At 44.2% G+C, this 144179-nt stretch overlaps 3 protein-coding genes across 7 annotated transcripts; all 3 read right to left on the reverse strand.

The window, feature by feature from the left end:
* Positions 1–2607: 2607 nt before the first annotated feature.
* On the reverse strand, positions 2608–64776 carry PYGM (glycogen phosphorylase, muscle associated). The gene is made up of 20 exons (XM_077287324.1): positions 64407–64776; positions 56650–56751; positions 56488–56566; positions 53939–54042; positions 42755–42886; positions 42039–42150; positions 35603–35685; positions 32938–33081; positions 32767–32859; positions 22970–23116; positions 22353–22516; positions 22155–22269; positions 21084–21185; positions 18856–19003; positions 16880–16938; positions 9098–9239; positions 6464–6671; positions 4823–4957; positions 4600–4666; positions 2608–3169 (listed from the first exon to the last, which is right to left on the reverse strand). The coding sequence occupies exons 1-20, from the start codon at positions 64647–64649 to the stop codon at positions 3017–3019; spliced, it is 2532 nt and encodes an 843-aa protein (XP_077143439.1). The 5' UTR covers positions 64650–64776; the 3' UTR covers positions 2608–3016.
* A 16044-nt stretch (positions 64777–80820) lies between these two features.
* Positions 80821–122687, reverse strand: SF1 (splicing factor 1). Of its 4 annotated transcripts, none has more exons than XM_077287328.1 (12): positions 122555–122687; positions 115799–115924; positions 110894–110969; positions 101804–101956; positions 88777–88866; positions 88513–88696; positions 86769–86884; positions 86583–86690; positions 86302–86494; positions 84389–84569; positions 84143–84310; positions 80821–83389 (listed from the first exon to the last, which is right to left on the reverse strand). In XM_077287328.1, exons 1-12 carry the CDS (start codon positions 122556–122558, stop codon positions 83064–83066), a joined length of 1725 nt encoding a protein of 574 aa, XP_077143443.1. In that variant the 5' UTR covers positions 122559–122687; the 3' UTR covers positions 80821–83063. The 4 variants fall into 4 exon arrangements, with proteins under 4 accessions (XP_077143443.1, XP_077143442.1, XP_077143445.1 ...); XM_077287327.1 differs by having other exon boundaries at positions 84389–84572; XM_077287330.1 differs by lacking the exon at positions 110894–110969 and having other exon boundaries at positions 122555–122617.
* Positions 122688–129922: 7235 nt separating this feature from the next.
* Positions 129923–142632, reverse strand: MEN1 (menin 1). Of its 2 annotated transcripts, none has more exons than XM_077287326.1 (10): positions 142344–142632; positions 137721–138513; positions 136518–136726; positions 136186–136314; positions 134632–134672; positions 133195–133282; positions 132627–132763; positions 132206–132311; positions 131962–132114; positions 129923–130367 (listed from the first exon to the last, which is right to left on the reverse strand). In XM_077287326.1, exons 1-10 carry the CDS (start codon positions 142344–142346, stop codon positions 130011–130013), a joined length of 2016 nt encoding a protein of 671 aa, XP_077143441.1. In that variant the 5' UTR covers positions 142347–142632; the 3' UTR covers positions 129923–130010. The 2 variants fall into 2 exon arrangements, with proteins under 2 accessions (XP_077143441.1, XP_077143440.1); XM_077287325.1 differs by having other exon boundaries at positions 141950–142488.
* Positions 142633–144179: the final 1547 nt, after the last annotated feature.

Raw genomic sequence — 144179 nt, forward strand, 5'->3', positions numbered from 1 at the left:
AGGAGGTGAGCTGTGACATCACCTATTGTGAATGGAGGATCCAGTGTTATCTACTGTAAATAGAGATGTATCTTTTTATTCTAATCCTGTCTGTGATGAAAGTTATGCTGGTCAGAATAGAAAGTGTGATGAGTCTAGTGTAAGACCTAGTGGCCTGTGTGACCATTGCAAGATGTTTTCATTTATTTTATGTAGATAGTGATTTGGAAAATTGAAAAAAACATCAAAACTTATTTTTAAAATACCTTTAGCATGAAAACCTGATTTAAAGGTTGTCGTTTTCCGAAGACACATTCCTTTTAACAGTCTTTTCTGGACCTTCAGAAAATTGATATTGTATGATATCTGTCTGCGATTGACTGATGGAATAATGTTATGTTCTCCTTTGTGCTATCACATGTAGATGCCAGAAACATTATATATGTCTCAAGCTGTTGCTGCCATTCTCATCTAGATGGAATGCCTTATGTATTTGTGATGTCTTCTTCCTTGCCATAGTTAATGGGTTTGTACCCAATTGGTAAGATAGAGAATGAAAGGAGCGGAGGTGCGGATCTATGACCTATTCTCAGGATCAGTCAGCGGTCAGACTTACCAACTTATACAACCCCTTTAATAACAGAAACCCCTTTTGTTCACTGGATGGTGTGATACAGACTAATTTTAATGTTTTCCATATTTCCTTACATTTCCAACAAACTTAATTGGTATTGACGGGCGCAGACTGTCTGTTCTAATTGTTGCAGGGATCAATACAGTCATCGTCTGATGAACTTGTTCTATTTTCACTGCCTCTTACTGGGTCTGATTCAGGATCCAAGTGGCCACCTCTTCTACCATATATTGTTCTCCACATAATATTGTCATTTCTGACCGCGGACCCTCTTCTTATCCACTTGACAATGGGGAGAAATGCAATAAAATAACAAAAGAAAGATTACGTACCTATAGAAACTCTCCCACCGCTCCGGGGTTCCCCAACGGTCTTTGTTTACTTGGCTGCAACCAAGAAGTCACATCGACATCCATAACAGCCTCAGCCAATCACGGGCCTCATCGGTCACATCTCTGAAGGGGGGGGGTCATTTGTATAGAGCAGAGACCATCGGGGTGCTCACAAAAAGTGATGGGAGATTTAGAGGGGTTGTTTTACTCCTTACTCTAATTTTGTTACACTCTAACCTGTGCTGGATTCTACTAAAAAGACCCCGCAATGTTTTACTTTTTGCTTTTACCTTCCCTCCACTTTTTTGTTTCAATAGCACAAGTCCAGATGTTTACATGCTCCTTTCCTGTGCTTTTTCCTTAAACTAGCACCTCCCTGCTGATACCTCTGCACTATTCTCTGACAGCTCACTTCATCCCCCTGATAGACTGCCAGACCGGCCTCCAAGAGAGAACTATCAATGGCCAAAAGCAATTGCATCTCTGGCATTTGCATAAAAAATTCTAGGCTGTTTCTTTTGGAAAGTTTAGGCTCTCAAAGGCCATGACATCACAACCATTGAAAGAACCGGAATAGGTTCTCAATGGTCATGCCATCACAACCATCAAAAGAACCAGAATAGGTTCTCAATGGTCATGACATCACAGCCATCAAAAGAACGGGAATAGGTTCTCAATGGTCATGCCATCACAACCATCGAAAGAACCAGAATAGGTTCTCAATGGTCATGACATCACAATCGTTGGAAGAACCGGAATAGGTTCACATGGTCATGCCATCACAACCATCAGAAGAACCGGTATAGGCTCTCAATGGTCGTGACATCACAACCATCGAAAGAAATAGAACAGGTTCTCAATGGTCGTGCTATCAGGACTATTGGAAGAACCTGAATAGGCCATCAATGGTCGTGATATCACAATCATCAGAAGAACTGGAACAGGCTCTCAATATTCGTGACATCACAACCATTGGAAGAGCTAGAATAGGCTCTCATTGGACGTGACTTTCCAACCATCTGAAGAACTGAAACAGGCTCTCAATGGTCATGATGTCACAACCATTGGAAGAACTGGAACAGGCTCTCAATGGTCTTGATATCACAACTGTCGAAAAACACGAAAGACCATCTAGTCCAACATGAACAGAAGTTGACAAGAAGCAGAGCATTCGAAGGCATGGTGCATGTGCCGAGGGAGGGCACAGAAGCAGAATCCTTACAATAAGTACATTCCTGTAAGAATCCCGCAGGTGGATGTAGTTTATAAATATTCCAGAAAAAATTCTAATTTAATGACTTTATTGAATTTTACTCATTTTTTCTTGATCATGGACAGCCCAGTTATCATTCATCGACATTTATCTGCGTTCCAACCTGGTATCAATGTTTTGGAAAGATGAAAACTAATGGAAGCTATTGTATGGTGTTTGAGGCTCAGAAAAAAAAGTTGGTTAATTGATGTCCTTCATGTTAACTGAAATAAAAAAAAGCGCCAGAATCGGATATACACTTTAGTCCCAAAGGGAAGGGGAGGGCAGGCCTGTGTCAGACTGATAAGGCGAGAAAGAGAGAGGAGAAGGATGAGGGGAGTGGGCAGGAAGGAGCAGGAGAGATGGAGAGGGCTTTTTTTTCCACCATGTTATATGATTACAGACACAGAGCAGGATTATACTACAACTTTATTAAATAAGACATTTCAAACTGCTATCCAAAAATTCAACGTAAGTCATTAGCTCACCCTTACTGTATACTCTGACCGTGTGTGCAGGTGACAGTGAGGGTCTATCCGGCTTCCGGTACTGTTCCTATTAAAAATATTATAAATAGGATATTCTTACATTTCTCTAATTTTTTGTTAACTGGAAAACTCAGGTATAACCCATCACATCCAGATGCTGAAGACCCCAAAATTAGGGTAGAGCCTGATTGGTAATTCAGTACGAGACGGTATTTAACTAAAATGGAAGGAAAGCTTATTTATGCTTTCCATATTTTGGGATTGGATTTGAGTAAGGGGGTCTGAAAAGGAACAGTATGACATTGCGGGGCATTCGATAACTCGAAGAAACTTATTCGCGTGGAACATCAGGTGGAGGAATTTTTAAGGTGCTGGGCTCGACACCCCATATTTCCCGGGCGTACTGAGAAATTGTCCTGTCACTTGAGAACTTTCCTGAGCCAGCAATGTTGTGGATCACTTTGCGAGTCCATTCTTTGGTGTTCTGCATAGGAGAGAAAACAATATGTTAGCAAAAAGCTGGAAAATGAAGTGATGTATCACAGGTTAAAGTAGATCATGCAAGTCATGAAGTACACGTCCTCTGGATTAAAAGGGAACCTGTCACCTGATAAAAGCTGCCCAAATTACAGCCAACATGAATCAGACACTTGTGGCATTATTACAGTAATGTATGGTTTACTCTGAAATGCTGTGTTTCCGAGAAAATGTACTCAGTAAAAACAGCCAAAATGCATCTAGGATGATAAGTCTGAAGCTGGTCTCTGGTGGCCTCTCCCTGCCCTGCTTCCCTAGACTGGCAGAGCTCTCCATATACACACAGAAATAGAGACCTATCAGTCTAAAGGAATGAAACGGGGAGAAACAGCACCCTGGTAACACACAGAGCTGACATCCAGCCCGTATTACTCGGAGGGACAATCTCACATCCAGCCTATATTACTGGGAGAAACGCTCCCCACAAGATAAAAAGATCAAACTGCAAAGTGCATATTGGTGGGTCTTAAAATCCTGCGCTGGCACTTATTTTGTTTTATTTATACATTCATACGCTTGGACTTTTCTTTGCTACCATATTTATAGATAGAGATATCGAGAGCCAAGCACTTTTTGACCATTGACAAAGTCTGTAGGATCTTCTGATTAATTATTTTGCTTGGGCCACTCTTCACTATACATTTACATCATAACTTTTTCACTTTATTCGTCCACCTCCATTTATTTTATCTTATCTGTTTTGTCATGTATAATATTAATTAATGTGTCTTGTCCACTATATTTTCAGTAAAGATTATTTTATTATTTCATTCTAATGCTGGATTTGTGGAGGTGGTATTATGGTTCTTTATATTTCCAGCTGACTTTTTTAGTAGTCCATAATTTATACCATTAGATGTTAACACATAAAAAGAGACTTGTCAGTCTAGAGGAGTGAAGCGGGGAGAATCGACACACTTGAGACACACAGATCTAACTTCCAGCCTGTATTACTGGTAGGGACAATCTCACATCCAGCCTATATTACTGAGAGAAATGCTCCCACAAGATAAACAGATGAGACATGGATCAAACTGCAAAGTGAAAATCAGTGGGTCTGAAAATGAGGAAAGGAATGAAGATTTCGGACAGAAACCTGGTGCCAATTTATTAACTAAATGTAACCACTAATATATATATAATTCCATTATAAGAGGATTAGTATCGAGGTTATATCTAATATCTCAGCTTTGATGATGTCCAGATACATTTACATATGTGACCAGCTTTCACTGCTACAAGCTTTTTTAACAGCTGTAGGATTTTATTGCTTCTGCACTGCTGCAGGGCGCTTATGGAAGCCTATCCATCTATGTGTCATCCCGTTATCTCTGTGCAATGTGTGTCACTGTGACAGTCTGGACCATGACAGTTCACCTTGTAAAGAGCGCTGACAGATTCTTGACATCTGATATAATCTTCATAATCTGCAAACACTTTGAACCTGAAGAGAATAAGCGAATATTTGTGAGCGGGGAGATAGGAGAAAGCTGGAAGAACCAGCCGAGGAAAAGAGAATAAAATCTGAAGAGCAGGAAAGACGAGAGGAAAATATGAAGTGAGAGAGAAGAGACAGAGCGAAAGAAAGAAAAATTGGTACCTGTCGTGATTCATCAACATGTTGACAATGTCCTTGAAGAGGTCAGGTTGTTTTGGGGAGAAATATCCTGAATTAAGCTGATCAATCACTTGCCTGAGCTCAGGAATCCTCTCATAATACGACCGGGCATTGTAGCTGCACAGAAATCACAGACATCTTAGTGTTATAAGAAGCGTTTAGCGTCTATGTACCTAATTTATGGATGCAAATCATAGATATGGTCCTCCTACTAAAATACACAAAGAAATCATTGCAAATTTTCAGTTCAACTTCCTTTAAGGAAAATTTTAATTTTTGCATTTTTCATTTTTCCTCCCCCTCCTTCCAAGAGACATAGTTTTTTTTTTAATTTTTCTGTAGACCTAAGCAGTATGAGGGTTTTTTTTTTCAAGAATAATTTGAATCACACCAATCAATTTGCCATAAACTGTACGGAAAAAAAAAAAAAAAAAATCGATATAATGGGGGAAAAAATGCAATTCCACCAATGTTTTTTGGGTTTCGTCTTTTAGAGCGTTCATTGTGCAGTAAAAATAAGACCATTCTCCAGGTCATTACAAACACACAGATACCAAATTTGTGTAGTATTTTTTTTTAAACTATTATAGTGATTTAAAACTATTTTAAATGTCGTAAAAAAAAATTAGTTTGTGTCGCCAATTTTCGAAACCTGAAAACCTGTTTATTTCTCCATCAATGAGGCTGTGCAATGGCTTCTTTTTGTGTGCCATACTGTAGTTTTTTGGGGGGTACGTTCAATGTTTTAATCAAATCAATGTTTTAATCAAATCAATGGTTTTAATCAAATTTATAGCATTTTTGTAAGAGTTGCGTTGTACAAAAAATGGTAAATTTGGAATTCAAACATTTTTTCTTTAAGTACCATAAGGGTTAAAACCACTTTCCTTTTACAGATGCGGCAGTACCATATGTGCTTATTTTTTAACATTTATTTTTAATTGGAGAAAAGGGGTGTGATTCAAACTTATGTTTTTTCTATTTGATTAAAAAAAAAAAAAATAAATAAATTTTTCTCGATTGGTGTAAATGCTACAGTTCTCCTGAATCCGACATAGTTTTTCTTTTGTTCCTGCGACTCTTTGTTCCTGAGATATTGCCCTTTCTTCCCTTTATATAAATGTTGCCTTTTTTTGCCAACTGGGTGTGATCTTCAAGAAGCCACCCATAAAGGTGTTGCTGACCAAGCCCACTTGATAAAAAGTCTAGAATTTATGTACAGACAAGAGGAGGCCATATCTCAGGAATGGTAAGGTGTAGGAACAAAAGAAAAACATCGCCGGATTCAGGAGAACGGCGGCATTTACACCAGGTAAAAAAAATTATCAATTCATGGCAAGAGACTGGTGTAGTAGAAATTTAAAGAACTCACTAATTTATAACAGTCATTATGATTAGTTGGTGTGAATGTTAACCATCCATAACAGAGGCATGTGCTCTCATTGTAGCCAATGTCTGGTACATGACCTCAGCACTAATAAGTACGGGGCATACTGGGATGTCTAGTGCTTGTGACCAGTAAAAATAGGATTGTCCAATGGTTTCTGTTATTTTTGTGACCTTCAAAAACAAAAAACGGTAAAAAAAATATTTATATTAGGACTAAAAAGGGTAATCGCTTACCCTTCACGGTCTACACGTTCCACATCTGGTACTCTCATGCCGAAGATAAAGAGGTTGTCTTCTCCAGCTTCTTCGGCCATTTCCACATTGGCTCCATCCATAGTCCCAATAGTCAGAGCACCATTTAACATAAACTTCATGTTTCCGGTGCCGGATGCTTCAGTGCCAGCAGTTGAGATCTGCTCAGAAAGGTCGGCAGCCGGAACCACTAAGAAGAAGCAGACAAGGAATTTGGCAAGTTATTCTTGGAGAATCTAAACCCCTTTATCAGAAGTATCAATTGGTCAAAGCCTAGATGATGGTACTGAACGACATAAGGGGTTATTAATCATTCGGACAAAAGTTTTTTTGTAAGCTTTGGCACTAAAAATTTAGATTTTCGGAAGTCTGACCAATTGTGGAAATGTAACTGGTTTTCTTTAAAGGGAACCTATGATCAGGTTGTCCTGTACTAACGGTTTGGGAAGGGACAAGGGAAGATCAGCTCACCTGAAGGTTAGAGCTCCTTTCACATTGCGTTCATTCCCATGCTCAGTGGTCCCATCAGGGCTTACGTTTGAACACGCCAAACTGAATTTGGGTATATAGTTGCCTACAGGCCCTTTGACTATAATGGTGCCGACAAAGTGAACTTCTGCTCAGTCTTGCATCATTTTCTTTTTGGGTGTATATGCCTCCTGGAGGCGGACACTCAGACCTAGTAGACTGCGTCTTAATGACCCCCTACAGTATACGTATGCATCCGAAAATGATGCACAACAGAGCACTCGTTGACTCTGTCGGTACCATTATAGTTTATGGCACTGTTGGCGTATATGCCAGAATCCCATTTTGTGGGTGGATTCGACTGTAAGCCTCGATGGTACCAACGAATATGGGACAAAGCCCAGTGTGAAATGGCCCTAAATATACTAATTGCACGGAAAACTTGAAATACTGCAAGGTCCAGAAGGAAACAGAAAAAATCCAGCAAAAGGAAATCTTAAAACAAATCACTTTTATTTTAAAAATGTTAAAATCCAGAAAAATCCATCCAACAACATAAGGAAAAAGTGGACACATTTCAGGCACAATCCTTAGCCATTGACTTAGAAAAGTTGGACTTGTTTAGCTTGGAATAAAACTCTAATTTCTAGGTATAAATGTATGTGTGGTTAATACAAAAAGCTAGCACAGTAATCTTACTGTCAGGACTCAACCCAGCAACAAATGTGCACCAGGCGGCAGCTCTTCTCTCTGAACTATTCAGATTGCTGGACAGTTCCTTGCTAAACCAGATACTAGTACCTGTGTTGTTCCTGATTGTCTCCACCCCGAGTTCCTGATTGGCTCAACCCTGTGATGTCCTGATTGAACACACTACTTAGACCTGGCACAGCACTTTCTTTTTTGCGAGATTGTTGAGCTCTCAACCTTTAGTCTAGCTTCTTTCTACCTGCTGCTTATCCTCAAGATTCTACTGCTGCTACCGTGTACCGACCTCTGGTTATATCCTGACTATGATACCTGCTTATCCTCCCAACTATACTGCTGCTCCGTGTACCGACCACTGGCTATCTCCTGACTACGATACCTGCTTATCCTCCCAACTACACTGCCGCTCTGTGTACCGACCTCTGGCTCTTAACTATAATACTTGCGTATCCTCCCAACTATACTGCTGCTCTGTGTAACGACCTCTGGTTATCTCCTGACTATGATACCTGCTTATCCTCCCAACTATACTGCTGCTGCCGTGCACCGACCTCTGGCTATCTCCTGATTACGATTCCTGCTTATCCTCTCAACTATACTGCTGTTCCGCTGTTCCGTGTACCGACCTCTCGCTATTTCCTTACTATGATTCCTGCCTATCCTCCCAACTATACTGCTGCTGCCGTGTACCGACCTCTAGGTATCTCCTGACTACGATTCCTGCTTATCCTCCCAACTATACTGCAGCTCTGTGTATCAACCTCTGGCTATCTCCTGACTATGATACCTGCCGATCCTCCCAACTATACTGCTGCTGCCATGCACCGACCTCTGGCTATCTCCTGATTATGATTCCTGCTTATCCTCCTAACTATACTGCTGTTCCGTGTACCGACCTCTGGCTATTTCCTTACTTTGATTCCTGCTTATCCTCCCAACTACACTGCTGCTTTGTGTATCGACTTCTGCCTTTTTCCTGACAACGTTACCTGCTGGTACTGCCATTAGTGGTTGTAATGTCACTACTCCAACTCAGGTCAGTCCATAACAGTTACAAAGGACCAGGGTACATTCGTTAAGTGCAGAGAAAAGGAGAATCCAGCAGCCAAATAATAAAGGGTTCTCTACAGTTAGTGTAGTAACACTGGAATGCTCGACAGCCAGAGGCAGTAATGGCAAATACTATATCAGCACATGTGTATAACTTGTGCAGAAAGGCTGAACTTGATGGTCCTGTGTCTGTTCACAACCTATGTAACTATACATGGAATACCCGGCTACAGTGATCAGATACGGTGATAATTAGAAAGCTGCTTAAAGGGCTAACAAAAGGGGGGCAGCTGATTAGTATGAGGAACCTGAGAACGGGTTCCCATTAATTTAAAGCGCGTTATCATGGGAGGACGAAAGCATGTATATGATCTAACACTGCAAACGCACCTTTCTCTGCAAGTGAGACGCGATAGTTCTCCAAGAATATAAGTTTGAGCCTGTCTCCTACTGCAGGGTCATTGTTGATGATGTCTCCCACAGAAGTGATCAATTTGATGATCATCTTGGCCACATGATACCCAGGAGCAGCCTATCAATGGATGACAGAGAGACCAATGATACAAGAAAGAAGAAAGGAAAACGGAGAACGTGAAGGAGGGGGGGGAGAGAGAATAAATAAGACAGTGATGGATGAAAGGGGATACACTGCATGAAAGTAAGAGCGTAAACAGAGAGATGGATAGAGATAATAAATGTACACATCTGTAATTGTGTTGCTCTCTGCATTATCATATGTCGACATCTTTAGCCCTCGTGTTGCTAAATATTAAGTCAATTAATAACAAGTGACAAACTCTCGGCTGTAGCACTTGCATATGGAGAACATAAAGCATCACAGTATTTACACTCATGTATATTGTGCAGAATGGATTTCCTGGCTCTGAAATAAAGGAATATTGGAAATCCAAAAAGATTCTCGTGACCACAAGTAAATAAAAAGGAGACATAATTGCTTTCATGTAGATTAGAAAGCCCCGACGATATAATGTAATCACAAAAAGACATAATAATAATAATAATAATAATAATAATAATAATAATAATAATAATATATTGAATTTAAAGTGCTGATTGAATCTTCTTCATATGTGAGTGTTTTACGCTTTGGAAAGGATTAGCGATCAGTGAGCATGCTGGGATAAGGTGTTATCTGAGCATGCTCGGGACCGAACAGAGGGTCTTCGGTGTGCTCAAATAATATGTATGAGTCCCTGCGGCTGCATGTCTCACGGATGTTTGACAGACACAACACATGAGGTACTACCTAACAAACAGTCAAACTTATATTAGACTATTACAACCTCTTCTTCACATTGATTTTAGCAGCAATAGACTGACTCAGACCCTACTTCTTTGTATACAAGCTACAGTATATCTAACCGTGCTGCAATCTAAGTAAATGTCATTGTGTAGAGAGGGGGAGGAGGTGAGCTGTAACATCACCTATTGTGAATGGTGGATCCTGTGTTATCTACTGTATATAGAGGTGTTATCAGTCATTGTACAGGAGGGGGAGGCGGTGAGCTGTGACAACACCTTTTGTGAATGGTGGATCCTGTGTTATCTACTGTATATAGAGGTGTTATCAGTCATTGTACAGGAGGTGGTGAGCTGTGACATCACCTATTGTGAATGGAGGATTCTGTGTTATCTACTGTATATAGAGGTGTTATCAGTCATTGTACAGAAGGAGGTGAGCTGTGACATCACCTATTGTGAATGGTGGATTGTTATCACCCCAATGGCGAGGGTCTCAGAGGAACGTGGAAGTCTGCAGAATACAAAAATCCAGCTCATAGGGCAGTGGTAACTGGGTTGACCATATATCTACTCCTAACGCCAACACTAGAAGTAGCCGGGGATCATTCCTACGTTGATTCTAGATGACACGCGCCAGCCGGAGAATCTAGCTACCCCTAGTAGAGGAAAACAAAGACCTTTCTTGCCTCCAGAGAAGGGGACCCCAAAGCTGGATAGAAGCCCCCCACAAATAATGACGGTGAGGTAAGAGGAAATGACAAACACAGAAATGAACCAGGTTTAGCACAGAGAGGCCCACTTACTGATAGCAGAATAAAGAAAGGTAACTTATATGGTCAACAAAAACCCTATCAAAATCCACACTGGAAATTCAAGAACCCCCGAACCGTCTAACGGTCCGGGGGGAGAACACCAGCCCCCCTAGAGCTTCCAGCAAAGGTCAGGATATATATTTGGAACAAGCTGGACAAAAATACAAAACCAAAACAAATAGCAAAAAGCAAAAGGCAGACTTAGCTGATATAACTGGAACCAGGATCAGTAGACAAGAGCACAGCAGACTAGCTCTGATAACTACGTTGCCAGGCATTGAACTGAAGGTCCAGGGAGCTTATATAGCAACACCCCTAACTAACGACCCAGGTGCGGATAAAAGGAATGACAGAAAAACCAGAGTAAAAAAAACTAGTAACCACTAGAGGGAGCAAAAAGCAAATTCACAACAGTACCCCCCCCTTAGTGAGGGGTCACCGAACCCTCACCACGACCACCAGGGCGATCAGGATGAGCGGCATGAAAGGCACGAACTAAATCGGCCGCATGAACATCAGAGGCGACCACCCAGGAATTATCCTCCTGACCATAGCCCTTCCACTTGACCAGGTACTGAAGCCTCCGCCTGGAGAGGCGAGAATCCAAGATCTTCTCCACCACGTACTCCAACTCGCCCTCAACCAACACCGGAGCAGGAGGCTCAGCAGAAGGAACTACAGGCACAATGTACCGCCGCAACAAGGACCTATGAAATACATTGTGAATAGCAAACGACACAGGAAGATCCAGACGAAAAGATACAGGATTAAGGATTTCCAATATCTTGTAAGGCCCAATAAACGAGGTTTAAATTTGGGAGAGGAGACCTTCATAGGAACAAAGCGGGAAGAAAGCCATACCAAATCCCCAACGCGTAGTCGGGGACCCACACCGCGGCGGCGGTTGGCAAAGCGCTGAGCCTTCTCCTGTGACAACTTCAAGTTGTCCACCACATGATTCCAGATCTGCTGCAACCTATCCACCACAGAATCCACCCCAGGACAGTCAGAAGGCTCCACATGACCCGAAGAAAAGCGAGGATGGAAACCAGAGTTGCAGAAAAAAGGCGAAACCAAGGTGGCGGAACTAGCCCGATTATTAAGGGCAAACTCAGCCAACGGCAAGAATGTCACCCAATCGTCCTGATCAGCAGAGACAAAACACCTCAAATAAGCCTCCAAAGTCTGATTGGTTCGCTCCGTCTGTCCATTAGTCTGAGGATGGAAAGCAGATGAAAACGACAAATCAATGCCCATCCTACTACAAAAGGATCGCCAGAACCTGGAAACGAACTGGGATCCTCTGTCTGACACAATATTCTCAGGGATGCCGTGCAAACGAACCACGTTCTGGAAAAACACAGGAACCAGATCGGAAGAGGAAGGCAGCTTAGGCAAAGGAACCAAATGGACCATCTTGGAGAAGCGATCACATATCACCCAGATAACGGACATGCCCTGAGATAGCGGAAGATCAGAAATGAAATCCATGGAGATATGTGTCCAAGGTCTCTTCGGGACAGGCAAGGGCAAGAGCAAACCGCTGGCACGAGAACAGCAAGGCTTAGCTCGAGCACAAGTCCCACAGGACTGCACAAATGACCGCACATCCCTTGACAAGGAAGGCCACCAAAAGGACCTGGCCACCAGATCTCTGGTGCCAAAAATTCCCGGGTGACCTGCCAACACAGAGGAATGAACCTCGGAAATGACTCTGCTGGTCCACTTATCCGGGACAAACAGTCTGTCAGGTGGACAAGACTCAGGCCTATCAGCCTGAAATCTCTGCAACACACGTCGCAGATCCGGAGAAATAGCTGACAAGATAACTCCATCTTTAAGAATACCAACAGGATCAGCGACTCCAGGAGCATCAGGCACAAAGCTCCTAGAAAGAGCATCGGCCTTCACATTCTTTGAACCTGGTAAATACGAGACAACAAAATCAAAGCGGGAGAAAAACAATGACCAGCGGGCCTGTCTCGGATTAAGGCGTTTAGCAGACTCGAGATACATCAGATTTTTGTGATCAGTCAAGACCACCACACGATGCTTAGCACCCTCGAGCCAATGACGCCACTCCTCAAATGCCCATTTCATGGCCAACAACTCCCGATTGCCCACATCATAATTTCGCTCGGCAGGCGAAAACTTCCTAGAGAAAAAGGCACAAGGTTTCATAACAGAGCAACCAGGGCCTCTCTGCGACAAAACGGCCCCTGCCCCAATCTCCGAAGCATCCACCTCAACCTGAAAGGGAAGTGAGACGTCAGGCTGGCACAAAACAGGCGCCGAAGTAAACCGGCGTTTCAACTCCTGAAAAGCCTCCACGGCAGCAGGAGCCCAGTTAGCTACATCGGAGCCCTTCTTGGTCATATCCGTCAAAGGTTTCACAATGCTAGAAAAATTAGCGATAAAACGACGGTAGAAGTTAGCGAAGCCCAAGAACTTCTGAAGACTCTTAACTGACGAGGGCTGAGTCCAATCAAGAATAGCTCGGACCTTGACTGGGTCCATCTCCACAGCAGAAGGGGAAAAAATGAACCCCAAAAAGGGAACCTTCTGTACACCAAAGAGACACTTTGAGCCCTTGACAAACAAAGAATTTTCACGCAAAATTTTAAAGACCAACCTGACCTGCTCCACATGCGAATCCCAATTATCAGAAAAAACCAAAATATCATCCAGATAAACAATCAAAAATTTATCCAGATACTTCCGGAAAATGTCATGCATAAAGGACTGAAAAACTGAAGGCGCATTGGAGAGCCCAAAAGGCATCACCAAGTACTCAAAATGACCTTCGGGCGTATTGAATGCGGTTTTCCATTCATCACCTTGCTTAATGCGCACAAGGTTGTACGCACCACGAAGGTCTATCTTGGTGAACCACTTGGCACCCTTAATCCGGGCAAACAAGTCAGACAACAGCGGTAAAGGATACTGAAATTTGACAGTGATCTTATTTAAAAGCCGATAATCAATACAAGGTCTCAAAGATCCGTCCTTTTTTGCCACAAAAAAGAATCCCGCACCAAGAGGGGAAGAAGACGGACGAATATGTCCTTTCTCCAGAGACTCCTTGATATATGAACGCATAGCGGTATGTTCAGGTACCGACAGATTAAACAGTCTTCCCTTAGGAAATTTACTGCCTGGGATCAAATCTATAGCACAGTCACAGTCCCTATGAGGAGGCAGTGCACTGGACTCAGACTCACTGAAGACATCCTGATAATCAGACAAATACTCCGGAACTTCCGAAGGCGTAGAAGAAGCAATAGACACAGGCAGGGAATCCCCATGAATACCACGACAGCCCCAACTTGAGACTGACATAGCCTTTCAGTCCAGGACTGGATTATGGGTCTGTAACCATGGCAGCCCTAAAACAACCAAATCATGCATTTTATGTAAAACCAGGAAACGTATCACCTCGCGGTGTTCAGGAGTCATGCACATGGTAACCTGTGTCCAATACTGCGGTTTATTTGCTGCCAATGGTTCAAGAGTAAAACCACAGCGCTTAGCAAATGAGAGATCCATGAGACTCAGGGCAGCACCTGAATCTACAAACGCCATGACAGGATAAGATGACAGTGAGCAAATCAAAGTTACAGACAGAATAAATTTAGGTTGCAAATTACCAACGGTGACAGGACTAACAACCTTAGCTATACGTTTAGAGCATGCTGAGATAACATGTGTAGAATCACCACAGTAGTAGCACAAGCCATTCCGGCGTCTATGAATTTTCCGCTCATTTCTAGTCAGGATTCTATCACATTGCATTAAATCAGGTGTCTGTTCAGACAACACCATGAGGGAATTTGCGGTTTTTCTATCACATTGCACCGAATTAGGTGTCTGTTCAGACAACACCATGAGGGAATTTGCGGTTTTGCGCTCCCGCAACCGCCGGTCAATTTGAATAGCCAGGGACATGGTATCATTCAGACCTGTGGGAATGGGAAAACCCACCATAACATTCTTAATGGCTTCAGAAAGGCCATTTCTAAAATTAGCGGCCAGTGCACACTCGTTCCAATGTGTCAGCACGGACCATTTCCGAAATTTTTGGCAATACACTTCAGCCTCGTCCTGCCCCTGAGACATAGCCAGCAAGGCCTTTTCTGCCTGAATCTCAAGATTGGGTTCCTCATAAAGTAAACCGAGCGCCAGAAAAAACGCATCAGGATCAGCCAATGCCGGATCTCCTGGCGCCAGCGAAAAAGCCCAATCCTGAGGGTCGCCCCGTAAGAACGAAATAACAATTTTTACTTGCTGAGCAGAATCTCCAGATGAACAGGGTCTCAGGGACAAAAACAATTTACAATTATTCACGAAATTCCTAAACTTAAACCTGTCTCCGGAAAACAGTTCAGGAATCGGTATTTTAGGTTCTGACCTAGGATTTCTGATAACATAGTCTTGTATGCCCTGCACACGAGTAGCCAGCTGGTCCACACTTGTAATCAAGGTCTGGACATTCATGTCTGCAGCAAGCATAGCCACTCTGAGGTAAAGGGGAAGAAGAAAAAAAAAAAAAACTCTGAATCTTCTTTCTTATAATCCCTCTTCTGCAATGCATTAAACATTTAATACTGGCCTGGCAAACTGTTATGACCCCAATGGCGAGGGTCTCAGAGGAACGTGGAAGTCTGCAGAATACAAAAATCCAGCTCATAGGGCAGTGGTAACTGGGTTGACCATATATCTACTCCTAACGCCAACACTAGAAGTAACGACCCAGGTGCGGATAAAAGGAATGACAGAAAAACCAGAGTAAAAAAAACTAGTAACCACTAGAGGGAGCAAAAAGCAAATTCACAACAGTGGATCCTGTGTTATCTACTGCATATAGAGGTGTTATCAGTCATTGTACAGGAGGTGGTGAGCTGTGACATCACCTATTGTGAATGGAGGATTCTGTGTTATCTACTGTATATAGAGGTGTTATCAGTCATTGTACAGGAGGAGGTGAGCTGTGACATCACCTATTGTGAATGGTGGATCCTGTGTTATCTACTGTATATAGAGGTGTTATCAGTCATTGTACAGGAGGAGGTGAGCTGTGACATCACCTATTGTGAATGGAGGATCCTGTGTTATCTACTGTATATAGAGGTATTATCAGTCATTGTACAGGAGGAGGAGGTGAGCTGTGACATCACCTATTGTGAATGGAGGATCCTGTGTTATCTACTGTATATAGAGGTATTATCAGTCATTGTACAGGAGGAGGAGGTGAGCTGTGACATCACCTATTGTGAATGGTGGATCCTGTGTTATCTACTGTATATAGAGGTGTTATCAGTCATTGTACAGGAGGAGGAGGAGGAGGTGAGCTGTGATATCACCTATTGTGAATGGTGGATCCTGTGTTATCTACTGTATATAGAGGTGTTATCAGTCATTGTACAGGAGGGGGAGGTGAGCTGTGACATCACCTATTGTGAATGGTGGATCCTGTGCTATCTACTGTATATAGAGGTGTTATCAGTCATTGTACAGGAGGAGGAGGTGAGCTGTGACATCACCTATTGTGAATGGTGGATCCTGTGTTATTTACTGTGTATAGAGGTGTTACCTTTTGTTGCATTCAAGTCTGTGATGATAATGAGTCTGAGAAGCCTTCTGTACAGAATAGGAAGTATGAGTTTAATATTAAGTTTAGTGGGCAGCATAAAGATTGAAATATTTCAGATTTTTTCAATTAGTTAGCGATATAAAAAACTGAAAACAACATTATCAAAGAATGTTAACTCCTTGATGACCTGTGATGTACATATTCAGCAAAGGGTGTGTGAAGGGAGCCAAGAAGCTGGAGTTGCTCCATACCGAGCAGATACTGCCTGTAACAGCAGCATTTGGGGCTGATGTCAGTCACCGACAGTAGAATTTTAGTGGAGCAATTACTGGTGCACCGTCTCTCATCGGCCCCCCCATGATGCACTAGCGCGGTACCAATAGTTTACCGTGACATCCACTGAACGATGCCATGGAAGCTGATGTACATTTTATGTTGTAGGCTACATTCAACGGCCAAGATGTGCAACCACTGCCTTACCATAAGCTATAACCTGGGTGTACTTACTTTTCCTCCAATCATCACGGTCCTGGGTACCCACTGCTTGCTTGGATCCTTCTTTATGCCTAGAACATTGATAAATTAACATCAGTTCTGTACCTTAAACCAAATTTCTTAAAATTTCTGTAGGTCACACATTAGGCCATAGCAATTAAAAAATCAGGGCGAGCGGAGCTGCCTTTCTTAGTGGAATCTTGTGGTCTAACGGGTAACGTTTCTCCTTGTGGAGAGTGACATGCCATGCCTGGCATACCAGAGTGAGGAGACTTATAAGCCATGCACGCTCCACTGCAAAATTAAATATGCAAGTTGTATCTTCAGAGAGGAAGAGGACTAGAACTCTAGTGCCACCTACTCCTCTTCCTCTCTGAAGAGACAATTTGCGTTTTTACTGGAATCCTAAAACCACAATGAGCAAGGATTTCAATAAGTGGCTATGTGCACACAATGTCTTTTTCAGGCAGATTTCGTCACAGGAACCACCTGAAAAACCTATAAAAAATGTTCTAAAAAATGACCATATCCATTTCTATGTAAAAACGACTTGTGCACATGTTCGGGCTTTTGAACGTCTTTTAATCATTTCACATTTGTAAAAAAAAAAGCCAAAATGGTTTAAAGAAGACCATTCTTCTGGGATTTTCTGCTCCAAAAACTCTGTATTTAACAATGCAAGTCAATGCAAAAGCTCAAGTGAAACCGGATGTTTTTGGAGAATTTTGCCACCGTTTTTGCTTAACAAACAATAGTGGTTTCTTAATTTTTCAACGAAGTGAAAAAAACGATTGTAAAACAGTAGAACCATGAAAAAACTGTCCAAAAATTACCCACTGAAAGTCTGAAAAATTATCAGTAAACAACTGAAAAAAAACAACACAAAAGACGCTGCAGGAAAGAAAATCGTGTGCGCATAAGCAGTAAGTTACAAGTTCTGCTGAATCTTTTTACAAGTCCAGTAGATATTTCAATTTTTGGATCCAGTTCGGGATAATAAAAAAATGTCATCCATTTGCATCCCATTTAGGCTACGTTCTCACCATCAGATTTTGATGTTGCAAATTTTCCCATTAAGTAAAATAGGTACCTTGCTTTTTTTAAAAAAATACACAGTGTTAAAAACTCACCAAAACCTGTGAATGTAGCCTTGATATGCCAAGATATTGGCACAAATTGTTGTCATAATAGTAAGTTAATTAATATTTAGTGTAAAAATGCACCACATTTTTAGAACGGCATGACCCACTTTGATAAATCTGACGCCTTTTAATTAGAACATTTTAGTAAATTTGCCACTATGGGCTCTGTTCATAATCTACGGCTTGTCTTTTTTTTGTCTTGTATTCATTGACATTGTTTGCTCCATATTCATCAAAATGGCTGTTCGTGAAATTTGCGTAAAACAAAAATTATTAATAAAAAATACAATTATTGTTTCTAAAGTCACTTTTATTTTTTTTGTCACGTGGTATTCGTTGCTTTTTTTTAGCTCCGTATTATTAAAAAAAATTATGCGATTAATTCATGAATTATATGAAAAATGTAAAAAACGCTCTCTCTTTTTGTCTTTACCTTTTTCTTAAACTTGTTAGTGCCAAAAGTCACATCTATAATTTGGCAAAATTGGCATAGAATTTCAAGCATTCCTAAAATTACTCCGTGGGTGACTTGGAGTATATTTGTAAAAAAAAAATGTTGCATCTTTTTTTTTCAAAAAATTTCAATTAATGAATATTTTAGCCACAGTTTACAATGACGAGCATAAAAAAGGCAAACGCGTGTAAAAAACAAAAATAATAATTTTGCAAATTAAGAGAATAAGGTGCAAATTAAAATTAGGCGAAAACCAGACCAAAAAGGTGCAAATGCAATAACCAACCCCAAGCGTTTTCTATCTCTTGGGCCAATTATATGTGAAAAGCAAAAAATGAGCTTCACTAATTTGCACCTGTACGTCGGAGCTCCCTCCATATACATTTACTCACGGTTGTATAAGGTGATCACGTGCAGGCAGTTCAGCAACTGCCTCTTGTATTCGTGGATTCTCTTCACGTGGACATCAAACATCGAGTTTGGATTAATCTTCACTTTGTATTCATTCTCCAAGTACCGTGCAAACTTCAGCTTGTTTTCCTGCACGAGACAGAGTCTTATGGGGTCGGAGGATTAGAGATATTCTTCTAAGATTGTATAACCCCAAACGTCTGAACGTTTCACTCTCTGTTCACTCTACAACGAGGTTGTAATGAAAGCTGATGCCAGCTGGGTGAGCTGTGGTGTAGAAAAACACACACGTCTGCCGAGAAACTTCACCGGCAAACTCAGAATGTGTTAATCACCGTGTTATGGCTTCACAATGATTTTGTCAATTTTCTCTGATTCGGGAAAAGTGGCTCGTTAAAATACCGGAGAAAAATGATTAACTGCGCTAAGATAGGAAAGTTCTTAAAAATAGAATGGAATTTTGTGATACCTTCAAAAAGTATGGAAAATGGATTTGTGGCATCTACAGGTTGCGATCATAATATCTAAGGCTATGTTCACACAACTTTTCGGTCGGAGCGTTTCCCATGGAAAAATATGACCTTCCACAGACTGCACTCGGATCAATGTTATTCAATAGAGTAGTCCAGCTGATCATTCTTTTACATGGACTGAAGGTCGGAGTGAAAAAATTTGCACTAGTTTCTTCCGTCGCCTATTGAAAAAAAAAAAAAAGAATCGGATCCCATAAAGAGCCTCCGTATAACATCCGATTTCCCTGGATATATTTCAATCCCTAGCATAATAAACTGATTTTTGTCTTGTAAATTTTATCCACTGCTGATACATAAAAACAAACTGAATATGGATAACAATGCAGATGAAAAAGCGTCATTTTTTTCTTGATGAAAATTGGATTTTTTTTTATACGGCCCTATGAACATAACCTTAGAAATACCCTACAATAAAGCTGGCTATACATGAGATAGCATGTTTGCCTCAATACATTTTCTTTCACTTGGGCCCATTACACGTGAAAATCTACAATAGATTCACTAATGTGCACCTGTATGTCGGAGCTCCCTCCATATATATTTACTTAGAAATACCCAACAATAAAGCTGGGCATACCTGAGATAACACATTTGGCTAGTTACATTTTCTTTCACTTGGGCTAATTACATGTGAAAACCCACAATGGCTTCACTAATGTGCACCTGTATGTCGGAGCTCCCTCCATATATATATTTACTTATAGATGCTCGACAATAAAGCTGGTCATACATGAGATAGCATTCGGCTGAATGTTGGTTTGGCGGGCAGCTATCTCTCCTGACTTCTAAGGGCTCGTTCACATGTTCGATTTTCTCGTACAAGAGCATTCTGAGGCTGTGCACATATCCGATTTAATCCTCGGACCGAGCGGTCTGTGGAAAATATCGGAAACATGTTGTATTTTTATCCGAACTTTGAAAAGCAAGTCTATAGCTCTGTGAAAAATGTGATCGCACTTGGATAACATCCGATTGATCTTCGATTTTCACAGACTATCAGAAAGGAGAAGGTGGAGAAACTTTTTTTTCCTACAACGTACAAAAAGAAACTGATGCCAGTAGGACCAAACGCTGATCAAAATAATCAGTCTGTTTTTCTCATCGGTTCTGTGAACGAGTTCTTAGACTCACTAAGTGTTCATGTGTTTTAATCAAAAAGTGAAAAAAATTTAGCTGCCAGACAAAAGTTTCAACTGCTTGAAAGCGTGAGAAAAAACTGCTCCAAAAACATTCAACAGCGTTTTTAATTTTCATGAAATTATGTCCACTTTGCTTGGCTAGATAAAAGCAGCAGATTTTTTGGGGAGAAAAATGCTGTATTTATGCTACATGGGAATATGGATTTATGTCTGTAAGCTCTGGGGTCAAAGGAGTAACGTTTCTCCTTTTAGAGAGTGACATGCCAAGCTTGGCAAGTCAGAGTGAGGAGACTTATAGGCCATGCATGCTCCTCTGGGAAATTAAATATGCAAATTGTCCCTTCAGAGAGGAAAAGGGCTAGAACTCTATAGCCACCTATTGGAAGCAATGATCCTACAAGCTCAGATGCTTCTCGTTACGCCGTGGTATCAGCGCTGGGAAAAAGATGGTGCGTTATTTCAACCGTCTGTCAAAGATCACAGAAGTGTGAGCGTTCGTATCATCTTTATTGCATATTGTTTTTATTTTTTACCAACCTGCTTGACTTTCGCAATATCTCTGATGAAAGCATCATCGTTGACAAAGTTCAGCAGCTTCTTCAGCTGGTCGAGATTAGTGATATAATCCTCTCCAATGCGCTGGAAAAAGAAAAGTGATTGGAATAAATTCCAGCATTGCACATGACGGTACCTGCACACAGGGCGTATATCCGGGAAATATTACCTATGTGCACACAGAGACTTTTTGGGGGAGTTTTCATAGCAGAAACAGAGCAGAACCTCCAAGTTTTTGAGATTTGGAGAGTTTCCCGCTCAGATTCGTCTAAAAAAAACTCCTGGAAAATCTCTGTGTGTATTTCGAGATGGAAAATCCACTGCATATTAGTAGCAGCATTGTAGGTGGACATGCAAAGTTTTTAGCCGTATGTTTTCTAATGTGGATTTCAATGAAAAATCCATATGGCTGTTCAAACAGAGTTTTGAAAACCGTACAAAGGGATAAAAAGAAATGGCATGTCATTCATTGTGGAATCCGTTTCAAACTTGACACTGAAATCAAAACTGTTTGCTCAAAATAAAAGTGGAAAAAAAAATCCCAAATTAAAAATTTTCTAATAAAAAAAACGCACTAGGACTGAAAATAATGGAAAAAAACACATTCTGGCATTGATTTATTTTGAAAACCATGTTGGATTTTTTTTTCAGCTCGGAAAAAAAAAATGTGGGAGGATACGTCCACAGGGGGTCTCTTAGATATCGGAGTTTTCCCAGGTGAAGTCACTTGTGCTGTATATCGTTAAGCATAGAGAGTGGGCAAAATCTCAGTTGAAGCCGCCCGAAGAGTGAGATTGTCTCTTGTTTTGACCACTTTAGGGTTTCCAAACCGCATTTTGATGTTCTGAAAATAATTATTCCTGCTAAATCATGTGGTCAACTAGTTTTCATCTTTGGTAAAGTAGACGTTTACGATCTTTTATCCTACGGGAATGAGATGTCAGATGAGGACCGGAAACTTACAGGAAAGTCGGCATAGGATGAGGCCATAGTTTTGTATGTCCATTAGATGCTTCCTGGGGCGCACGTGGATGGGTGCTCCACACCTCTTACCTCTGCAATGACTTCTGCCAGGCCCGGGTTACACAGCACCAACCATCGCCGGGGAGTGATACCGTTAGTCTTATTCTGGAACTTATGAGGGTCCATCTCGTAGAAATCATGAAAGCTGAAATCATAAAAGACTAAAGTGAAAACAAAAAATGCGATTAAAGAGGGAAACGTGTCCCGCGCCCCGGCACGCATACTCACACGGTGTCTTTTATGATATCGGAGTGAATCTGAGCGACGCCATTCACGGCATGTGACCCCACGATGCACAAATGAGCCATGTTAATCCGCTTTACCGAGCCCTCTTCAACGAGAGACATCCTGCGCAAGCGGTCAACGTCTCCAGGAAACATGGAAGAGACTCGCTACATCGGAAGGGACAGGAGAAGCATTAGGCGTGAAAGTAGCAGGGCAAAAAACACCGACAGTGTGGCGGAAAAGAGAGGGGCGGTCCAGTGAAAAATTATTGATTGGTGGGGGTCCGACTGCTAGGACACTTATCTACTAGAATGGAGCGGCACTGCGCATGGCCGACCGCCGCTCTATTCATTCCCCATATAGGTAGCCTTGGTAGGAAATGAATGAAGTAGCGGTCGGGCGTTCAACTCGCAACTCCATTTTGTAACAGGGATAAAAACTCATCATTGCACCAACCAGAGGGAGTCTTGGCACTTGGACCCTCACCAATCAATTAATTATGACTCTATCCTGTGGATAAGTGATTACTTTTTTTCCACTGGACAACTCCTTTAAGTAAAAAACTATATCTATGATAGTGTGCAAAACATGTTCTTTAAATATTTCAAGTAAGATCGTACATTGAGGTGTCTCAGATTAATTTCATAGATGATATCCAAGTGTCTTGGGAGCAAATTCTGCAGCAGATGAACCGGCCAGCGCTCCAAAGCCTCGGGCAACACTGTGTGGTTGGTATAGGCGCAGGTCCGGACAGTCAGGTCCCAGGCCTAAAGTACACAAGGGAAGAATCATGTCAGTGGGCGGACGTTTAGTATTGTCACATGAGCATTAATGGTTCTGCGAGGCAAAATGTTTGAAGGCGAATGCGGATTTGTTGAGGAAAATAAAAAACCTGATGATAACATGACTCAGAGGACCAATTTGATCAACTTCATGCAAAAATTAAACTACCCTCTTTCCCAAATTTACCAGTGCTTCTATACTAAAACATACTGGGCAGTTTTGCTAGATGACTGATGAAATGCTGCTTGTACATAGTCAACCAAGTGTATTGTGCCAAATACTGCTCATTTAGGAAAGTGGGGCCCACCGGGGATTTACCCATTCTCCCGTGGACCAGTTCAAGCCTGTTTGTATCCCTGCAAATTGGGACATAGTCAACCAAGTATATTGGGTCAAATACTGCTCATTTAGGAAAGTATGGCCCTCCGGGGATTTACCCGTTCTCCCATGGAGCATGATCTCTTTATGTAGAAGAGCACAATGACCACTGCAAGGCAATGTGATAGTTAACGTGAATGTTTTTACACGCGGCATGTAAGAAAATCACGGCATGTACTACTTTGATCCATTTTTTTTTACTAGACGATCATTATAAGTCAAAAAAGGGATCGTATATGGGCTGCCATCGTATGTCATGCGTTTTTCACAGATCCATGATCCTGAGGTCAACCAAGTAGTTTGATTATAAACAAAGTCCTATGTGAATGGGGTGCTACATGCAAAATATTTATGCACAGTAGTTTTTTTTCCTGGTATCTCAGTAATCACATTACTGGAGCCCTATTTAGCGGTATTATTTTGGCATTATATGGCGATATAATGTGGGGTGGAAGTACAAGTAGCAGGTAAGGCTATGTTCACACGTTGCATTTTTGCTGCGTTTTTTAACGCAAATTTAAAGCTGCTTTTCACATCACCAGCAAAAACTATGAGATTTCAGGAATCAGCACAATTGCTTTTTTTTTTCCTGATTGAATTGGAAAACGGACCCTTTCTTGAAAACTGCACAATGTAACTTCTTTCATTTTTTTCCGGTCTCCTTTGAAGCCCGGCCATATGCTGGTTTTTAAAGGAGCTCTCTAATGACAAGCATGGGGGTCTTCAGCAGACCCCCAGCTGACGTAGTAACCCATCAGCGACCCCTGATCACTTCACAGGCACACCGATGGGCGCATGGAATGACGTGTCCCCATGCCGGCATGTGTCAGAGTTTGACAGTCAGGTCCTGCTGGGTATGGGCCGAGCTCGCCCTATGTGCCGGCTCCATACACCCCACTTCCAACTTGCAAAGGGGTTAAACATCTACTGTAGACAACTTACACATATGACCTGCACCCAAAACACAGCAAAATCTGCTTTTTATAAGTAGCTTTCTTTTACTGCCAATAGAGCAGGTTTTGGCTGCAGGAAAAAAATAAATGCAGCAAAGAAGCAACGTGTGAACACAGCCTAAACCTCATCTTGTAGCTTGGAGCGATTTCTAACAAATGGGTTCAGAGAACAAGTCTCAAAAACGAATCTGTACAACTTTTCTACAACTTTTCTACTGTTATAATAGAACGGACTTTAGTGGTGAACTCGAAATCTTACCAATAGTCCGAGGAGGACCCTTAATCGTGCAGAGATGAGATACCGGGACTACAATGACTTTTTACTAACGACCGGACTATTATGTCCCAATTAACGTCAGTGATGGCCGCCGTGGATCCACCATGATGGGGGGGCGCTGCCTTTCCTCCCGCGTCTTCGGTCGTAGACTATACGCTCTGTTACTAAACGCGGCGATTACTTATAAAGGGATCATTTACAACCATCTGTTTAAAGGAACGGAGTGAATGATATTAAATGCCGCTGATTACTTCTGTGAATTGCAGCCGGTCGTCGGATTCTCAGATCCCATATGAACTGTCACAAGATATTTCGGTTATGAATGTCTCTGCTTATTACTCGGCGTGCTTGATTTGATTAATGTAAGGACGGGAGTCATGGAGAAAGCACGCTGCGGAAGAAAGATCTACCGAGATGGAAAAAGACAGCAGGTAGCTAATGATGACAAAGGATGATCGGCAGATAAAAGACAAAAGAGGAGAAAATGTATGGCCGAATAAATGACGATTCTGGAGGGGTATAGCGGTTATAGGACACGGAAGGGTTAGGCGCCTTTATCCACACGCAAAAAACCCTGCAACGTTCAGCCTTCATATGTTGGGCTTAATATACTTTCACCTAGCGGCGTCATTCAGCCCTGCTTACCATAAGCATTCAGATAAATCAATATTCTATATTAGGTCCTATTTTTCTTTTTTCACGGTATCCAATAGGCTGTCTGCTCTTAAAGGGACAGTGACAATAGCCATCACAATTCGGCAGATCTGAATATAGCAAAGGTACTGGTATCATACATCTTATTTATTTTTTTCATAAATTAATAGTGCACGTGAAACCAAGAAACTTTGTAATATATCTTATCATAGTAATCTACTTCTTTCTCCTCCCGGACTGATCATTCATTCTTAAAATTCTCAATTCCATAATTGAATGCAGACTGTTATGACCCCAATGGCGAGGGTCTCAGAGGAACGTGGAAGTCTGCAGAATACAAAAATCCAGCTCATAGGGCAGTGGTAACTGGGTTGACCATATATCTACTCCTAACGCCAACACTAGAAGTAGCCGGGGATCATTCCTACGTTGATTCTAGATGACACGCGCCAGCCGGAGAATCTAGCTACCCCTAGTAGAGGAAAACAAAGACCTTTCTTGCCTCCAGAGAAGGGAACCCCAAAGCTGGATAGAAGCCCCCCACAAATAATGACGGTGAGGTAAGAGGAAATGACAAACACAGAAATGAACCAGGTTTAGCACAGAGAGGCCCGCATACTGATAGCAGAATAAAGAAAGGTAACTTATATGGTCAACAAAAACCCTATCAAAATCCACACTGGAAATTCAAGAACCCCCGAACCATCTAACGGTCCGGGGGGAGAACACCAGCCCCCCTAGAGCTTCCAGCAAAGGTCAGGATATAGATTAGGAACAAGCTGGACAAAAATACAAAACCAAAACAAATAGCAAAAAGCAAAAGGCAGACTTAGCTGATATAACTGGAACCAGGATAGTAGACAAGAGCACAGCAGACTAGCTCTGATAACTACGTTGCCAGGCATTGAACTGAAGGTCCAGGGAGCTTATATAGCAACACCCCTAACTAACGACCCAGGTGCGGATAAAAGGAATGACAGAAAAACCAGAGTCAAAAAACTAGTAACCACTAGAGGGAGCAAAAAGCAAATTCACAACAGTACCCCCCCCCTTAGTGAGGGGTCACCGAACCCTCACCACGACCACCAGGGCGATCAGGATGAGCGGCATGAAAGGCACGAACTAAATCGGCCGCATGAACATCAGAGGCGACCACCCAGGAATTATCCTCCTGACCATAGCCCTTCCACTTGACCAGGTACTGAAGCCTCCGCCTGGAGAGGCGAGAATCCAAGATCTTCTCCACCACGTACTCCAACTCGCCCTCAACCAACACCGGAGCAGGAGGCTCAGCAGAAGGAACTACAGGCACAATGTACCGCCGCAACAAGGACCTATGAAATACATTGTGAATAGCAAACGACACAGGAAGATCCAGACGAAAAGATACAGGATTAAGGATTTCCAATATCTTGTAAGGCCCAATAAAACGAGGTTTAAATTTGGGAGAGGAGACCTTCATAGGAACAAAGCGGGAAGAAAGCCATACCAAATCCCCAACGCGTAGTCGGGGACCCACACCGCGACAGCGGTTGGCAAAGCGCTGAGCCTTCTCCTGTGACAACTTCAAGTTGTCCACCACATGATTCCAGATCTGCTGCAACCTATCCACCACAGAATCCACCCCAGGACAGTCAGAAGGCTCCACATGACCCGAAGAAAAGCGAGGATGGAAACCAGAGTTGCAGAAAAAAGGCGAAACCAAGGTGGCGGAACTAGCCCGATTATTAAGGGCAAACTCAGCCAATGGCAAGAATGTCACCCAATCGTCCTGATCAGCAGAGACAAAACACCTCAAATAAGCCTCCAAAGTCTGATTGGTTCGCTCCGTCTGTCCATTAGTCTGAGGATGGAAAGCAGACGAAAACGACAAATCAATGCCCATCCTACTACAAAAGGATCGCCAGAACCTGGAAACGAACTGGGATCCTCTGTCTGACACAATATTCTCAGGGATGCCGTGCAAACGAACCACGTTCTGGAAAAACACAGGAACCAGATCGGAAGAGGAAGGCAGCTTAGGCAAAGGAACCAAATGGACCATCTTGGAGAAGCGATCACATATCACCCAGATAACGGACATGCCCTGAGATAGCGGAAGATCAGAAATGAAATCCATGGAGATATGTGTCCAAGGTCTCTTCGGGACAGGCAAGGGCAAGAGCAAACCGCTGGCACGAGAACAGCAAGGCTTAGCTCGAGCACAAGTCCCACAGGACTGCACAAATGACCGCACATCCCTTGACAAGGAAGGCCACCAAAAGGACCTGGCCACCAGATCTCTGGTGCCAAAAATTCCCGGGTGACCTGCCAACACCGAGGAATGAACCTCGGAAATGACTCTGCTGGTCCACTTATCCGGGACAAACAGTCTGTCTGGTGGACAAGACTCAGGCCTATCAGCCTGAAATCTCTGCAACACACGTCGCAGATCCGGAGAAATAGCTGACAAGATAACTCCATCTTTAAGAATACCAACAGGATCAGTGACTCCAGGAGCATCAGGCACAAAGCTCCTGGAAAGAGCATCGGCCTTCACATTCTTTGAACCTGGTAAATACGAGACAACAAAATCAAAGCGGGAGAAAAACAATGACCAGCGGGCCTGTCTCGGATTAAGGCGTTTAGCAGACTCGAGATACATCAGATTTTTGTGATCAGTCAAGACCACCACACGATGCTTAGCACCCTCGAGCCAATGACGCCACTCCTCAAATGCCCATTTCATGGCCAACAACTCCCGATTGCCCACATCATAATTTCGCTCGGCAGGCGAAAACTTCCTAGAGAAAAAGGCACAAGGTTTCATAACAGAGCAACCAGGGCCTCTCTGCGACAAAACGGCCCCTGCCCCAATTTCCGAAGCATCCACCTCAACCTGAAAGGGAAGTGAGACGTCAGGCTGGCACAAAACAGGCGCCGAAGTAAACCGGCGTTTCAACTCCTGGAAAGCCTCCACGGCAGCAGGAGCCCAGTTAGCTACATCGGAGCCCTTCTTGGTCATATCCGTCAAAGGTTTCACAATGCTAGAAAAATTAGCGATAAAACGACGGTAGAAGTTAGCGAAGCCCAAGAACTTCTGAAGACTCTTAACTGACGAGGGCTGAGTCCAATCAAGAATAGCTCGGACCTTGACTGGGTCCATCTCCACAGCAGAAGGGGAAAAAATGAACCCCAAAAAGGGAACCTTCTGTACACCAAAGAGACACTTTGAGCCCTTGACAAACAAAGAATTTTCACGCAAAATTTTAAAGACCAACCTGACCTGCTCCACATGCGAATCCCAATTATCAGAAAAAACCAAAATATCATCCAGATAAACAATCAAAAATTTATCCAGATACTTCCGGAAAATGTCATGCATAAAGGACTGAAAAACTGAAGGCGCATTGGAGAGCCCAAAAGGCATCACTAAGTACTCAAAATGACCTTCGGGCGTATTGAATGCGGTTTTCCATTCATCACCTTGCTTAATGCGCACAAGGTTGTACGCACCACGAAGGTCTATCTTGGTGAACCACTTGGCACCCTTAATCCGGGCAAACAAGTCAGACAACAGCGGCAAAGGATACTGAAATTTGACAGTGATCTTATTCAAAAGCCGATAATCAATACAAGGTCTCAAAGATCCGTCCTTTTTTGCCACAAAAAAGAATCCCGCACCAAGAGGGGAAGAAGACGGACGAATAAGTCCCTTCTCCAGAGACTCCTTGATATATGAACGCATAGCGGTATGTTCAGGTACCGACAGATTAAACAGTCTTCCCTTAGGAAACTTACTGCCCGGGATCAAATCTATAGCACAGTCACAGTCCCTATGAGGAGGCAGTGCACTGGACTCAGACTCACTGAAGACATCCTGATAATCAGACAAATACTCCGGAACTTCCGAAGGCGTAGAAGAAGCAATAGACACAGGCAGGGAATCCCCATGAATACCACGACAGCCCCAACTTGAGACTGACATAGCCTTCCAGTCCAGGACTGGATTATGGGTCTGTAACCATGGCAGCCCTAAAACAACCAAATCATGCATTTTATGTAAAACCAGGAAACGTATCACCTCGCGGTGTTCAGGAGTCATGCACATGGTAACCTGTGTCCAATACTGCGGTTTATTTGCTGCCAATGGTGTAGCATCAATACCCCTAAGAGGAATAGGATTTTCTAATGGTTCAAGAGTAAAACCACAGCGCTTAGCAAATGAGAGATCCATGAGACTCAGGGCAGCACCTGAATCTACAAACGCCATGACAGGATAAGATGACAGTGAGCAAATCAAAGTTACAGACAGAATAAATTTAGGTTGCAAATTACCAACGGTGACAGGACTAACAACCTTAGCTATACGTTTAGAGCATGCTGAGATAACATGTGTAGAATCACCACAGTAGTAGCACAAGCCATTCCGGCGTCTATGAATTTTCCGCTCATTTCTAGTCAGGATTCTATCACATTGCATTAAATCAGGTGTCTGTTCAGACAACACCATGAGGGAATTTGCGGTTTTTCTATCACATTGCACCGAATTAGGTGTCTGTTCAGACAACACCATGAGGGAATTTGCGGTTTTGCGCTCCCGCAACCGCCGGTCAATTTGAATAGCCAGTGCCATAGTATCATTCAGACCTGTGGGAATGGGAAAACCCACCATAACATTCTTAATGGCTTCAGAAAGGCCATTTCTAAAATTAGCGGCCAGTGCACACTCGTTCCAATGTGTCAGCACGGACCATTTCCGAAATTTTTGGCAATACACTTCAGCCTCGTCCTGCCCCTGAGACATAGCCAGCAAGGCCTTTTCTGCCTGAATCTCAAGATTGGGTTCCTCATAAAGTAAACCGAGCGCCAGAAAAAACGCATCAAGATCAGCCAATGCCGGATCTCCTGGCGCCAGCGAAAAAGCCCAATCCTGAGGGTCGCCCCGTAAGAACGAAATAACAATTTTTACTTGCTGAGCAGAATCTCCAGAAGAACAGGGTCTCAGGGACAAAAACAATTTACAATTATTCACGAAATTCCTAAACTTAAACCTGTCTCCGGAAAACAGTTCAGGAATCGGTATTTTAGGTTCTGACCTAGGATTTCTGATAACATAGTCTTGTATGCCCTGCACACGAGTAGCCAGCTGGTCCACACTTGTAATCAAGGTCTGGACATTCATGTCTGCAGCAAGCATAGCCACTCTGAGGTAAAGGGGAAGGAGAAAAAAAAAACTCAGAATCTTCTTTCTTATAATCCCTCTTCTGCAATGCATTAAACATTTAATACTGGCCTGGCAAAACTGTTATGACCCCAATGGCGAGGGTCTCAGAGGAACGTGGAAGTCTGCAGAATACAAAAATCCAGCTCATAGGGCAGTGGTAACTGGGTTGACCATATATCTACTCCTAACGCCAACACTAGAAGTAGCCGGGGATCATTCCTACGTTGATTCTAGATGACACGCGCCAGCCGGAGAATCTAGCTACCCCTAGTAGAGGAAAACAAAGACCTTTCTTGCCTCCAGAGAAGGGAACCCCAAAGCTGGATAGAAGCCCCCCACAAATAATGACGGTGAGGTAAGAGGAAATGACAAACACAGAAATGAACCAGGTTTAGCACAGAGAGGCCCGCATACTGATAGCAGAATAAAGAAAGGTAACTTATATGGTCAACAAAAACCCTATCAAAATCCACACTGGAAATTCAAGAACCCCCGAACCGTCTAACGGTCCGGGGGGAGAACACCAGCCCCCCTAGAGCTTCCAGCAAAGGTCAGGATATAGATTAGGAACAAGCTGGACAAAAATACAAAACCAAAACAAATAGCAAAAAGCAAAAGGCAGACTTAGCTGATATAACTGGAACCAGGATCAGTAGACAAGAGCACAGCAGACTAGCTCTGATAACTACGTTGCCAGGCATTGAACTGAAGGTCCAGGGAGCTTATATAGCAACACCCCTAACTAACGACCCAGGTGCGGATAAAAGGAATGACAGAAAAACCAGAGTCAAAAAACTAGTAACCACTAGAGGGAGCAAAAAGCAAATTCACAACAGCAGACTTTCCCATAACTGAGATAGGAGATGACAGTTGGTGCTCATAAAGTTCTATGGAACTTGCAATAGAATCTCTAGCTCCTCCTCTTCCTGCCTCCATAGAATTTAAAAAGCACCAGTTGATGCTCATAAAATTCTATGGAGAACTGTAACTGTCCTTTCAGGTGAATTTGCAGCAGAAAGCCTGCGTCTAATTCTAGCTCCTCCCGCCAACATAGAATTTTAAAAGCACCAACTGTCATATCCTATCTTAGTAATAGGGAAATTTGTCTTCACTGAATAAAAATTTTACAGATTTTACTCTTGTCTTTGGTTTTTTTAGAGATAAGAATTGACAGTTGCTGCTTAAAGTTTTATGGAAATGGCAATAGAATGTCTCTGGCTCCTCCCCTTCCTACTTCCATGGAATTTTAAAAGCACCAACTGTCATCTCCTATCTCAGTAAAGGGAAAATCTGTCTTCATTAAAGAAAGATTTTACAGATTTTACCCATGAATTGAGAATGAAGATGAGTCCAAGAGGAGAAAGAAGCCGATTCTTCTGATAAGATTTATTACAAAGTTTCTTATTTTCATGTGTACTATTGATTTATGAAATAAAAATGAAAATGAGGGTGACGTTTTAGCAATGGATACACTCTCTATGGAGAGAGAAAAAGCATGCGCAGTAAGGAACGGGAATTGTACACAAACATATGACAAATACCAGAAGATGAAGTTTTGTAATGAATAATTAGTGTAAAATCTACTTGTGAGCATTTGGAAAGACGATGATTTATCTCTGTTTCATTTGTCTCTGCACCCATAGATATGTGATGGTAAAGGCCGAAGCTAGAATAATGACAAGATTAAACAAATCGGGACCAATTCACTATTGCATTTGAGCTGGGTTTTTTTTTTTCTATTTTTTGTTATTTTTCGCCTATTTTTCATTTGAGTCTTATTCTTTTTTTAATTTCTGCTTTTTTAACTTTTATTTTACATGTGTTTGTTTTTTATGTTCCTCATTGCGGGCGAATTTTTGGGATTTCCGGATGTTTTCAGCTGATTTACCAATTACGACTTTTTAAAAAATTGCAAAGTTTTTACGCTCCAGGTTCCGTGTAAATCTGAAACAAATTCAGCAAATTTTGCAACATTTTAGATTTATTGTACTAAAAAATCTCAGAAAGGTAAAGACAAAAATAAAGAACATTTTAGATCAAATCCCTGAACCGCGTGCGCACGGTTTTGACAAATTTGGTGCAAAAAAGTCAACACACAAGAAAAGAAAAGCAACTTAAAATTATTTTTAAAAAATTATAAAAAACCACAAATAAATATTCCATTACCTTATCCCAATCCAGCTTTTCAACATCCACGAATAACCTCATAAGTTCAGGGATGGCCAGAGAGGGGTGAGTGTCGTTAAGTTGAATGGCCACCTAAATAAAAAATTAAAAACAGTAAAAAATTAAGTTGGAGATTACTGAGAAGAGAAACGCAGGAGTAGAGAAGTTTACCTTATCGGGAAAGGCTTCGAAGGATGTGCGGACTGCATCGCGGCACCCAAATTTAGAGGATTTAAAGCGCCGGATGATATCTTGAAGAGTAGCGGCCACAACAAAATATTCCTGCTTCAGACGCAATTCTTTACCTTCAAAGAACTAGAAAAAGAAGAGTTTGGGAACAATTGAAAATTTGAGAAAAGAAATGTAATTTAGGCAAAGAGCTGTAGAATCCAATCTAATCCCAGTTGTATACATTATGTGAATATGCGGGGTAGCGGCACAAAATTATTAGCCTTAAAACATTCTTGCAGCAAAGTTATCATCGTCTTCATAAAATGATAATCTAACCAAAATTTCCAGGTTGGGGTTAATGCACATGTTCTTTCATGGAGAATACTGCAAAACAATCCATGCGCAGATTATTTTCAGAAAAAAAACAGCAATGTTCTGTTCAATCTGTGCTCAGCACTGCATACTAAAACATAGTTCTGCAAAGTTCCTCACTAATATAACCTTCTGTAAAGTTTAAGGGTAAGTTCGGCCTTGGCAAAAATTTTTTAGATGATGAAATAATGCACTTAAGATGAAAAACAAAAGCAATTTTTCCAATACTTTTCATTAAAAAAAATTACCTTCCGTTGTCCCTCCGCAGCTCCTGTGCAGAGTCTGAGTTTCCATGGTAACAGACTACAAACAAAACCAGTGTAGTCTGACCTATCAAAGAAACTATCATCCATCTGCTCCTTGCTTATTACCCACCTATATTCTGGAGGTCAATAGGGAACAATAGTGACAAAGCACAGAATATTAATTGTGAAGATGTATCGATTAATTGCCTGTGTAGACATCCAGACTTCAATTCCTATGCACACGGGAAAATCAGTAATAGATTGTTCAGTGCACATAATTTATCATTATTCTCGGCAGCACAAATCCTGTTTACACAAGATGATGTGCTGCTGAGAACGATGATCTTTTGTGCAAACCAAAAAAATCATTTCGCCCGACGACCGAGCGTATTGTTCATTTGCCAAGTGATTAGCAGCCTGTTTACACTGCCCTAGAGCGTTCCTAGGAATACTAGTTTAGATTTAGATTTGCACTGGTAATTATCGAGAGCAAAGAATGCTCTTTTCCTGATAATTGGGCAGTGTAACCAGGCTGCTAATCGCCCAACAAACAAGCAATACGCTCGTTCGTAAGGTGAAACAATTTTTTGGTTTGTAAAGTGATTAGCGGCCTGGTGCTAATCTACATTTAAGTGTGTTGTCATAAACTAGCATTCCAAGGAAGACTCGTTTCCCAATAATGCAGCGGTGTAAACAGAGCGCTAATCACCCGACAATTGAGCAATACACTTGTTCGTCAGGTGAAATTATTTTTTGGTTTGTCGAGGGTGCAAATCTACTTTTAAGGTGCGTTTACACTATATGGTTATCATTAACTAGCATTCCTTGGAACGCTCGTTTTCCGATACTTGGACAGTGTAAACATGTAACTAATCACCCCCCAAATAAGCAATACGCTCGTTCGTCGGGTGAAATAATTTTTGGTTTGTCATGTGATTCGTGGCCTAGTGCATACATACTTTTAAAGTGCGTTTACACTGTAACTTTGTCCTTGACCATGATTCCTAGGAATACTTTTTTCCCCATAATCTAGCAGTGTACGAGGGTTTCCTAATCACCGAACAAATGAGCAATACATTCGGTCGTCGGATTAAATTAATTTTTTGGCTTGAACAAGAGATCATCGTCCTGTGTAAACAGGACTTGTGCTGTCGAAAACAATGGCAGCTTATGCTCACTGAATTACCTGCTATAAAGTGTAGTTAGCTGTGTAAACAACCTAATAAACAACAGCAAAAAATAACCTGAGGCCCATCAATGGAAAATTTTCGAAAGTTACGTATCTCATAAAATGGCGACACAATTTTTTTTTTCCACCACTTAAAAAAAATAAATAAAATATTCATGTTTGGTATCGCCGGAATTGTACCGACCTGGGAAATCATGACATCGGACCACTTTCACTAAACAATGAAACGCCATAAAAACACAATCCAAAAAACAATGGCGCAATAGTAGGGTTTTTTTTTTCCGACATTCCACTGCAGATGGAATTTTTGTTTCCTGTTGATCATATGGTGGAATGAATAGTGTCATACAAAAAAACAAGTCCCCAAATGGCTATGCTAAAGGCAAAAATTAAAAATGTATAACAAGGAGAGGAAAAAAGCGGAAGAGCAAAATTGAAAAATTACTCGGTCATGAAGGGGCTCAGGGGTTAAGCGAGTCAACCTATTTTAATTGGATTTTCATCAGTTGTAAATGTTCATGTTGTTAACAGTGATACTTATACGATCCTTGGGAATGCCCCAAAGAGGTGGTAATGGTCACTACAAGGTAATGGCTGCTCGTTCTTCACCGTGGGCGCAGCGATATACCACTCTGCCTTCGAGCAGATACAATCTCTGATGTAGGCATGTCGTCCTCTAGGGAGTTTAGCTGATATACGCAGTAATGATCGTTGCAAGAAGAAATTGTTTCTTCCAGGTAGATGCCCATGAGAAAATCACAGCGACTGCAGCACATTGGTATATAAAGAGTTTACACAAATTCATCCTGGATATTAAATATCGCATTCCGAATTAGCGTCATGGATAATTGCTACTCACATTATCATTCGGGTAGAGGACGCGCGAGATGTTCTCTGCAAGGTTACGATCTAACACAGCCTGGATGTAGCCACCCACATTGACTGGGGAGGGAAGAATTGAGATTAAGACACCGTATCAATTTCTGGATAAAAGTACTCAAAGGTGGAATCCTCAGAAGAGGAAAAGTACTAAGAAAATAATCGCGCCAGCAAGAAATGCAGAAATATGTTGAACAAATTGACATGAGCCAAAGACATCACCTATTGTGAATGGTGGATCCTGTGTTATCTACTGTATATAGAGGTGTTATTATCAGTCATTATACAGGAGGAGGAGGTGAGCTGTGACATCACCTATTGTGAATGGTGGATCCTGTGTTATCTACTGTATATAGAGGTGTTATCAGTCATTGTACAGGAGGAGGAGGTGAGCTGTGACATCACCTATTGTGATTGGTGGATCCTGTGTTATCTACTGTATATAGAGGTGTTATCAGTCATTGTACAGGAGGAGGAGGTGAGCTGTGACATCACCTATTGTGAATGGTGGCTCCTGTGTTATCTACTGTATATAGAGGTGTTATCAGTCATTATACAGGAGGAGGAGATGAGCTGTGACATCACCTATTGTGAATGGCGGATCCTGTGTTATCTACTGTATATAGAGGTGTTATCAATCATTGTACAGGAGGAGGAGGTGAGCTGTGACATCACCTATTGTGAATGGTGGATCCTGTGTTATCTACTGTATATAGAGGTGTTATCAGTCATTGTACAGGAGGAGGAGGTGAGCTGTGACATCACCTATTGTGAATGGAGGATCCTGTGTTATCTACTGTATATAGAGGTGTTATCAGTCATTGTACAGGAGGAGGAGGTGAGCTGTGACATCTATTGTGAATGGTGGATCCTGTGTTATCTACTGTATATAGAGGTGTTATCAGTCATTGTACAGGAGGAGGAGGTGAGCTGTGACATCATCTATTGTGAATGGTGGATCCTGTGTTATCTTTTGTATATAGAGGTGTTATCAGTCATTATACAGGAGGAGGAGGTGAGCTGTGACATCACCTATTGTGAATGCTGAATCCCGTGTTATCTACTGTATATAGAGGTGTTATCAGTCATTGTACAGGAGGAGGAGGAGGTGCGCTGTGACATCACCTATTGTGAATGGAGGATCCTGTGTTATCTACTGTATATAGAGGTGTTATCAGTCATTATACAGGAGGAGGTGAGCTGTGACATCACCTACTGTGAATGGTTGATCCTGTGTTATCTACTGTACATAGAGGTGTTATCAGTCATTGTACAGGAGGAGGAGGAGGTGCGCTGTGACATCACCTATTGTGAATGGAGGATCCTGTGTTATCTACTGTATATAGAGGTGTTATCAGTCATTATACAGGAGAAGTTGAGCTGTGACATCACCTATTGTGAATGGTGGATCCTGTGTTATCTACTGTATATAGAGGTGTTATCAGTCACTGTACAGGAGGAGGAGGTGAGCTGTGACATCACCTATTGTGAATGGTACATCCTGTGTTATCTACTGTATATAGAGGTGTTATCAGTCATTGTACAGGAGGAGGAGGTGAGCTGTGACATCACCTATTGTGAATGGTACATCCTGTGTTATCTACTGTATATAGAGGTGTTATCAGTCATTGTACAGGAAGAAGAGGTGAGCTGTGACATCACCTATTGTGTATGGTGGATCCTGTGTTATCTACTGTATATAGAGAGGTGTTATCAGTCATTATACAGGAGGAGGTGAGCTGTGACATCACCTACTGTGAATGGTTGATCCTGTGTTATCTACTGTATATAGAGGTGTTACCAGTCATTGTACAGGAGGAGGAGGAGGTGAGCTGTGACATCACCTATTGTGAATGGTGGATCCTGTGTTATCTACTGTATATAGAGGTGTTATCAGTCATTGTACAGGAGGAGGAAGTGAGCTGTGACATCACCTATTGTGAATGGTGGATCCTGTGTTATATACTGTATATAGAGGAGTGATCAGTCATTGTACAGGAGGAGGAGGTGGGTTGTGACATAATCTATTGTGAATGGTGGATCCTGTGTTATCTACTGTAAATAGAGGTGTTACCAGTCATTGTACAGGAGGAGGAGGTGAGCTGTGACATCACCTATTGTGAATGGTGGATCCTGTGTTATATACTGTATATTGTGGTGTTACCAGTCATTGTACAGGAGGAGGAGGTGAACTGTGATATCACCTATTGTGAATGGTGGATCCTGTGTTATCTACTGTAAATAGAGGTGTTACCAGTCATTGTACAGGAGGAGGAGGTGAGCTGTGACATCACCTATTGTGAATGATGGATCCTGTGTTATCCACTGTACATAGAGGTGTTATCAGTCATTGTACAGGAGGAGGAGGTGAACTGTGACATCACCCATTGTGAATTGTGGATCCTGTGTTATCTACTGTATATAGAGGAGTGATCAGTCATTGTACAGGAGGAGGAGGTGAGCTGTGACATCATCTATTGTGAATGGTGGATCCTGTGTTATCTACTGAATATAGAGGTGTTATCACTCATTGTACAGGAGGAGGAGGTGAGCTGTGACATCACCTATTGTGAATGGTGGATCCTGTGTTATCTACTGTATATAGAGGTATTAGCAGTCATTGTACAGGAGGAGGAGGTGAGCTGTGACATCACCTGTTGTGAATGGTGGATCCTGTGTTATCTACTGTATACAGAGGTGTTATCAGTCATTGTACAGAAGGAGGAGATGAGCTGTGACATCACCTGTTGTGAATGGTGGATCCTGTGTTATCTACTGTATATAGAGGTGTTATCAGTCATTGTACAGGAGGAGGAGGTGAGCTGTGACATCACCTATTTTGAATGGTGGATCCTGTGTTATCTACTGTATATAGAGGTGTTATCAGTCATTATACAGGAGGAGGAGGTGAGCTGTAACAACACCTGTTGTGAATGGTGGATCCTGTGTTATCTACTGTATATAGAGGTGTTATCAGTCATTGTACAGGAGGAGGAGGTGAGCTGTGATATCACCTATTGTGAATGGTGGATCCTGTGTTATCTACTGTATATAGAGGTGTTATCAGTCATTGTACAGGAGAGGGAGGAGGTGAGCGGTGACATCACCTATTGTGAATGGTGGATCCTGTGTTATCCACTGTATATAGAGGGGATATCAGTCATTGTACAGGAGGAGGTGAGCTGTGACATCACCTATTGTGAATGGTGGATCCTGTGTTATCTACTGTATATAGAGGTGTTATCAGTCATTGTACAGGAGGAGGAGGTGAGCTGTGACATCACCTATTGTGAATGGTGGATCCTGTGTTATCTACCGTATATAGAGGAGTGATCAGTCATTGTACAGGAGGAGGAGAGTTGTGACAATCTATTGTGAATGGTGGATCCTGTGTTATCTACGGTATATAGAGGGGTTATCAGTCATTGTACAGGAGGAGGAGGTGAGCTGTGACATCATCTATTGTGAATGGTGGATCCTGTGTTATCTGCTGTATATAGAGGTGTTATCAGTCATTGTACAGGAGGGGAAGGTGAGCTGTGACATCACCTATTGTAAATGGTGGATCCTGTGTTATCTGCTGTATATAGACGTGTTACCAGTCATTGTACAGGAGGAGGAGGTGAGCTGTGACATCACCTATTGTGAATGGTGGATCCTGTGTTATCTACTGTATATAGAGGAGTGATCAGTCATTGTACAGGAGGAGGAGGTGAGTTGTGACATAATCTATTGTGAATGGTGGATCCTGTGTTATATACTGTATATAGTGGTGTTACCAGTCATTGTACAGGAGGAGGAGGTGAACTGTGATATCACCTATTGTGAATGGTGGATCATGTGTTATCTACTGTATATAGAGGAGTGATCAGTCATTGTACAGGAGGAGGAGGTGAGTTGTGACATAATCTATTGCGAATGGTGGATCCTGTGTTATCTACTGTAAATAGAGGTGTTACCAGTCATTGTACAGGAGGAGGAGGTGAGCTGTGACATCACCTATTGTGAATGATGGATCCTGTGTTATCCACTGTATATAGAGGTGTTATCAGTCATTGTAAAGGAGGAGGAGGTGAGCTGTGACATCACCTATTGTGAATGGTACATCCTGTGTTATCTACTGTATATAGAGGTGTTATCAGTCATTGTACAGGAGGAGGAGGTGAGCTGTGACATCACCTATTGTGAATGGTACATCCTGTGTTATCTACTGTATATAGAGGTGTTATCAGTCATTGTACAGGAGGAGGAGGTGAGCTGTGACATCACCTATTGTGAATGGTGGAACCTGTGTTATCTACTGTATATAGAGGTGTTATCAGTCATTGTACAGGAGGAGGAGGTGAGCTGTGATATCACCTATTGTGAATGGTGGATACTGTGTTATCTACTGTATATAGAGGTGTTATCAGTCATTATACAGGAGGAGGAGGTGAGCTGTGACAACACCTTTTGTGAATGGTGGATCCTGTGTTATCTACTGTATATAGCGGTATTATCAGTCATTGTACAAGAGGAGGAGGTGAGCTGTGACATCACCTATTGTGAATGGTGGATCCTGTGTTATCTACCGTACATAGAGGTATTATCAGTCATTGTACAGGAGGAGGAGGTGAGCTGTGACATCACCTACTGTGAATGGTGGATCCTGTGTTATCTACTGTATATAGAGGTATTACAAGTCAATGTACAGGAGGACGGGAGCTGTGATCACCTATTGTGAATGGTGGATCCTGTGTTATCTACTGTACATAGATGTGTTATCAGTCATTGTACAGGAGGAGGAGGTGAGCTGTGACATCACCTATTGTAAATGGTGGATCCTGTGTTATCTACTGTTTATCGAGGGGTTATGTTGTGAACTATACTTTTTGGCTCCCTCTTGTGGTCACTAGTGATTTGGCACTTGGATTGTCTTTTACCAGGTTGGTGCTCACCTGCTTCGTTAGGCCTGGGGTGTTGCTAGTTAAACTTCCTGGATTCTCAGTCCAGTGCCTGACATCGTTGTAATCAGTTCACTTCTGTTTGCTCCTGTCTTCAGGTCCTGGTTCTTTGCAAGATAAGCTAAGTCCTGCTTTCGTACTCTTGATCATTTGCATTGTTCATATTTTTGTCCAGCTTGTACAATATTTGATTCCTGTTATTGCTGGAAGCTCTAGGGGGGCTGATATTCTCCCCCCACACCGTCAGTCGGTTTGGGGGTTCTTGGATATTCAGCGTGGATATTTTGCAGGGTTTTTTGCTGACCATATAAGTCTTCTTACTATATTCTGCTATTAGTCAGTGGGCCTCTCTTTGCTAAATGTAGTTCATTCTTACATTTGTCTTTTCTTCTTACCTCACCGTTATTATTTGTTTGGGGCTTGTATTACTTTGGGGTCTTTTCTCTGGAGGCAAGAGAGGTCTTATTTTCCCTGATAGGGGTAGTTAGTTCTCCGGCTGGCGCGAGACGTCTAGGATCAACGTAGGCACGTTCCCCGGCTGCTGTTAGTGTTTGCGCTAGGATCAGGTATATGGTCAGCCTAGTTACCACTTCCCTATGAGCTGGTATTTATGTTTTGCAGACTTTGCTGTAATCTTTGAGGTCCCCTGCCATTGGGATCATAACAGGGTTATCAGTCATTGTACAGGAGGAGGAGGTGAGCTGTGACATAATCTATTATAAATGGTGGATCCTGTGTTATCTACTGTATATAGAGGTTTTATCAGTCACTGTACAGGAGGAGGAGGTGAGCTGTGACATCACCTATTGTGAATGGTGGATCCTGTGCTACCTACTGTATATAGAGGGGTTATCAGTCATTGTACAGGAGGAGGAGGTGAGCTGTACTATCACCTATTGTGAATGGTGGATCCTGTGTTATCTACTGTATATAGAGGGGTTATCAGTCATTGTACAGGACGAGGAGGTGAGCTGTTACATAATCTATTATAAATGGTGGATCCTGTGTTATCTACTGTATATAAAGGTGTTATCAGTCATTGTACAGGAGGAGGAGGTGAGCTGTGACATCACCTATTGTGAATGGTGGATCCTGTGTTATCTACTGTATATAGAGGTGTAATCAGTCATTGTACAGGAGGAGGAGGTGAGCTGTGACATGACATATTGTGAATTGTGGATCCAGTGTTATCGAATGTCAGCTGTGGCCAAAACTTTTGTTTTCACAAAGTTTGCTGTGTAAGCGTTTTTAGATTTCAGTCAGATGTTTTTCTGGTTACTGAAGCACAATTTTATGCATTTCATAAGTTTTTCAACTTTTATTGATTATAGCTCCTTTTTCAGGCCAGAGTACAGGGAGGGTAAAGGAAGTGAGTGCCTAGTGGTCTACACCTTACAGTTCCCTCACTGATTTCTATACACTGCCGGACACAAGAAGTGGTGACAAAGTGATCATATGTCACAAGATACTCACAGTCCTTCAAGTTGAATTCATTGGGGGCTTTTGCTGACCACAGTCTCATGGTGTTACATGTGTTATTTTTATATCCTGGAACAGGGGTATCATATGGAAGAGCAAGAACAACCTGTAAAAAATAATAAACAATAATATAGCATAAAAGATAGTAAAAATATATCATAGACAAAAAGAACAAAACTACAACTTCCAGTACTTTTTCTCTGAGAGATAAGCTGCTGCCAGAGGTGACTGCCAGCGGCTTACTCCACTTTACCCATCGTGAATACATGCCCACTCAGCTGAGCATCTATATATTGTATTTGTGTAGGGAAGATGTCAGCTGACTGCTAGTTAAGGTGTATGGGCACCTTTAGCATTTAGAGGTCATTTTATTCAGAAGATGCACCGCGAGAGAAGTTCTTATGAGTGAAAGAGAGGAGAGGCCGAACAATGGTCAATCTGAAAAATTCACAATGTGAAAAATTGGAGGACAACTAGGATTTTGAAATTCATGCTTTGTGTGATAGGAATGGATCTTAAAGGAGTTTTAAAATACTTATTTTAATACTCCAGAAAGGGTAGTAGAGCCCTCGTGATGTGGATTTACACAAGCTTCCACAGGTCTAAGACATTGATTTAATTATGTATGCAGTTGACATTGTAAAGTCTGTTGACGGATCCTCTATAATTCTCAACATTGTCAAAATAAAACTGAAAATCATTTTTCTCACCTGGGTGTCCACCCACTCTACACCTTGTGGGGTGTGTTGAACTTTACCAAAGAAGTGCACAGGAATCATGTATTCTGGTCGAGCCTTTTCCCATGGGTTTCCATACCTCAACCAGTCATCAGCCTCTTCCACCTGTAATAAAAGAAGACACTGATGATAAGACTTTTTACAGTTGGAGCTGGCATTCGCATACTAGTGCACAAAGTTGGCAAAAATAGCAAATACAATATAAGATCTATATAAATTAAAAAGGTGGAAACTAAGATCAATTCCTGGTCATATCCATGTATTTGTGCCTCACATAATATGTTTAACTACACGAAGCAATGCGAATTTCGCGACCATCCATCCTGGAAGACAATGACTTTGGGTGCCCATACATATTAGATATTTGCATATATAAAAAAAACACAGGATGTATGTGCCTTCAAAAACGGGGCGATAATGGATAATTGTGATAGTGATGGTTGGATGGTAGGTGTTCACTCCAATTCCCGTATGCTTTCTAATTGGAGAGGAGGCTGCTGCTGCTCTTCCTGGAGTGGTCACCTTCACGATGGTGATGTCTTCTAGGGTCGAAATAAATGGTGGAACAAAGTCTGGTTCAAACTTATTTTTTATTCCATTTTTTCGTTCCGGATTAGATTCTTCTTCATCAAGCAGTGAGATATATACACAAGGTGTAAAGATCATCAGTCTTTTGTTCCTTTTTGTATATGTCTTACTGTCTGACGAAGATTCTGAACCGAAGCCGAGAACCGGCTTGATGTGATTGTATATACATACGAATTAGAAATAAGTTTTTCTGTAATTCATACATCTAAGATGTCAGTCTGAAAAATGCTCATTTGGTCAACAATAACCAGGAGATTCACTTGAAACAGGCCCTGCATATGCAGGTCTTCTGACCGAAACGTGCGTCGGGGTGGACAGTCATGCTGCAGTGATCATACACTTATAACTTCCCTAAGGTACGAGTATTTATTATGATGTATGTATATTTTACGGTGCCTACCATTATGGACTATTTACAATTCAGATAACACCGTGTTAAATACCTGTTATTGATAATGGTCACTTGCAGCATGCCTGTCCCTGGTGCTGTTGGGAAGCTGTAGACACTTTTACTGGTTTTAGCCCTTTTGTGCCCTTTTTCCTGTTTTTTGATATCAATAAAGATCTAATATTTAAAATTTTTGAACGGGTTTAAAGGGAACCTGTCACCCCGTTTTTTCGGTATGAGATAAAAATACCGTTAAATAGGGCCTGAGCTGTGCATTACAATAGTGTAGTTTGTGGACCCCGATTCCCCACCTATGCTGCCGAAATACGTTACCGAAGTAGTCGTTTTCGCCTGTCAATCAGGCTGGTCAGGTCAAAAGGGTGTGGTGTCCTCCCCCAGATCTTGTGTAGTGTTCCGTTGGTGGCGTAGTGGTGTGCGCATGCCCAAGGTCCCGAATCCTCTGCCAGGGGTGTGAAAACAACAGCGATGTCCGTTATTCCATTGGTGGTCGGTGGGCGCGGCCATCTTGCTTTGGCCGCAGAATCGGCGCTCTGCTGGCCGCGGCTTCAGGAAAATGGCCGCGGGCATCCGCGCGTGCGCAGATGGCTATTGCGGCGGCCATTTTCGTGAAGCCGAGATGCGAATTCTGCTTCACGAAAATGGCCGCCGCGATAGCCATCTGCGCACGCGCGGATGCCCGCGGCCATTTTCCTGAAGCCGCGGCCAGCAGAGCGCCGATTCTGCGGCCAAAGCAAGATGGCCGCGCCCACCGACCACCAATGGAATAACGGACATCGCTGTTGTTTTCACACACCTGGCAGATGATTCGGGACCTTGGGCATGCGCACACCACTACGCCACCAACGGAACACTACGCAAGATCTGGGGGAGGACACCACACCCTTTTGACCTGACCAGCCTGATTGACAGGCGAAAACGACTACTTCGGTAACGTATTTCGGCAGCATAGGTGGGGAATCGGGGTCCACAAAATACACTATTGTAATGCACAGCTCAGGCCCTATTTAACGGTATTTTTATCTCATACCGAAAAAATGGGGTGACAGGTTCCCTTTAATGACTGTTTTTCGTTTTCTGTTATTTTTCATATGCAATAATAAGTAGAGTTGAGTGAATATGTTCGGAATCAGACCGAATTTGCCATATTCGTGCCAAATTTGTTTGACAATCGGTTCCGAACATATTCGGTCATTTCTACTCCCATTGACTCCAATGACATTCGGTTGTGTTCGGCAAATATTGCAAATACAAGGCGATCGTAATCAGAACCGAATTTTGACAAATTCGCTCAACTCTAATAATAAGTCTTGTCAGGGCAAAACAATCTAAACAAAACTAGCAACGTGCTCCTTGGTATATGGAGCTTCGAACAAGACAGGATGTCGCCGTGTCGAAGCGATGAGGTGGGCGCCAGACATGGTCCATTTGTGACTTACGGGTGCATACCCCAATATCTTTCATTTACTGACTTGACTTCTCATCAGGATGGTGATGTACAGTGTTGAGATGTCCGTGCGTCTTCTTGGTGGAAACATATTGGGACATCAATCTGTTTAAGCGATGTCAGAGTGAATTTTGGAAGAAATATGGTGCTCGTGAAATATTCTCAAAGAGTGTTATTCCTAAATGACTGGATCATTGATCCCTTCTCATGGCAGTGGCCGTCCGAAAATGTTGCAGGAAGCAATCAATGATGTGCAATATCATCTGGAGCTGTCGCCTACGAATGCCCTGGGATGCCTAGCACAGAAGTCTGGGAGATCTTTTTCTACATGTCAAACAGTTGCAAAAAGGGCAAAATTGTATGTGTATGTCGAAATGTGTCTAGCAGATGACGCAGATAACGTGCGGCATCGTATGCAATGCCATCGATTACAGATAGGTCAAGGAAGGTAGCGTAATTTTTGGTTCAGATTGCTACATCCCAACAGGAGCTACAGTAGGATATTCGGAACCCCTTTTCAGTGAATTTCCCTGCATCGCTCCCGACTCTCCCCATTCACATGAACGCTCTACTTGGCCAACTGGGCTTTGTATCCTCTATCAGGAGCAATGTCTGGAGGATAAATAGGACGGGGCATCTGAAATAAATCTACCCGATTCTTATTTTCTCCTTCATTTGTCATGGACGAGTCAAGGAGGACCAATACACATCAAGTGTGATGGATTCGCCAACTTTAATCTACTGTGTATAGAGGACTTTATTTCGAGTCTTATTGAAATGTTTTCTTCAATTTTCAAATAGTGTGCATGATCTTTACAAAACACAAGTACAAATTTAGTAGAGTGAGCACATCTCAACTTTTTGTTGCGTTTTCTATATACATTGTTGAATTTAGACCTTTTTATTATGTGCTCACGCAAAAGGAGGGCCTGGCCTAATTTGAGGGGGTGGCTTAGCTGAAAGGGGCATGGCTTAAATGGCGACAACATTTTGAAAAAATTGGTCTAAAAGTAAACTACGAGGTGGTGTAAGGTTGGACAATGTGCCAAATGTATCATTCGGCACGAGATCTTAAGAAACGCAGTTTCTGCGCGATTAATACTTCAGACCCTTCACTATTGCTTTCTAACGTCACGGAAAGTCTCTATGTAATAGAATCAGGATACATTTAGCAGCCTTTCATTTATTCAGCTGCTTCATTAGTGGAATATCGCAGTCTTTCATTTCCAGAGTCCTTAATTGACATTACAGAAAAAAAATGAATTTTTTTTTGTCACATTCTGACGAAGCCACAATACTGAGTGATTCAGATTGGATCTCGTATCCACCCAAAAATAATATTTTTGTAGGAAAAGCTACACAGATAAAAAAAAAAAAACTGAGCACAAGAAAAACGGAACCACGGATGTCACTTGGTGTTTCTAGAATCCCAGATTGATTCATTATTGTACAATAAAGTACATGTATAAACTATTTTTGCAAGATTTTGAATGGTAAAAGACACATGAATCAGAGCCGATGCATAGGCAAAAGGAAGCCCTGCGGCTGTGGACTATGGAGCCGTGGGTGATCCATGGGTCACAAAATGAAATCATGAGCATACAGAGGTAGAGCAGAACCTTGTAGACTTCTCTGTCTGAAATAACACATCCTCATACAACCTCTTTATACAACCTACGACCTTTTATTAGTTCTATTTTTTGTTTGTTAAAATGGGTTGTCCACTTTATCTTTACAAACTTTATCTATTTTCAACAATTTTATATTGGGGAAAAGGTTTTATGCCACTTACTGATATATACCGTAAGCATTACAGTTTCTCCACCTATAACCTTTTTTTCTGTACCAAATATGTTGGGGACAAAGTGAACAATCCCTTAAAGGGAACCTGTCACCCCGTTTTTTCCGTATGAGATAAAAATACTGTTAAATAGGGCCTGAGCTGTGCATTACAATAGTGTATTTTGTGGACCCCGATTCCCCACCTATGCTGCCGAAATACGTTACCAAAGTAGCCGTTTTCGCCTGTCAATCAGGCTGGTCTGGTCAGATGGGCGTGGTGTCTACCCCCAGATCTTGCTTATTTTTCCGTTGGTGGCGTAGTGGTTTGCGCATGCCCAAGTCCAGAATCCACTGCACAGGGGAGGGAAAAGAGCGCGATCTGCGCTATTCCCCTGGTGATCGGTGGGGGCGGCCATCTTCCTGTGGCCGCACGTGCGCAGATGGAGCGCTCTGCTGCCCGGGGCTTCAGGAAAATGGCCGCGGGATGCCGCGCGTGCGCAGATGGAGATCGCGGCGGCCATTTTCCTGAAGCAGAGTTCCACAAAATACACTATTGTAATGCACAGCTCAGGCCCTATTTAACAGTATTTTTATCTCATACGGAAAAAACGGGGTGACAGGTTCCCTTTAAAGTGACATCCTGTAAGGTTGCCTTTATGACTTCTACAAGGGTTGTTATTCAGCTTTTCTAGCAACAGAAAGAGGAATTAGGTTACATTAACACGTTCAGTATTTGGTCAGAGTTTTACATCAGTATTTGTAAGGCCACGTTCATTCAGTATTTGGTCAGTATTTTACATCAGTATTTGTAAGCCAAAACCAGGAGTGGGTGAAAAATACAGAAGTGGTGCATATGTTTCTATTATACTTTTCCTCTGATTGTTCCACTCCTAATTTTGGCTTAAAAGAATGAATATTTAAAATAGTGACCAAATACTGAACGTGTGAACGTGGCCATAAAGGGATTGCCCAGGCGTGGGGTACAAGTCTGCAGTCACTTTATTTGACTGTAGACTTGTGAATCTTCACATCGCGCATGGCAGGTCTTGTGACCGCAAGTATTTAATTTGCATACGTCCGGTCACATTCTGACTAGACTTGTCCTGCCTCGATCTATACACTTGTATTGAGCGAGGCAGTGCATGTCTAGTTGGCATGTGACTGCATGTATGCAAATCACATTCTTAGAGTCACATGCCTGCCTACTCCCGACACCGGAGAATCCTAACAGCGTGTACTGTGCGCGTTGTGAGAATTTATAAGTCTGCAGTCACATAGAGGGACTGCAGACTTGTACCCCAAGCCTAGACAACCTCTTTAATGTTTCTGATAACTTGGGGGGAAACGCATTATTAACCATCTTTAGATTTATTTTTTAATTTCTATAGGTAGAAATTAAAGTTTTCTTTAACTATAGTGATAGATACATAATATCTCAATGTTAGGGCAAAATACATCTGACCAAGGTCGGAACGCAATGCTCGGACTGGCCGGCGACAACATGACAACATCATATATTTCTTTACAGCCGCCACGTCAGGTCAGGAGAGCCGCTGGCCGGTCCGAGCACTGTGCTCCGATCTGGGTCTGATTTATACGGCTGTCTGACTGCGCCCTTAGACAGTTGGGATCCACACCTATCATGGGGTCCCGTCTCTTTGCTCATGGATTATGAGAAGCTGGTAGTGGAGAAACTTTCATCTGATATAAAGTTATTTTTTTGGGATGTCTCCAGGCTTCACAAGTGAAATGAAGACGGCAATGCTATTTCTTTTAGTCTAGCACTATACGGCAACTTTAGCCGCAACACAGGACTCTCGGCCAAAAATCGACCTGTGCAGCTGCCACATTGCAGTGACCTCTAACGTTTCATGGCCACGAAACGCAAATTGCAAAAACTCAGAACCAATTGGAGTTTTTAAACCAACGTATGGTGGTCGTGGTACCATAGGGGTCACAATGCAACTCCGTTCACCTGCATTGCGCAACGATGCACAAGTTGACCAAAGTCGCGGTGTAGCCCCAGCCTTACATTAGTGTTGGTTTACTACAATGTTTCCGTGAATCAATGGATTTAAATTATTCCCAAAATGTATAACTGTAATTAATTTATTAGGTAATATATAAAGTATATATTACGTCTCGTATATGTAGATCTAGCGTAAAGGACAAGATAATAGCATTTTTTATGTATAAATTGTAGTGGACAAGTAAAAAAAAATTGATTGCCAATTGTTACTATGGGTTCAGTGCCGATGTGCACCTTGGGGGACATTTCCGCAAACTGCTTCATAAAAAAAAAAAGATTATAGTCCAATAATCCATAGCAACCAATGGAATTCCCACTTTAATTTTCCTAGAAAGGCTTAGGCAAGAAAAGCAAATTTGTAAACTGTTTCCATTGATAAATGTCTTTTTTTTTTTTAACCGTGCACCAATTCTCAAGGATGTTCTCAATGTATTACCGCTAATTTACCCTGCGGTATATTTGTTAAGCTGAGATCGATAAATCTTCCTCCGGCCAATCTCATGATCTCGTAGACTCTGATGTATAATCAAATTACATTTCGAGATCCAGGCCTACTGATTTTACAGCAGGACTATGCAGCTATTATTCAGTCATCTAAAAAATACTTGCAAGAGGGTGAATGTGGCCTCATGCCGCCCTCCTGTCACTTAGACTGCTGCTATTATTATGTCGTTCACGTTGCCCTTATGATTTTGCATTGTTATTTCGCATTGTATTCATTTCCAGACCACAAACTTCCCACAGGAAGATGATGACCTGTGAGATTTTTGTGCTGCCGGCCCTCACATAGACATATGTTCAGTGTCTAGGTTATAATTTTCTGCTCATTTCCATAAATGCATTCAGTGTGTGCTGGATGCTATGAGTAGTGCTGAGTCATTCTAATGCTGCAACATTATAGCAATAAATGTCTGGGGTCCTAGAGATGCTGGGCAGAGAATATGAGTGGTAGAGGTTATTTAGGGTTTGTCTTCTCTTCAGTGTGCGTCAGTTACAGAGGGCCTGTGTCAGTTGTAGAGGGCCTGTGTCAGTTGCAGGGGGCCTGCGTCAGTTGTAGAGGGCCTGCGTCAATTGTAGAGGGCCTGTGTCAGTTGTAGAGGGCCTGTGTCAGTTACAGAGGGCCTGTGTCAGTTGTGGAGGGCCTGTGTCAGTTACAGAGGGCCTGTGTCAGTTGTAGAGGGCCTGTGTCAATGTAGAGGGCCTGTGTCAGTTGTAGAGGGCCTGTGTCAGTTACAGAGGGCCTGTGTCAGTTGTGGAGGGCCTGTGTCAGTTACAGAGGGCCTGTGTCAGTTGTAGAGGGCCTGTGTCAATGTAGAGGGCCTGTGTCAGTTGCAGAGGACCTGTGTGAGTTGCAGAGGGCCAGCGTCAGTTGCAGAGGGCCAGCGTCAGTTGCAGAGGGCCAGCATCAGTTGCAGAGGGCCTGCGTCAGTTGTAGGGCCTGCGTCAGTTGCAGAGGGCTTGTGTGAGTTGCAGATGGCCTGTGCCAGTTACAAAGGGTCTGTGTCAGTTGCAAAGGGCCTGTGTCAGTTTCAGAAGCCCTGTACCAGTTACATAGAGCATGTGCCAGTTACCAAGAGCATGTGCCAGTTGCAGAGGACTTGTGTCGGTTACAGAGAGCCTGTGCCAGTTACAGACAGCATGTGCCAGTTGCAGAGGACCTGTGCCAGTTGCAGAGGGCCTGTGTCGGTTACAGAGAGCCTGTGCCGGTTACAGAGAGCATGTGCCAGTTGCAGAGGGACTGTGTCAGTTGCAGAGGACCTGTGTCAGTTGCAGAGGGCATGTGTCAGTTGCAGAGAGCCTGTGCCAGTTACCGAGAGCATGTGCCAGTTGCAGTGAGCCTGTGTGAGTTGCAGAAGGCCTGTACCAGTTACAGAGGGCCTGTGTGAGTTGCAGAGGGCCTGTACCAGTTACAGAGGGAGGGCCTGTGTGAGTTGCAGAGGACCTGTACCAGTTACCGAGAGCATGTGCCAGTTGCAGTGAGCCTATGTGAGTTGCAGAGGGCCTGTACCAGTTACAGAGGGCCTGTGTGAGTTGCAGAGGGCCTGTACCAGTTACAGAGGGAGGGCCTGTGTGAGTTGCAGAGGACCTGTACCAGTTACAGAGGGCCTGTGTGAGTTGCAGAGGGCCTGTGTCAGTTACAGAGAGCATGTGTGGTCAGCACGAGCTATAGTGCTGAATGTCTAGCTGATGGGCAGTGGAGACATCTGGAGCTGTGTGCCGTGCCTCTGGAGCTACTGCCTGGAGCCAAAGGTCTAAGGAAGCCAGAGAAGCAACGCCACAGCTTCGTTTCCTCATTGGGTCTAATGTCCCGACAGGGCCACCAAACGGGTGCCGGAACGTAATGTGAAAGTACTCTAACACAGGCACTGTAAATCCACTTTTGCCATCCCTTTATATACTCAAGGGTATCAACTATACTCGATGAAGTCATGATTTATGGTTGGTATTACTGCTGCCTTACTTCCTTACAAAAAGCAAATACATGCTGCAGCTTGTGATGATTTGTATGTTTGTGTTAACGGGGTTGGCAGCATGCATGCGATTTGCATACTTCCGCTCACATTCTGACTTTCAAAATCAGTGCACCCTCTCTCAATAGAAGTGCTCCGAGTGACGTCGAGGATGTCTAGTCGAGATGTGAGCAGAAGTATGCAAATCACATACAGTGGGGCAAAAAAGTATTTAGTCAGTCAGCAATAGTGCAAGTTCCACCACTTAAAAAGATGAGAGGCGTCTGTAATTTACATCATAGGTAGACCTCAACTATGGGAGACAAACTGAGCAAAAAAAATCCAGAAAATCACATTGTCTGTTTTTTTATCATTTTATTTGCATATTATGGTGGAAAATAAGTATTTGGTCAGAAACAAAATTTCATCTCAATACTTTGTAATATATCCTTTGTTGGCAATGACAGAGATCAAACGTTTTCTGTAAGTCTTCACAAGGTTGCCACACACTGTTGTTGGTATGTTGGCCCATTCCTCCATGCAGATCTCCTCTAGAGCAGTGATGTTTTTGGCTTTTCACTTGGCAACACGGACTTTCAACTCCCTCCAAAGGTTTTCTATAGGGTTGAGATCTGGAGACTGCCTAGGCCACTCCAGGACCTTGAAATGCTTCTTACGAAGCCACTCCTTCGTTGCCCTGGCGGTGTGCTTTGGATCATTGTCATGTTGAAAGACCCAGCCACGTTTCATCTTCAATGCCCTTGCTGATGGAAGGAGGTTTGCACTCAAAATCTCACGATACATGGCCCCATTCATTCTTTCATGTACCCGGATCAGTCGTCCTGGCCCCTTTGCAGAGAAACAGCCCCAAAGCATGATGTTTCCACCACCATGCTTTACAGCAGGTATGGTGTTTGATGGATGCACCTCAGTATTCTTTTTCCTCCAAACACGACAAGTTGTGTTTCTACCAAACAGTTCCAGTTTGGTTTCATCAGACCATAGGACATTCTCCCAAAACTCCTCTGGATCATCCAAATGCTCTCTAGCAAACTTCAGACGGGCCCGGACATGTACTGGCTTAAGCAGTGGGACACGTCTGGCACTGCAGGATCTGAGTCCATGGTGGCGTAGTGTGTTACTTATGGTAGGCCTTGTTACATTGGTCCCAACTCTCTGCAGTTCATTCACTAGGTCCCCCCGCGTGGTTCTGGGATTTTTGCTCACCGTTCTTGTGATCATTCTGACCCCACGGGGTGGGATTTTGCGTGGAGCCCCAGATCGAGGGAGATTATCAGTGGTCTTGTATGTCTTCCATTTTCTAATTATTGCTCCCACTGTTGATTTCTTCACTCCAAGCTGGTTGGCTATTGCAGATTCAGTCTTCCCAGCCTGGTGCAGGGCTACAATTTTGTTTCTGGTGTCCTTTGACAGCTCTTTGGTCTTCACCATAGTGGAGTTTGGAGTCAGACTGTTTGAGGGTGTGCACAAGTGTCTTTTTATACTGATAACAAGTTTAAACAGGTGCCATTACTACAGGTAATGAGTGGAGGAAATAGGAGACTCTTAAAGAAGAAGATACAGGTCTGTGAGAGCCAGAAATCTTGATTGTTTGTTTCTGACCAAATACTTATTTTCCACCATAATATGCAAATAAAATGATAAAAAAACAGACAATGTGATTTTCTGGGTTTTTTTTGCTCAGTTTGTCTCCCATAGTTGAGGTCTACCTATGATGTAAATTACAGACGCCTCTCCTCTTTTTAAGTGGTGGAACTTGCACTATTGCTGACTGACTAAATACTTTTTTGCCCCACTGTACACGCAGCCACATGAGATAAATGTCACCTCAATCGATCGTGCATATGATAGTATTTACAGTCTGAGTGCAATCGGGCAAAACATCAGCTTGCACTGGGACCAATGTTGGTCAGTGAGGCCGTGCACATGTTGACTTTTTTGCTTGGACAGATTCCGTCTGAGAAAAAAATCAGAGTTCTTAGATTTCGCAATGCAGCAGAGCTGAGAAAGCTAACCCGCCCACACCAGGCTCTATATGTACATTGTCTATAGATAGTGAGCTGCTTATCAGAGAAGGGGGCGGAGTCGGGACTAGAAAGCGTGTGCCTGCTAGTCAGAGCAATGATAATCACCTGGTGATAAAACCTTCATTGCAAGAAAACAACAGCACGCAGCCTGATAAGTGACACATCGTTGAAATCTGTGCTTTAACCCCTACCTCATGTTGTCCTCAGCTTACAGGTTATATATCAAATACCTGCTGACAGATTGCTCTTAAAATTTTAAAATAGCTTGATTGGAACACATCCTACCTTCTATTCTATCCTCCGATTATGGAACAGAAAAATGGAATTCCTAACGCAGACGGGAACAGAGATCTGGTGAAAATAATAACGGTCTATGTTTATTGCAAACATCTCGGTATTTCACAAACCTGCCAGCCATTTACTATCTTCTGGTTGAAGATTCCAAACTCATATCGGATTCCATAACCGTAAGCAGCCAGTCCAAGGGTGGCCATGGAGTCCAGAAAACAAGCTGAGAAAGGTATGGATAGAACGTTAATAATTCAGCAAAAATATCTCCAATGTTGAATACGTTCACTGTGCAGATTCTCGAAAACCCTGACGGTAATGGATCCTGATGTCACTATTATGTGTATTCAGAGTCGTGACTTACTTCTGTCTGGTAAGGAAACATCAGGGATTTGGGCTCAACCATTGGACTTGTAGGAGTAATCCATGATTTGCTACATTTTCTGCCATTAGCACCCTAATATGGGGAACTTTTGGAGAGCTGGAGACTTTAACAGGGTATTCCCATCTCATAAAGTGATGGCATATTGCTAGTATAGGCAGTTACCTTGATATTGGTGAAATCCAACATTGTAGAAAGGTTTTTAACCCCTTAGTGACGGAGCCAAATTTTTGAAATCTGACCAGTCTAATTTTATGTGGTAATAACTCTGCAACGCTTCAACAAATCCCAGTGATTTTGAGACTGTTTTTTTCGTGACACATTATACTTTATGATAATGGTAAATTTAGGTCAATATATTTTGTGTTTATTTATAAAAAATATCAAAAATTTGAGAAAAATGTTAAAAAATTAGCAATTTTCAAAATTTGAATGATTATCCCTTTAATCCAGATGGTCATACCACAGCAAACCATTAACAAATAATATTTCCCTCATGCCTGCTTTACATCAGCATCATTTGTAAAATGTTATTTTATTTTGTTAGCATTTTAGGAGGTTTAAAAATGTAGCAGTAATTTTTCATTTTTTCAAGGAAATTTAATAAATTTATTTTTTTAGGGACTTATCCATGTTTGAAGTGACTTTAGGGGTCTCATATATTGGGAAACCCCCAAATGTGATACCATTTTAATAACAGCACCCCCTGACATATTGAAAACTGCTGTCAGGTAGTTTATTAACCCTTCAGGTGCTTTACAGGAATTAATGCAAAGTGGTATGACAGAAATGAGAATGTCTATTTTTACCACCTAAATGCCGCTAACTTCTGAACAGATTACTAGAGCCGCTATTTGGTCATGAATTGCCATGGCAAACATCAGGACCACAAAATCATGATCTGAGGGCACCAACTGGGATAAAGAGGAAGCCCCCGCACTCTGTTAACCATATATAATGATGTAGTCACTATTTACAGCAGCATCTAAGGGGTTAAACAGATTTGGACGGTGCAAACACTGATCGTGGCTGATGCAGCAAGTTGTCAGCTATAGTGTACAGCCGACAGCTGCTGGATTGTTACCTGTATGGGGAGGCTATTCTCTTATACCTCAGGTCAGTTAAAAGACGTATTGGCTGTCATTAAGGGGTTAATGTATAATTATGTGCAAATAATCATTCACAGCAGAAGAAAAAAAACTTCAAATTGACAGAGTCTGCACAAAATTCCAAGTCAAATTCGACTACGGTCAGTATCGCATGCAATGGTATTTTTGCACCCCTGCTTACATGCAACAGAAAATTTCTAGGCATATTTTTAGCACATGCTACTTATTTTGCTCGGAAGAGAAGAGGATTGGATCCATTAGTGGTACATTTTGGGCAGAGCTGTTTGTTACACACCAGTCCTGGATACGGGCTTTGCTTCCCTCATCCTGGTCCACCGAACTCTGTTGTGCTCACATCGGGCTTTGCAGATGGACCAGCGTGATCCCATGTGATCCTCTGCCTGGGCCTTTATAAGGCCTACCAAAACACACACACTTGTGTCTTGGTATTAAGACTGTCAAGTGCTCCGGAGTCCTGGGTGCCTGCAGCCTACAGGACTTCAGCTACCTGTTCCTGGTTTCCTGTCCACCTGCGGTCTCCAGGACCTCTGCCTCCTGTTCCCTGTCTCCTGTCCACCTGCGGTCTCCAGGACCTCTGCTGCCTGTTCCTGGTCTCCTGTCCACCTTCGGTCTCTAGGACCTCTGCTGCCTGTTCCCAGTCACCTGTCTGTCCGAGGTCTCCAGGACCTCTTCTACCTGTTCCCGGTCTCCTGTCCCCCTGCAGTCTCCAGGACGTCTGCTGCCTGTTCCCAGTCTCCTGTCCACCTGCGGTCTCCAGGACCTCTGCTGCCTGTTCCCAGTCTCCTGTCCATCTGAGGTCGCCAGGACCTTCTCTACCTGTTTCCGGTCTCCTGTCCACCTGCAGTCTCCAGGACGTCTGCTGCATGCTCCCAGTCTCCTGTCCATCTGAGGTCTCCAGGACCTCTGCCTCCTGTTGCTGGTCTCCTGTTCACCTGCGGTCTCCAGAACCTCTGCTTCCTGTTTCTTTTGTACCTCACCTGCCTGCTGCACTGATGCCTTTGGCCACAAGGACCTTGGGCTTAGTGGATCCACCTCACCAGGTGAGCGTAACACTGTTACAGAAATCCAGGGATAGCCCTCCTGTTATCTGATGCGGAAATACATGTTGGCTTTTAAACCGGTGTGTGACCGTACCCTAATAATCTGTCCTACTTACCTGCCAGTCTTCCCAGACCACCATTTCCAAGACCTGCATCTTCCTCAATTTCCTCAAGCTCCTCCATGTCCAGTCCAAGCTAAACAGAGATTGGAGAACACAATTATTTCTCCATCATGTTAGCATGTAAGGTATTCAGATTGCTTTCATCATGATCGTTACCTGATATGTAGCTTCATCACAAGCATTTTCAAGACCCAGATTTACCATAGTATTCTGGAGAGTACGACCCATATAAAACTCCAGGGAGAGGTAGTAAATTCTCTGCAAGAGAAGATACCATATAAACAGTCGTAACAAACACTCATAGGAATTGTAATTAGACATGAGTAGATCGTTCTGTGTAGGATCGAGTTCAAGTCGAATTTCCTGAAATTCTCCATTCACAGTGAATTCAAACTCTTTGTGATTCCAATTCTTAATTCACAAAATAAAATGCCTGGCCACCATTTTGGTAACCCCCCCATTGTTCACTGCCCACCAGTCTTCTTTTTACCATTAAGCAACATATCGCAGGCCTCTTCCCTATGACCCAGGATACCCAGACGCCATTTGGAATGTCTGGCCCATGGGGGTCACTGCGCATAATAAGGTTGTGATGTGTGCCACAACCTTACAACACAAAGTTACTGCCGGCACTCCTGGCTTACAGTGAAGAGAACAGCGATGCGGTGTGAGACAATAGACAGAAGAAGACCAGATAGCTGATAGCGAGCAGCAGGGTGGAAGGAGAGGTGACAGGTGAGTTTTAGGTTTTTTGTTTTTCACATGTTACATTTATTATGCTTTGGGGTCTATGGAGACCCCAGAGCATAATAAGAAATGTTCAATTTGCTGCAAATTTATTTGTTGAGAATCGGATCTTCTTGGAAAATTTGGCAAAGCCAAATCCTAAATGATACACAAATTGTAACTCATAGGGTGTGTGCAGATGTTTTTTGAGTCATGTACTTCTTCCCCTGCATTGGGCTGACCAATCATAAGCAGGCAGCAACATACAGAGGAAAAAAATGAACACGCCCTCCACTTCTAAATCTCTTCTCATGTCAGTGAGCATGTGGGTAGGGTGAGAGCTGACAGCTTCATTAGATGAGATCTGAAAGTGTTTGTAATGATACATATCTCAGCTCAGGAGAGGAAGTCAAGTTCTTCTCCCCTCTGAGTTACAGCCTGCTTATGATTGGTCAGCTTCATGCAGGAGAAGATGTACACACCCCCAGAGACAAATCTCTGGTAATGCCCAGGTGAACTATAACCTAAACTTTACCAGCTAATTTCTCCGCAACGGAGAGGCGAAATGAAAAAATAAAAACTACGGTACGTTCTGCTCAGTTCTGTGGCCACTATTTCTTGATGTTGCCAGTTTAATATGCTCTGTCTGGTAAAAAATGGTTCTTTTTAAACACTGGGTATGCGTAGAAAATATAGAGGTATTTAGAGACACCTTTAGTAAACACGGCTATGTCCAAAATGAAGAATTTGGCTTCCGTTCCTGTCTATTTGGAATCCATTTCTGTTCCGTTTCATTTGTATTTTTAACTGGATTTTTTAGAAACTGATCCCAAACCCTTGTGTGAACTTATCTTTAAGGCTGTCCCACACGTCCAGATAATTCCGGTACCGGAATAAATCGGTACCGGAGTTATCCGTGTCCGTGTGCCTGGGAACTCACGTAGGCCATACGTGCGGCACACGTGTGCCGCCCGTATGGCGAGTGGGTACCACACGGAGCGTGTGGTACCCTGCATCGTGCTGAAGCCGCGATTCATATGTTCCCTGCAGCAGCGTTTGCTGCAGAGAAAATATGAATAATAGTGTTTAAAATAAAGATCTATGTGTCCGCCGCCCTCCCACCCCCTGTGCGCCCCCCCGCTGTTCAGAAAATACTTACCCGCCTCCCTCGCTGCTTCCTGGTCTGGCCGCGGCTTCTAGTGTATGCGGTCACGTGGGGCCGATCATTTACAGTCATGAATATGTGGCTCCACCTCCCATAGGGGCGGAACCGACTATTCATGATTGTAAATGAGCGGCCCCACGTGACCGCATACAGTAGGAGGCGCGGGGCAGAGAGGAAGGAGTGACAGCCAACGTGGGAGTGGGTGAGTATTTTCTGAACAGCGGGGGGGCGCACAGGGGGTGGGGGGGCGGCGGACACATAGATCTTTATTTTAAACACTATTATTCATATTTTCTCTGCAGCAAACGCTGCTGCAGGGAACATATGAATCGCGGCTTCAGCACCAGTGGGGGGGACAGCGCTTACTGTAGCGCTGTCTCCTGCAAGCACACGGACCCCAGACGGAGAATGTCCGTGTGAGGTCCGTGTTTTACACGGACCCATTGACTCTATTGGGTCCGTGTAATACGTGCGCTCCCACGAACACTGACATGTCTCCGTGTTTGGCACACGGAGACACGGTCCGCAAAAAATCAATGACATCTGCACAGATGCATTGATTTTTATGGGTCTACGTGTGTCAGTGTCTCCGGTACGTGAGGAAACTGTCACCTCACGTACCGGAGCCACTGACGTGTGAAACCGGCCTTACATGCATAAGAAATAGATTCTCCAGCGTTGATATTTCATGAGAAATTCAAGTATTTACTAAAACACATTTCAGGAGAGCTGCCAGATCCTCTTTAACTATGTATAACCTTTAACGAACGAGCTTGAGGCATTGGTGAGATAAGATCCGTCATTAAGATCTCTTTACTGCTAATGAAGTACATGCACAAAAAGGGGAAAAAAAGCAAAACCGTTCTAGACGTAGGATAAAAAAAATTATTCCGGTGCTCGACATGACAGAATAACATATGAAGGAGCACGTCATGGAGCCCGGTCTAGCGTTCTCTACTGAGATCTCTAAAACGATGTCTGTAAACGTAGCATCGACAGACAGCATAAATTGTTTTGTTCGGATAAACCTCTGCCCGGCTTATGCAGTCATTGCCTAATCCCGGTTCCCTGTTTGTCATCACACACAAAGCTCTGATCAAACCGGAGTGTGAAAAGGATGAATTACCCTGACAAGTGATTTTAAGACTTAAGACTTGCTTGGTATATACAGCCTTCGAAAAAAAAACGCTCTTCACAGATTCACTTAATTCAGTCAAACCAAATCTGGGGATCTGAGGCCTATGTGATTAACTATGATTGGAGTGCTTGCCTAAGTTGCAGCTATATGGATTTTTTTTCTTAAAAATGGCTAACAACATAATGAGGTGACCCGGCGTCTAATACATTTCCGTACCAAAAAATTCAAGACTGATTAGTAAGATTAAAAATTTCACAACTTCAAACTATTAAATACCAAAATCATTAATGTGGTCAAATTTTTATTCTAACACAATGGGGCTGATGTTCTAAAACTGTCCTCACTTTTAGACTAGGCAGTAGAGTTGATCATAACGATTCTTGGTCCAGCGGCCATGTTGTCAGGCCCTGGACCACCCTGCGAACCTTGATCTACCTTTTAGCATTCCGGTGCCTCTTCTGATAAGTAGATTTGGCTGGTGCCATAGTTGTGGTGTGATGCCCACATGACGTCACCCCGGGCTGGGGATATCAGAAGAGGAGCCGGAAGGTTCTCAGGGCTCTGGTCCAGCGGCCATGGACTTCTGGTTCTTTCAAATTTTTATGATCAACTCTACTAGTCAGTCTTAAAATATGACAAATTTATCAAAGGGGGTGTTTGCCACTTGGAAAACCTCTCCTCAATCCCTATGTTTCCCCCGTGTAAAATAATAACACCTAAACTCCCCTCAGGTGCCAGCGCTGTTCCAGCAGTTGCAGCACTGGCTCTCACAATACTTCTGGCCAATCAGCACTGGCTCTATTCCCCCCCTCCTTAGAACAGATCACATACATTCAGACAAAGTAAGATCTGTAGCTCTCTCACTTCTTCCAGATGTATGTGATTGATCCAAAGGCAAGGAGAGTGGAGCGGCCTATGATTTACTGCCAAGATCACGTGACATGATGTCACGCAATCCCTGGGAGACCCAGTGCCGACACCGCTGGAACAGCGATGGCACCAGAAGTGAGTAGAAGTGTTATTATATTCCAAGGGTAAAAATATGGATTGAAAAGGGGTTGTCCAAGTAGTGCTCAACCCCTTTTTATTAATTTGATGCATCCTTAGACCGTCTAGTTGGGTCCGTTTCCATTACCCAACCAGGGGTAATTTAATAGCCAATATACATAATAGCGCATAAGCTGCCATTGTTCTCGGCAGCACAGGTACTGCTTATACAGATGTTGCCAAGAACGATGATATTTTGTGCAGCACAAAAGATATTTTCACCCAACAAACAAGCGTTTTGTTTATTTGATGGGTCAGCATCCTGTATAGACGGAAAGATTATGGCGAGATGAGCTTTCCTAGAATAATCGTGCAGTGTTAAACAGATGATGTGTTGCCGAGAACGATGACCTTTTCCACATGACAAATAATCATTTCACCCGACGATGAAGCATTTCTCCTCATATGTTGAGTGATTGCCATCCTGTATAGAGTGCACGGTTATGGGGATACGAGCCTTACTCGAATAATCGTGCAGTGATTACGGCAAATTGTGGCACAATTTTGACATGTGAGATCTCAATTTACACCACTCCAATTTCCCTGCACACTTTCCAATGGGTCAAACCCCTTTGTTGTCCACAGCAAAAAAAAAAAAAGTATATAAGACCTCATTCAGAAGTCCACTTTTATTTTGCATACGATAGAACATTTTTTATCATTGTGCCAGGTTTTGGTCTGTATGTCTGTCTATACCATCAGCCTTTTTCATTTTTCTCATAGATAAAAAATTCCAAGTGGTGGCTTATTGCAATCCCAGTGTCTTAGTGCTATCGCATTTGATGCTCTTGGTTACGTTCCTTCCCTAAGCTTTGGGTGAGTTTTTGATAGGTTACTTGCATTTTTTTCCCGAAAACACACAATGTAAAAAAACTCTCCAAAAACTCATCATGGGAACGTAGCCTTAGATTATAGACTTTATTATATCTTGATCGGCCTGCAGCTCTACTGAATACTCATTAGGGTAAGTTCCCACCATGAGATTTTAGTGAGTTTTCGCTTCTTTTTTTCTGAGTAAACTGACCTACAATGCATGCTTGAAATCCGCAACATGTCAATGCCTCTCGCGGGTACGTTGTGTTTTCTGTGCGGATTTTCCACATAGACTTGCAATAGATGCGGAAATTCCGCAAGTAGAAAAATAATGGAATCCGCACGTGACTGTGTCAAAGTTTTGTCAAAGCCAAATACCAGGAAGCATAAAAAAAGCAAAAACAAATTAAATCCTGACTGTATAATTTTTTAACTTTTTTTTTTTATATAGATTTTCAAAGAAACTGTAATTCTTTATAGATTTTTTTCCTGTGTCTAGGGGGATGTATGTAACTCCTTTGCTTGTAAATGGAGATGACTTTCTGAACATCGGCCTTTTTTTTTTTTTCCTTTCTTTTCTGAAAATGTGTTAAAAACGTAAAAATACTTTATTCTTGTACTACAGATACGGCTTGCTAAACTGAAAGAAATCCACTTATGCTCTGCCATTCAAGAATTTTTTTTTTTATAAAAAACAAAAAAACAAAAACAAAGCAGCTTTATTTAAAACATGACATATCAAAAAGAGACAAGGAAAAAAGCGTAAAAAAAACTATAAAATGCAAGTGAAGACAGGTAAGTAACCTAATTTACTTAGAAGGTGCAAAAAATGTGCAAAATCAAATACTCATCATGGGAAGATAGCCTTAGATCGTTCAAAATTGAATAAATGTATATATTTTATATATATATATATATATATATATATATATATATATATATATATATATATATATTTATTAATACTGGTAAATGCTTCTGTGTCTTGATATTGATACACACATGTTATAGCGCCCTCTGGTGTTTGATTCACTCTTACAACGTGTATAGTGGACAAACACTGGGGGGCCCCATGACAAATTGTCTACCCAGGAGGATTATTGTGGGAAAATAATAATAGTGAAGTAGTAATATATACCATATGTACCATACAGTATATACCGGTATATATTTTTATTTTATTTTATATATATTTACCATATATTATATATAATAATATATGCTCAATTCGACATTCTTTCGACCATCCTTTTAAAAAAATATATAAAAATCTCAAAAATAAGGCGATCCAAGAATGTCCTGCAGGGAAATCAGAGATCAGACCCAGCAACAAGTGTTGACTTTTCTAGCACCGCCACCACAGGAGGACTCATTAGCTGCCATATAATGTACGAATGTGCTGGGCTCCTCCATTACAGGGAGAGATAAATGAATGAACAAGAATGCCCCCAAAATAGGTTTTCTAAACCAGACAGATGATTTAATTTTAAGGATATTATAAGTTGCTGTGGAGTTCTGTGTCCACATAGCAAAACAGCAAAAATGTGTTACTGAAGTCTACAAATTGGGGGCATTTTATGACTTCAGAACAGGATGACCTACAGCACATACATCACTCTCTTGTGCCGCATATAGGATTATTTTGATTAATTAATCATTGATGTGGTTTGGAGATGTACAGTACAATATTGGAGAATTGCAAATTGCTTAGTTTTCTAACATATCTTGATTATCTGAAAAGTTCCTTCTACTACCAGAATTAGTCGCCCCATGAAGAATAAATATTCCATGGTGGACCCTGGATATTAAAGATGGTCTGCTGTTTGCTATGTGGACCACAGGTACACACAAATGCAATCTGCCGAGACTTAAAGGGTTTGCACCAAGTTTTAGGACGCAGTCAGACGGCCATAAAACACCAACGATGATGGCATCATAGTGCACAGACTGGCCGGCAGCTATCCTGATCCAAACGTGACAGCATGTATTTCTCGGTCATGCTTGGGCCAGGAGAACCGCCAGCCAGTCCGATCATTGCTATATGATCGTCGTGGTCCATCTAATTGCATCCTTAAAGTTATACCCTATCTGCATCTTCACGATCGCCGGGGTCCAACCACCGGTAACACCACTGGTTCTGAGAAGCGGTGGTTGAGCACGGGCACCTTCACTACGTTCAACCGCCATGGGACTGTCGGAGATAGCCAAGTGCCAGCTTTTTCTTGCAGTCCTATATATGCTCAAGCAACCCTTCATTTAGACAGGCTCCATTCCCAGGACCAATGGGGGTCCCAGAAGTTGGCCCCCTTGTAATTGTGAAGTTGTGGATTATTAAACCTTTGAATCATTAGGGCAGATTACTCGAGGACAGCAAGTCAATATCGCTCAATTAAAGGACCCATTACACAGCCTGATGCCAACTATATAGGGACTAAAGAACATTAATACGATCCTTTGGTTGTGTTTGCATAATGTCGGCAGCACATTCCCTGTCTATACAATGAACAATTATACCCAATTATATTTAAAGAGCACCGGTCATGAGGTTAAAAGTTACTTGTATTTTAGTCCCACTGCTCCCCCAAGTATGCAGTTGTTGTTTTTTTTTTAGATCTGCCATATGGTTCCAGAGATATGGACCTTTTTTTACCAAGGGGTGTGGCTCACAGCGTAGAGAATCCTGTGACACGCCCTCTTGGTTAAGATCATCAAATGCAGCACTAAATAAAAAGGACCATATCTGTGGAACCGTTTGGCCAATTTAAAAAAAGTCAAAAAATGAATTAATCAGGTGAGCAGCGGGAATAATAGAACAACAAAAAATGGCCACTTTTGAACTAATCATAGTTTCTCTTTAAAAGTATGTTTAGCCTTTTTTTTCGTTATTTTGAAGGTAACATGTAAAAATATGTGCCCCATGCCATGTGATCCTGAATTACGGGAACACACACAATTTTTACAAAAAAACAATCTACAGCCATCTTGCATCTTTATGCCGGATGTCTTGGGTGTTTCACAACTCACCTTGGGGTCATGTTCATAGTAGTGCTGTTGTGTTCGGATCCACCGACCCACCAGGTGATCACGGACCGTGTGCCCGAGGGCAAAGTAGTAGTCACGGGGATTGGCCACATTACGATCCTTCACGAGAGTGAAGTGTAAGTGACGGTTAAAGTTCTTCTTCAGATCGGAAACATTTTCTGCTCCTGCCAAACCCCGGACACTGATCTGCTTTCTCTTCTCCTGGTCAGTAAGGGGTCTAGACATGGTAAAGTGGAAATAAAATGAAATAAAAAGAAGAGTAATAAAAGAAAAGGACCAAAGTTGGAATGGTGCTGGTGCAGAGGGAGAGTGGAGGTGACAAAACTTCGGAGTGCCTCACTGGCTCAACTCATCTCTTCCAAAAAGCACACCCTTCGCCAACCCCTCCTACAAAACCAAATAGCCAAAGGGCAGGACCACAGGAGGCAGGGTGTACAGAAGGTTAAGAGGTGGTGGGATGAAAGTGGATGGGGTATATATGGAGGGCTAGCCAAATGTGCTCGTTCCACTAATGCATTTTACATTCTTGACATGATCTTGGAAAGGTGAAGGTTACGGCAAGTGTCAACGTCTACATTCAGGTACTAGATACAGCCTGAGAGCCGAGCAAGGCAGCGAGACAGAGGAGGAAAGAGGCTGAACACTGGTTCCAATAGTTTTCTAGCAGGGGGAAACACATGGGTTAATTTGGATACGGGAGATCGTATTTAGTCTGTCCATCTGGTGGTTAAATATAGTGGTGACCTTCAGCTGGTAGGATATATGCGTTACAGGGCAGAGAGCAGGGGTGACACAGAAGACAGCCCCATGCAACTCTCAATTGTCCAGGAATATTCGCAAAAAACTACTTACAGAAGTCGTTAAATGAGACCATAATTAAAGGGAACCTGTCAAAATGAAAATGCAGGCACCATTTTATAGAGCAGGGGGAGCTGAGCAGATTGATCTATAGTTGTGTGAGAAAAGACTCACTATAACCTGTTTTTCCATGATTTAGACCTCTGCTCTTTCTGGGATTTTTCTTAAGTCCAGTGGGCGGTCCTATCAGTGACTGACACCTAGCTATGTATATACACCTATACAAAGGAAGCTGATAGGACCGCCCACTGGACTGAAGAGCCCCAAAAGAGAAAAGGTTTAAAGGGAAATCTGTCTACTTGATGAGTCTATATGTGTGTGAAGGTCATAGAAAGTGAAATAAAATGATACCTTGATATCTGTGATCTGACATCTTATTCCAGGGAAATCAACATTTATCTTAATATGTAAACGAGCTGTTAAAATCTATGGTCCGGACATAGATCTCCCTGAGAATCTGCCTCCAGGGCTTAAAGGGGTTTTCCCACAAACAAAATTTGATTTTAATCAATAGATCTTGGAATAATAATAAGTTCCACAATTGGATGTGTTTAAATAAAATGTTCCTGTGCTGAGATAATCTTATAAATGTGTACTGTGTAATGGCCGTGTCTGACAGAGCAGGGACATGGTTCATACTACAGCTCCTGGGCAGGGGGAGAGAGAGTATACAGACAGGACAGCACAGGATCGCAAATGATTCATTTTGTGAGGTAAAACATTTCCCTGCCCATTTTTAAACAATATTTTACCTCAAAGAAAGAATCATTTGCCATCCCCTGCTGTAATGTTTGTATCCCCCCACCACCCCTACCCTGGAGCTGTGGTATTATCATGGCCAGACACGGCCATTACACAGTACACAGCAGGGGCACATTTATAAGATTATCTCAGCACAGGAACATTAAATTTAAACACATCCGATTGTAGAAATTATTATTATTCAAAGATCTATTGATTAAAATCAACTTTTGTTTGTGGGAAAACCCCTTTCTGTTAAATGAAAGGGGGAGTTACCAGTGTGAGACATGTACTGACTGACAGTCTGCTCTCATGGTCTACGTGTCTTAAACTAGTAACGCAACTTTTTTTTTTTTTAAATAAGCTCTGGAGGCAGATTCTCAGGGAGCCATAATTTTTTTAAAAATGTTTCCATCGATATTGCTGTATGAGGCCTTGTTTTTTTGCGGGATGTGTTATTGCCTTAAATGACGCCATTCACTTTATTATATTATGACTAAAAAATGGGGAAAAAATTCCAAGTTGGGTGCAATTGTGAAAAAAATGTCATTCACGTGTTATTTTTCAGGTTTTGTTTTTATGGTGTTCTTGTTACAGTAAAATGGCCTTGTCAACATAACTCTCAAGATCAATAAGAATACGGCGATACCAAACTTTATATAGGTTTTTTAAATATAATTTAAGTGTGAAAAAATATGTCGCCATTTTCTGAGAATGTAACAGTATTGTGGTATATAGTATAAATTACGGTTTCTTTTAAAGCTCGGGGTATAGCTAGATTTTAGAGAAGTACCAAGATGGCAGCCTTACAATCCTTCAGCAGGCTCCAGCTAGAGCGGTCACCTATTGGCTCCCCGCTGTCGCGTTGCGGGAGGCCAATGGGAGCTGGTGAATACATGCACCGGCTTTAATGCTTTTTAAATGCTGCAGTCAGTGATTGACAGCTCTGTTCACTTCTGTTACAGGCAGATGCCAGCTATGTATTTCATCTTCTGGGTACGTTGCGGCTTCACCTTCTGAGACTGCACTCTTGAAGCGGGTTAATGGTTGGATTTTTGGGTACGTTGTTTTGTTCAGTATTTAAAAATACTATTTTGTTGTTGTTTTTGGTTTTTTTTGCTTTACGACGTTTACCACATGGGTAAAATAATATTCGATTTTGAGACCTCAAACAGATACAGAGGGTTTTTTTTATTTTAAAATAAGGAAAGGGGGACGGGTGATTAAAATGTTTGTTTTCTTTCTAGTTTTATTTTTGTTTTCACTGTAATTTTTTTAAGTCTTCCTATGGAACTTACATTTTTCTTTACGGCAGTCCATTTTTGTCTTGTAGAAGGAAAGTGTTAAAAAAAAATATTCAGCTAATAATAATAATAATAATTTTATTTATATAGCGCCAACATATTCCGCAGCACTTTACATTATAGCTTTAAAACAGTGTTAACTATTAATCTGCCAAGTAGCGGAACGGTTAGAGAGGTACAGTATCGCCCATGTATCCGGCAAGCCCAGAGTTGACTGGGTTTGTACTTCTGCCATCAGCATCTACCTAGGACATCATGTAACTTTCCTCTAACGAGATCCAAGCACGATCAATACCTTTAATTGCAATGCAGTAAATAATTTGTTTGCATTTGTAGTGCTCCATACTACATCATTATTCACCCTTTTTTTTTTAAAGCCCAAATTCTAGATTTATTGCAAAGGTAAAGGTTGCAGTGACCGACTTGGTATGCAGAACATTTGGTTTGCCAAAGGTCAATGAGAGGAGCGAAGCGACACCTTGTATGGGAGGGAGCGAAGCAATGACGCAAGGGTTAAGGGAGAGAAGAAGAGGAAATTGCAAAGTGCCGTCATGGATTTTAGGAAGAGTCACCTTATATACAGTGGAATTACAGGAGAAGACGGAAAGAAAAAGTTTATGAAATAGTTTCGCAAACTTATTTTTCAGTGTCAGGCGGCAGCACTGCGAGTGTAGCCGGCGTACATGACATGACAGCTGCGCTGGCCTATGTGGCCCAGACTATAAATACTCCACACGGATGGACGTGAGAGATTGGGGAGGTCTATGAGTGACAGGTGAAGCTGCGCTAACGAAAGGTCAGAGGTGATTTCTGGGACAAAACAACGAGCCGCCATCAAGACGTGTTTTCTGGATCATCTGAAGAGACACTGTCAGCGCGTAGTGAAAATACATGACAATGCTTTCTCAGCAAGATAGCGACATAAAAAATATTTAAAAAAAACTTCAATTTTTTTTTTACGAGTTAAATACATGTCACAAGAACCTGATTTAAACAAGAAATCATTTTCTAATGACAAGACTAAGGATATCATGAAAACTTGAACTGTTGGTGGGCCTTAAGGACTGGAGTTGGGGAACACTGCTCAATAATGTCACCATGAGTCAAATCCAAAAGACCCTTATTTCAGCGTTGCCTCCTACTGAGGATCCAGTTATGCCCCTCCGACACGGACGTCTTTCTCATGTCAGAATCTACTTTTCCTTCCAGGATCTCAAATGGTAAAGAAATGTTTTAGCTATTTCTTTGCTAAAAGGTAATCTACCTTCGGATAGAATATCCATATTGTCTAATTTTCCTCTTCAAAGGTATCATATGCCGAAAAAGATGAATAAACACATTTTTTTTTCAGGTACCATTGTATCCTGTCCCAGCTCAGGCACCAGGCTTTGCTTCCTTCCCCTATAGCCGCCTCTCTTTGTTCTAGTCCACGCCAGATTACTGTTGCATTCCGTCAAACACCTTTGACATCATGTCCCAAGGCCTTTTAAGGCCAGCTCAGGCCACCAAGTGCCGTCTGAGTATTCAGAAAACATAGCTTTCAGCTACAATATGTGCTACAGGAGTTTGCTTCATTATCCACTTTAGTCAGCTGTCTAATCTACTGTCCCGCAATCTACTGCCTACTGTCCAACAATCTGTAACCACTTCATAGCTCAGTATTGTGAATCCTGCTGATTTTACACTTTCACCTCTCTTGCTGTCACCAGACATCTCAGCTAATACTGGTCCTGTTCACACCAATGTTTTTGCAAGCTAGGTACTTGATTATTACTACTATTGCAGTGTGTAATCACATCTCTGTAAACAAGTAACCAGTTTGCCTGTTCATCACCATTTGCTTTGTCCTGATTGCAAATCTTTCTGCCATTAACCATCTGTCTGCTGCAAGTTCCTGATTGCATATACCTCTGCTATTAACAATTTGCCTGCTGCAAGTCTCAGATTGTCTTTACATCTAATGGCCCTGTGTGTATTTGCACATCAGACTTTGCTTCATCTGGCATTTCCTACTCCTCTTGTCTGTCTACCCCCTGAATATCCTACTGTCCTGATCCTCGCTGATCCATGTGTTCACTGTTAAATCCCACTGCACTGCACCATTGCTTATAGTCTTTGCTGCTGACCCCGACCTACCTGCACATCCTCGCTATGTGGTGTCCCCCTCTCTAATCCTTCTAAAGGGACTTTATTTTTCTTTGCGTCCCTCAGATCACATGTATGTAGCTGTTAGAAATGTTATAATAATCTATGTTCTTCAAAAACTGTTTTAGTATTAATATGTTGTGAGACCCTTTTATGATGCTTGGAGTTGATCATCAGATATATTGTTTCTGAACTGTACTATTTTACAACTGGTTATAGTTTTTTTTTTTCATATATGAAAAAGCCAGACCTCTGTCCATCAGTGTTTTGCTTCAGATTTTCAATATTGTTTGCTCAATTTTTACCATCCGTGTCTCATCAATTTTCGCGCTGTGGGATTAATGGTGCTATGTAAGTGCAGCGCCCCAGAGTCCTGGTCGTTGCAGTACTGATGCTCCGCCGCTAAGGGGGGCTACGGTACGTCCGATGGCACTGAAGGAGTTCACCTGACCAGGTATCACAGACACCAATACACTTCACAGTCTGGCCTCCAGGGGGAGCTAAGGGTGCTATGTATTAGGCCACTCCTCACAATCTGGTAAAACTGGGGGTTGGATAGGAAGTTAGTCAGAAGCTGACTGGGTTGGAACCAGGCAACATCCTGTGGCAGAGGGTGTTGCAGGGGAAGATTCAGGGGGGTCCCTGTCAGGGGTGGGATCCTGACAGAGGCCTAGCGAACAGAAAGAACGTTACGGGAACGCGCCTGCACTTCGTTGCGGCGGTACCCCAAGAAAGGACAAGAAGCGAGGTTTATTGTGCTGAGTGAGAAACGAGATCAAAGCAACAAGGAGAAACACCAGTAGGAGTCGTGCTGTAAGTCGAGGCAACATCCTACTGAGGCGCGCAGCCGGTGGCCGGAACGCAGAGGAAGTATAGAGCTCCAGGCCTTACTTCAAACCTACGGCAGGACAGTCAGTTATAGGCGGGCTGTCTCACTCAAATCACCTAAGAAGACATAGGGGGCAACATTTGGAGAGGGGCGACTCTAGGGTCCCGGAAGACCTCCGAGCCTACCCGTCATACGGGTGCGTCCTAGCCATATCATCTGGGGGACGAAGCAGAACATCATAATCGAGTTGTGAGGGAACTTCAGAAACAGACACAACAGTTGTGGGGACTATCCCGTAAGCACAGCAGGGGAGGACCACAACACACAAGCGCTAGAAGGTAGGCACAGATTTCCACCTGCAAAGGGAACCCTGGAGGTGCCATCGGACCGGCCAGACTTGCGTAGCCCGGTTAACCGTATTCCGGACTGAGGATCCTGAAGCCTTCAGTAAAGAGGTAAAGAGACTGCAACCTGGTGTCGTTATTTACTGCGACCCGCACCGCACCACCACAACTTTATCACATTCTCAACTTTCACTGGACGCCCCTCAGCATGGTCACGGACCGGGCCCAGCCACCGTGACAACCCCAGAACCAAGACGTAGTGGCCCGGTACCGGGTGCCCCTCGGCCCTGCGGCAGTGGGGGCGCTACAACTTGGTGTCACGAACAGGATCTACTTAAGCCTGAAGAATCAGGTCATGTGTGCCTTGGAACTGTGATTTATTGTGCTTGGACTGTGACTTATTGCAAAGACTGTGTATTGCCACTTGCTGCTAAAAGTTCCCACCAAAACCGCCGCCATTACAGCGCTAAGGAGAGCGCAGAAGAAGGGCGTGGAGTGGGCGTAGACAAGCTGAAGAGCGCGAAAGACAATGGCCGCCCAGTCTAAATATTTCGGCCCCTTGAGGACGTGTCCGTCAGCAGCCGAGATCCGCCTCCTGATCCTCAATGGTGGGCAGAGACAAAGAAAACGAAACCGCCCACGCAGGAGAGAGTGGGAAAAGGACCAGGAAGAAGTCAGCGACATGGAGGACGCCATGGCCAGCCACCCGGAGCGGGAGCGTGGGGTAGGAGCAGAGGACTCCCCCAGCTACAAGGAGGGGCACCGCAACCAGGCCTCCACCGCTGATATTGACTTCCTGCAGGCCGGAGTGGATGAGCTCAGCGACCAACTCCGGTGGACGCAGCTGAGCACTGAGGCCGGGTGGAAGAAGACCTTCATCGGGAGCCTCATCAGACTTCTGTCGGCAGCCTCGTCTGGTCCGAAGCAAGAAAGAAGTTCCAGCGCTCCGAAGCCAGAAAGCAAGGCCCTGCCGGGAAGCGAGATGCTGCAAACGGAGATGACAACGCCGCAGCACAAGGCCCTGCAACCAGCGTTCCAGATCCCAGCGGAGACGGAGCAAATCGGCACCGGAGGGACCGTATCTGAAGCAGGTATGAAGAACGACCCTGCCCCGCCAGCAGAGGACCTGCTGATAGGCCCCGTCGCGGCACCCCCCTCTCCCTGGGACCTATAGACTCCGGCACCTTACACCCTGGGATCGGGCCACGGGTATGGAGCACTTCTTAAAGGCCCCGATCTCGCCGATCACCTTGCCGAGCGAGGTCTATGCGGAGCTACGGCCGCCAGAGCGAGAGTAAACCTCGATGCCATGGATATGTAAATAGTTAACTGTTTGTTTCCCTGCTTTTTGCGGCTTTAAACCTGACTAGGGTTAACTCTTAAAGGGATCCCTTAGTTTACCCGGGATCCCTTCTTTTGCTTTTGTTTCTCGTTCATCATTGTTGAAAAGAACTGCTGGATCATGAACACTGCATGATTACAAACTTATTGTAAATAGTTTGCACCTTCTTAAAGGTGCCCTCTACTGGTTTTACAAAGAAAAGGGACTCTTTGTGAAGAAACTGTTCCTGGAAGCAGTATCGGAGTCCTTGCTGCATACGGACTTGCAGCTTGAGAAGTTGCACTACTTCATAGAGACTTGGTCCCCTCTTGAAGGGGACGTTCATCAATAGCACTTAAAGAATGATGATGCTTTAAAAGGAAGTACTAATAATGCTTACATATAAAAGTTATATGTAGTGAGCTAGTTAATTGTGAGAAATGTTTAATGATGTTGCTAGAAGAATGAGTTCAGGAAGTGAACCCCGTATGGGGTTAGTCGGTGAGTCCTCCTAGGAGCCATACCGAGATGGCTCAGTGATCCTGAACTGAGGGAAGGTTGATAAGTTCTATACTGTGTATAGTAGCAGAAAGGCAGTAGGCCCGGGCGGAAAGGGGCGGTCCTGCAACAGAACGAGAGGCAGTAGGCCTGGGGCAGATAGACAGGCGGTCCTGCAGATGTAAAGGTGGAAAATGAAGAAAAGTAAAGTTGATTAGCCTTATAGTGTTTTATAAGAAGGTCTTTAGTGGATTCAGCGTGTACGTCCTTAAAGGCAACGTTAAATTATTGTTCAAAAATTTGCACTTAGAATACCCGGTTGGGTAAGAAAAGTTATTTATAGTATGTTATTTAAAGTATTTAACCATGTTTGTAACGTTCAAGTGTCCTCACCTCCCATAAAGGGAAGCTCTGTTCAAATTTGCTTAGTTATTGCATTTCAAAATTGTATGTCTTTTTGCTGACATGTATTGTTGTTTTCTTCCCAGTCCAGGAGTACTGGATTTAACCGGGGGGGAGTGCAGCGCCCCAGCGTCCTGGTCGTTGCAGTACTGATGCTCCGCCGCTAAGGGGGGCTATGGTACGTCCGATGGCACTGAAGGAGTTCACCTGACCAGGTATCACAGACACCAATACACTTCACAGTCTGGCCTCCAGGGGGAGCTAAGGGTACTATGTATTAGGCCACTCCTCACAATCTGGTAAAACTGGGGGTTGGATAGGAAATTAATCAGAAGCTGACTGGGTTGGAACCAGGCAACATCCTGTGGCAGAGGGTGTTGCAGGGGAAGATTCAGGGGGGTCCCTGTCAGGGGTGGGATCCTGACAGAGGCCTAGCGAACAGAAAGAACGTTACGGGAACGCGCCTGCACTTCGTTGCGGCGGTACCCCAAGAAAGGACAAGAAGCGAGGTTTATTGTGCTGAGTGAGAAACGAGATCAAAGCAACAAGGAGAAACACCAGTAGGAGTCATGCTGTAAGTCGAGGCAACATCCTACTGAGGCGCGCAGCCGGTGGCCGGAACGCCGAGGAAGTATAGAGCTCCAGGCCTTACTTCAAACCTACAGCAGGACAGTCAGTTATAGGCGGGCTGTCTCACTCAAATCACCTAAGAAGACATAGGGGGCAACATTTGGAGAGGGGCGACTCTAGGGTCCCGGAAGACCTCCGAGCCTACCCGTCATACGGGTGCGTCCTAGCCATATCATCTGGGGGACGAAGCAGAACATCATAATCGAGTTGTGAGGGAACTTCAGAAACAGACACAACAGTTGTGGGGACTATCCCGTAAGCACAGCAGGGGAGGACCACAACACACAAGCGCTAGAAGGTAGGCACAGATTTCCACCTGCAAAGGGAACCCTGGAGGTGCCATCGGACCGGCCGGACTTGCGCAGCCCGGTTAACCGTATTCCAGACTGAGGATCCTGAAGCCTTCAGTAAAGAGGTAAAGAGACTGCAACCTGGTGTCCTCGCTATTTACTGCGACCCGCACCGCACCACCACAACCTTTTCACATTCTCAACTTTCACTGGACGCCCCTCAGCAGGGTCACGGACCGGGCCCAGCCACCGTGACAACCCCAGAACCGAGACGTAGCGGCCCGGTACCGGGTGCCCCTCGGCCCTGCGGCAGTGAGGGCGCTACATAAGCAAAGCAAAATAAATAATAAAATGTTCTATCGGGGAAAAAACATGAAAACAGGAGTCTGAATAGGGCCTTAGTTCTCTTACTACAGGTATTATTTTTAGAGGAAAAAAAAAAAAGATGACACCTTCAATTTTATGGTAATATTCATGCCAGATGTTTTTAAAAAATTTTTTGCAGATGGTCTGCTTAAAAAAAACCTGAACCATATCCTACTTTGGTTGGATTTCTGGACCAAACCCTCCCATTCAAATGAATGGATCATTGGAAAACAAAAAGACCTAGCATTCTAATGCCACCTTAATTGCATCCTTGTTCTATCCTTTTTCACTGACGACTTATTTGATGAAGATTTTTTGAACTTCTCAATTTTTTTTGTTTTAGAGCATACAATAAAAATGTATGATGCACGGACGGTAAAGACAGATGGATCAGAAATGGATTCATTCCACTGTTACGTAAATTTGTGCATTCACATGTCTGCATTTTACAGCCCGCGAGACTAGCGGATCTCCTGACCTGAGAGAATAGCCTTAGGTTATTAGTTCGGGTCAGTAGATCCACGATCGGGCCGGGCATTGCAGCCCGAACGTGGGCCGTAAAATGAACTTGTACAAAGCACACAAAGTGACGTTTGACAGGTTGTAAAATCTTGCTGGATCCTCGGAACAAGAATTAGTTGGAGTTAAATTATAGTTAAAACTTTTTAAATTTGTATTTGTTAAAAAAAAATTCTAAGTTATATTAAAAACCTTGGGGAAAAACAAAAAAGGAGCAATGTAGACATTTTCTCTTACTCCAAAATTCTCAACAAACAGCATTTAGTCCCAAAGAAGCGCAATAATAATAATAATAATAAAAAAAAAGGCGTTCCTGAAACCGAGGAGAAACTATCTGCGGCAATATTTCTAAACAACCGGTAACTGCGTCACTTCATAAAAAGCCCTGGAACATATCTATAGGATATACTCCAGAGAAATAAATATATTTAGTAAGAGATAGCAGATATTTTACACTTTGAGAACTTTTATGGAAGCAGCGGAACAAATGGTGAGAGCAAATATGGCCGTCAACAGCAAACTGTTACACATCAATCCAGGTCAGACCTAGTACTTGTCACAGCCGAGGGTTTGGAGACGCGTCAGCCTACGACTGGTCACAAATACATTGCATGGATTTTATAATTAAGCTTTTACTTTCAAAGGACTAAACAAAAGCTATTTTTTGCCTCCAACATTTTTTATAAAACAGTTGTTTTCTTTACCAGCTTTTTTGGTACTGAATTCCTTCAAGTCGTATGTCCCAATATAGAAAGAACATGTCACCACCTACAGGTTGTTAGTGTGTATTGCACAATCATATGTGGGTAGCCCATCATTATCCATGACACATTCTTACATTTGGACTTCAGTTTATTTCTGTTTCTTGTTCAACTATTTATATTGATCCAAAATACCATGATGGTGCGAAGCACTCCACTATCCGCACAATGGTGATTCATAGGGCCAGCCCACCTTCTATTGCTCTATGACGCCGGTGGTCCACACTGGACTCTGAATACGGAGCAATTTCTGCAATTGTAGCTCTTCCATGGCAGTAGTGATGAGTGAACGTTCTCTGATATGGTGTTATCTGAGCATGCTCGGGTGCTAACCGATTGACTTCAGCGTGCTCGAAAAATATGCTCAAGTCCCCATGCCTGCTCGACAGCCGCAACACATACAGGGATTGCCTTAGACATCTGTTGCAGTTGTCGAAGAGCCGCGAGACACCTAGGCGCGGGGACTCTAACATATTATTTGAGCACGCCGAAGACACTTGGTTAGCACCTGAGCATGCTCCGATAACACCTTATAATGAGCACATTGGCTCCTCAATACATGGCAGACAGGCCAGACTTTGCTCTTCATGCAAATTAGTAAACCTTGGAGGCTTCTGATCCGGTTGCCCGTTGTCTAGCCACGGCAAATCTGAGAGATTCTACAATATCTGCCATTTTAGAGATACTCCGAACAACCCAGTTGCTTACTCATCACATCTTGGCTCTGGGTCAAACATGCTCAGATCCTTCCAGTTGCCCAATGTTCCTGCTTCTAACGCATCAAGAACGGTCTGCTCACTTGCTGCCTAATATATCCCACCCTTTCATGCCGCCAATAATTACACTGACTGGTAATTTGACTTTCCACAAACACATGACAGCACCTCAGAGCGAGAGCGGAACCTGCCCGATCACTGGAAGACAAAAGCAAACTAAAAAGACACCACTCACACCTCCGACAACTCCTGCAGGGTTTACAGAGTAGTCAAGTTGGCGCCATCCAAATGTATTATCCTTATTTATAGACATTCAAATTAATTTGTCACACATTGTAGATAGAAAAAGAGACAGAAAACTGTAAGCCTTCAATAAAGCTATCCTCACACCTTGCGTTCTTGCAATTAGTTTCATCCAAATCAAAAACTGCAAGAGCTCTGGGATTTTAGAAATCTCGTGAACACGCCGCTTTTTGGTGTTTTTTTTCTTCCCCGAATGATTTGGAAAACTGATGCATTTTGAACTCTTCAGGATGTCAATTTTTGCTTACCAATAAGAAGCAATGAGAAAGTGCAAAAGCTGAAAAAAAAACAAACAAACCCACAAACAGGCATTTTTAGTGAATAAAGCCAACTTTATTGAGCATGAACTGCAAACAAATGACACATAGAATCTGCACACAAAAAAACAAAAATGCATCAAAACCTTTTGGTTTGCAGCTTCGTCACAAAGCGTCGGCGAAACGTATCGACAGAAGTGTGTGCTTTCACATTTCCGTCAGCAGTCCCAGGCAGGAAAGAAAGTGTGTGCGAGATTTCCTTCTGGGCATGCGCAGTCAGAAACACTGGATACAACGTACTGAAAAACGTTCCTCTGAACGTTTTTTTGTTCCCGACGGACCGCTATTTACTGACAGATACAGTGCACGACGGATGAAACGGATGGCCATCCGTCACAATCCATCGCTAATACAAGACTATGGGAAAATACAGGATCCTGCAAAAAAATTTGCAGGATCCTGTGGTTTCAAAACTCGACGGGAGCAGAAAGACGGAAGTGTGAAAGTAGCCTAAGGCTACTTTCACACTAGCGTCGTGCACTGCACGTCGCTATGCGACGTTGCAGCGCACCGACGCATAGTGTGGAAGCGCCGCACAACGGGGGCAGCGGATGCTGTTTTACATCGCATCCGCTGCCCCATTGTGATGTGCGGGGAGGCGGGGGTGGAGTTCCGGCCGCGCATGCGTGGTCGGAAAAGACGCTATCAGCGCACAAAAAAAACTTACATGCAACTTTTTTTGTGCTGACGGTCTGACGCAACCGTCGCACGACGGGGTTGCGACGTGTGGCAATGCGTCGCTAATTCAAGTCTATGGAGGAAAAACGCATCCTGCAAGCTATTTTGCAGGATGCGTTTTTCTACAGAACGACACATAGCGAAGTGCAGTGCACGACGCCAATGTGAAAGTAGCCTAAGGAGGAAATATTGCTTGTAAGATCTTACAACTGATGGAAAAATCCAAAGAATAACTCAGTCCAAGGCAGGTACTCTCTCAAATAGCACCATCATATTCCACAGCGCTTTACAGACATCGCTGTCCCCATTTGGGCTCACAATCGAGATTCCCTATCAGAATGTCTTTGGAGTGTGGGTGGAAACCGTAGAACCCCGAGGAACAGATTTCCTTAAAGTTCTTTTATTACTCTTTAATGGCTAAGGCAATTTTAGCCATAATTACCAGAATTTTTTTCCCTATGGATTCCAATAGACAAAACTTTTTTTGTTATGTTTTTTCATAGTAGTTGTATTTTTTTTTTCAGGATGCGTTAGTTTTCAAAGCTACAATTTTGGGATACATACATTTTATTTAGATTGCTTACAAATGACAAGTATTTAGGAATATAAGGCGACAAAGTTGTTGTTTTTTCCTTTTTACACTCATGTTTTCTTTCAAAATTGACAATATAGGTTGTTATGGTATTCCGTTTTGTTGTTGGCACGGGCTGTACATTTTACCCATTCATCATCTTCTATCTTTATAAAAAGACCTCAATGAATAAGCCATCTAACAGAAAAAAAACATCTATTCCTAGAAAAAAACAAAACTGATGTATTGATGTCAGCAAGACCAGTTTCATTCTGATCCATAATTTTCCGTTTTCGGAAACGGAGGAGAAAAAAAAAATAAAGTCCGCTTGCTATATGCACTTCTGTTCCTCCAGGTGCACAGTGCCGTGTGAACACTTTTACAATATACTGATCAACGACATTCCATTTGTAATACGGAACAGTTGAAGGCAGTAAATACATTTTCATACCTATTGTCCTTAATTTTTTTTTTCTTTTCTTTGACAGTGTTTCCAGGCCATGTTGGAATTTCTCATATATTGATTTTCCGTTTTTGCATTATTTAATCACAGCCCCTACATTACGCTGCTCAGATTAAGTAGAAAAAAAACTTGCTGATCGATTGCCTTTAATGGCTCTCTTTTAGCATGGATTGGATCCTTTTAAAACAGAAACACTAATATGAACCTAAATTGCTATGATAGGATTGAACTGAGGAACCCAATGAATACTATAAAAACAGACAAGTAGGTAAGAGGAAAAACATTTATGGTAGTTAATGGAAAGTACAGAGCACTAGTGGGGTGCTCTATTACTTATTGTGACAGAGTGAAGGTGGGGACACTTTCTTTAGGAATACTTGGCCCAAATTTTATTTAACTTGCTGTCAGCCTGAAATGACAAGTATAAGGGAAAGGGAAAAGCTTGGAATAATCCGTGAAAGAAATTAAAGGGAAACACAAACATACTTACCACTGCTTGCTTAAGCCTAAGAGCTATGGCCTTTTTAGCCTTTGCACTGGTCCATAAGCACTGCCAATATGTGCCAACATACAGGTTTTAATAGATGTTTGAATCCAGAAGCAGCATTTTGACGAGACATGGGCAATCAGATATAAAAGAAATAAGGAAAATGCACCAACAGAAAATGCTTACTTACCGGTTAACTGTGTTTTTCGAAGCCCATGACAGCACCACGAGAGGATCCGCCCTTCAGGGACAGGAAACCTACAGACATAAAAGGGCGGTACCTCTCTCGCGCATCAGTTAGTTTACTATCCCTGACAAGTGAACCTCTTCAGCCATACCTGTGGAAGAAGGTAGCTCGAAGATATTACCAGGCCTTGCTGGTCATCTCAAGGCAGAGGCAAGTATGCAGCTGCAGCGGTGTACGGCCTCTGGCGGTGATCCCGCTGGTGGCTGGACGGGCCCGGGTGGTGGTGACCAGCAACAGGGCGTACTCTGGCGTGCGCTGTGGCTTCCGGCACGCCCTTGTGACGCAGCTGTGGTGCAACCTCAGTGGCGTGGCTGGGCGGCGGCCTCAGTGTCACGTCAAGGGCATGCACTGTGGGGGTGCGGCCGGGCCTCGGTGACGTGGCTGGGGGTGACGCCGGGAGTTGCGGTGAGTCCGGGGGCGCAGTTCCTGGGGCAGGGGGCACCTGGTTGGGCCATGGGGGTCGATTGCTTAAAAGCTGGGTAGGGTGGGGGCAGTCGCCACGCGTGCATGTGCCAGGGACGCGGCCGTGGGGGCAGGGGCACGACCAGCAGTCTGCAAAGGAAACACCGGGAAGGCCACTTGGAGGACCTGGTGGCCCCAGGTGGAGGCTGTACCGGATTAGGGAAGGAACCAGAAATATTTAAGGAAGCCAGGACAGAGGCCAGGTGTTCTAGGCCCATAATCCGGCCAGGACATGGAGTCATTAGAGCAGCAACAGGTGCAGCAGCAACAACTCACTGAAGCCCAAAGTGAGGACCCAGCAACAACCGCGTAGTGACACAGGAGGTGGCAGTATGGGCGAGAGAAAGTCCAGTCAGAGGAGTTCCAGCAGACTGGACGAGTCTCCAGCCCATAAGGAGGATCCTTCGGCTGAGAGATGTCCCCCGCGTATTCCGGTACCATTCAGTTACACATCACTGGTAAGTGATCTTCGTGAAAGTTCGTTCGGTGATGTAATCTTCCCCTTATCTCTCCCGTATGTCCATTAGGGGAAGAAATGTACCACTAAAGCTAAACACAAGGAGTGCGCTACCAGATTCCTATGAGCGAACCCGGCTTCCTGGATAGCGCTGGCCGATTGGCACCACAGGTGCATATGTCACGGCTGTCACAGCACATGCATGGAGGAGAGCCAAACAGGTTCTCCATGCATGTGCTGTGACACAGCCACAACACATGCAGCTGCAGCACCGATCAGCTGATTGGCCAGCGCAATCCAGGAAGCCGGGTTCCCTCTGCAGCATATTCATAACTTGCCGAATAAGCGAGAACCCGAACAAATTCGCTCATCTCTAGTCACTTTCACAGAATTGGTGACCGATGAGCCCCCCATATAGAGTAGATGACAAGTGATAATCACAGCTCACCTTTTCCACCTTCCTTTGCACAGATCGGAGGATAAGCAAAAAATATATTTTCAATTAAAAAGGTTCTAAGTCAGTGTGTCGCCTATTTACAATGGGGCTGCTGGAATCGCACAATGTTAGGCATATTGGCCAGGGCTTGTAAGATTGTAGATTTTTATATATATATATATATTTTTTTTTTTTTTTAACACCGATGATAAGTTTAATGTATTTATGATAAAAACTGGATGGAACAATAGGACACTTTCCCCTTTAATAATGAAGTACAGCTTAAATGGAATAAATAAAAATTACATTTTACATGAATTTTCTTTCAGGTATGCATACAGAATGTAAACTGAATGGGTAAAATGTAGGACTACATAAGGACATGGAAGTTTGATATCTGCACCCCAGTTCACCCTTTCCCAGTTCAGGTGCTTTAATTGTCACTGTCAGAAATTGACAGCATTTTAGGTGCTAACAGCAGCACACAGTCCCAGGAGTTTAACTAATTAAAAAAAGTATTTTATGATTGTAGTTTTTCAAAATCTACTTTCTATACGATTATGGGTGCAGACTAAACATGATCTGAGTGTTATCTATGGCATGCTCAGGTGCAAAGTGTCTTCGCCCTCCTGAAAAATATGTTTTTGTCCTCGCGGCTGCATGTCTTGCGGCAGTTCGACAGCTGCAACAAACAGGAAATCCCTGCGTGTGTTACGGCTGTCAAACTGCAGCAAAAAACGCAGCAGCTGGAACGCAAACATTTTCCAAACACACCAAAGACACTTGGATAGAACACAAGCATGCTCAGATAACACCTTATCCCAGCACGTTCACTCGTCACTAGTGCTGACTCCTTCTTGAAGGGCTATTAACAGCATTTGCTATACACAGCAATTTGGCCAATGACTTATGGAGGAGTTTATGGATTTCTGTCCAGATGTCACCGTATCACAGAATTCCAAGCGGAGGAAGTTCACCGACCGCCATATTGGGACACCCAAGTGATGGGTGTCTCAATATGGAAACTGCTGCTGGTACCAACCTATTGCACGGTGCCACCAGCGGAACACCGTCACACTCACGCAGCCTCTTGCGCAGAACACCGTCACTAACACGCCACCGCCGGGATCAGCTGAATGATTCACTGACTGCCGCCATCTTTGTACAGGAGGAGTGCATGGGCAGTATTAATGTGACCGCTGCTATCTGTCTGCACAAAGATGGCGGCGGTCTGATTTATTGCGTCTGTGCGAATTCCGCGCAGGTGCAGTGAATCTTTCGGCTGATGCCGGCAGCAGATGCGCGACGTGTCTACAGGCAGAGGAAGCCGGTCACATTAAAGGGGTTTTCCCACAAACAAAAGTTAATTTTAAAAATTAACTGACCGTGTACGGAGCATACCACAGCTCCTGGGCAGGGGAGGAACCAAAAGACAATACTGACATTACAGCAGGGGATCACAGAGGCGTCAAACACATGAGTCCCCCGATGAAAAAGTCATTAGATTATCGCAGGATGCCATTAGGCAACAACAGCGCCGCATGCCAGCCCCCATCGTGACATTACTTCCTTCCCGATAGCATTGGGCCTCCATCTATAAAGCCATAAATACAGAACAAATTGTCCAGAATGTAAACTATATATTGTCAATTAAAAAATGTGCCTGTAATGAAACTTTATTGAAAACATGACCAATCTCTAATGCTTCCAGCTGCAAGTTTTGATCTTACCAAACATCTCGAAAAGCAAAATCAGATACGTAATTAACTTTCAGAACCTTTTTCTTTAAAAAAAAAAAAAAAAAAAAAAAAAGGGCTTTAATACAAGATAAGCTTTATACAGAGTCAGACAAGAACAACAAAAAAAAAAAAGGCAAGCAAGAGGGTGCGAAATATCAGACCCTTTCTCTATATGCTACATCCTCTGCCTGTCAGACACACAGAACTCTGCAACCATTTGTAAATCATGTCAGAGGGAAAAAAGGACAGCCGGACGCTAGGTGCTCCGACACCACGGACACAAGTAAACGATTATCAGTAAAGTTATATAATTCCTAGAGTATTAACCAACATATGTCTAGAGAAAACAGACTGGAGACCACGGTAAAGCACTTTTGGGCAGTGGGGAAATGAGGGTTAGTGATGTTTCCACAGGGTGGGATCAGCTAGAAAAGCAGTCATGATTCCTATCTAAGCTTACAGTATTTGTGCTGTTAAAATCTGCGCACTTTTCACATTTACCGTTCCGAGCGGCTGGAATCAGAATGTAACATTTTTCTTAACTTATGTATTAAAGATCTTAAAGCGACGTAGAAAACCTGACGTTTCCTTTAATCTACTACAAAGTGAATAACCTGACAGATGCGCGTTAGTAACTTCGAAACGTTATGTATGTCGACCCTCAGCCGCTTTCTTTCGGAGACAATTGTCCACTGTGCGGAGTTCGGATATGTGCGGCAAAATGCCCTGCAACTTCTCGATTAAAGGGTGTCGATTTAGTTTTGAGGAGGTGGTGGTGGAGGGGCAGGAGGCATAGAAAATGGGGAGATGCCAGGGACCCCCATCCCCATCATAGTCACATAGTTGGAGTGATCTATGGGAGGAGGGGGAGGAGGCGGTGGAGCATAGAGAAGGCTGGTGGTTCCAGGAGGTGGTGGTGGTGGAGGCGGCGGAGCACTTGGAGGCAGGGGTGGTTGGACGCCGGGAGGCGGAGGGATAAGGGAGGCATTCGACTGCATGGCGTTGTTAGATGAAACAGAGGCAGGGCCTTGTTGCTGCTGCCAGAGAGGAAGGGAAGATGAGCCAGTGGCGTTTTGAGAATCTAAGGGAAAAAAAAAAAAAAAAAAAAAAGTTAAATTTAATAAAAATGTGGACAACGAGAAAAACAAGAGATTGTAAAGGTAGTTTTTTTTTTTACCACTGGATTTAGAAAAGATCAGTCCTGTAAAAAACAAACTCCGTGCCCAACACAGATTCTCGCCCAAAACAGCATAGCAGCAAATCACTGAGCTCCGCAGTTTTCTTGACAATGTAAATGGCATGAACCGCTGAGCTGACAGATTGGCTGCAGCGCTGGTGACATAAGACGGGAGCAGCTGTGTAGATGCTGCCTGGCTCTAGGACAGTTTGCATTGCAATTTTTTTTTATCAATGTGCACCCTAGAGGACAGAACTTCCCCAAACTTCCCATACACGAATACTGAACTAAAGATTAGTTTTGCAATTGGATATCAGAAAGTTTGCAGAATTTGCCTCCGCAGCCGCTGTTACACCACCGTTATCTTCAGCTCCATTCACGTCTAGTTATCCAATTGTAAAGGATTTAGCACTGAAATAAACTTACTAGCGGAGCATTAACAGATGCAAACTGTTTGTAATGGATCCGTTTTTTACTGGCGGTGTCTCAATGTTCTGGATATGTGCAGTGCTTAAATGGATGAGTGAATGGATGACATAACCGATGACAACTTGTCTTTTCCTACATAAACTTCAGTGTTTAAAAACAATGATTAAATGAAAAGTTACAAACTTTCCGGGAGAAAAATTCTGTGAAAGCCAATCAGCCATTACTTACTTTGCTGCCAAGGTAGAGGAGCTCCAGGTTGGTGTGCACCTGTATTTTGCTGCTGCTGCCAAGGAGGCAAAGAGGGTCCAGATGGTGGAGGTGGTGGCGGTGCAGGACCACTAGGAGGTGGCGGGGGTGGAGGCGGCATCAAACCCATAGGGTGAGAGTGCATGAGACCTGGGGTGAACGGAAATAGATCAGATTAAGTAGGGATTTATTCTACTAGTGTTTTTATCTTCTCAGTCGCGTCCTTACCCATAGGATGATGACCAGATGGATGTGCTCCTGGATGGGGCTGCATCCAGTGGGGGTGCGGTCCTGCAGGATTGGGCTGTAGAGGACCATTTCCTGCACCGCCCAGTGGGTGAGGGAAGGAATGAGGGGCGCCATGAAGGGACGGGAATGGTCGATCAGTTGCCATCCAAGGCAGTCGGTTCTGCTAACAGAAAAACACATGCACCTAAACAGGATATACTGTAAGAGAAATCTGTGCCCCGCTCAGATCCACAGTTTAGAGGAGTTTGGGGTTTAACACAACCGTAATATCAAAACCCAAACCATTCATTCAGGAGATGTCAGATATCATCCATACTTCCTACAGAGGGTATTCGAAGACATACTACATCTTACTGTCTCCACCAGGAAATGAAGAAAATGAACAACGAAGCAACATTGTAACTTAAAAGGCAATGTCATTCTGATCTCGTGTGTTTCAATTGTTTGCAGGGTAAAAAATTTATATTTAATAAAAGTTTATTAAAAATACCAAAACTACCCTGCTTTATAGGGGCTGTGTCCAGGCTTGGGGTTCATCTGCAGTTACTCTGACTGCAGACTTGTGAATCTTCACAGCGCGCACACTGCATGCTGTCAGGATCTCCGATTACATACGGGAATACGTCACATTCCTACTAGATGTGTCCGGCCTTGCTCAATGCACTTATTGAGCAAGGCAACGCATGTCCGCTCGGCACGTGACTGCATGTATGCGAATGGTATACTTAAGGTCACACACTCCCAAAGAATCGTGACAACGTGAAGTGTGCGCACTGTGATGATTCATAAGTGTTAAGTCACAGAGTAACTGAAGTAAAACCCCAAGAATGGACAGCCCCTTTCAGGATTAGCCATTTTATTATTTTATTTTATATGCGATGTTCTGCAGCTCACACTTTCTTTTGATTCCATACACCTCTATGGGCACTCAAACAGAAGCTCAGTGGTTCCGCCTGATTAGCAGCACTCTGCAATGCCCCCCTGAGCTTTCAGTGACGGATGAAGGGGTCCCAGGATACAGAGACCTCCACCCATCTGCTTATGTTAGGAAGAACCTGTCTATGAAAAATATTACCCCTTAAATATTTTTTTTAAATTCAACTGTTCCTTAAATCTATAGGTTGGGGTACGTCTTCCCAGTGGGTGGTCATTCTTGCCACGTACGTTCATCTCTCAGGCCCCAAGACTTTGTACATCACACATCTTCCTATAATCTGTCTTGAGCTCGATCTCGAGCCATGGCGACTTGATGGGTGAACGCTCTGTAGGAAGATCGAACTTGTGCAAGCCTAGATAAGTCCACCAGGGTGGTCTTCGCCAATATCTTGATAGTATCAAGCCATCCGGGTGCTGGTCTTCCTTTTCGCCTTGTTCCTTCTATTCTTCCAACCATGATGTCCTTCTTCAGGGATTGCTCACTCAGTATTATGTTTTTTTAAGTAGGCAAGTCGCAGCTTGGAGATCCTTGCTTCGAGTGACATGTCTGGCTTGATTTGTTTTGAAATTGGTTTGCGCTCCTTGCCATCCATGGTTTCGATAACGTCCTTCTCCAGCACCACATTTCGGATGCATTGATTCTTCTTCTGTCTTATTTCTTTATCGGTCGGGTTTCACATCTGTATACTACTACAGAAACTATCCTACTATTTAGCATATGCAATTCTACCTACTAATGTAACTCAATTAGGGCATCGCAATTTTGCCTCAACTAACAGGTCTGCAATAGGTGCCACCAGGAAAGGCCCCATAACATCACACATCTAACAAGTTTCCGATGTGCCTGAGATCAATTACCATGTACAACACCAAGCATCAGCATGAGCCACATGAATTCATAGACGTTTTAGAGTCTTATACAGAGGTCTGACTTCACTTCTGTAGGATCTACGTACCATGGGTGGCTGGTTTGAAGTCATGCCGGATGGCCTTGGTGACCCTTGAATAGGACTGTGTGTTGGCCCAGCTGTGGCCCCCATAGAAGACTGTACTGGCGCTTCCCCGAGCTCTGCCATAAGGGAAAGGTATTCTTTATCCATTCTTGCCTTATCTTGTGCAGACTGGGGCTCTCCAGGACGGATTTGGACACTAGAAATACACGTATATTACAGAGATGCAAAAAGGTGGTGCAATCAGCGATGGATAAAAGGGATCAGTTTTATTTAAAAAGTTTCACCTTGTAAATTTGCAGTCTGAAGCGATGTGTCCAGCCCCTCCACACTTTGTACATAGGGTGGTATTGGTGATGCTTCTGGTTTCTGTATTCTGCCACGGCCGCAGGATCCTAGAAGCAGAAATAATGAATAGAAAACAAAACAAAAATGTACAAAAAAAAAAAAAAAAACAAAAAAAAAAAACAAACCTGTTATCATCCTCCCGCAAAGTACCATTGAGCCGAGCAAGCTCTCGTAGCTGCATTTTGCGGAGATCGTTCTGATCTTCTGGTGTTTCAATCCCCTGCTTGAGAATATTTCTGATCTAGGAGGAAAAAAGAGACAAAAGGCAAATTAGCCCTTATGAACGCACAAGCGGAGAGCAAAGGTTCTGCTCGATTAAGTATCGGTCAGACTTTCATATAACTTGATGTCTATTACACATAGAGCAGAGTAACTTCAAAAGTGAAGGTGGAGATCCTCCCTAACCCTTAAGAAGGAACCCAAGAGAGCGGCAGCCTACCGCTGTGGTGGAGGAAAGTCAAGCCGCGGCGCAAAGATCAGATTAGTGTTTATCTTGTCTATTCAAGGACGCCGCTGACCTCAAGTCCTGATGTAGAGACCGAGTCAGACAACACATTTTGGGGCAAAGACCTGTATCTTGTTGATTGGCTTTAGAAATGCATTTAATAAATTAACAGCCTCTTCCTGTGGCAGAAACTTAAACAGTGAGCCACAGCGGTAGAACAAGACTCACAGCTCAATAGTATTCTTTATAGGCATAATGAATTGGTATGTACACACAACCGTGACAAAACAGTTACAAAGATTCCAAATGGGTATTGCCCCCCCCCCAAATTTTTATTGTAATTGCAACAACCTGTACAATGAGGTCACCACATTTACAGCAAATTGTAGACGACTTAACTAAAACTGAAGTAATAACTTATGGGTTAAATGGAGAAAAAAGTAAAAACAAAAATACAGCAGCTTTACTATAAGAAGAAACTTATAGTAAAGTTTAAAAAAACATTTTGCAGTGTGAACCTGCGCCTCTTGAAAACTAACAGTAAAAGGATTCATTTACAAACTTTACAGCACACAACTGCAAGTCTCATTTTCAGGGTATGCAGAGTCATGGCAGATTTTTTGTTTTTTTTCTACGGAAAATTTACAGATTTTTTTATACGTGCTTTAGTCTTCACATCTGCATGGATAGAATTGCAAACATTTAATTTAGACTTATGTAAGGAATAATCAATATCCAAATATGCTACTCTTTAATAGGGGTACTAGCACGCACATCAGGAAACTTGCCAAATCATTAAGAATAGTGTCCGTCCAACACTTTCAATGTCTTTTTTTTTTTTAAGATCTGGACTATTACAATTGATCAGATGAACATTAAAATATAAAATAATCCATAAACACATGAGAAAGTAAATTAATTTTGCCATCACTATTGTGATTGTAGTGAAATGACAGATTTTAGTAGTAATCAACTCTATTAACAGCAGGCTGTTCATCTTCACAGCAGCCATAAATCAAGCAGCGGGTTGTACTGACATCTAGTGGCCAAAAACATCAATATTTTAAAAACTGTGATGAAGACACAGCTCATAGCCCAGTACTTAAAAATTAAATATATGCGTCTTCTTAGGCAGTCACCCATAGACATCATGCAAATCGCTCTGGAATTCTGTGCCGGACCGGGTAAAAACATCTGCTCAGGACTGCTGAAGCTTGTGATTGTCTGCAGCACTCAGGTGACTAGAGTACACCATTGGATGTTTTTCCAATGATGCACTCCTCTAGTCACCTGACTGCTGCAGCTAATCACAGGCTTAATCAATAAGAAATTGAGCTGACTCCAACACCCCAATTATCTTTATGTGAAGGAGGCTACAGACTGGCGTAGAAGGGATTCCCAACATTCCCAATTACGACACTTACCTGGTCTACTGCTTTCTTCACATTCTCCATGGTGTTAGCAGTCACCAACGCGTGTAGCGGCTCATCTTCCCCTGGAAGCATCTGCCCATCTTTGCGTCCCACTTTGCCTTCTTTCACTGAACCTTTGCCGCGTATCATTATCTTTGCGTTACACTCCTTCTCTATGTTCTTTAGTGTGTTACCCCTACATCGAAATAAAAAAAAAAAGGCAATATAGCAAAAAAATATAAAAAAGCAATTCATCTACAGAAATCAATACATTACCTGGGGCCGATAAGTAAACCAACAAAGTTAATCTCTGGATATTCATCCTGTGGGATCATGACCTTGTCACTTACACGAGTAGCGGGTGGTCTGGAAAACAAAGGTGAAACATTAAACTAGGATGCGGGGACGCAAATGATACTATTCCTTAAATGTTAGGATGCCTTTAACACAGTTTAGACATTTCATTCATTCATTCAGAAGTTAGATATCACTTGTGTAAGCTGTGCACTAGCCGCAAACATATAAACTGAAGACCACTGTCATTGTATTGTGACCACCGTCAGTTAGAACACGCCTGAGGACTAAAGGGAAAAGTGAATCCTTAAAGAGGGCCTATCACTTGATCAAAAAACAGGGATTTTTGTGTACTCACCGTAAAATCCTTTTCTCCGAGACAATCATTGGGGGACACAGGACCATGGGTGTTATGCTGCTGCCACTACGAGGACACTAAAGTAATACAGAAAGAATAGCTCCTCCCCTGCAGTATACACCTTCCTGCTAGCTCCAAGTGAACCAGTTCGGTAACAAAGCAGTAGGAGCTTAACATTTAACCAGGATGAACCATGTCAAAACCAAGCCAACGCAGAAAACAGGGTGGGTGCTGTGTCCCCCAATGATTGGCTCAGAGAAAAGGATTTTACGGTGAGTACACAAAAATCCGTTTCTCCTACGCCTCATTGGGGGACACAGGACCATTGGACGTCAAAGCAGTCCCTGGGTGGGGATCAATCAACTGTAATTGCTCCTTGTACCCACAGGTTACAGATGCGGCACAGCCGACTGCAAAAATCGTCTGCCGACGGTTGCATCTGCCGAGGCCGGAGAGTGAATATGGTAATGTTTTGTAAACATATGCAGACTGGACCAGGTCACAGCTCTGCAAACTTGTGCTGCCGAAGCTTGGTGCGCGGATGGCCCAAGACACACCCACTGACCGAGTGGAATGAGCCTTAATCCCTGCTGGGACAGAATGACCTCTGACTCGGTAGGACTCCTGAAATAGCTGAATATATCCATTTGGCTATTGTCACCTTGGAAGTGGGAAACCCCTTCCTTGGCCCTTCCGGGAGCACAAAACGGGCATCCAACATGCGGAAGGACGCCGTCCGCATGACGTATCTCGAGAGCTCTCACTAAATCAAGTGTGTGGAGGGCCTTCTCGATGCGATGTACTGGTGCCGGACAGAGACGGTAAGACAATCTCCTGATTGAGATGAAAGGATGAGACAACTTTTGGCAAAAAGGACGGGGATGTTCTCAAAACCACCTTATCCTGATGAAAATTCAGGAACGGAACTTGACAAGACACAGCCGCCAGCTCTGAGACTCATCTAATGGACATGACCGCAACCAGGAAGGCAACAGTCCATGAAAGAAAGGACAGGGAAACCTCCTGTAGAGGTTCGAAAGGAGCTTCTTGCTAGACTCCGAGGACCAGATTAAGGTCCCATGGTTCCAACGGCATCTTATAGGGCAGCACCCTATGGGAGACTCCCTGAATGAACGTCTTCACTTGTAATCTGTTGGCAATCCTGCGTTGGAACAGAACGGACAGGGCTGAAATCTGCCCCTTGAGAGAACTAAGGGCGAGACCCAAGTCCAAACACGTTTGTAAAAATTCAGGGATGGAAGGAATGGAAAATTCAAGAGGAGAACATCCCTGGTCGTTGCACCAGGAAAAGAAGGTTTTCCAAGCGCGATAAAAGCGCATAGACGTAGGCTTTCTAGCGCTGATCATGGTAGAGATGACTTCCGGAGAGAAACCTGCCTGGGTTGGAACCCAGGACTCAGCGGCCATGCTGTCAAACACAGGGCCTCGGAGTTCTGGTGTAAAATGGGGCCCTGTGATAGCAGGTATGGCGGATTCGGTAAGCGCCAGGGAACATCGGCGACTAGTTGAACTAGTTCCGCATACCACGCCCAGCACGGCCAATGTGGCGCAATCAGGATTACCGGTACTCCCTCCGCTCTGATCTTCTTGATGACTCTCGGCAGTAAGGGGAGCGGGGGAAATATGAAAGCCGAAAATGATGCCACGAGAGTACGAGTGCATTTTACCACGATGGCTGCTGGATTGTGGAACCGAGCCATGAAGTCGGGAACTTTGGAATTTAGCCGTGAGGCCATCAGATCCACGTACGGAGTTCCCCAACGACAGCAGATCTGATGGAAGATCTCCGGATGGAGAGACCACTCCCCGGAGTTGAGGCCTTGACGACTGAGGAAATCTGCCTCCCAATTGTCCACTCCCGGGATGTGAACCGCAGAAATCATTGAGCGGTTTTCCTCGTCCCAACGGAGAATGTAGCCTACCTCGTTCATGGCTGCCATGCTGCAGGTTCCCCCTTGTCAGTTGATGTATGCCACTGCAGTGGCATTGTCGGACTGAATCCTGATGGGACGACCCGCCAGGAATGGATGGAATTGAAGAGCTAACCTGATTGCCCGAATTTCCAAGATGTTGATCGGAAGGTGATTCCTGAAGTGACCAGCGACCCTGAGCAGTGTGATGTAAGAACACCGCTCCCTAGCCTAGAAGACTGGCATCTGTTGTCACAACTAGCCAATGTACTGGAAGAAAAGACTAGACTTTAATGTCCACCACCTGAGAGACTGTGACTCGGAGGGGGAAGGAAGAACCGACGGTCAAGGGAGAACGGGTTCCTGTCCCAAACAGCCAGGAGGGTATGCTGTAAGGGACGGAGGTGTAATTGCGCAAATGGAATCGCCTCCAAGGGTGCTACCATCCTGCCGAGCACTCTCATACTGAAGTGCAGAGAGTGAGTGCGAGGTTGAGAGAGCTGAGCTTCCCGCTGTAAGTCTGAGATCTTTTCCTGGGGAAGAAGCACCAACCCCTGGGACGAGTCCAGTATCATTCCTAGAAAGGAAAATCACTGAGCCAGTACTGGGGAAGATTTTTTGAAGTTTATCTTCCAACCCAGGCGAGAAAAACGGTAATTAGTTCTTACCGGTAATTGTATTTCCAGGAATCCACCTGACAGCACCATTGGAGGACGTCCTTCTTATCCGTAGTGGGACAGGAACCACAAGTTAAAAGGACCCTCCCCACTCCACCCATCAGTGATTTTCTAAGTACCACATCTGGATGGATGCAAAAAAGAGAGTTTATTTACAATTACACACCAATGTTACATCACATTAGTCAGTAGTAAAAGTTTGCAGTGGGAGGGAACTAGTAGTGCTGTCAGGTGGATTCCTGGAAATACAATTACCGGTAAGAACTAATTACCGTTTTCCAGTCCACCACCTGACAGCACCATTGGAGAATACCAAAGGATGTTAACTAGGGTGGGACTACTGCATGTAAGACTTTCCTACCAAAGGCTAATTGGTCTGATACGACATCTATTTTATAGTGTCTAGCAAAGGTAGAAAGACTAGTCCAAGTCGCCGCCCTACAGATTTGCTCAGCTGAGGCTCCCCCCTTCTCTGCCCATGATGTAGAGATAGCTCGTGTTGAGTGGGCCCTAAGAGTATCCGGGGGATCTTTCCCTTGGTTTGTATATGCTAGGCTAATCATGTTTTTAATCCACCTAGCAATGGTTGATTTTGCTGCCTTGCAACCCCTATTTGGACCACCGTATTGAATAAATAAGTTAGTGTCCCGTCTCCAGCTTTCTGTCGCCCCCAGGTATTTTAGAACAGTCTCCCTAACGTCAAGGTTATGGTAGACCCCTTCTTTTGCGTTTTTAGGGTGTTGGCAGAAAGGAGGAAGGATTATTTCCTGATTTATATTGGTAGATGATACTACTTTGGGGAGGAAAGCTGGGTTATGTTTGAAGACTATTCTGTCGTCAAAGATTTGAAGATATGGGTTCTGGATAGAAAGAGCCTGCATCTCCCCTAGCCTTTTAGCCGATGTGATGGCAATTAGGAAGGCGGTTTTAAAGGAGAGATTGGCTATGTCCATATCTTCTGACAGTAAGTAAGGGGTTTTACACAAAGTGTTAAGGACCAGGTTTAGGTCCCAAGGAGGAGTTGATTTCCTCACAAGTGGCCTCATTCTCTGTGTGGCCCTGGAAAATCTTGCTATCCAGGGATGGGAGGCTAGTGATGTATCAAAAAATACACTAAGTGCTGCAATCTGTACTTTTAGAGTACTAGGCCGAAGGCCCTTGTCAAATCCGAGTTGCAGGAAATCGAGGATCTTGGGGATATCTGGTTTTGAAGTATCCACATGACCTTCTCCCAGAAAGGAACAATACCGCTTCCAGATCTTGTTGTAAATCGCCGAAGTCACCGGCTTTCTGCTTGCCTGGAGAGTGGTAATGACCTCTTCTGACAGGCCTCTGGATCTTAAGGTTTGCCGTTCAGGATCCAAGCAGATAGGTGCAGAGAGTCTGGATTCTTGTGGAACACCGGACCCTGAAGCAGAAGGTCCTGCCTGTTCGGTAGAAAGACTGGTTCTTCTGTTGACATCCTGGACAGTAGAGAAAACCAGCTTCTTTTTGGCCAGAAGGGAACCACCAGGATTACAGTTGCTCTCTCGTCTCGTATCTTCCTGAGTGTCTTCGATATCAGAGGAAGAGGCGGAAAGGCGTACAGGAGGCCTTCTCCCCAATACTGAGACAAGGCGTCTACTGCTGTGGCTCCATCTAGAGGATTCAGAGAAAAAAATGCTCTGACCTTTGCGTTTGACCTGGCGGCAAAGAGGTCCACCTGAGGTGTGCCCCATTTCTGGCATAGACAGCTGAATACTTCCGGGTTCAGTTCCCACTCTCCGGGATGTACCGACTTTCGGCTCAAGAAATCTGCTAGTTGATTCTTGGTACCTTCCAGGTGAACTGCCGAGATGGATTTGACAGATCTTTCTGCCCACCTGAAAATCTGGTCTGCTAAGTGTTGCAGTGGTGGATGTCTCGGACCTCCCTGGTGTCTCAGAAATGCCACTGCTGTGACATTGTCGGACAGTATTCTCACGTGTCTGTCTCGGACCAATGACTGGGCTTGGCTCAACACTTTCCAGATCGCATACAGCTCTCTGAAATTCGATGATCTTGCCGCAATCTGAGGAGTCCATTCTCCCTGGTAATATGTTCTTCCTATATGACCGCCCCATCCGTATTGACTGGCGTCTGTGGTAACTGTAACACAGGGATCGAGTACCCACGGTACTCCCTCTCTCAGGTTCCTCGGTCTGGTCCACCAGGTTAGGGATCTCTTCACTGACGGAGACACAAACATCTTCCTGTCTAGGGAGCTCTGTTTCCTGTTCCAGGATCCTAGGACTTCTCTTTGCAACTCCCGTGAGTGGAATTGGCTCCATTTCACACAGGGTATGCATGCTGTCATGAAGCCAAGTATCCTCATTGCATCTCTTATGGAGGGGGTACTTCTTCTGAATTGATGGATGTGTCTGATCAAGGCCTCTTGTCTGTCTTCTGGCAAGAAAGAAGTTCTTAGGTTGGAATCCAAGATCACCCCCAAAAATTTTATTCTGGAATTTGGGACCAGGCAGGACTTTTTCCAGTTCACAATCCACCCCAGCTCTTGTAGGATGGAAAGGGTGAAAGTGCAGTCTATCTTGAGGAGTTTCTGTGATTTCGCCATTATCAGGAAGTCGTCCAGGTATGGGACTATGGTCACATTCTGATTCCTCAGATAGGCCACCACTTCCGACATCAGCTTGGTAAAGATCCTGGGCGCTGAAGCAAGCCTGAAGGGGAGACATCTGAACTGAAAGTGATGTACAATCCCCCTGTTCATTATGGCAAACCTCAGGAATTTTTGGTAGGAGAGGTGTATCGGGACATGATAGTATGCATTGCTCAGATCTAGGGTACACATTACCATGTCTTTGTCTATTAGAGGCGTCGTGGATCTTATAGATTCCATCCGGAATCTTTTGTACCGTACCCATTTGTTTAATGGTTTTAAGTTTATAATCGTCCGGGAGTCCCCGGACGGTTTCTTTATTGAAAATAAATGAGAATAATGGCCTTCGCCTCTTTCTGAGATGGGAACTGGCACAATCGCTTCTAATTCTAACAGCTCCTGGATGTTTGTCCACATGGAGGAGTCGGAGAGCGGGCAAGGTCGGGTTACTACAAATCTTTCTGGGGGACTGCCGGAGAATTCTAATTTGTATCCCTGTGCAATTACTTGTAGAATCCAAGGATTCTGGGACACCTTCTGCCAACCCCCTAGAAATTTCTGTAATCGACCTCCCACCTTTATGTCATTTATTTGACTTTGGTGTACCTGTACTAGGGAAGATGGAATCTCTACCTTTTCCACCCTTGGGATAAGACCACCTCCCAGTCTTCCCTTTCCCCTTGTAGTCTGTCCTCTGACCAGGTCGGGACCTACGAAAGGGCTGATATTTTTTGGTATTCTCCTCAGGGAAACCTTTCTTTTTATCTGAGGCCTTTTCTAGAATATCGTCTAGAATTGGCCCAAATACTTTATTTCCCGAGAATGGGATTCCACACAATTTATTTTTTGACTGGAGATCCCCCGACCAGGTTTTAAGCCATATGGCTCTTCTGGCCGCATTAGACAGGGATTCGCTTCTAGCCGCGAACCTTACAGATTCGGCAGAAGCGTCTGCCATAAAGCCTGTTGCGAGTTTGAGCAATGGCAATGATTTAAGGATAACCTCTCTGGAAGTTTTGGCTTTGGGAGGTGATCCTCTAAATCGTCAATCCATAAGTGCATTGACCGGGCTACGGAGGTTGCCGCTATATTGGCCCGTATTATTGCCGCGGAGGACTCCCAAGTTCTCCTTAGCAAACCGTCTGCTTTACGATCCATAGGATCTTTTAATGCGGAAGAGTCCTCAAATGGGATTGAGGTCTTCTTCGCCACCTTTGCTAGTGGGACATCGATCTTGGGTACTTCATCCCACACTTTAATATCCTCAGGGTTGTAGGGCAGACGAAGTCTAAAGTCCCTGGGAATCACTAGCTTCTTCTCCGCTTCCTGCCACTCTTCCAGGATCATGGAACGAATGTGGTTGTTGACGGGGAAGACTTTTGTCACTTGGGCATGTAATCCGCCAAACATCTCGTCCTGGATCGAGGTCTCCTCTGGTGTATCTTGTAACTGCATGGTGTTACGCACAGCATAAAGAAGCTCATCCGTGTCTGTTGCGGAGAAGAGATATCTCTTCCCTCTGCCCACAGATCCGTCTCTTTCTTCCTGGTCAGAATCCCCCGAAACCTCACCCTCGGAAGAGGGGCTAGATTCCCTCGGCCTCTTCCGTGAAGTCTGCGGTTCTGACTGAGTAGCCTGGGGAAGATTCAAGCTTGAGATAGAAGCCTGAACCTCCTGTCGTATCATGGTCCTCATACTGGATAGTAGCGCTGTCTGCTCATCACCCACAATTTTGGATGTGCATGATTTGCACAATGGTTTCCGCCAGTTTTCCGGAAACTTAGTGGAACATATCGGGCATTTATTTTTCCCCGATTTTTTTCTTTCGGCTGTGGGGATGGAAGGCTCAGCCTAGGGTAAAATAGAGACACGTGGCACCGTAAGTAGGAAGCAGGGGGAGGGGTGAGCTTTGTGGTATGGCTTTGCATAGCCCACTCACGTGCCCCTGAAGCTGGTCAGTCCCCTCAGGTCTGGCAGTCTCCTCCATTAGTGACAATTCTACGTATAGCCGAGTGCTCCCTTTGTCAGGATGGCCGGCGGTATACAGACCCCCCTGGTGAGATTATATAGGTTTTACCTGGTTGATCCTGCCCTCCTTACCGCCGCTGCGGTGACCGCGCTGAGCCCCTCACCGAGGCCGGCGCTGCTGCCGGCGTCATCCTCCATGCTGGTCGCACCGGAAGTGACGCGGTCGTCGCGACCGGAAGTGACGCGGCCGCTGGACCCGGAAACCGCGGCCGCACGCTGGAGCCGGCCGCTGCTGGAAGCGGTCGCCGCATACACCTCCCGGCATGCAGGCACCCGGGCCGAGAGCCCCCCGAGGAGGAAGCGGACCGGACCCCAGGAGCAGCGCTACACTGGGGAGGCTGAGGGACCCCCCATGGCAGGTATCAGCCGCAGATATCTTGCGGCGGGGAAGGGAAAGGCTGGGCCCCCCGATCCCCACCATCTGCACAGCACCGTCGGAGGGCGTCTTGCAGTTCCTATCCGCAGTGGGACAGGAAAAACACTGATGGGTGGAGTGGGGAGGGTCCTTTTAACTTGTGGTTCCTGTCCCACTACGGATAAGAAGGACGTCCTCCAATGGTGCTGTCAGGTGGTGGACTGGAAAAATAATCTATTGTGATGTTCACAGCCTCCTTGCAGGCCCAGAAAGAGGGGCCTTTGATGAGGATATCGTCTAGATACGGTAGCACCACAACGCCTCGGGTGTGAAGGATGGCCACGGCGGCCGCCATGACCTTGGTGAATACCCCGGGAGCAGTGGCGAGGCCGAAGGGCAAAGCAACAAATTGGAAGTGTTGTTCCTGAACTGCGAAGCGAAGGAACCTCTGGTGAGAAGGGAAAATTGGAATGTGGAGGTACGCGTCCTGGATGTCTATAGACGCCAGGAACTCGCCTTTTTCCATGGAGGCGATGACAGACCGAAGTGATGACAGAACGAAGCGATTCCATTTGGAACAGTCGTACCCTGACGAACTTGTTCAGCAGTTTTAGGTTCAGTATGGGCCGTACTGTACCATCCTTCTTTGGAATAATGAACAGGTTTTAATAAAAACCTTTAAACCTTTCGCTTTGAGGGACAGGGATAATAACAGCGTCTTCTTTTAGAGAGCTTATGGCCTGGAATAACTGATGCCTTTGCCCTGGGAGGAGAAGACAGGAAAAAGCGATTTGGTGGAAGAGAGAAAAATTCTCTCTTGTGTCCGGAGGACATTAGGTCACGGACCCATTCGTCGTGAACGACCGAGAGCCACGCGTCGCTGAAGGAAAGCAGGCGGCTGCCTACTTTGAGTGTGTCCCCGGATACAACGGAGTCATTGTGTGGGAGAGCTGCCCGGTCTGGACCCCCTGGATCCTGACTGCCTAGGCCTGCCTCTCCATGATGGGGAAGGTTTGTAAGAGGTTTGGGGACCTCTATCCCTACGTTGTGTCCGGCCGGGTCCGGAAGATGTGAAGTAGAGGACCAATTTGAGTTGGAACGAAAAAAATTGGGACTGAGCCTGCTGTCTGTTGCTGGTTCTGAAAGGGTCTCTTGTGGGAGAAATTTACTCTTCCCTCCAGTGGCGTCGGAAATTAATTGATCGAGTTTTTCGCCAAAAAGTCGACCGCTCTGATATGGTAAAGAAGTCAATGACTTTTTGAAAGCAGAATCCGCACACCAGTCCCTGAGCCATAAGGACCTCCGAATGGTGATGGCGTTTGACGCTGCTTGAGAAGCGCAGTCAGAAAATCCCCAGCTCTGGCTAAGTAGCCTCTGTGAGCCCGCTTGGTTCTCTTAAAGGACACAGCATGATCCGTTTTGGATAAAGTTTCCTCATTTAGCTTCAGGGCCTTGTTTACTGACTCAATGACAGTCGAGAGTCTCCTGATAGTGTTGAAATTCCTGATCTATGGACGTGTCAGAATCGTCCTCTGAGCCAGGTTCTCTACTAACCCCAAGGGAGGGAGAGCGAGAAAAGGAACTCTCGGAACCCGATTTCCGGTGATGGTCTGGGGACAAGGCATGAGTCCTTTTCCTGGAAGAGCGAGAGCTCCTTGGTAAGGTACGACCCCTAGTGTACAAGGGGTTTTGATCATCGGAAGCATTGTCCGTAAGAGTGCCCTGGTTAGAGGAAGGGTCTCAGAACGAGTCTAATGCTTTGGCCAGAGATGCCATAGACCGGGTAAGGGAGGTAACCCACTCAGGGGGACTAGGCTCACTTGGTTCGGGATCAGTAACAGATTGTTCTTGAGCAGTCACCGGTTCACAAGCGGAGCATAAAGCAGTATTGTGACCCCGGGGTAGAGATACCTTACAAGAGGTACAAGCAGCAAAAAACAGTGTGGGTTTTCCCAGACTTTTTGTAAGGCTTTGATTGAGACAGTGTAGCCTTGAGGAGATCGCTTACTAGCAGGAGAAGGGTTAAGCTATGTGTCTGCAGCTTACCGAGGTCCTGTGTCTTGAGTCCCCGGGGGAGGTCCGCAATGTGTCCACAGAAATCACTAATCCCTGAAGCTGTGATTCAGAACACTGGAGCAACACTGCAGCATCAGCCTGTGTGGTGTCCAAAGATGGCCGCCAAGATCAGAAGAGAAGGCGCTTCCCGCACAACGAGAAGCGCCAGAGAGACTGGGCAGCGGTAACCGCCGGTGGGCGGAGCCAACGTTCCAGCCTGGACAAGAGAAAAGCCGGGGCTAAATTTTAAGCTTGCGGTCTGCAGCGCCGCGGCCGCTAATTCTGCGGACCGACATGACCCACGCACCCAGGCTTTAAAGGTATATGTGGACCTCATTTATCCCAGGGACCAGGACCCCCCAGCGCCTCGGCCAGCAGGTGTACTCACGGTAGATGCGGTGGGCCGGTGCTCAATCCACCGTCGCCATAGTCAGGGAGGGGGTGAAGAGCTTCTGCCGCCTTCCATCATCCGCTATAACAGTGGTGATGCAGTAGGGGGCTGCACGGACGCCATAAACATCATGTCCGGCTATGCACCTGGCTCCAGGGGAGGTAGATTGAGGGCTACTCCATGTGGTCGCCTGCTATGGAGGGGGGGGGGGGGAGGGAGATAGGAACACGAAGGAACCGACGCCCGTAAAGTGAGCATCCAACGGTGCAGGAAAGGGTACGGGGGAGGGACGCTCCGCATTCTTACCTGTTGATGGCTCGGAGGAGATCGGAACCTAGAAAGGATCCGTCGCCCACATTCGCTCCGTTAAGGGAAAAATAGAATAAAAATAAAAATGGTGGGGTCTGAAAGCCTCGTACAGACACTAAGCAAGAACTGGTTCACTTGGAGCCAGCAGGAGGGTGCATACTGCAGGGGAGGAGCTATTCTTTCTGTATTACTTAGTGTCCTCCTAGTGGCATCAGCATAACACCCATGGTTTTGTGTCCCCCAATGAGGCATAGGAGAAACTGGAATTTAATACCTTGTAAAAAAGATCCCAAAGCTGTCCTGATTATGCCACTTTTTTTTATTTTGCGCTGTGCTGCGCCATTGCAGAGATAATCACATTTTTTCTGGAGCGCAGCATATGAAATCTCTGCTTGCAGTCCAACTCGGCGTGTCTTCTCTGGGGGTGTGTGCTTTCACACCTCCCTCCCAGACGCTGCCAATCACAGCTAAGCACAGCAGCTGATCTAGCAGACGCTGCCTAGCTCTGATTGGCAGCATCTGGGAGGGAGAGGTAAAAGTACATGCGCCCCCCCTGAGAAGACTAAGGCCATGTTCACACTTTGCGGTTTTTACCGCGGCGATTTTGATGCTGCGGGTCCGCAGCAGTTTCCATAGCGTTTCCATTTACATGTAAAGCCTATGGAAACCGCAAACCGCTGTGCACATGCTGCGGGAAAAAACGCGCAGAAACGCAGCGGTTTAAAACCCGCAGCATGTCACTTCTTTGTGCAGAATCGCTGCGATTCTGCACCCATAGGAATGCATTGAACCGCTTACTTCCTGCATGGGGCTGTGCCCACGTTGCGGGAAGTAAGCGGTTAATGTGCGGGTGGTACCCAGGGTGGAGGAGAGGAGACTCTCCTCCAGGCCCTGGGAACCATATTTGGGGTAAAAAAAAGAATAAAAATAAAAAATCATGTTATACTCACCTCTCAGCGCTGCACGTGGACGGCCGGTCAGAGTTGCTGTGCGAACAGGACCTGCGGTGACGTCGCGGTCACATGACCGTGATGACACCCGGGTAACATGACCGTGACGTCACGAAGGTCCTTCTCGGCACAGCATCTTTGGAACCGGAGCGCCGAGGAGATCCGGACATCGGAGAGTGAGTATAACTAATTTTTATTATTTTTAACATTACTATTGATGCTGCATATTGCTGCATATGCAGCATCAATAGTATAGGAGTAATCCCGCAGCGGAAACCGCGGAACAAACCGCAATAAATCTGCAGGGATAACCGCAACGGTTTTGCCCTGCAGATTTATCAATTCCGCTGCGGGAGAACCCGCAGAGGGACGCCGCAAAGTGTGAACGTGGCCTAAAACTCCCAGTTGGACTGCAAGCAGAGATTTCACAATGAATTCCAGAACAAATGTGAAACGCTCTACAATGGTGCAACACAGCACATAACTGAAAATAATGGCAAAATCAATGGAGTTCAGTTATTTTTTACACGGTATTTCACTCAATTTTTAGCAAGTGACAGGTCCTCAGTCTATGGACACCTTTGACATAGAATTTTGTTTTTACAGGTTATTGGATTAACTTTAGATCATAAAATTGCATTTAAGCTTCAGTCTGCAATCTTCATTCCTTAATTCACTTTTAACCTCTCCCTAATTTTAAAGCCAGATTCATGTTAGGCGTGCCTGTAATCGGGGTTCCAACGGTCTTCATCTACTCAGATCAGCACAGCTTCTACCCTGCCTTAAATACCTCTTCATGTGCTTTCAGCCATATCTATAGCCTGATTTCTCTGCCCTCCCCGAGACATTACATGCTTTCTTCGCTACGCACACTATACATTTTTGTACATTTCACTCACTTTAAGACTGGTGTCACCCTTGCGAATGCGATGCGAGAAATACATGCAGCCGCACACTCCGGTCCCAAGTGCCGGGTATTGATGCTGGAGACTCACGCAAGTTTCTCGCATTGTACTCGCAAATGTGATACCGGCCTAAGAGAAAGAATGAGGGGGAGGTGGTGGAAAGCCATGAGAACCAGGAACGCTAACGAATTTCTAGCTCGTATATGGTCTTCCAGCTAGGACAAAGTCAAGGCAGCCGCCAATTATTGCCAATTGGCAGTAGTGGCCACTTGACTTCTCAAGCGAGAAGACAGGTGAGGAAAATAGGCAGTATTCTAGAGAACTGGCGGTGATCTGGTAAACAAATGTTTTAAGGTTTTTGTTTTTTTCAAGATAGACCAAAAGAAAATGTAACCAATCTTAATGAACTTACTTATAATCAGCCGGTGGTTTGAAGTCTGGGTTTAACCCAACCATCTCGGTAATGAGGTTGTGTCGCTCCTCTTCCAGCTTCTTACGTGTCCTGAACTCTCGTGTGTTAAGACGTTTCCCTTCGCTATTATAAATGGGTTCAGGAGATGGCGACCTGCACGGAGCGAGCAAAAACAACAAGGGATCAAAACAAAAAAGAATAAAAATAAAAATGCCATAAAGCACAAAATATCCAAAGAAAGGCATAACGATTCTTCAACACTGCACAGGTAAAATACATTTCCAATATTGCAGAGGTGCCACGATCCTCCGTGGCACGCTACATTGTCAACAGCAGATATATTGGGAATACTCCATAAATAATGTAGTGATTTAAAACACCACCTAAAACCAATTAAGTGTATTTTTACATTCTAAGTTTATGGGGTCTATTAAAAGAAAAAGAAAAATGGAAAGGCTTCAAATGCTGTATCCACATCCGCTGCACAACAGAATATATTGCTAATTTCCTGGGAAAACAGTCAGTTATTGGCTCTATTACTGGAGTCTCTGCCTTCTATTAACATGACCACTGGAGACATCCCAGGTCAAAACTGGGAGCATTTGGGGTAAGGAAACTGGCAGACTTCTTCATCAAGGTCCTACCATTTCCATCACTCTTAAGAAATTATTTTATTTGTATTAGAAATTGTGACAATCAACAAACGGTGATATTTTATAGGCAGATGATCCCATGGCACCTGCTAGGTTTTCATACAATCAGACACTGATCAGCAGGAAAGGGATAAAAAACGCTTGGGGGAAAAAAAAAAAAAAAGAAAAAAATCACTATTGACTAAAGAGAAAGTCTGCAGGTTAAATCTGTAAATATGGTTAAATATTCAGCCGAAAATGCAAATTATTTGAGGGCTGCTTTGAGAAAAAAAAAAAAAAATCATTAGAGTCATTAATTCATATCTGCTCACAAACCTTTTTATGTTGGGCCCAATGTTTTAGAACCTGTTTAAAAAGTGCAAAGGCTGTTAACCATTAAGACAAGAGTTGACCTCTTTAATACCCGCTTTTTTTTTTTTTTTTTAATAAACAAAACCAATGGAGAGTGAAGTAGGAGCCGAGAAGAACAGGGTAGCTTAAAGGAAAGGAGTCACCAAGTTATTGCTACCCCATCTGAAAGCAGCATGACGTAGGGGCGGAGACCATGACTCCGGGGATGGATCACTAAGGGTACGTGTCCACGTTCAGGATGGCCGGCGGTTTGAACGGGGCGGCAAACCCGCTCCGCCTCCTTCTGTGACGCGATGATGCCGGATGTATTCATTGCACACATCCAGCATAATCGCACCCCACACATAGGGCTCTGTGTTTTACCTTGCGGCGGCGCAGAGTCGCAGCAAGGTATACGGACATGCTGCAATCTTAAAAGACGCGCCGCATGTCCGGAATCGCAGGGCCGCCGGGTGCGTGTTACCACGCATAGTGGAGACGGGATTTCATAAAATCCCCTCCACTATGCAGTAACATCTGGACGCTGCGTGTTTGACGCTGCGGCTCTGCGCAGCGTCAAACACGCAGCGTTTCCTGAACGTGGAAACATACCCTTACTTAGCTTTTTGCTGCCGTTTTGATACATTTTTTTGCTTTCTCTGTTGCAGATCTACAAGTTCTCGGAATGCTGAGCTCAGTATAGCCCCGCCCACACAGCTGATTGGCACAGTGCATACAGGAAGCTGCCAATCAGTGGTGGGGGCGTGGCTGGACTACCAGGCAGCAAGTTTTCTTGTCTTGTGAAAATCTCCAGCTGATAAAACACTAATTTTATCAATACTATGGTAAGCAGCTTAGTTACATTACTAGCTTACATTATGCTCTTCTCAGATTAGGTGGCAAAACCTTTGTGACAGATTTCCATTTAAAGTGGTATAAACAAACCAGCTGTATATGGATTACTTTCTCTATAAAACGTTCCAACTAATGATAAGAGACCGTGAAAAGAAAAGGCTACTGAACACAAGAAATTGGGCTAGGGGGAGAAAAAATAAAGAAAATGGTTACTGGTTAAGGTGTTGAATGCATAAATGACTGGCAGTGATCTACCGCAACATCTGGACAGGACAACGGATGCTGAGATATTGGGTAATGGCAGTAATGAGCTTCAATAAATTCTCGAGTCATGGGGCTAACATGCAAGACCCTAAATTAGCCAATGTTTTCTATTAATTATACTAAGGTGTGAACCCAACGATGAGCGGTTTGTGAAGACCTTTCCATTACGGTGAAGGAATCTAACAAGGCTTAGAAGACACGTAGACATTATGTGAATGTAAAAGATGAATGTTCGTACGCTAGCCTACATGAAAATCTTAACATGCGGATTAAACCATCAGAAACTAAAGTTGTAAGAAGTCGGATTACTAGTCTAGCAGCATAAAAGGAACGCTACGGGCAAAACTGATAGTGTTAAGTCTAGAGTACAAGCTGAACGAGGAGAGCATGACAGGCATCCAAAGAGCGCTGCCGAGAATCCACCGCCCCCTCGGGCCATGTACGCCGCATAACCATGTACAAGTTTGGCCTGTAGTGCTTTTATTCAGTACTCGCCCATAGATTTTTCTGCCTTTTAACAGTATCGAACAGTTTAATCAAAGCTGCTTAAGAGTGACAAGACAGAAAATGTGCCAAGGGTCAAAAAAACAGACCAGGCAACAATCGATGAAAAAAAACAAACTGTCAAACTTTTGGACATAAATAACTCAGTTAGTGGAAATCTGCTTGCTCTCCAGAACAATTTAGATTAATAGGCCCTTGTGCACACTTCTAATCATAGCGTTTGTAGTTAAACAGGGTTTATTGCCCTTTTAGACTTTTTTTCTTTACCTAAGTGCACGTATCTTAGGGATAAAAATACATTTTGCAATTGGGTTTCATTAAAAATGCTGCCTTATCTGGCCTTTTGCATTGCTGATTGCAGAATGAGTTTGTGAGTGAGCTTGTTTGGACAGTCTGTAACTCATCTTTCTGAGCACCTTAGTTGGTTTGGGACCACAGTAAAAATTAAGCTCAACTTCCTACTTTCAAGTAACTCCGTGCTTAACTCCAGTCCTTAAGACCCACCAACAGGCCAAGTTTTCAGGATTTCCATAGGTGATGGGAGTTAATGCTGAAGCAGGTGATGAAATTATCACCTGTGAAATACTAAGATCCTGAAAACTTGACCTGATGGTGGGTCTTGAGGACCAGAGTTGAGAAACACTGAAGTATCTGGTCATAAATCAGTAGAGGACAGTGCGTATATATTCAGAAAACGTGCAGGAAAAAAGCCTGCAAATACCAAACTGACTATTCAAACCCAATTGCAAAAGACTGCTATTAAAGTCAGAGGAACGCAGCAGCCATCAGATGTGTATAGGCTCCTCTCGACTGAAATGCAATGATGGGGTTCATTCTGCGCTGCCGGTGGTCAGAGGCTGAAGTGGAGAACAATAGCCAAGAATGCGGTTTGTCAACACGTTTTGAAGTTTCAAACTTCAAGTCAAACCTGTGTCAAATTGCGGTTCGTCCCAATGAAGTTTGGAACTTCGAAACGCGCTGACAAATATACTGCTTTCCTGGACACCTTTGACTTCCATCTCTGACCACCGGTTGCGCAGATTTAAAGGGCCACTGTCACCCCCCCCCCAGCCGTTATAAACTAAAAGCCACCTTGTGCAGCAGTAATGCTGCAGTCTAACAAGGTGGCTCTTTTAGTTTTTGATTCATTTATTACCTCAATAAAGCGTTTTAAAAATTGGCCACAAATACCAGATATTGTACCTGGAGGCGGTCCGAATCGTCCTCTATCAATCTCCCAACTGCCGTCACTCTTCTCTTCAGGGGGCGATGGTCGCCGCCCCCTGCGCGCTGTTGCTTCTTAAATCCAGCGCCTGCGCTGTGCGTGCCTGCCTGGGGCAGGCGCAGTCTTCATTGTCAGTCACAGCTCAGATGCCGGGTGCCTGACTGCGCCTGTGCGCGCAGTGCGCCCACCCTGTTCCTGAATCCCCACCCCGCACTGTGTTATTCATTATGCACAGTGCGGGGCTGGGGTTCCTGGGCATGCGCACTGCGCTTGTCAGACGCTCCCCCGGTCCCCAGCGTTGTTCTTTGTGGCTGTTCAAAACGTCGGCAATGAAACCTGTATATTCCGGCAATGCTGGAAGGCGGGGGACCGGGGGAGCATCTGACAAGCGCAGTGCGCATGCCCAGGAACCCCAGCCCCGCACTGTGCATAATGAATAACACAGTGTGGGCCCCAGGCAGGCACGCACAGCGCAGGCGCCGGATTTAAGAAGCAACAGCGCGCAGGGGGCGGCGACCATCGCCCCCTGAAGAGAAGAGTGACGGCAGTTGGGAGATTGATAGAGGACGATTCGGACCGCCTCCAGGTACAATATCTGGTATTTGTGGCCAATTTTTAAAACGCTTTATTGAGGTAATAAATGAATCAAAAACTAAAAGAGCCACCTTGTCAGACTGCAGCATTACTGCTGCACAAGGTGGCTCTTTTAGTTTATAACGGCTGGGGGGGGGGGGGGGGTGACAGTGGCCCTTTAAAGGGAATCTGTTACCTCATTTTTGGCCTATAACCTGCGGCCACCAGCATCAGGGGCTTATCTACAGCATTCTGTAATGCTGTAGATAAGCCCCGATGTATCCTGAAAGATGAGAAAAAGAGGTTAGATTATACTTACCCAGGCGCGGTCCGGGGACTCCCACCTTCATGCGATGACGCCCTCTTTTTTTCCTTCTGTCGCGGCTCCGGCGCAGGTGTAGTTTATCTGCCCTGTTGACCGCAGAGTAAAGTACTGCAGTGCGCAGGCGCCGGGAAAGATCAGAGAGGCCCAACACCTGCGCACTGCAGTACTTTGCTCTGCCCTCAACAGGGCAGAGATTAACACCTGCGCCGGAGCCGCGACAGAAGGAAGAAAAGAAGAGGACATCATCGCATGAAGATGGGAGGCCCCGGACCCAGACGCACATCAGACCCGAACCGCCCCTGGGTGAGTATAATCTAACCTTTTTTTCTTATCTTTCAGGTTACATCGGGGGCTTATCTACAGCATTACAGAATGCTGTAAATAAGACCCTAATGGTGGTGGCCGCAGCTTATAGGCGAAAAATTAGGTGACAGATTCCCTCTAACCCTATCATTCCATTTCAGTTTCTAGCCTAGTTGTGTGTCTGCACCCTTTTAGTGGTTGACGTCACACCACCATACCAGGCGAGTACCATTGCCATTGATTCCCGATTGTCGCGCGGATAAATCCCCATGGTATTTATTGTTATTCCAGTTTGTCTACCTTCTAGGCTCCTCTCGACTCTTTCCCAAGAGGATGTCAATGAAGAGAAGGGTTAGGCAGTATGGATCTACACGCCTGGTCCTCTGTTGTCAGGGGAGATAAGATGCCTACACCTATATGCTGATATCGGATTGCTTGTTACAGACCCCAAATCTCCTTGCTACAGAGGAAGAGACTGGGGTCTGCAGTGCCCCTATAAAAGAGCCTTGCCATATGAATAGGACAGAGGAACTAGTGACGTTGACCTCGTCCTCTCTGAGGTTATTTACACGTTGTTTCGCTGGGACATTGCACGGCCTTATTCCGGTTTGGGCTCCCCTAAGGAGAAAGCTTACCACTTGGACCCAAGTATGAATCTGTAGAAGACCAGTCCACTTTGACCATGTTGCACTTGAAAAAAACAGAAAACTTGTCTATACAAATGTCCGATTGGAAACAGCGGTTGGCTAAATGGTTCTGAAAGGGAACCAGTCACGTTAAAATTGGTATCTGACCTGCAGGAAGGCAGAGGAGGAGCTGGTCAGATAGATTGAAATCCATGGTGTTTGCATGTAGGAGTCCAGTGGGTGGTCTTATTCAGTGATTGACAGTCAACCCTATGACTGCACGCAGACAGCTGTAAATCACTCAGTAGGACCACCCACTGGACTCTTATGCATAGAGAAGCCAGGGATTTCAATGAATAAAACAAGTTACATTGAATCTGTTCCAGCAAACCTATAATTCTTCTGCTCAGCTTCTATAACATGGAGGTCTACAGATCATGTGACAGGTTCCCTTTAAAGGTGAGTTATTGCAGCAAAAATTGGTTTAAAAGCGGTTGTCCCCTACTCTGACAACTTTTCCAAAACAGCATGTTCACTCCTGTAAAATATAACGTATACTCGCCTCTGGTGCCTTCCGACGGATCAGACATCAAGAGGAAGTCCGCTGCTCTCACTCCCTTTCTAAGCCCGATACGTCCAAAGACTGGAGAGTGAAGCCAGTACTGAGTGGGAGCAGGGATCACGTGACAATGCTACAGTACGTGAGCCCTGAGAGTGCAGACACCGCTGGAACGGTGACGGCCCCGGAGGAGGGGTTATTTTTTTTTTTTTTTTTTTTACAAAGGCAAACGTACTGAGTGAAAAGGCAATGTTCCAATAATGGACAACCCCTTTAAAATGCAAGGAAGAGCCTTGCATTTTGTGGTAGGGTACTGAAGGATGGCAAACGTTTATTGTGGTCTGACCAATCAACCGTATCACATGATACTTTAATAAATTTGACTACACAAAGCCCATGATGCCCAATATTTGTGCAGAACCTGAACAAGTAGCTGATGAAGAATGTTACCGATTAGATCATTGGGCATGCACAATGTTGTGAATAGGTTATGGGACCCACTGATGTCTTGAAAGTAATCTGTCAACACAAAATGACTGTCCAAACCAAGAACAGACACTTGGCACTGACAAGTAGTTCAGGGTACCTTCCCAATTACTATTTCTCCATCCATTCCTGCCCCTGAAGAGCTGGCAGTCAGGAAGTGGAGGAAGAGATAGATGCAAAACAAGTAAATGGGAAGATGCCCTGAATGGCTCAGCCCAGTCAAGAGTGCACCGCGAGCCTGAGCTTGGTTTGAACAGTCAATCTGTGCTGACTAACTCATAGCACTGCTCATTTCTGCATGAATTCTGCTACATGGGTACATCAGCGGTTTATAGACTATTAAAGTACTACTGAGCAGCAGATTGCTGACAATAGTGAATAGTGAGATTTAATCTAAATTGCAGATATTTAAAAAAAAAAAAAAAAAACTAAATGAACAATTCTTGTTTTATGCAAGTTACTTTTTTTATGAAGACATGCCATTTTTCCACAATGTATTAAAATTTCCTTTATTCTGCACTTAGTTGGACCTGATGGGTGCTGGATTCTCATGAAACATTTGGGACAACCATAGAAAGGTAAAAAACCATCTTGGCAGGTTACAGTGCTGGAATCATGTACTGTATCATCAGAAATCCTCATTAAAAGGAATCCATGTACTTACATGTACTTTGTTTTCAATAAGTCTCACCATTTCCATGAGGCATTTTGAAGACAATCAGCAAATAAAAAAATAATAATTGTGTCTTGCTATCCCGGGTACACAGCTTAAAGTAAATTGGTCACCATGAAAATGCAGTCCATTCTGCAGGCACAATGTGATAGATCGCTTTCTGGGGTTTTCAGTCCAGTGGGTGATCCTAACAGTGACTGACCACTATGTACATAGAAACAACTGTGAGTCAATGATCGGATCGCCAACAGGACCAAACATCCCACAAAACAGGTTAAATGAAGAAAAAAAAAAAATGGAGGATACTGAAAACTATACATTTATTAAGCTCACGCTACTCTATAAACAATGTGCCTGCAGACTGGACTGCATTTTTATGATGACGAGTTCCATTTAAAACCAGGGCTGTGGAGTCGGAGTCCATTTTGGTGGAGTCGGAGTCCTGGAAATTGAGTCGTCAGAGGTTTGGCTTACCGACTCCACAGCCCTGTGTAAAACAGAATCTGTCAAATTGATTCATACCGCCCAAACCATGGGCAGAATAAATCAGAGCCTGCCTATGCGATTACAGACATGTCTGCTTTTCTCCAGTGTTCCAGAAAAGAGTTTGAAAAGACAGCCGGGGACTATAGAGTGCCATGTGACCAGCCTGGCTTTTCCTTGCTTTGCGCCAGGTGATTCACAAGTCTCTCCCTACACAAAGGGAAATCTCAATCACTTGGAGGGAAGCAAGGAGCAACGCTGGACTCGTCACATTTCTCTAAAGACCCCAGAAGGCTTCTCAAACTATTTTATGAATTGCTAGAGTGTTTCAGAGAATACCTGGCTGTAATAATACACTCAGGCGGATTCATGGTGCCCGCTGTTTGCAGGACTGTGGAGTCGTAGCCCATTTTGGTGGAGTCGGAGTCGTGGAAATTGAGGAGTAAGAGTCGGAGGTTTGGCTTAAAGACTCCACCGCCCTGGCAGGGCTGCGGAGTCGGAGTCGTGGTGTCCATTTTGGTGGAGTCGGAGTAATGGAAATTGAGGAGTCAGAGGTTTGGCTTACCGACTCCACAGCCATGGTTGTTTAGGCAGCATGATTTGATTGACAGGTTTCCCTTTAACAGGGACTTTTTTACAACGAGCCCTTTGGTCGCAAAACAGGAGTTTTGCTCAGTGTTTTTGCAAACACATTGGGATGATAAGTTTGCAAGGACAGCGAGACAATATTCCTCTATGGTTGGGCAGACTTACCACGTTTTATTCTCTGGACTACAAAGTGAAATCTGAGGAAAAATCGGCAGCATAAATTGACAGATCTAGATGTCCATTCTGCAGCGCTGATCCATTTGCACTGCACATTTTCTACGCAACGTGTGAAAGCTTGTGTAACATCTTGTCTACTATCCTGGTACTGGGACACGGCAGACAAGACAATTACCACATTTCCAACCCCAAAGCGAAAATACCATAGGTTACTTATGGAGGAATTAACCTTAACGTTATCAGGCTCTGTGCACACTTAGTTTTTAATTTTTACTATGACTATTCAACAGAAATGTAACATTTCCATGTTTGGAGAGCGCAAGATAATTCCACTAAGTGAAAAAAAAATGGAAACCCTGCTCACAAGCCATAGATCACAAACTATACAGATTACTATATTAACAAGCCCAAGAGAAGAAGAAACGGTTACTGTCAGGTGACAAGCGAGCGGAGGGGGTATCCCAACCTGTCTTCTGGGTTAGGGGGTATTCCCAGGTCTCCCGTGCGAAGCTTGCGAGTCAGATCCTCAATTTGTAGTTGAACTGGAAGAAAGCAGGTTAGAAAACAAAAGGAACGGGAGAAAATGGTTACAAAACCCAAAAAGGAGAAAAATCAAACCCATAACATTTCGATTCAATACAAGTTATGACCGGAAAAGAATGTGTTAAAAGTTGACAAATCTCATACATGGCTGTCAATTGGTTAGGGTTATTTTACCTGTTTCACACATTTAACCATAAACAGGAATTCTCAACAGGATTGTTTTATTTATTTTTTACCCCAATAGAACTAAAATTTGGTTAGTTACGCCCCAGGAAATAAAGGGGCTGTCAAATAAGATCCATAACGAAAGACTATGCAATATAACATCTAGTGTAAGAGCAATCCAGACATCGCTACAATTTAATTAAAACATTAGGTATTACTAACGTTATTAATAAGCAAATTGTAAGAATACCAACACCAGAAAATGTAATCATTATCAGCCGGTAGCAGAGTAAGGGCCCGTCCTTCACACCAGCGGATACTTGGTCGATGCGCTGCCTGTGCGCTCAACAGACGGCACAAAACCAAGAGGCCCGCGCACATCATCTGGACAGATGGTAGGTGAGACAAGAGACTCATCTTGCACTGGTCCGCTATACTGGTATGACCAGTATGGGTAATGCCTTGTAAATCCGGCAAAACGTGCCTATACAGGAGATATTGGCCGAGCAAGTTCTCTCCCAAACATTAGGCTCGGCCAAGCATTTGCTCCATAGTTGGCTCCTTCATCAGTCAATCATCTTCTGGGAGAACGAAAAAACGTGTGATGTGAAACTTTAAATTCCGACGTTATCTATCGGGTGAGGAGTTTGGAGACAGTCATGCTCAGCTAGCCACATCCAATGTTATTCTAGTGTGTACAGGATGCTAAAGGATAGGTGATATCACCAGTTTGGTGGGGGTCGGACTGCTTAGTGCTCTGCCAATCACCAGAGTTGAGCAAATTTTTCAAAATTTGGTTGCGATTACGATCTGAGGCAAATATTGTATTTGCAATATTGGCCAATCACAGACAAACGTCACTGGAGTCAATGTGAGTAGAAATGACCGAATATGTTCGGAATCGATAGACACAAATTCGGGATGAATAGGGTACCAATATGGCACGAATATGGCAAATTCAGCTCGGCGACCGATTCCAAACATATTCGCTCAACTCTAGTCCATTACCGGTCACTTTGTCTCCACCAGAATTGAGCAGCAGCGCTCATGCTAAACTGCGGCTAATGTCCATCTCCAAGATCCGATCAATATATAGCTGATGTAATATTAGCAAATGCCTCCAATTAGAAATGTAGTTTAGTTATGTCACGTACCCCATATGTAGGGCATTACAGTAGCGTTAGGCAACCATGGTTATGACCATTCACAACTGTCACTATGCGAGTATGGATATCTAAGTTACTGCAATGCCCTGCACATGGGTTAAGCGACATGGCTAAAAAGAAGAGCGATACTACATTTCTAACTGGAGGTATTTACCAATATTAAAACACCTACCACATATGGGGATAGGATCTTTGACATGGGAATACTCATTAAATTATGAGACTGCAAAAGGAAGTAAAATTGTTCTCACTCACTCCAATAGTGAATGAGTGACGGCGGTCAAGCATGCCCCTTTTCGGTGGGCATATTGCGCGGTGAAGTTCTGATCGGTCAGAACTTCACAAGTCTCCTGTGAATGGGTAGAACTTCTTGCAACCGGATTACCATAAGTCTAAATTCAGCTGCATCTGAATAAGACGACCTTTCAAGGCTCAAACCAAGTAGCCTCCTACAATAGCGGCTGCTCCACTGATTCGGGAACGTTTTTTTTTTTTATTCTGTGTCTTCGTGCTTTAATGTTATGCTTTCCCCCCGGTAATTAAGATGCACATTTTCCATTAACATGGCCATATATCGCCAAACTTCTGTGGGTGACTGCATTTTCCTACTCTGACCAATCAAAACCACATCCACAGTAGTTTTGCGGTATAAACCCTGGTGGTTAAAGGGAACATTTGCATCTTTATATCTGGGTTACATACATATTTTTGGAATGGAGGAGCACAGAAAAAAAACAAAACTGATCCAGAACTGGCAGAGCATCGCCAATTGGAGGGGTTCTCTGCTTGAATTAAAAAAAAAAAAAAAAAAAAAAAAAAAAATGCAATGAAAGGTTGTTTTGGGGTATTATCCTGAAGGGGTTCAATGATGATTCAAGCACAGTTCTCTCAAACAGCTGCAGTGCTACAGACTAAAATGTGAAAAAATAGACAAAAATTAAAATGATGGCTACAGAACAAAGTCAGCCTCAAATGCCAGAGCGAAAACTGAAAGACTTCAAGATGTTGTTGCTTTCTTACCTACACATTCAATACATACTTGTACTGAGCAGCATGAAGTAGGAGGGCAGAAATATAATTTCCGGTGATGCGTCACTTAGTGGACGACTTGCTTGTGGTTTTGAGAAAATCCCGGTTTTCTCTGCTGCTAATCTACCAGTTCTCTGAATCATGAGCCCGGTATAACCCCGCCCACACAGCTGATTGGCAGCTTTGTGTACACTGTGCATAGGCAGAAAGCTGCCAATCAGTGGTGTTGGCGGGGTTATACAGAGATTATGAACATGGAGGACTACAAAGCAGCAAGTTTGTTATCTCTGAAATTTCGATTTATAAAAACACTTAAAAGAACTACAGCAAGAAACCCAGTGACATCATTGGCATCAGGGTCTCTATACCTACATTATGCTGCTCTCAGGTGAGATAGCAAAAACCTGGTGATAGAGCTGCTTTTCTGATTAGCAGTTACAATTTGTTGGGTCTGGCACAACAGAACAAAGCACTTCGAGCTCAAACCTCAGAGGCATCCAATGCTCCAATACGGAATAAGGATAGGGGTGTTCCTGGGGTGACTAGCTTAAAAGCTGTAATCCAACAAAAAGTAAAATTAAAACAATCTCAAGAGCAATAAAGGGCACACGACTTCTCTAGGCAAAGATGTAAATCCAACCTAAACAACGAAGAGCATAGTATTTCAAAGTGCGATTGTGGCTTCTTACACAACCACTTGCAAAAGTTTAAGGGTCAAAAAAAAAAAACACATTTAAAATCTACTGACTTTAAAACTCGAGAAGGAAAAGCTGAACCCGAAGTGAGCAGATCACTGTGCAAACTTCATTTCTAAAAAGATTTGTTTTCAGATGACAACCTCTAAGGCTGTGTGGAATAAGGCTTCCCCCCATGAAGAGGCTTTGTCTCATTTTTGTTCAGGAGCACAGGTCTCCCACTTCCTGCTTGGAATGGGTCAGTGTGCTCCTGATGACTGACTGTTCAAATCAAAGACATGGTTGAGCTGCTGGCTCAAAATATCCACTCTCCCATACTGCGAGCAGAGGCAGCTTTGCTTCATCTGAGGATCTCAGGGTGACTAAAGCAGGCCAGATCCATTCAGCTCTAGAGAATCACTTGCAGGTATTAAAAGGAGATGTCCACTACTAGGACAACCCCTTCTCAATCTGAGTGTTTGCCCCCATTAATATAAGAACCCTGACCCTCACTCTCCTTCAATGCTGTGCCTCGCTCTGCTGAATCTCACGTGTGGTTGTTGTGGTGCAAGAGCCCAATCAGCGCCGGCCTTGCCGCCCCCGCCTTTGGGGCATAAGTATTCAATAGGTAGTGAACGGCCAGCCGCAGCGCTAACTTCCTCTTCATTACTTATGCGTCCACAAGCAGGGGGCAGCGCTGATTGAGCACTGGGCTTTTACGACGCAACAACCTCACGTGAGCTTCGGCAGAGCAAGTCTAGTCCTGCTGGAGGGGAGTATAAGGGATTTTATGTATGCGAGGGGAACGCTTAGGCTATGTGCAACATGATCTGGATTTGCTGTGGATCCGCAGCGGATTTTTCCACGCAGAAGCGCTGCAGATCCGCACTGTGATGTACAGTACAATGTTATTCAATGGGAAAAAAAAAAAAGCTGTGCAGATGGTGTGGAAAAATCAGTGCGGAATTGCTGCGGATTTCAAAGAAGTGCATGTCACTTTTGTGCGGATCTGTAGCGCTTCTGCACCCCTCTATGATAGAAATCCGCAGTGGCCAAATCCACATCAATTCCGCACAAAATCCGCGGTTGCGGATTCTGCCAGGAGATGCTGATTTTGTGCAGAAAATTCTGCACCTCTTTTCCTACGTGTGCACATAGCCTTAGATTGAGAAGGCTTTGGCCTAGTAGCAGACAACTCTTGCAATCTCAGACTGCGGAATTGTTGAGAATGGAGAGGAATTTTAGTAAACAGTAAATTATAAAGTTGCTTGTTTTGCCAAACTTACTCATTTAAAAAGAGAAGACAACCCCTATAAAGTCTAAAGGGAAGAGCAGCAGCTAAGAGAAGGTCTTGCTCTGATCCATAACATTAGTTAGTACATGGCTGGCAATTCACTTGACGGCTACTTGCATGGTACCTTTACTACACAGAAATGTCTGTTTAATGTATCCAGAGGTTTAGTTAATTATCAAATTATAGCAATATATGATAACCGTTCTGGTGTTGGATTCTAGTTTAAAATGACATTTGCCTTCATATTCTCATTGACCAACTTCAATAATAGTACGGTACATTAAACTTGTGTGCTGTCAAACGATCAAGAAATTACAAGGTATCACTTTATATATATATATATAAAAAAAGCACAACAACATTTGGTTACTAAAACAAAACCTGTTCGTGAATAGGATTATGTTTATGAGAATATCTGAAAACTAAACACTAACATAATTGTAATATAAAGTTTAACACTTTGAAAACCGATCAAGGTGAAAGAGGAAACCTGACATTACCTATATATGCTCTCTCCTGCTCACGGCTGAGCCCTGGCGGGATTACTGTTGGCATCCCGGGGATGATCGTCTTTTGGTCTGGAGTTTCATCGTTCCAGCGACTGCGTTTCCGCTTCCGAGAAAAGTCTGGAAAGACAAACCGGTTTTAATATTTTTCTCCAGATGGCAAACAAAAAAATATAGTATAGTTACAAAGCAGCATCTACTTGATTTACATTGAGCTTAGTCAACGGAAAATACAGGGGAAAAAAACATTTGAAAGAAATTAGTGGAAGAATGAAATGTAGGTGTCAAAGTCACTAATTTTCATGGTGTAGGGTAAATAGTTAAGACTTACAGTAAAAGGGGTTGTCTGGCTTTAAGCTGTTGAAGATTCTCCAATGCATGCGATTTCCATAAATGTGGCCATGATAGATGGACTTCAACTTGATATTGACCATGTTACAGGAGAATCCTAGTAGGTGCTGATCTCTACAGATTTTGGGCCTTGTGCCAACTACATGATGCAACCTTGCTCAATGCAAGTGTATTGAGCGAGGCGGCATACAGTCTAGTCGGAATGTGGCCGGAAGTTTGTAAATCACATACTTGCATCACCACCCGCTCCCCGATGGGGAAACTGATTGAGAAGGGGCTGTCTGAGTAGTGAGCAACCCCTTTAAGACATCACACAGAAAACAAGCTGAGCTTGAGCCAGAAGTGTATTCGTAAGTTACACAAATATGGAAACAGATGGAAATAACCCTTTAAATTTGTTTTGAAACAATTTAAAAAGCTAGAACGTTGGGGTGCATTTACACATCGACTGACAAACGAGCAATATGCTTGTTCAGCTTATGAAATGATCTTTGTGCCTTTCTCGGCAGCACATTGCCCTGCAATGAAAACAGGACATGTGCTGCCGAGAACAATTATATTCTATGAACACAGAATGTTCGTGTTAAATGTCCCGTGTGCATGGAAGTGTGGTCGGCCGGTCTATAAAAAGGCAAATAATTGACCACCATTGGCTTAAAAGTTAATTGGTGCTCCTGTAGCTACCCAAACTGCCTATATGGTGAGGTCGTGAACACATCTCTTTAAAATGTGAAGCACAATCAATTAATCCAGTTATATGAAAATGCATATCAAGCTGCAACAGCTCTAGCTGTGCACATTCCGAGCTTCTATCGCACCAACTTAAGGCCAGAGGCACTGGAAGATATCTGTCACACCCAGAGAACTTGTAGCATTATCTGCTTATTGATAAAAACTTGTAAAGGGAACCTGTCACTCCCCCCCGGCGTTTGTAACTAAAAGAGCCACCTTGTGCAGCACTAATGCTGCATTCTGACAAGGTGGCTCTTTTAGTTCGGGTCCCTGGCACTGCTGCGATACTCGCTTTTGAAATTTGTGCCTCATACCTGTGAAATCGTCCGGGGGGCAGGTCTTTCCCCCCTAATCCAGACGCCTCACAGCCGTCACTCATGGCCTGTGGGCCTTCAGTAGCGTCCCTGGCGCCTGCGCTGTTTTTTTTTTTTTCGGGCATGCACAGTTGCGCTGCCCTTCAAACTTACAGCGCAGGCGCCGGGGACGCTAATGAAGGAAGGGGAGGTGTCGCCGGACATGCAGAGGCCATGAGTGACGGCTGTGAGGCATCTGGATTAGGGGGAAAGACCTGCCCCCCCGGACGATTTCACAGGTATGAGGGACACATTTCAAAAGCGACTATCGCAGCAGTGCCAGGGACCCGAACTAAAAGAGCCACCATGTCAGAATGCAGCACAAGGTGGCTCTTTTAGTTACAAACGCCTGAGGGGGGTGACAGGTTCCCTTTAACTGAAGACCTGTTGGATGATACAATAGCTACAACACTGTATAGGTGGCTGCGAAGGGGATCACCATGAGGACAAATTACCTTTTAACCCCTTTCTGACCTCGGACGGGATAGTACGTCCGAGGTCAGATCCCCTGCTTTGATGCAGGGCTCCGCGGTGAGCCCGCATCAAAACCGGGACATGTCAGCTGTTTTGAACAGCTGACATGTGCCCGCAATAGCGGCGGGTGAAATCGCGATTCACCCGCCACTATTAACTAGCTAAATGCCGCTGTCAAACGCAGACAGCGGCATTTAACCGGCGCATCCGGCCGGAAATGATCGCATCGCCGACCCCCGTCACATGATCGGAGGTCGGCGATGCTTCTGAATAGTAAAAAAAGAAAGGTCCTTGAGACCTCTATGGTTACTGATCCTCGGCAGCTGTGAGCGCCACCCTGTGGTCGGCGCTCACAGCACACCTGCATTTCTGCTACATAGCAGCGAACATCAGATTGCTGCTATGTAGCAGGGCCGATCGTGTTGTGCCTGCTTCTAGCCTCCCATGGAGGCTATTGAAGCATGGCAAAAGTAAAAAAAAAAAAAGTTAAAAAAAATGTGAAAAAAAAAAAAATATATATAAAAGTTTAAATCACCCCCCTTTCGCCCCATTCAAAATAAATCAATAAAAAAATAATCAAACCTACACATATTTGGTATCGCCACGTTCAGAATCGCCTGATCTATAAATAAAAAAAGCATTAACCTGATCGCTATACGGCGTAGCGAGAAAAAAAATCAAAACGCCAGAATTACGGTTTTTTGGTCGCCGCGACATTGCATTAAAATGCAATAACGGGCGATCAAAAGAACATATCTGCACCAAATTGGAATCATTAAAAACGCCAGCTCATTAAAAACGCCAGCTCGGCACGCAAAAAATAAGCCCTCACCCGACCCCAGATCATGAAAAATGGAGACGCTACGAGTATCGGAAAATGGCACAATTTTTTTTTTTTTTTAGCAAAGTATGGATTTTTTTAAAAAAAAAATCACATAGTCATGTTACTGTCTATGAACTCGTACTGACCTGGAGAATCATAATGGCAGGTCAGTTTTAGCATTTAGTGAACCTAGCAAAAAAGCCAAACAAAAAACAAGTGTGGGATTGCACTTTTTTTGCAATTTCACCGCACTTGGAATTTTGTTCCCATTTTCTAGTACACGACATGGTAAAACCAATGATGTCGTTCAAAAGTACAACTCGTCCCGCAAAAAATAAGCCCCCACATGGCCAAATTGATGGAAAAATAAAAAAAGTTATGGCTCTGGGAAGGAGGGGAGCGAAAAACGAACACGGAAAAATGGAAAATCCCAAGGTCATGAAGGGGTTAATGGCCATGATCTGCAAGTGTAAATGTACCTTTATAAAGTGGTAATAGGTTACAATACTCTGTTTCTCCAGGGTTGACGTTGGCATGCCACGCTTGGCATGTCACTCTCCACAAACAAACATTACCCCTTTGATCCTGATAAGACGCATCTCACCCAGCCAAACCAGATCTCACACACTGCAATGATGAGGGGCAGTACCCCGAAACACCGCATCTGCAAATATATATTCTGGTTTGGCTTTTATCCTAAGTCATGTCGCAAGGCTCGTTAAAGGGTTGATATTGACTGTTAGGATTGCTACTTCCAATAGGTGGCACTAGAGTTCTAGTCCTCTTCCTCTCTGAAGAGACAATTTATCCTGGTTTCTGATTTTCACGTTTTAACAAATATTTGAGAACTGCAGACAATCACTGCTTGCAGCGATTCCTTCAGTGGCATCAATACATCTCCACTACATACAGTTTAAAGGGAACCTGTCACCAGGTTTGACGAATATAAGATGCGGCCACCGCCTTTCAGGGCTCATACACAGCATTCTATAATGCTGTAGATAAGCCCCCGATCCGACCTGTAAGAAGAAAAATAAAAGTTTTATTACACTTGCCTGCGGGGTGGTCCAGTCCGATGGGTGTCGCAGATCTTCTCATGATCACCGTCCTCCTGCTTGTTTCAAGGCTCCCCGGCATCGCGCTCCTGTGCAGGCGTGCTTATCTTCCCTGTTGAGGGCAGAGCAAAGTACTGCAGTGCGCATGCGCTGGGTGTGTCTGACGTTTGCCGGCGCCTGCGTACTGCAGAACACTGCTCTGCCCTCAACATTGCAGAGAAGTACGCCTGCGCAGGAGCGCGATGCTGGGGAGCCATGAGACAAGCAGGAGGGCGGCTATCATAAGATGGGAGACGCTGGACCTGCGACACCCATCTGACCGGACCGCGCCCCCCCCCCCCCGGGTGAGTATAATAAAACTTATTTTTCTTATCTTTCAGGTTGGATCGGGGGCTTATCTACAGAATTATAGAGTGCTGTAGATAAGCCCTGAAAGGCAGTGGCCGCATCTTATATCGGTCAAACCTGGTGACAGGTTCCCTTTAAAGGGAGCCTGTCACCCCCCCCAGGGCCTATTGGGGTAAAAGCCACCTTCAGCAGCACTAAGGCTGCATTCTGTGAAGGTGGCTCTTATGTTTAGTATCCCTAGGAATGCTGAAATAATCACTTTCTTAAATTTCGTGCCATACCTGTATTGCGTCAGGGACGTAAGATTTCTCCGACACAAGCGCCTCGCAGCCGTCCATCATCCCATCGGGCGCCGCCTCCTCAGTCTTGTGCCGTCACCGGCGCTCTACAATTATTTCTCAGACATGCGCCTTGCGTCCTGCCCTGGAAATTATAAAGTGACGTAAGTAGATTGTGCCAGATCCCCAGCCCTTCAGTGTGAATATATCATAACACTGGGGGGCGGGATCTGGGGCCTCGGCTGTGTGCAGGCACGATCTACTTAGGCCTCTTTCACACTTCCGTCTTTCTTTTTCCGTCACAATCCGTCGTTTTGTGAAAAAAACGGATCCAGCAATTGGTGCTGCTGGACCAGTTTTTTTCTCAGAGACTTGTATTAGCGACAGATTGTGACGGATAGCCACACGTTTCGTCCGTCGTGCACTGGATCCGTCGTAAAATCGCTGTCCGTCGGGAGGGGACAACGCACAGAGGAACGTTTTTTTCTGTACGTCGGAAAATCCCTCAGCGACGGGTCCTGTGCTGTTCGTCGTTGGCTATAATGGAAGCCTATGGAAGCAGGATCTGTCCCTGACTGTGAAAAGCAGGAATCCAGCGACGGGTTCCGTCTTTTCAAACTGCGCATGCACGGAAGAATTTCCCGTCAGAGAAATTCTCTCTTTTTACTATTGATGCTGCCTATGCAGCATCAATAGTAAAAAGATAGAATGTTAAAAATAATTAAAAAAAAACTTAAAGGTGATATTCTTACATTCCTGTGTCCCGCACAGCACCTGCAGCCTTCCCGATGCTCCGTTCCCAGTGATGCATAGCGAAATGACCCGATGAGCTCGAAAGACCGCTACATCATGACAAGTAATTGTCTCGCTATGCATCACTGGGAACGGAGCACAAGCCCTCAGGCCAAAGGGGGATGATGGACGGCTGCGAGGCACTTGTGTCAGGGAGAAATCCTACGTCCCTGACAATACAGGTATGGCACGAAATTTATAACAGTGATTATTTCAGCATTCCTAGGGATACTAAACATAAGAGCCACCTTCACAGAATGCAGCCTTAGTGCTGCTGAAGGTGGCTCTTTTACCTTAATAGGCCCGGGGGGGTGACAGGTTCCCTTTAATGTCTGCAGCATTCACATCTCGCGTATGATACAAGTTATGTCAAGAAAAAGTCATCCTGGGACCGGCAAATTTAATAATTTTATAGCATATCTGGACAAGTTGATGCAAATCGATTAACTGGACTATCAATTTGGGCCGTCGGATGGGATCCCTAAGAATTGCCACCTACCTCAGCATCTGCAGCTCTTGGTTTTAAGGCCTGGCGTGACAATAAGCATGCGTCACGCTAATTGATGGGTAATCAAAAGAAGAGCTGTAGATACTGGGAGGGTGACGGCATGAGATCGCTGATTGCGGCGCCTTCACACTGCATTTAGTTACACGCTTGGCAGCCCAGTTAGGGCATACGTTCAAGCCCCCCGCATAGCTGGACTCAGGCGTATGCACCAATGGGGCCATAGACTAGAGTAGTTCAGGCGGTGCGAATGTGCATCATCTTTTGGGCATATAAACGACAGGCACCCAGACAGTCCACTACTTCAGAGTCCACCTCCAGCAGGCATATACGCCTGAAGATGATGCACGACACTGCACGTTTGCTCTGCCAGCACCCAGGGCTGTGGAGTTGGGAGTCACAGCCCATTTTGGTGGAGTCGGAGTCACGGAAATTGAGGAGTCCGAGGTTTGGCTTACCGACTCCACCATTATAAACTACGAGTGAATGCTCCCAAATCTCATTTTGGTGGGGGTTCAGACGTAGGCCTCGACCGGACCACCGAGGGTGTAACCCTAAACCCAAAGTCGCTGGAATGGGTCCGGTGAATAGATTTGCACCAAGTTTAATAGTGAAACCCTTTAAAACTTCGGAAATTCAGATTCTGTCATCAATTCTGCATCACCGTATGGACGGATACAATGTAAAACCTCAAGTTACACCATAAACACCATCAAAAACACAACAACTCATATTTGGACGCCGATAACAACAGTCGGTGCCTACTTTATTAGCTTTTTAGAGTTACCATGACAACAAATGCCAAGAAACCCCACATAATAGCAGGCTTTATTCTATGCCTGGTCACAGAACGAGCAGCACACGTGTAAGCATCGCTGCTGGGCCCGTCTGGAGCCGCCACAGCTGTTCTCACCCACACGGGGACCGGCAACCGCCAAAACCGAGGCCTTTCCCATTATTTATGCGCCATTATCAGCTGCAGGAAAGCGTTCAGCAGTAACAAGCCGTAAACGTCGTGCACAATAGGCCTCTCCCTTACCCATTTTGCGGCCACGACTGATCACAGGCCTCTATCTCTCTCTTTCCCAAGATGACTGAGTGCGCGCCTGCGTTGCCAGCTGGATCTTTTATAAGCTTGGTTACTCCGCCCACTTACGGCGTTCATTGGTTAGTAAGACGACTTCTGTGATTGGATGGCGAAAAAGTTTTCGCATCTGGTCTAAAGAAAAGGACGTGACGTAATTAACGAGCTGTGATAGGACAGTGAATATGCCAATCAAGTGAGCGGCGGTGGAAGAAAGCCCTGTTAATAAAGGAGGCGTGGTAACCTGTCGTATCCTGGCCTATCACAGCGCGGGACACGCCTCCTTCCTGAAACGCGCGCTCACCTCCCGCAGGCTTTACGTGCATGTGTTTCTGTCATCCGGCCTTTCGCCGCCATTTTGCAGTGTGTGTGAGGGCTTTTTTTTTCGCGTCTCCTTATAGACGCGTTTATGTGGGAAAATGGCGGCAATTGTTCAGTATTGGCTCTGTGGTAAGGCTACGTTCACATTAGCGTTAAGCTAATTTGCGTCGGGTTTGCGTCGGCGACGCAGCGGCGACGCATGCGTCATGCGCCCCTATACTTAACATGGGGGACGCATGCGTTTTTTGTGTTGCGTTGTGCGACACTTGCGTCTTTTTTGCCGCAAGCGTCGGACCAAGAAAACGCAGCAAGTTGCATTTTTCTTGCGTCCGATTTTCGGCAAAAACCGACGCATGCGTCGCAAAACGCAGCGTTTTTGCGTGCGTTTTGCCGCGTTTTTGCGTGCGTTGTGCGTTGCGTCGCCGACGCAGCGGCGCACAACGCTAGTGTGAACTTAGCCTAAGACGTGACATCGCATGTAAAGCCTGTGGGATAGTGTTTTTCTAGCACAGTCTCTTAGCTGGGGAGGAGGATAATTTTTTTTTCCTCAGAATCCTGTGACTGACTATGGGACCTATGAGAGAGGCAGAACTAGTCCTAGCCAACCATACAGCAGTGGGAAACCACAGGGACAATACAGACATAGATGATTTCTCATGAAGCCATTTTTTTTGGTGGGAGGGGAGGTGGTCTGTGCTGCAGATGAGGTATTTTCCCCCCCACCTCCAAAAAATAATCAAAAGGACTGGTATAAGAAGAATGCAGCTTTTGCTCTTCGCAGTTTGAAGTTGGACAAAGTTCTTTGTCAGAAGTATTCCAAATTCGAAACGCACTGAGAATGAGCCATCTGGAGAACCACAATTATTTGCTGTTATTCACACCATTTCTTCCATGGCGCTTTATATGTGACAAGGGGTATACATAAGTATAATATTTAACAAAAAGAGTCACCGACTGGTACAGGAGGAGAGAGGACCCTGCCGTGAGGGCTCACAAACTACAAGGGATGGGGGAGGATACAGTAGGGGAGGGTACAGGTGGTTGTGCAGCAGTATGGTGGAACAAGGGTTACTGTAGGTTGTTGGAAGAGGTAGGTCTTCAGGCTCCTTGAAGTTTCCACAGTAGGAGAGAGTCTGATATGTTAGGATAGAGTTCCAGGGAAGGGAGGTTGCACACGAAAAGGCTGATAGGATTGTGGGAACAGGGGAATAGAGAAGAAGATCTTGTGAGGATCGGAGGTTGCGTGTAGGTAAGTACCGGGAGACAAGGTCACAGATGTATGGGGAGACAGGTTGTGGATGGCTTTGTATGTCATGGTTAGAGTTTTGAACTGGAGTCTCTGGGTAATGGGGAGCCAGTGCAGAGATTGAGAGAGGGGAGAGGCCGGGGAATAGCTGGGGAACACGTGGATTAGTCGGGCAGCAGAGTTTAGAATAGATTGGAGGGGTGCGAGAGGGGAGGCCACAGAGCAGGGGGTTGCAATAGTCGAGGCAGGAGATGATGAGGGCATGCACTAGTGTTTTTGCAGATTCTTGGCTGAGGAATGTGTGGATCTGGGAGATATTTTTGAGTTGGAGTTGGCAGGAAGTGGAAAGGGCTTGGATGTGTGGTTTGAAGGAGAAACCAGAGGCAAAGGTTACCCCGAGGCAGCGAGCTTGCAGAAATAGGGAGAGTGGGCAGCCACTTTCTTTGATGGATAGGTGTGTTATGGGGTTGAGTGAGGTAGTTGAAAGATGAAACGTTCGGTTTTATCCACATCAAGTTTTAGAAATCTAGCAGAGAACAAAGGTGAAATAGCGGACAGACATTGTGGGATTCTGGTTAGAAGGGAGGGGATATCTGGTCCAAAGATGTAGATCTGTGTGTCATTAGCATAGAGGTGATACTGAAAGCCATGGGACTGTATAAACTGTCCAAGGCCGAAGGTGTATATAGAGAAGAGCAGGGGCCTAGAACTGAACAAGGGGGACCCCAAAAGATATGGGGCAAGATGGAGAGAGTGTGTGTGTGTGTGTGTGTGTCCCCGGTCTGTTAGATATGAAGAGATCCAGGATAGAGCCAAGTCTGTGATGCCAAGAGATGAAAGAATGTAGTAAGAGGGAATGGTCCATGGTGTCGATGGCAGAAGACTGGTCCAGGAGGAGGAGGACCGAATAGTGTTTGGATTTGGCAGTTAGTAGGTCATTAGGTAGTTTTGTCAGGGCAGTTTCAGTGGAATGGTGCAGTTGGAAGCCAGATTTTAAGCAGTCAAAGAGGGGAGCTGGAGAAGTGGGAGGACAGTTTAAAATGGACTTTTTGTTCCAGTAGATTTGAGGCATGGGGAGAAGTGATATGAGGCGATAGCTGGATAGAGGATTGGTGTGATCGAGGCATGTTTGAAGCATGAAGGGAAGACACCAGATGTTCAGGACAAGTTGAAGAGATGGGTTAAGGTTGGGATGAACTGTGGTGAGGTTTGGGATAAGGTAGGATGGGATTGTGTCAAGTTCACAGGTGGCGAGATAATAAAAAAAATAATCTTTATTTATATAGAGCCAACATATTCAGCGCTTTACAATTTAAAAAAGTTTCAAGCACAATAGTCATAAGTAACAACGTTAATAATTAAAGCAAAATAAGACGACCCTGCTCGTGAGAGCTTACAATCTGCAATGAGGTGGGGGAGATACAAAGTACAGGTGTGTATTTATAATGATGGTCCAACCATCTTGAGGAAGTGGGGGATAGATAGTGAATGGGCTACACACACTTACACATGAGATGTGATTTGGAGAGTAAGACCGGAGTCACACTTGCAAATGTGATGCGAGAAACTCGCACGAGTCTCTCACATCAATACTCGGCGCTGCTGCCGGCACTCAGGAACAGAGCGTTCAGCTGTATAGAAACACATGCAGCCGCACACTCCGGTCCCAAGTACCGGCGGCAGCAACGGGTATTGATGCGAGTTTCTCACATCACACTCGCAAGTGTGACCCCGGCCTAAAGAGGAAAGATGATCTTCTGTAATGGCGGAGAAGCTGGTTTTGGAGGAGAAGGGTTGAGCAGTAATGTGGAAGGGCTGTGGTGATTTTAGGTAAAATCTTTGTCTCATGTTGTCAATCTTCTGCTGAAGTCTTCAGCTGAGATGAGATAGGGAGGAGGTGCTGTGGGGGACAAAGGAGAGAACTGAAAGTGTTGAATAGCTGTTTTGGGTTGTAAATAAATATCAAAAGACTGACCATCACGTCCAAACAGAAATCAGGTGTGAACAGGTGCTTACTAAGACTAGCAATGTCCATATAAAACTAAACAAGTAACATGAGCACTCTAGCATGCAAACATGAAATATGAAAATTGAATTGCATTACTGCACTAAAAAAATAAGAAAAATTGAGAATACTTCGTGCATAAATTGGTCAATTCATGTGTACCTGGCAGCCACGATAAGGCAACTCTCGTTGCTGGGACCTACCAAATGTGAATCCTCTCCTAGACTAAAGTCTACATCTCTATGGGAAGGTAGGAGCCTCCTGTAATTAAAAACACCTGAGGGGCGGAAAAAAAGTTAGGAATATTTGGCTTTAGGTCAAAATTTCAGGATAAACCTAAAATACACTAACCTTCTCAGGTGAACGTAATGTGACTGTCTCAAAATGTTTGAATCCAACTGTTCAATGTTTCAGTACTTTTTTTTTTCCCCACAACTTGCTGTTCTCTAATAAGGATCTTAATGGCAAAATTCACAATAGAGATTTGATCCATGAATTGCCCAATATAGTTTAGAGTTCAATTAGAATTGGTATTAAACAGTACCCCTCATCACGCTCTTCACATTTTGACAACATTAGACAAAGACAACACTTAATTGATCCAACAGTTCCTCGACATTGCAAGGCTTCAAGCAGAAGTTGTCAGACAGAAGAGGCCACTGAGCTTAGAGTGTCACAGAAAGACTAGAAGAGTCTCAGAAAGGCAGAGAAGTGGATGTTCTTTGGCTACATCCCACAATTCATTGTGAACAATGTCCTTCGGAACCAGGTGATGAATAATGCACAACTCTAGGCACAGTTAATGGAGGTGAGAGGCATCCAAATGTCACATCAGAGCATTCAAAACTATTTACATCAGTGTGGTCTGCATGCTAGACAACCTGCAAGGGTACTTGACCACACCACCAGGCACAGACATCATCATGTTGCATGGGCCAGGGAGCATCTACACTGAATTAAGGACTAGTGGGTCTCAGTGCTGTTCACTGATGAAAGACGATTCATGCGGAGCAGAAATTATGGCTGCCAACGATGTTGAAGACATCAAGGAGAGCACTATGCATCAGCCACTGTTTTCACCAGATGAGCCTTTGGTGGTGGTGTTACAGTGTGGGCAGGTGTGTTTAGTCATTACAGAACTGTATTTGGCTTTTTTTTTTGCAAGGTTCACTAAACGCTAAAACTGACCTGTCATTATGATTCTCCAGGTCATTACGAGTTCATAGACACCAAACAGGTTGCTTTTTATCTAAGTGGTGAAAAAAATTCCCCCCAAAAAAAGAAGAAAAAATTGCGCAATTTTCCAATACCTGTAGCGTCTCCATTTTTCTTGATCTGGGGTTGGGTGAGGGCTTATTTTTGGGGTACCGAGCTGATGTTTTTAATGATACCATTTCGGTGCAGATACGTTTTTGATCACCCGTTATTGCATTTTAATGCAATGTAGCGGTGACCAAGAAAACGTAATTCTGGCGTTTCAAAATTTTTTCTCGCTACGCCGTTTAGCGATCAAGTTAATCCTTTTTTTTTTTTAGTTGCTAGATTGGGCGATTCTGAACGTGGCGATACCAAATATGTGTAGGTTTGATTTATTTTTATTGTTATTTTGCATGAGGCGAAAGGAGGGTGATTTCAACTTACCATATATACTTGAGTATAGCCGAGATTTTCAGCCCATTTTTTTAGGCTGAAAGTCCCCCTCTCGGCTTATACTCGAGTCATACCCAGGGGGTCGGCAGGGGAGGGGGGGCTGTCTAATTATACTCACCTGCTCCTGGCGCGGACCCTGCAGGTCCCTGGCTCCCGGCGCTGCAGCTTCTTCCTGTACTGAGCGGTCACATGGTACCGCTCATTACAGTAATGAATATGCGGCTCCACCTCCCATAAGGGTGGAGCCACATATTCATTACTGTAATGAGCAGTAACGGTGACGGCTCAGTACAGTTAGAAGCTGCATCGCCGGGAGCCAGGGACCGTGCCAAGACCAGGAGAGTATAACGGGGAGGGGAGCGCAGCGCTGCGGGCTATTCACCTGCTCCCCGTTCCGGGTGCCGCTCCGTCTTCAGCGTCTTCTGCAGTGACTATCAGGTCAAGAGGAAGCGATGACGTGGTTAGTGCGCGCCCTCTGCCTGAACGTCAGTGCAGAAGACGCTGAAGATGGAGCGGCGCCGGAACGAGGAGCAGGTGAATATTGAAAGTGCCATGGGCCTGAGCGACGGAGAGGTGAGTATGTGTGTAATTTTTTTTTTTTTTTTTTTTTATCGCAGCAGCAAATGGGGCAAGTGTCTGTATGGAGCATCTTATGGGGTCATAACGTTTGTGCAGCACTATATGGGGCAAGTGTCTGTATGGGGCCATAATCAATGTTTGGGCAGCACTATATGGGGCAAGTGTCTGTATAGGGCCATAATCAACATTTGGGCAGCACTATATGGGGCAAGTGTCTGGATGGAGCATCTTATGGGGCCATAATCAACATTTGTGCAGCATTATATTGGGCAAATGTGTCTATGGAGCATCTTATGGGGCCATTATTAACCTTTATGCAGGATTATATGGGGCATATTTTAATATGGAGCATCTTATGGGGCCATCGTAAACTTTATGGAGCATTATATGGGGTTCCTGATTCAATATAGATATTCAAAAACACTTAACCTACTGATGTCTCAATTAATTTTACTTTTATTGGTATCTATTTTTACTTTTGACATTTACCGGTAGCTGCTGCATTTCCCACCCTAGGCTTATACTCGTGTCATTAAGTTTTCACAGTTTTTTGTGGCAAAATTAGGGGTGTCGGCTTATACTCGGGTTGACATATACTCGAGTATATACGGTATGTTTTTATTTTTTTCATATTTTAAAATTTTTTTAAAAAAAAAAACTGTTGCCATGCTTCAATAGCCTCCATGGGAGGCTAGAAGCTGCCAGTCTGATCGGCTCTGCTACATAGGGGCGATGCTCAGATCGCTCCTATGTAGCAGAATTACAGCATTGCTATGAGCACCGACCACAGGGTGGCGCTCACAGTAATCAGGCATCAACAACCATAGAGATCTGCAGGAGACCTCTGTCATGCCGATGCACCGCTGACCCCCCATCACGTGACGGGGGTCAGCGGTGCACGCATTTCTAGCCCGACGGCCGGAAGCGCTTGTTAAATGCCGCTGTCAGTTTGACAGCGGCATTTAACTAGTTAATAGACGCAAGCGGATCGCGATTCCGCCCGCGCCTATTGCGGGCACATGTCAGCTGTTCAAAACAGCTGACATGTCGCGGCTTTGAGGTGGGCTCACCACCGGAGCCCACATCAAAGCGGGGTTACTGACGTCGAATGTACTATTCCGTCCGACGTCAATAAGGGGTTAATTCAGGCATTGTGCCTTTGTCCACCATGAAAATTAAATTAGGTCTGTTTGTGCAATGTTCCAGCTCATCGAGGTCACATCATTAGGGAACAGCTGCTAGAAACTGGGGTACCCTATAAGGAATGGCCTGCACTTTCTCCAGACCCAAATCCCATAGAAAACGTAGTGTACCCCAGAACCTCAATGACCTGAGGGCCACTTTTTAAAATGAGTGATGGCATGCTGCAGCAGACAATAGCTCTACTTGTGAACAGCATAAGACATCTTTGTCAAGCTGTAATTGATGCTAAAGGCCACATGACAAGTTATTGGGACAGTTACATTTCTTTTTTTGTTGCCCCTAATAGGACCCTATTATGCTGATAACATGATTGACATGGTCAAATTCATATTTCATTTAATATGCCCAGTCTTAAATACATTAATTGTACATATAAAAAGAAAAACACTACCACATTCAGTGTTTTCTTAAACTGATTTGCGCTGCCTCTTCAGGTACCCGATGTTATAGTCTCTCGCCCCCTGTCCTCTCGCCCTCTTTGGCTGAACTTGGGACTGAGCAGTGAGCTGCAGCTTTATAGCACTAGAGTTCACTTTTGCAGCTACTAAAAGCTCTTTCATTCCTTTCATTTTCTGGCTCTGGAAACTGAGTGTAAGTTCCTGTGTAACCTCTGTGTCCTCCTTTTGATCTGGAGGTGGTCGCTGCGGGAGCTGAGCAGGTTCCCCAGGCCTCGACTCTCTGCGAGCGGCCCTTCTTCTGTTATCATCAGAGTCATCATCTTCATTGCCAGAATCGGAGTTTACAAGAGTCACTTGCTGTCTCACCTAAAAAAATAAAAATGTAAAATAGAATAGCAGAATTAGGGAATCACCACTGTTTCTGTACAGATGGTTTCTGTAGCCTCACAAATTTACATTTAGCAGCAAAAAGTTTCCATAACGTTGAGAAATCTTTTGGGACCATACGCCTCTGCAAAGTGTGTCTTTGTTCAATCTCTCTGCGATGATTTGCATGTACAAGCCTTCTTCAGAGCATACAATGACACAGTTAAAAGGGGTTGTCCACCCCCGGTGACATCTTTGGCACATGCTGCAGCTTGACTCATTCTAATGATCTGTATTGCTGGTTTTGGTGATAGTCATTAGTGACGAGCAAATGTGCTCAGATATGGCATTATCCGAGCAGGCTCAGGTGTTATCTGAGTATCTTGGGTGTGATCGAGATACTCCGATAACACTGTATCAGAGAATGTTCGGTCAGCACTAGTCATGAGATCTCATGATGACTAGAGTTTCAGTCAAGAGTCAACAGATCATTGCGAGACGCAGCCAAGGCTCTAGTCTGCACTCGACGACCGCTGGAATCTACAAAGGGGAGCAAAATTACACACCTTGCCAAGATTTCACCACAGGTGGACTACCTCTTTAAATAGGACACAACTTGTTCCTACTTGGCTAATCCAGTGCATTCTGAACTATATCAGTGTAATTTCGGCTAGTGCCATCTTGTAGTCCGAGCCAAATTGTGACTGACAACCTGACCACATTGTATTAGAAATTACCTGTATGCTTTTAAACTAATTATTAAGCGTTAATCTGAATTTTTGGGCCACTGCCAAAATTTTCTTGGCTACCAGGGCATCAAGATCAGTTATGCTCAACCACTGTATATATCAAAATATATAAAACTTCCTAATAAATATACCTTGTGTTTCAATTCTTGCCTGTTTTTCTAATTAATCTATGAACAAGGACACTTCTGTACATTCAGAGGTAGCTAAGAAGTGCATCAAATTGTATCTAGTCAAGGCAACACTGACCCACCAAGCCAGGGCTTCAGAGTAATACTTTCTAGAAAACTAAAATGTGGAAGTTGAAATTTGTTATGCAGTATTTTGTCCAGAACCAATGACCCCTATCAACTGTCAAGATGAAAGGGCTCAGCCTCTCTATAGGGGGAATACCGCTTCTCTCTGGTGCAATATTATTATAGCCAATGCAAATGGTTGACTATATGAAAGGACCCTTGACCAAATTATTCCAGTTCAACCTGACACCCCATGCAATTGTGGCTACAGAGTGGAATAACGTTTTTATTATTTTTTTAACCTTGCCTCCATGTTGGAGATATTAAATATTTGGCACCTTCGCTATGTCACTTACGCCATGTGCAGGGCATTGATGTAGCTTGGGTATCCATGATTACGACCACTCAGTGACAGTTATTGGTCGTAACCATGGATACCTAAGCTACTGCAATGCCGCCCACTGCACCAAGCTTAAGTGCGCATTGTCAGGGAGACATGCTAGGCAAGGTATAAACATTTTTTTTTTAGGGTAACATACAAAGCAAGAAGAGAGCAAACAGGGCCTGGAATATAGACATGGGGAAACTAAGTCTGCATACATATTGACTTACCAGTCCATCAAATCTGCCCAGTGATTGGACAAGGAATGTTGCCCACCCCACATGTAGCACAGGTGTGGGGCTATCTTCTTCCCATTTACATATCCCATCATAAAAACGAAGAAGATTTGCAAAGCACAAAGGATCCTGAAGTGCAGATCCATTCTGAAAATTAAACAAAAAAACAAAAACAGAAAAAGTCAAAAGAACTATACTATCAAAAGGCAAAAAAGTAGAAATGTGAAACTCAACTCACTGGATTGTCAGACGATGCTTCCTCCTTTAGTAAGTTCGGTAACAAGTCATTAGCAATGTCGAAGACATCTTTGTAGATCTCTTCATCTTCACGGCAATAATTATACCTGAAAATAAAAAAATATTAATTTTGTCGCCTTGATGAACACTGTACAGTGGCATGAGGACTCATTACTGAGCCGTAGGCACTTTGTGCTGTTCTATGCTGAGCCTCATCACAATTCACCCCTACAAGAAAGTTCTAGAACATGTCATCCGATGGGACGTACCGGGACTAACATCTGACAGATTGCGCCTCGGTATGAAATCAGAGGTAGAGTTACAGTGTAGCCATATAAGACCATGGTTGTTAAATGTCAGCATCAGGGAACAAAGTGATATTTTTCTGAATAAATAATCATAATAAATTAATAGAAACTCACTCTTGAATAACTATAGCCGTCTCAGCCCAAGCTTTCAATGCTTCTCGCACGTTCTTTTTCCGGCAATGATAAGCAGCTAAGTAAATGTGAGGATACAAATGTTGATTTTCATAATGTACTCGAGAAGACTGTATAGCCTGGAAAAGTAGAGGAAAGACATTGCAGAATGAGATTCAAACCTCTCATGAATCGGTGATCTAATTACATGCAAAAAAAAAAAAAAAAAGGCTGAGGGTGAACATAAGGAATGGACTGCCAATGAGCCTATCCTTTTCCCCTCCAACATTTGGGATGCCCCTATACATATTAAACGGACCACTGAATCTGCAGATATCTGCGAGTTCGGACAGTCTAATGTTTATAGGAGCCTTTGTGAACCAGTATTTTGTTTTTCTTTTCATAGTTAATGACATGAAAAGTTCAAATAAAAAATAAAATACATTACATAAAAACCTAGTTTAAACAATGGATTCTGATAACACATTCCCCTTATTAACCTTTGTTTTTTTTTTTTTTTCTTATGGATAATTGGGTAAAGAAAATAAAAGACACCATTGAGAAAACGAACCTTGTTATAGAGCTCAAGTGGTTTTGGACGTCCAGAAGTTGAAGCTAGATCTTCAAGGTCTGCCAAATTACCCAGGGCCATTGGGTACCTAAGAGGAGAGAAGTGTTAAAAAAAGGAATCCGTCAGCAGGATTTTACCCCCCAAACTATCTACACACACACACACACACACACACACACACACACACACACACACACACGTAGCTCTTTCAAAGAGAAGTCCAAAAATAACATTACATAGCTGGTCCGCTCAAGTGATGTCATATGAACAGAAAAACAAATGAATCGGGGACAGGGAAGTCTCTGCAGTACAGCATTGGCACATCACATTTTGGTGTATTTGAAAGTTTTAGCAATATTAAGACTTAGTTCACAGAAGCACAACATGTAAAAAAAAATTCAGGATAAGCTTGCAGTCATCTCTAACTCATTTAAAGGGCCACTGTCACCCCCCCCCCCCCCAGCCGTTATAAGCTAAAAGAGCCACCTTGTGCAGCAGTAATGCTGCAGTCTAACAAGGTGGCTCTTTTAGTTTTTGATTCATTTATTACCTCAAAAAGGCGTTTTAAAAATTGGCCACACATACCAGATATTGTACCTGGAGGCGGTCCGAAGCGTCCTGTATGAATCCCCCAACTGCCGTCACTCTTCTCTTCAGGGCTGATGGTCCCCGCCCCCTGAGCGCTGTTATCTTCTGAAATCCGGCGCCTGCGCTGTGCGTGCCTGCCTGGGGCCTGCGCAGTGTTCATTGTCAGTGCGGCCACCCTGTTGCTGAAGCCCCCGCCCCGCACTGTTATTCATTATGCACAGTGCAGGGCTGGGGTTCCTGGGAAGGCGGGGGAGTGTCGGAGCTGGGGAGCATCTAAACAGCGCAGTGCGCATGCCCAGGAACCCCAGCCCCGCACTGTGCATAATGAATAACAGTGCGGGGCGGGGGCTTCAGCAACAGTGTGGCCGCACTGACAATGAACACTGCGCAGGCCCCAGGCAGGCACGCACAGCGCAGGCGCCGGATTTCAGAAGATAACAGCGCTCAGGGGGCGGGGACCATCGGCCCTGAAGAGAAGAGTGACGGCAGTTGGGGGATTCATACAGGACGCTTCGGACCGCCTCCAGGTATAATATCTGGTATGTGTGGCCAATTTTTAAAACGCTTTTTTGAGGTAATAAATGAATCAAAAACTAAAAGAGCCACCTTGTTAGACTGCAGCATTACTGCTGCACAAGGTGGCTTTTAGTTTATAACGGCTGGGGGGGGGGGGGGGGGTGACAGTGGCCCTTTAAGGCAGGCAGTCTTACTGCGTAGCACCGCCCACTGGACTTGCTCAGCTCTTCCTTTCAGCATATTGGAATGCATTTGATGGGGTCCCTTTAAATGGCTCAGAATATCCCTTTAAATATCTCACATGTGCACCAATTCTTCCTCAATGGAACTTACTTGCTTAGGTGTCCTCCATCATACAGCAACCAAAGTAAGCTCTAAAATGTAAAAAACACGTTTATTACAAACTGGAATGTGAACTTTACCCTGCAACATTTAACCCCTTCATACTGCTCCTTTTTCCCTCCCTTTCTTTCAAAAGCAATACCTTTTCTGATTTTTCCGTCGACATAGTCGTGTGAAAGTTTGGTTGTTTTTTTTTTTGTTTATTGTGGGACTAGTTTAAATGATACTTAATTTTACCATATGATGTACTGTACTAAAAGAGAAAAAAAAATTCTAATTGGGGGCACTGAAGAAAAATGTATTTTTTGGTTACAATGTTTATTTTGCAAAAAAAATAAATAAATAAAAGGACCTGATAATTTTGTTTTAAAGGTAGTTACGGTTTTGGAGATCCCAAATTTATATACTTCAATTTTTTATTTTACCTTCAGTAGGTCACTTATTTTTGATGTTTATCACATCATGATTTATTTATTTTTTTATCCCATTAATTTTTTTTAGGACAGTAGCAAAGTAACAAAATCGATTTTTTATTTTATTTGACATTCACCATATGGGACAAATATTTTATTGGTTCGGACAATTACGTATGCAGCGATACCAAATAAAAAGAATTTGAATCCATATTTACACTTGGAGAAAATAAAAAAAGGCAACTTAAAGGAGGTGTCCACTACTAGGACAACCTCTTCTTGATCAAAATGTTATAATAAGGCAAAAACTTCCTGTGTTGGAGCCGTTCTCGCGGTGTCGGCACTCTAGGTTCTTGTGCGGTTTGTTGTGACGCCAGCGCCCAATCAGAGGTGCCGCCACTGTCCTCGCCTTTGGACAAATCAAACACTAAGAGGAGGCGACAGGGTCATGTGTCACAACAACTGCGAGGGAGCCCCAGGAGAGCGAATGCCGACACCGCAGGAACAGCACTAGGACGGGAGGAGAGTATAAGCTTTATTATTTTATGGGGGTCAAGTGTGGGGTATAGCAAGGAGTTTTTTTTTTTTTTTATTAGTTCCCTTAGGGAACTTGAACTCGTAGTTGCTTTATCACCTGTATAGTACATATAAATACATTAGTATTGCAGTGTATTGTATAATTACTGGTCTATGATGCTATGTTTTAGAGTCAGCACCCACAAAGTTTATAGCAGGCTCAACTCCTGAGCCAGCTCCATGCGGTGAAGGCGCACTTACGCCCCTACATGTATTTGGACAGCCCCCAGGAGGTTAAGAGAGGTTTTCCCAAAATAGACATATTTCCATGGGATAGGTGATAAATGCTGATCACTGGGGAGGGAAGGGGACAATGTCTACGATACAACAGTCAAATCGATTGTTTCTTAGACAGCCCCATAGGCCCCATGGACATGCCAAGTTGCAACAGCCACAGAAAAAATACGCTGTTTGGTCTCAGGGCTCCCGTCTATCGGCCGCAGATTAGCTCCATGGCCATTGGACATAGTCCTGCGAATCGATTCACACCAACTCTAGTAATATTCCTCTAAAAATAGGATTAAAATGCACACTATACATCAGTAAGATAATGTACCTGCTGTAACTGCAGCAATTCCAGGCTGTCTGTGTGGGCATCGATAGAAGAATTGATAGCACAGACCATAAAAGCCACTTCCATGTGACGGTCACAGCTCAGGTATCTGCCGTTTAGATACAACCAGCTCTGGTAGGACACAAGATAAAACACACAGGATAGACTGATTTTTAGATTTCCAACACTAAGGCTGCGGCCATACGCTGCACCTGACCGCACAGCCAAGTTTCGACAGACCAACCATCTAGCAGCGGTTCTCATGGATTATACAGGAACACTTTGCCAAGTCGAGAGAGTCCGACTAATAGCCATCTGATGTGAATGGGGCTCACCTTTTCTGCTACCCCAGGGCTCACAGACTGTCCTCTTCTGTCCTCGTTGCCCTTCCCATGCCAGGTTACTTCAGCTGTCTCTTCACCATCTTTTCCAAACACAACCCAAGCGTGGTCCTCCGAGAGCGCTAGATGTACATCAGAAAGACCCAGTACTTGACAAGCAGCCACAACTGCAAACGCCACACCCGGGGAGTCAAGCTTTGTACCTTAGGTAGGCAGAGAAGAACGACAATGTATTTGGGTCCATGTGACATGAAACAACAATACCATTGCAATAAAATATATAGCCTCGATCAGCTGGTATTGTCTGCGGCAGCAGCCGTGTACAGAGCTGCAACAGGAGCTACTGTTCGCTTAAATAAGAGCTGTTCTGCAGTACCTGGCAGCAGCCACTACACACTGAATGGAGCTGTACATTGCATTTACATCCAGTCACCGACGACAGGGGTTATAACTGCTCATCAGTGGGGGTGGCGGGTGTTAGACTTCCACACCACCAGACATGTCACCAATATCCAATTGGACAACCCATTTAGTGCCCTAGAAATTGTTTTACAGCAAATGTGTCACCAGGTTTATGCCACCCAATCTGAGAGCAGCATGATATAGGGGCTGAGACCCTGATTCCAGCGATGCATCACTTGCTGGTCTGCATGCTGTTATTTTGATACCATCAGTTTTCTCTGCTAAAGATCTGGCAGAGCTCAGAATGCTGAGCCTTGTATAACCCCACCCACAGCACTGATTGACAGAAAGCAGCCAATGTCTGTGTACACAAAAAGCTGCCAATAAGAGGTGAGGGCTTGGTTACCAAAGCAGCAGCTGACTAGTCTCATGCTTCCTAGTCCTGTAGTGATAATCTCCTGCTGATAAAACACTGATATTGAAAGAGAAACACACAGCCTAGTAAGTGACACATCTCTGGAATCAGTCTCTCTTCCTCTGCATCATGCTGCTCTCAGATAACATAGCACAAACCGGCTATAACAAAGTACAGTTAAGACGCCATGGTTTTGTAAAATCAGATCAGTTTATGTATAGCAGGTGGACGAATGAAAAATATGCTAGCCCTGGTTCTTACCCTCAATAGACAGGTAGGCCCACATGCAGTCATCCAAATGTATGTTTCTTTTACCATTTGTGATATTAGTATTATTGGAATGCTCATCGGGCATGGAGTCGCACATCTTTTAATCTCACCTGTAACAAAGCTGAAGAGTGACTGAATATGGGCTCGGTCTTTGAAGTACGATCGACTAAGGCCATTCCAGATGATATCAGAGACTCGACGAAGTAAGTCCCGGCTTGATGCACCATTCTCACGAGGATAGGAAGACAAGTCCACCGCCCCTCTGGTTTGGGCCGTGAACCGTGCATACAGCGCCTGGACAACCGCTAGTTCTAGAGTAGGAAAATATGGAACTCCTTGCTGGGAAGGTTCTGGACTGTCACTGTCACCAGCTTTTCCAATGCCTTCCTTTCCAGACCCAATTCTTGATGCCTCTTCTGTAGCACTGCCGTCTTCACTTGCTACATCCTTGTCTTTCTTAAGCCCAGATCCTTCTTTCGATGATTTGCTGACTTCTTTCTTAGTTGGCCTTCCAGTGACTTCTTTATGACTGGCCTCTTTCTCTTTCGTCGCTTGTGCCCTAGAAACACCTTTTCTTCCCAGTTCATTCCTGGCTCCTCTCTTTCCTCGATCAGCTTTAACACCGCTGCCCGGGTTTGACGAATCCTCGTGTTTTGCCTTTGTTCCATCTCCATCTACTTTTGACGGTAAATCAGGTGCTCCTGGTAGACTGGTCAAATTGGTGGGAACAACACGATTAACGGCCAAAAAGTGCTCAACAAAGCCCAAGGTAAGTGACAGCAGAGCAAGATCAGGCTCGGGACGAGACAGTTCCCATCGGAACAGTTTCAGAAGTGACTCCAAAGAGCAAAGCGGGAAAAATGATTTTTGAGTAGGTGAAAGACCCATAATATTGGAGTCGGCCTGTAAGGATTACAAAGATAAAAGGGGAGAGAAGAGAAAAAATAGATTTTTTTAAAATATATAAATGTATTACATAAAGATTTCAATACAACAGTAATTCAATCCAATTAGTAAAAAAACTGAATGCAGGATGCCAAAATCAAATTATATTACAGCACAATAGTACCACCTTCAAAGGGATATCTGTCAGCAGGTTTTTCGCTATATCATGATGTAGAGGCAGAGACCCAGATTCCAGCTATGGGTCACTTAGTAGGCCGTGTTTTGCTGTCAGTGTTTTATCAGCTGGAGATTATCACTACAGGACTAGGTGACTCGTGCCTCCTGGTCCAACTGATTGGCAGCTTTCTGTGTACAATGTATATTGACAGGACGCTGCCAATCAGTGGTGTTGGTGGGGTGATATGAGGCACACTATTCCGAGCTCTGCCACATCCATCTGCAGCAGAGGAAACTGACTGTATCACAATTGTTTCACTCTGTAAACTAAGTGATATATTGCTGTAGCAAAAATACCTGCTGACACATTCCCTCTAATGGTCGTCCAGTTTAATAAAAAAATAAAAAATCGAACAGTCGGTAATAGGTAAACTATCTGCATTTCATTTCTAATAGAGCGGAAAACAGATATGACTTTTAGGAAGCCGTTTCATAGCAGGCTATCATCCATCTGATATTAATGATTTATTTTGTCACTCGGTGCCCTCTCCGATCAACTGTTATTAGCTCCGAGTGAATGCAGACACTAAACCGTGCTGCTCTGTTCAATGATGAATGGTGGTTGCAATATACTATTTTTTATTTAACACCTCCACTAGTCTGACAATTAGGTTACCTGGTACCGATAGGTCATCCAAGGACAGATCGGTGTGGTGCCACATTGCAGAAGACTAGTAGCCGATCTTCTGGACTCCGCAGCGGCCACTACACAGTGAACGGCGCAGAGTTGGAGCTCCATTCAGTGCGTACATCCAGCCGCTGTTGGAGTTAATAACGGTTGGTTGCTGGGGGTAACTGGTCCCCACCGGTCTCGTATTGATAAATTATATAAAAAGATCAGTCATGCACAAACTTATCAATCAACCGAGGAGGAAGGAAAAATATTATATACACTGATGCTCCCCACCTAGGCCGGCACCAGTCTCCTGCCTGGACAAAATGCGAGAGCTGGAGCCAATCACAAGTACATAGAGGTCCTGGTGCAGGACGGGAGCATGAAATTTCTTTTTTTTTTTTACCTCCCTGTGACCAAAACAAGAGGTTGTCCTAAAGTGGGATACAAGTTCTGCTGAAAGCCTAAGGGTATGTGCACACGTAGATGGAACCCCTGCGGATTTTTCCGCACCTGTTTTTGTAAATCCGCAGGTAAACTGCACTGAGGATTACCTGCAAATTTACTGCGGAATTACAGCGGTTTTTTGTGCGGATTCCACCTGCGGATTCCTATTATGGAGCAGGTGTAAACCGCTGCGGAATCCGCACAAAGAATCGACTCGCTGTGGAATAAACAATGCAGCGTTTCCGCGTGTTTTTTTCCGCAGCATGTGCACTGTGGATTTTGTTTTCCATAGGTTTACATGGTACTGTAAACTCATGGAAAACTGCTGCGAATCCGCAGCAAAATCCGCAGCGTGTGCACATAGCCTTAGTCCGGTATGAAATCATTTCAAAAGCAACACAACAAAGTCTGTCATCGGTAGAAAAACCATCATCCAAGGAAACGTACACATCTGCGTAGTTCATGCAGGAGATGAATGCGGGACACAAACTGCACACAATGCATAGCAATGACCATAGTGGGACCTGTCACGTTTCCTTCCATGACACCATAAAAACAGCAGTCAGTCACTCAGAGGCTGGAAAGTGGATGTGAACACAAAACTACAAAAACAGATATTTAAATAGGTTATCCGGGGGGAAAAAAAAAAATAAATAAATATAAAAAAAAATATATATATATATATATATATATATATATATATATATATATATATATATATATATTTATATATTTTTTTTTACTATGAGCCTAAAAACTAGCAGGTAGTAGCTAATAGAAGCCACTACCTGCCTGCTGTAGCCGGCGCAAAGCGGCCAATGACCATCCCTGTCGGCGACTCAGCTGCTCCACATCAGCAGAGGGGCTCTTCTTTTAGGCTGCATTGTCAACAGGTTGTGAGTGTAGACATCATGCTGACATCTGGCTCCCCGCAGTTAGGCTGCAGGGAGCCAGCACTCAAGCCCATTCCACAGAGCAGAAAGAAGCCGCTGCGGTCAATGGTAGGTCAGCAAAAGCTGCGGAATCGCCGTCAGAAGCGGTCTGTGGCAGCAGGTAGTTAGCGCTTAGGCACACTGTAAAAAAAAAAAAAAAAAAAGGTCCAGATAACCCCGTTAAGAAGGTTTTCTGTGTCACCCAAGTGTGGTTTAAAAAGGCAAAAAACATTCTTTAAACTGCTCCCCAGGTGCAGTGTAAAGGTACCTTCACACTGAACAACTTAACAACGATATCGCTAGCGATCCGTGACGTTGCAGCGTCCTGGATAGCGATCTCGTTGTGTTTGACACGCAGCAGCGATCAGGATCCTGCTGTGATATCGTTGGTCGGAGCTAGAAGGCCAGCACCTTATTTCGTCGCTGGATCACTCGCTGACATCACTGGATCGGTGTGTGTGACGCCGATTCAGCGATGTCTTCACTGGTAACCAGGGTAAACATCGGGTTACTAAGCGCAGGGCCGCGCTTAGTAACCCGATGTTTACCCTGGTTACCAGTGTAAATGTAAAAAAAAAAAAAAACACTACATACTTACATTCCGTGTCTGTCGCGTCACCCGGCGTTCTGCTTCCCTGCACTGTGTCAGCGCCGGCTGGCCGTAAAGCAGGGCACAGCGGTGACGTCACCGCTCTGCTTTACGGCCGGCGCTTACAGTGCAGGGAAGCAGAACGCCGGGTGACGCGACAGACACGGAATGTAAGTATGTAGTGTTTTTTTTTTTTTTACATTTACACTGGTAACCAGGGTAAACATCGGGTTACTAAGCGCGGCCCTGTGCTTAGTAACCCGATGTTTACCCTGGTTACCCGGGGACTTTGGCATCGTTGGTCGCTGGAGAGCTGTCTGTGTGACAGCTCTCCAGCGACCACACAACAACGCTGCAGCGATCGGCATCGTTGTCTAGATCGCTGCAGTGTCGCTAAATGTGACGGTACCTTAAGTCTTCCACTGTTCCCAGTGTCTTATCTGCTGCGCTGCCGTAACAGCAACAGTTCTGCAGGCAATCAAGTAAGACAGGACATCAGCGCTGCTGACAATAAGACACCGGAGACCCAGCGCTGGACCCGGGGAGGGTGATAAATAGTTTTACCCCAAAAAAAACTGTATCGGAGACGAGGTAGGGAAAAAAAAAGTCAATAGCAGAATAGGTCTGCAGACTCACATCCACAGTGCCATGGCCTGTGACCGCACAGGCGGGATCTTCCTTGGGTTCGCTGGCTGACGTCTTCGCGGCATCTGGCGCGGACTTGGGTTGGCCACTCGGCTCGCTCCTGGGTTGGCGGCAGTCGCTCAGATCGGACAGATCTAGCAGCTTGTACCGTTTTACCAGGCGCGACACTGTGCTTTGGTTAGTTATAGAGCCTGGCGATCTCGTACTGCGGAGTGCCATTCAGGGCGGCCTCCACTACGGACCGCCTCACGTCTGCTGGGAGGCTTCGGTAATGCACCATATTAATAACAGGAGGCACCAACCCCTTAGCCCGATCATCAGTGAGCCCGATCACAGGGCGTCCCCGACAGCATCTTACTACAGGCTACTATGACTACATGCGTACCATATACAGACAGCCCCGGCCGCCGCGTCTCTTCACGTGATACACCGAGCCTTCCAGCCTCACAGATCCCGGCAGCAAACACTAGAAGACGTCCTGACTCCGGGACAGACGGAGCTCCGCTTGTTCCACTCCCCTTCACCACAATGAAGGAGCCACTTCCGGTCTGCGCGAACCACATGCAGGAAACGCTCGCGAGCTCTGCAGCCAACCGAAATACAGTCCGCTGATTGGCTGCAGAAAAGGGCGGGAAGCGCAGAGCGGGATGGGATTGGACTGTCCTGCTGCTCTCTCCTGGCGCAGCTCCTGAGGGAAACAAAAACAGTCTCGGGCGGCTACTTACCGGTATCAGGTGGTTGTACGCTCTGAGGGACCATAGAGCGGGGCCATAGAGAGTCAGTGGCTCTGAGGAGGGAGGCGTGGAAGAGTGTAATTTGGAAAGAAGATGAGATAGTGGATGGCGTTTTGACTTTATGAGGCGACCCTTGAAATCCAGAAATGGAATTTGCTGGTCTTGATGAATGGGGGGGGAAAGGCACAGGTTCTTATCACTGGAAATGTGAAAGGGATGAGGTTAAGGCTACTTTCACACTAGCGTTAACTGCATTCCGTCACAATGCGTCGTTTTGCCGAAAAAACGCATCCTGCAAAAGTGTTTGCAGGATGCGTTTTTTCACCATTGATTTAGGCTAGTTTCACACTAGCGTTAACTGCAATACGTCGCAAATGCGTCGTTTTGCCGAAAATACGCATCCAGCAAAAGTTCTTGCTGGATACGTTTTTTCGTCATAGACTAACATTAGCGACGCATTTGCGACGCATTGCAAAACGTCGCGTCCGTTTTGCGACGCTTGGGCGTGTGGTAGCGGACCGTCGGGAGAAAAAAACGTTACATGTAACGTTTTTTGCTCCCGGCGGTCCGCTTTTTCCGACCGCGCATGCGGCCGGAACTCTGCCCCCACCTCCCCGCACTTCCCCGCACATCACAATGGGGCAGCGGATGCGTGGGAAAAATGCATCCGCTGCCCCCGTTGTGCGGCGGAGACCACGCTAGCGTCGGGAACGGTGGCCCGACGCACAGCGACGGGTTGTTCCCGACGCTAGTGTGAAAGTAGCCTAACATGAAGCGACGCATTGTGACGGATTGCCACACGTCGCACCCCCCGTGCGACGGATGCGTCGTGCAGTGGCGGATCGTCGGGAGCAAAAAACGCTACATGTAACGTTTTTTGCTCACGACGGTCCGCTTTTTCCGACCGCGCATGCGCGGCCGGAACTCCGCCCCCACTTCCCCGCACCTCACAATGGGGCAGCGGATGCGCTGGAAAAATGCATCCGCTGCCCCCGTTGTGCGGCGGAGACAACGCTAGCGTCGGGAACGTCGGCCCGACGCACAGCGACGGGCCGAGCCCGACGCTAGTGTGAAAGAAGCCTAAATCTGAACAAATGGCTGAAGTCAGCACAATTCCAAACACTACAGAGCAGATACTACCTAACCCTAGGCATTAACGAAAAAAACAAAGGTAAACCACCTGTACGTCGTACATGCAAGGCCAGTCAGTGATGTCTCTGATGCAAAGCAAGCCCAGTCAGTGATGTCTCTGATGCAAAGCAAGCCCAGTCAGTGATGTCTCTGATGCAAAGCAAGCCCAGTCAGTGATGTCTCTCATGCAAAGCAAGCCCAGTCAGTGATGTCTCTCATGCAAAGCAAGCCCAGTCAGTGATGTCTCTCAAGCAAAGCAAGCCCAGTCTGTGATGTCTCTGATGCAAAACAAGCCCAGTCAGCGATGTCTCATGCAAAGCAAGCCCAGTCAGCGATGTCTCATGCAAAGCAAGCCC

Source organism: Ranitomeya variabilis, chromosome 2 (genome assembly GCF_051348905.1).
Source record: "Ranitomeya variabilis isolate aRanVar5 chromosome 2, aRanVar5.hap1, whole genome shotgun sequence".
Taxonomy (NCBI): domain Eukaryota; kingdom Metazoa; phylum Chordata; class Amphibia; order Anura; family Dendrobatidae; genus Ranitomeya; species Ranitomeya variabilis.

What these genes read in the sequence shown, in the direction of transcription:
- PYGM (XM_077287324.1), bottom strand. Translation starts at nt 64,649, where the DNA reads ATGTCTAGACCCCTTACTGACCAGGAGAAGAGAAAGCAGATCAGTGTC. An exon ending in TGGCAGAAGTCATTGCAGAG is followed by an intron (nt 21,186 to 22,154) that starts GTAAGAGGTGTG and finishes TTCTTTTTCCAG; the next exon opens with CGCATTGGAGAGGATTATAT. An exon ending in CTGTCAGCGCTCTTTACAAG is followed by an intron (nt 3,170 to 4,599) that starts GTGAACTGTCAT and finishes TCTCCTATGCAG; the next exon opens with AACACCAAAGAATGGACTCG.
- MEN1 (XM_077287325.1), bottom strand. Translation starts at nt 142,177, where the DNA reads ATGGCACTCCGCAGTACGAGATCGCCAGGCTCTATAACTAACCAAAGC. An exon ending in GATGGAGGACACCTAAGCAA is followed by an intron (nt 133,283 to 134,631) that starts GTAAGTTCCATT and finishes CTCTCCTCTTAG; the next exon opens with GTACCCAATGGCCCTGGGTA. An exon ending in CACTTGAGCTCTATAACAAG is followed by an intron (nt 132,764 to 133,194) that starts GTTCGTTTTCTC and finishes CTACTTTTCCAG; the next exon opens with GCTATACAGTCTTCTCGAGT.
- SF1 (XM_077287327.1), bottom strand. An exon ending in TGAAGAAAGCAGTAGACCAG is followed by an intron (nt 86,885 to 88,512) that starts GTAAGTGTCGTA and finishes TTTTCCTCCTAG; the next exon opens with ATCAGAAATATTCTCAAGCA. An exon ending in TCAGACTGCAAATTTACAAG is followed by an intron (nt 86,495 to 86,582) that starts GTGAAACTTTTT and finishes GTGTATTTCTAG; the next exon opens with TGTCCAAATCCGTCCTGGAG.